Below are 144,179 nucleotides of genomic sequence, written 5' to 3'. Positions count from 1 at the left end.
CCTTCGTGTGGATAGGGGCAGCACAGAGGTGTTTTGAGCATTTCAAGAAGGTAATGTCTTCATATCTAGTTCTAGCTCTACCGGATTTCATGAAGCCTTTTGAGCTTCATTGTGATGCATCAGGTGATGGGATTGGAGCAGTATTGATGCAGGAGAAGCATCCCATTGTATTCGAGAGTAGGAAGCTCCGGGGAGTTGAGAAAAGTTATTCTGTCTATGACCGGGAGATGTTGGCCATAATGCATGCATTGGCCAAATTTCGATCATATTTGGTAGGTGGACATTTTGTGATCAAGACTGATCACAACGATATTAAATACTTCATGAGCTAGCGTGATCTTAATGACCGGCAACAAAAATGGGTGACTAAATTGCAGGCTTATAACTTTGACATAGAATTTGTCAAAGGTAAGAAAAATGTGTTGGTTGATGCCTTATCTTGGAGACCTCACTTATGTGCTCTGGCAAAGATTTCAGGAGATTGGAGAGATCGGATTATAGCAGAATATGTCGGAGATGCTTGGGCTTTTGGATTGATTTCAGGTACCATACAAGATGATCACTATGAGGTGATAGATGGATTGATCAGAGTTCAGGACAGGGTTTATTTGATTCCGTCATCACATTTGAGAGAGGCGATACTAAAGGCATTTCATGATGCACCCACAGCTGGACATCCGGGGGTCTTCAAGACCTACAGGCAGATTCGAGAGCGATTTTCATGGAAAGGGCTCAAGGATGATGTTCAGAGGTATGTCAGGGAGTGTGTGGTTTGTCAACAGAATAAGGGAGAGCAGACATTTCCTGCAGGTTTATTATAGCCCTTGCCCATTCCTGATAGGAAATGGGAAAGTATTTCAATGGACTTCATCACTGGTTTACCACGAGTGCAGGGAAGGGATTGCATCTATGTGGTGGTGGACCGCTTGATGAAGTTTTCTCACTTCTTTGCTAGTCCATCCACTTACACAGCAGCACAGGTGGCAGATCTTTTCTTTAGAGAGATATTCAGGTTACATGGGCTACCCAGATTCATTGTCAGTGACTGGGATAGTAAGTTTATGAGTGTTTTTTGGCAAGAGTTGTTTAGGTTGTGTGGTATAGATCTTACACCTAGCACTAGTTATCATCCACAAACGGATGGGCAAACAGAGATTGTGAATAAATGGGTGGAAGGATATTTGAGGAACTATGTAACTACACAAAAAAAGGCTTGGATCAGATGGTTGCATATGGGAGAGTATTGTTATGACACCACTTATCATATGTCCATCAAGATGACTCCTTTCATGGCACTCTATGGCTATGAAGCACCTAGCTTCATGGATTTAGTTTTGGGGGACAGTAGAGTGCCCAAAGCCAAAAAATTATAGCAGGATAGTCAGGACATCCTGAAAGTGCTCAAAGAGAATATACAACAAGCCCAGAATCAATAGAAATTGTATGCTAATCAGCACCAAATAGAGCATAGCTTCGAGGTAGGGGATATGGTTTACTTGAGGCTACAACCATATAGACAGTCATCGCTCAAGAAGCGGGGAGCTAAAAAGTTGAAACCTAGATTTTATGGTCCCTACAGGGTGATTCGCAAAGTGGGAAAAGTCGCCTATGAGCTTGAGCTTCCAGAGGGAAATCGAGTGCACAATGTGTTTCATGTGCCTAGGCTTAAGAAAGCCATTGGTCAGAGTGTAGTGCCTTCTGCAGACTTACCCCCTTTGGATGAGGAGGGGAAGCTTGTGTTAGTACCCGAGGCTATTCTAGACACCACAGAGAGGAAGCTTAGAAACAAGATATTGAAGGAGTATTTGGTCAAATGGAAAGACCTGTTGGAGGAAGATTCTACATGGGAGAGTGAGCAGGTTATTCAGCAGGCTGGACTGAGATTGCTTGAGGACAAGCAATTTCAAGGGGGGCGGACTGTAATGTCCCCATTTTAGCAGTTGACCAAGTGTGTGTGTGTTAGCCTTGTTCTACATGGTCCCGAGGGCTAACGAAAGGTTTAATGGGATCCTGGAGTGTTTTGACCTAGTCATTTCCAGTTTGGGCCAAAACGAAGTTGATTTACTTAGTTTCAAGCATACTTACTATTTTTAGTAAGTCGGCAGGACACAGTGCAGGTCAATTTTGGTGATTGGATTCAATACTCCTCAATGAGAGCTTTCTGATGAGCTATCACTCGCATTATTTGGAGTCTGATTGCTAATACATTTTAATGCCTGAAGTTTTATTAAAGTAACGTCTAATTTAATTGTAAAATATTAAAGTGTTACTTTAATATTTATTTTATGGTGATGTGTACCCAAGGGAGACATAAGGGGTATTTTAATATGTGTTTTATATATTACACATCTTTTATCCCACATTGCCCATATGAGTTGAGCGAACCCTTGGAAATAGAATAAAAGGAAGCATTTGTGGCTTCATTAGACAGGTTGAATATGAGAAGAAATTGGTGTGTGAGTTGCAGCTCCGTTCTTGGCATTTGAGGACATCTATCCTCTCTTGTAACATTCTAGAAATCATTCCCTTGGGGTTTGGCCTTTGGAATTCTTTTTTATTGGTTTCATTATCAGGCAGTTTAGTTGCATTTCTGGCTACAGGCAGATTTGGTATTTTGCTCATATCTTCTTCACTACTTGTCCGACGCTTATGCCGCTTGGAGGGAATGGTATTATGAAGGTAGTGGACTGATTGAAGGACAAAGTATTGTAGCAGCAAGTTCATAAGCATGGGCTGGAGTATTATGTCAATACTACTGAAGTAATTAGTGAGTTGATAAATCTGCCATGTATTTGGTTTTATGAATTCTGAAAATAACATTTTATTAGCAGCAGTTCATTTCCACTTTGCATATCATTGTAGTTTCTTTCTTGTTTATGTTGTATGATATCAATTCCATGCATGAAACACAACAAACAATAAACGTTTGATTTTTGGAGTTATAAGGGGTTTAAAACATTAAACGGAGAAATAAGAAGTTGAATGCAAACTATTTGACATAATTCCTTTCAGCAATTTGGTTTAGTTTTTTGGGACATCCAGGGGTGCCCATTACAGTGGTATCAGAGCTTGATTACAAAGTGTTTCATGTAGTTATAACCAGTAGGTGTCCATTACATGAAGCCCTGAAATTTGGCTAAGTCTCGATTTCTGAAGCTCTGAAATTTCCTAGAATCTTTACCTTATCTCGGTGAGGTCTGAAACTTGTCTCAAAAGATTCATCACATACATTAAAATATATCTTAAGTATAAGAAATTACTTATACTTAAATGATATATTTTAAACCCCTTTTATGGTTACTCAGAAAAAACTAGAGGTGAAAGGGTGGCTTGGCAAGCGCACACAGTGTGCGCAAGTGAGTGTCTGACACATTATGGCGTGCGTGGCCTTTGGTGGCACACACATGCTTTGGGCATGCGGCCCTTGGGGGTGCGTGCTCACCTTGGTGGCATGCGCCCTCCCCTTGGTGGCACACACAAGTGCTCAAGTGTGAGGGCATGACGCTTTTTTTTTGTTAATTTAATAATTATTATTTTATTTATTTTTTAATACTCTAAAATTCCTAACTAAGATTTCTTCTCTCGACTACCAAACTATGAGTCTGGGAGTCAAAAAAAGTAGGGGGTCCCCATTCCTAGTAAGGAATGGGGCATGTTTTGTGGACACCACAACAATAACTACATTTTCTATGGGGGATTTTAATTAAGGCCCTAGGTTCTAATGACTTCCTCTTGATTTCCTGTAGGATATTTGGGATATTGTTGGCCTTAATGTTATTTTAGTCGCAAGAGATTTTTTATAATAGATAAAATCCTTAAGAAGCTAAATTACCCATTCATTTTCCTAATCCTCAAAATCTAGGAGTCACTTTCCATTACTACTTTTAGGAAAATAAGCCTATGCAATACTATCCAATTAAAAATATTATCTAGAGACCTCATTAATAAAATCAAATTATTTCTCAATAATTATATCAATAGTAACCAGAATGGGTCTAACCCTTATAGAAAAATTCTTGATGTAGCTATTAATACCCATGAAGTCTTCTACTACACGAATTAATGAAATGTTCAAAGGATTTTTCTTAGTTTTGACTTGTTTGTTTCTTATGACAATGTCAAATGGTATTTCCTCTTCAAACTACTTCAAATATTTAACTTTGATATGAATGTGATTGCATTGATTATAGAATGAATGACTACTATTTACTATTGTATCCATGTTAATGGAGTGCTAGGAGGTTCCTTTGGTGCATATAAAGGGATGAGACAATGTGAGATCCTCTCCTCCCATCTCTTCATCTTGTTGGATGAGGTTCTAGGAAAGAACTTTCTTCATATTCTAAGTGAGAAAAAAATTGTGGGGGTGAGACATTCTTTCACCTTCCCTTGATGGTCTTCCAATAGACTTTTGATAACACAATCTTATTTGGTCTTACATCAACCCTAGAACCTAAAGGTTGGAAATTCCTCCTCACCTAGTATGATTTGGTATCTGAACAAAGTGTCATTTATGCTAAAAGAAAAGTCTTTTTTTTTTTCAATACTCATCATTCCCCCGAAAACAAGGCCAAGGAAAGTATTTGATGTTAGTTTCCTGATCTCTAGGATATTTACCTAAGGCTATCTCTCATAGTGAAGGAGTCTTCCAATTCCTTTTATAATAAAATCATGGAAATAATGTAATGTAATATAGGCTAGGTAGAAGGGTAAACTTCTAAGTAGCACATGTAAGTTGCAACTCCTTAAAGAATCTCTGTGATGAACTCTTGTATACTTCCTATCACTCTTTAGAGTATGTGATACTTGGGATGGTACATCAAAGATAATTCAAAGGAGTTATCCATGGTCTAGAATGGAAGGAAATAAGTAGATGACTATCATTAAGTGAGACTCTGTTTTCCACCCAATATCTATGGGAAGTTTGGGTGCAAGGTAAAATTATCACCTCAAAAAATCTCAGTAATAAAATTGGTTGGACCCTAGCGATATAAAGAGCTAAATGGTGTGGTATTATTTCTACCAATTATTTGAACTTAGAAAATTTTTTCACTCCCTGAACACACATGGGCTCCCTATACGGTCCAAATTTTGGAATAATATTTAAGTATAGGTCATTGTTTCTCCAAGTCTTGAAATTTAGGATAGGTGATGGTGTGATGGTCTACTTTTGGGATGACACTTCGATGGATGAGACACATCTCTCTCTACTCCCTATAGTTTTTGACATTTTTATGCTAGCTAAAAGGATCTGTGAAAATAGGGTTGAAGACTACATGGATCTATTGAGGACTTTGAAAATGATCTTACTTTGTTGTCTATGCCTTCAACAACTAATACCTTTGATAATAGATTTGCAAAAGATACTCAATAAGGAAGGAATTATAATGTTCTAAACAGTAGATAACTTTGTTTGGAAGAATAATGCTAGTGGAAACTTCATAGAAAAATATGTCTATCTCATGCTCATTAGTGAGGGGGGACTAGGATGAACTATATAAAAAGGTTTGGAGCTCTCAATTAATCCCTAAGATCAATCTATTCTTGTGGGGGTGATAAATGAAAAGATACTTACTCAAGATAATATTTTTAATGGGTCTTAGTTTCCCAACTAAAATATCCTCTACAAACTAAATGAGGAGTTAGTTAACTATCTCTTCATACATTTCTCCTTTGTGTCTAGCTTTAGAGAGATTTTTATCTTCTCCGAACCTAGTAGGCAATGCATGGAGATGTCCATAAAAATTATTTCATGTGGTAGGGGAAATATTTTAACCTTAATATCATACAATTATAGTGGCGAATTCATCCTTATTTTTGTTGGGGAAATTGGAAGGAAATGAATAATAAGATATTTCAAGAAAAATGGTGTTAGCTAGAGTGGTTTTTGGCATTTTTACAAGCCATTTTTAGATGATTTAAGATTTACTAGAGGGCATGGTCATTCCATTCGTCCCACTTTTGGCAATTGTAAAGTTACTAAGAATTGGGATCTATAAAATCTCACTGGAAACTATATCCTATCTAGAAAAATTAGAAGGAAAAACACAAAAGAGACTCCCCCATCTTGGTTGGTCCAAACTAAAATTTTATGGAACAACAAAAAAGTCTCAAGGCCTAGCCATTTTGGGTGGACTAATTAAGTGGATTTTAGTGGTGCATCGCTTAGATTTATAAACAATATAGTAGAGGGAATATACCTTTTGTGTTGACTTAAGATTCTATTATATTGTTACATCCCAAATTTTGACCTAATTTTAAATTTATTCATAGTCATTAGACTAAATGGATTTTTCTTTCATAATCATGTGAAGTAGGTAGTTATTTATATCTGTTGTATTAATTGTTTAATGAAGATGGTCATTATCCATTATTTTTCATGTGATGTTTAGCAGTTGCTTGATTTTGGAATTATGGTTAATAATTAAATTATTTTAAATGTTAACCTAAAAATTATTATGGAACTTTTTATTATTGTGGAAATATTGCACGAGTGATTGGAGGAGAAGATGAAGGGGGGAAGTATTGTTAAATGGGATCAATGGAATGGGATACTAGCTTAGTCCAATCATCAGATTGATAGGTATGACCTTAAATTACCTTGGCAAGGACCTAGTGACTTGAACTTTAGGATACAATTGAAGGACCTACATGAGCTATTAAGTAAACATTTTAAAATATAAAATAATTTAATTAAAATATAATACGTACCTCAAAGGATTTTGATTGATCTTTCCACAACATAATTATAATAAATACCTATGTATGTACACATAAATATAAGAATGAAGTGACACCATAATATTATTATTTCTTTTATAATAGTATGATGTCACCTCATAAGTATATCTACATGCATATAGATAGATATAAACCATAATTATTTTTTATTTATAACCTTCAAACCTTTTTTTCATCTTTTTATTATTTTCTTGCTTGAACCTTATGAACACTTGGCATATTTAATTAGTGTCCAAGAGCCAAGTCCTTTTTATGTTATGGCTTCTTGGAAGCCAAACAAACATATAATCTCTTTAAATTATGAAGTCGAGAGAGGCGGAAGGGATGATTTTTCCATCACCCAATTTCCTTGTTTATCACCTAATTTTTCCTTGTTTATATCTGACTTCTTTCATACACCTGACCACAATTTCCTAGCAACCGATATCTCTACAGTATACTACATAATAATGATTGCAGTAATTCCCTTCCATGATTTTCTTGTTATACTAATGTTCTACTAAAAATTGTGAACAATAATCATACTGAGAACTACATTCAAGATCTCTCCTATAAAGTTTGGGGTAGACTTATTAAGTGTCCAACAAGACTTCATCTTCTTTACAAATTATATCAGGTTATGTGCTTAATCAAAACCCAAGTATTGCAATATGTTTTCTTTATCAATTGTTACTACATTCTAACTATATAGTAGTAAGCTACAATTTATATCATGATACAAATCATCTTCCTTAACATCATAGGTTAGACCCTCTCTAAATTAGAGTTGTTTATGGCAACTAAAAACCAAGTAACCATGTTATAAAATCATGATTTATTTATGCCACTGGAAATCAGAATCAAATGATATTTTTCTACAAGTCTTAAAGAACGCATTCTTCAAATCACAAATTGTGATAAGCTAGAAACATATAATATTTATGAATCAATAGATAGAGCTGATTGATCTAAGATCTAAGCACCTAGGACTCGTGATATTGCTATCAAGATTTAACTGTGTGATTTTGAGTCAAACTCATTGACCCATGTTTCATGAGTAGTGATTCAACATGAATCCATATCTCATGAGAATAAATGGAACACTTAGCACTCATTGGATCTAGGTGATTCTCATAGGGGTGAAGCACTGAGACTTCTCAGGAGGTCACCCATCCCAGTACTATTCCAGTCTGAGCACACTTAACTACAAAGTTTCCTCCATGGTTAAACCCAAAGCTTGCAACCCCATTTTCAAGCTCACAATATCACAATTTGACTTGATGTGGAAATTATCTCCTACTTATCACCTAAGACTCATCGGTTGTGTAGCCATGGAAAAGGTGAAGAGGTGAGATGAAATCTACAATGACATAGAAATAAAAGTCATGACATGAAACAATAATCCTAAATTAATTTCATTTAATAGCTCATGCTTGTCTATATTATTGTTCCCCTATTGTCAAGTCAAGTGGTGGTTATCAGGTCATTGAACCTATAAGAAAACCTTGGCCAAGGTCATTTAAAGGCATGTTTTCCATCTTTGATCACTTGATGTCAATGGTGCCAGTTATTCAAATATGTCCATTCATAACTATGTGAACATTCTAAACACCAGAATGCTTAGGTGGCTAGACTAAAAGTATCCTAAGCCTGATCTCGAGGTAGGGAGGGCCTTTCTAATTCAATAAATTGTGTGGAGATAAGTATGGTCTAAGGTTGGGAGGTTAAGCCTAAGTCAATGCTTCTCCTCTTATCAAAATTTGAAGCTTTCACAACCAAACTAAAGACTCACCAGATATTACTTGTATGTTCTTCTTCTTTTCACGTTAAGCATTTACTTGTATGTAGGGAAAGATAGTTAATTGTTATTCCAATTATTACAGTTGATCATTTATATAGTTATTTTAGTTAATCATTATTATAGTTGATCATTGATACAGTTATTTCAATTAATCGTTATTCTAGTTATTTCATTTGATCATTGATATAGATATTTCACATGATCGTTATTATAGTTATTACAGTTTATCATTGTTTCAGTTGATCATTGATATAGTTATCTCAATAGAGCATGGTTGTTTCAATTAATCATTGGTAGTTAAAAGTAGTTGATGTCCCATGAAAAGGAATTTAGTTATATGTTCAATAATTTGTTGGGAAAAACTCTTTATTGATTGTCTTTATTTTGTTATGAAAAATTGTTTGTTACATATGGTATTAGAGTGTTGGGTTCAATGTTGAACCTAGGCTACACTACTTTCCATGTAAACCTAAAAGTTCTTAGAATAATTGTATAGGATGCAAGTACATAAAACACCTCGCAAGAAGGCATGACATCCCATCTTCTTGTATTTAATTAAAAACATGCCAAACTTTGACTACACTTGCTACTCCATGCCCCAAGAAAATGAAACTCTGAAACATGCTTTGCAACAAATGAAGAAGGAAAGAGTCAAGTGTACTCCTACTATTAGAGCAACATATAGGAACAAACTGATTCAAAATTGGAATGCGGGTTAGGGTTAAACTAGTAAACAAACAAACTAAGCAATGATGAGGATGTTGTAGGTCATGACATGGTGCATGAAAATACATAATCATCCACTGATTTATTGCTTTAGATTTTGCAAGAAATGCAACTGGAGTTGGATAATATGGAAAAAAGAATAAATGAAATGGAAGCCCAGATAGGGTAGAACCAAGAGGAAATCCAATCCTCACCTCTTCTCAAAATAGAGGCAGAAGTCTCCAAACACAACAAGAAAACCTCACAAGCTTCACCCACTCAAACTAAAAAACAAAACAAATAAGAAATAGTGAGTGATCTATCTACAAATATTAAGAAGATCAAACCACCCACATTTGCTAGTTTTGAATCCGAAGAGGATGTTGAGGCCTAGTTAACTGAAATGGAGTAATACTTTGAAATTAGGAACTTTTCATAAACCTCAAAAGTGGTTTAGGGAATATACCACTTTACTGGAGAAGCTACTACATCATGGGGAAACACCAAGGTTGAGCAAAATATTAAAACCATTGAGATTACCTAGAAAAAATTTGTAACCATTGGTTACCCCAAACCTTTTATGATAAAAAATTGTTGGATTTCCAAAACTTGAAGCAAGGAGATTTGACTATACACGGGTATTGGGAGAAATTTTCCCAATTACTAAAGTATGTACCACCATATCAACAAGATAGAAATCTGAAAGTGAGGAAATTCATTATGGGTCTGAATAATAGGATAGGAGGAGTAGTTGATGTTCTCACTCCTCGAGCCATGAAAGAAGCTTTAGAGAAGGCTATCCAATAGGAATATAAAATCAAGAGAGATAACTCTATTTGAGATAATAAAAGAAAAACAAATTGGAATACAAAAAGTATAGATACTGGATCTTAGAAGAAGCAGTTTAAGGACTATAAGTTTAGCAAGCCAGAATAGAAAGGGAATAGAGTCAAGGATTTTAAAAGTAATTTTAATACATCTAAGAATAATAATAGCAATGAAAAGAAAGGCCCACCTTCTAGTGTTACACTTGTGGGGGAGAACATTATGTTAATAAATGCCCCATCAAGACCAACACCAATTAGCCACACCAACCACCCCTTCCACAACAACATGTTTATTAGCAAAGGATCCATTTAGCCCTTGACAATAGACAAGAAGAACAATAGATAGGCCCAAATGAAACTTCGGGTAAGATCTACAGGAACCCTATGTCTATTTTAATTGATACTAAAGCTTATGAATGTTTTATATTGCCTAAAATATTAAGTAGATTTCGAAAGAGATCTAGTTTGATAGAAAAACCATGGATAGTCAAGTATGCAAACCAGTTAAGGGCTAAGGTAGAGCAATGTCTATTTGAGGCTCAAGTTGATTTTCCAAATTTCTCTACTGAATTGAATCTGTATGTAGCACTTCTTGGGTCTTACAATATTATTATAGGAATTAACTGGCTTAGTGAGCATAAGGCCAAGGTGAATTGTCTTGCTAAAACTGTAGATTGCTTGGATGACCAAGGAAAACTTGCAAGCATTATAGGGATTAAACATGAAATTAAATCAAAATAGATATCTAGCATGCAACTTAAGAAATGTGGAAGAAAAGGTTGTGAGATTTTTGCAGTAAGAATTGAAGATATGAGAAATCCTATAAACACCACATATGGAGATGACTACATTTTTGAAGATGGGGAATCCAAGAAAAATTAAAGGAATATTTCAAAGAAAAATATCCCTACTTGAGGAATTATCAGGATACATTTCTTGAAGAACTCCCCAATTTACCTCCATCCCGAGTCTTTGATTTTACCATAGATTTGTCACCAGGAGCAGAACCCATTTCTTGGGCACCTTATCAAAAGACCACCATAGAATTAATGGAGTTACAAATACAATTACAAGATATGTTAAACAAGAAATTGGTTCAGCCTAGTGTTTCACCATGGGGAGCCCCAATATTGTTTGTTAGGAAGAAGGACGAAACTATAAGATTATGCTTAGATTACATAATTCTCAATAAGGTTACTATCAAGAACCAATACCCACTCCCTAGAATTGACAACCTCTTTGATCAAATGAAAGGTGCTACTATATTTTCAAAGATTAATTTGAGGTCAAGATATCATTAGCTTCGTATTAAGGATGAAGATATTCACAAAACTGCATTCAGAACCAGATATGGTCATTATGAATTCATAGTGTTACCTTTCAGGTTAACCAATGCTCTAACAACTTTTATGAACTTAATGAATAGCATATTTCAAGATTGTCTAGATAAGTTTGTACTATCAATGAACAAGGAAGAACATCAAAAACATCTGGAAAAAGTCTTACAAATGTTGAGAGAACATAAATTATATGGAAAATTGTCTAAGTGCATTTTCTATCAAAAAGAAATATAGTATTTAGGACACATCATATCAACTCAAGGAATAGTTGTAGATCCATAAAAAATCAAAGCAATTAAGGAATTTCCTATACCTAAAAATGTGATAGAAGTTAGAAGTTTCATGGGATTGGCAAGGTTCTATACGAAGTTTGTTAGAAATTTCTCCAAGATAGCCTACCCAATTGCATCATTTAGAGAAAGGGAAGGAAGTTTGTATGGACTGAAAAATGTCAATAAGCTTTTGAATGCTTGAAGGAAAATTTAACTACACCACCCATACTAAGATTACTAGACCCACAAAAGAAATTTGTTATTATAACTGATGCATCATGAGAAGGAGTAGGAGGTGTGCTAGTGTAGGATGAGCAAGTAATTGCATACAAGTCTAGTAAATTGAAGAATTACAAGAAAAATTATGCACCTTATGATCTAAAATTAGTAGCTATTATTCATGTTCTTCAAATATGGAGATATTACTTGATTGGAAAACCTTTTGATCTTCGATCTGATCACCACGGCCTAAAATGCATTTTTACTTAGCCTAATCTTAATGCTAGACAAAGGAGGTGGCTGGAATTTCTAGTAGACTATGAATTTGATATAAATTGCATCAAGGACAAGGAAAACAAAGTGGAAAATGCCTTAAGTAGGAAAAGACACATTTTTGCAATGGCTACCATAAATTTTAGATTAAAGGATCAAATTTTATAGCATCTAGAGCATGATGAATTGTATGCAGAGATCAGCCTAGCTCTCATCAGAGACCCACAAGATCCCAAGTATTTAGAATTTAGGATAGAAGAGGATGGATTGTTAAGCTATCATGACAAAATTTATATACCCAAAAAAAATGAACTTTAGAGAATAATTCTAGAAGAATCTCATTCAACTCCATATTCAGGACACCTTGGAGTAACTAAAATATTATCAGATATGAAACCCCTATATTTTTGGAAAGGAATGAAAAGGAAAATAACAGAGTTTGTGGCAAGATGTCTGGAATGCCAAAGAGTAAAAGCATAACATCATTACCTAACTGGCCTTTTGCACCCAAATAAGGTACCGAAATTGAAATGACAAATAATATCCATGGATTTTGTACAAGGATAACCTATGACATGAAATTGACACAACGCCATTCTTGTAGTAGAAGATAGATTGATAAAAGTTGCTCACTTTATACTAGGAACTCTAACTGATGGAGCACCAGAAATTGCTCATAAACTCATAAGGGAAAATTTCAGATAACATGGAGTTCTAGAGAAAATTATCTCAGATATGGATGCTAGGATAACTTCCATATTTTGGAAAACATTATTTTTAGCATTAGGGACAAAACTAAACATCGGTTTAGCTTATCATCCTGAGATAGATGGTCAAACAAAAAGAGTAAACCAAGTATTAGAAGATCTTTTGAGAGTTTACTATATGGATCGACAATACCAGTGGGAAACCTATTTACCCTTGGTAGAATTTTCTTATAACAATTTCTACCAATCCACCATTAAAATGACCCCCTTTGAGGCTTTATATGGTTGCAAATATAGAACTCCTATGAACTGGAATCGATTGGAAGATAGAATTATTGTTGAGCCTAAAATGCTTAAGGAAATGGAAGAACAGATAATCCAAATTCTTTAGAGATTGAAGGAAGCCAATGACAGACAAAAAAGTTATGCAGATGCAAAAAGAACACCCAGGGAATTCTCAGTGGGAGAAAAGGTGCTATTTAGAGTAAAACCTCAGAAGAGTACTATCAAGTTTGGTAAGAATGCCAAGTTAGCCCCAAGGTATGTGGGATCCTTTAAAATATTGGAAGTTATGAACCCAGTAGCCTATAGAATTGCCTTACCACTAGCTCTTGCAAGGATGCATGACATCATCCATGTGCCATACCTTAAGAAATACATTACTCATCATGATCATATAATTGATTGAAACCTATTATAGATGCAAGAACCAAGGGTGGTGGAAATAGAACAACTCAAAATACTCGAGGTGTGCAAGCATAAGCTACGCTTACAAAATCAAGAGGTGACTCAATGCAAGGTCTAGTAGGATCAATATGTAGAAGATAATGCTACTTGAGAAGATTATCACAAAATGTTTCAAAAATACCCTCATCTTTTCTACATAGCTAGAACATGAACCTTTTCTTTCTTGAAATGATCTGAATAGATATTGTTTAAGTTTTGTTGTGATATTCATCATGGATGATGAAAAATTTAAGGGGGAGGGTATGTTACATCCCCAAAATTTGACCTAATTTTAAATTTATTCATAGTCATTAGATTGAATGGGTTTTTCTTTCATAATCATGCGAAGTAGGTAGTTATTTATATCCGTTGTATTGACTATTTAATGAAGATGGTCATTATCCATTATTTTTCATGTGATGTTTAATAGTTGCTTGATTTTAGAATTCTGGTTAATAATTAAATTCTTTTAAATGTTAACATGAAAATTATTATAGAACTTGTTATTATCGTGGAAATATTGCACAGGTGATTGCAAGAGAAGATGAAGGGGCAAAGCATTGCTAAATGGGATCAACAGAATGAGATACTAGCTTAGTCCAATCATCAGATTGATAGGTATGACCTTAAATTTTCTTGGCAAGGACCTACTGACTTGAACTTCAGGATGCAATTGAAGGACTCATATGAGCTATGAAGTAAACATTTTAAAACATAAAATAATTTAATTAAAATATAATACGTACCTTAAAAGATTTTGATTGATCTTTCCACCACGTAATTATAATAAATACCTATGTATGTACACATAGATATAAGAATGAGGTGACACCATAATATTATTATTTCTTTTATAATAGTATGATGTCACCTCATATGTATATCTACGTGCATACAGATAGATATAAACAATTATCATTTTTGATTTATAACCTTCAAATCTTTTTTTCATCCTTTTATTCTTTTCTTGCTTGAAACTGATGAACACTTGGCATATTTATTTGTTGTCCAAGAGCCAAGTCTTTCTTTTTATGTTAAGGATTCTTGGAAGCCAAAGAGACATATAATCTCTTTATATTATGAAGTCAAGAGAGGCAGAAGTGATGATTTTTCCATCATCTGACTTCCTTTTTTATCACTCGATTTGTCCTTGTTTATATTCGACTTCTTTCATACACCTGACCATGGTTTCCTAGCAGCCAATATCTTTGCAGTATACTACATAGTAACAATTGCAATAATTCCCTTCCACAATTTTCCTATTATACTAATGTTCTGTTGAAAATGGTGAACAATAATCATACTGAGAACTACATTCAAGATCTCTCCTGTAAAGAGTGAGGTGGATTGATTAAGCATCCAACAAGACTTCATCTTCTTTATATATTATATTAGGTTATGTGGTTAACCAAAACCCAAGTATTGTAATATGTTTTCTTTATCAATTGTTACTGCATTCTAATTATATAGGAGTAAGCTACAGTTTATATCATGATATAAATCATCTTGCTTAACATCATAGGTTAGACCCTCTCTAAATTAGAGTTGTTTATGGAAAATAAAAGCCAAGTAACCATGTTATGAAATCATGATTTATTTGTGCCATTGGAAATCAGAATCAAATGATTTTTTTTGCAAGTCTTAAAAAACACATTCTTCAAATTATAGATTGTGATAAGTTGGAAACATATAATAATTATAAATCAACAGATAGAGTCAATTGCTCTAAGATTCAAGCACCTAGGACTCACCGGCTATGTAGGCATGGAAAAGGTGAAGAGGTGAGATGAAATCTGCAATGACATAGAAATAAAAGTCATGACATGATACAATAATCCTAAATTAATTTCATTTAATAGCTCATGCTTGTCCATATTATTGTTCCCATATTGTCGAGTCGAGAAGTGGTGATTGGGGCATTGAACCATCAGATAACCTTGGCCAAGGTCATTTAAAGGAATGTTTGCTATCTTTGATCACTTGATTTTAGTGGTGCCAATTATTTAGACATGTACGTCCATAACTGTGCATTCTAAACACCAGAATGCTCAAGTGGCTGGACTAATAGTATCCCAAGCTTGATCCTAGGGTAGGAAGGGCCTTTTTAATTCAATAGAGTGTGTGGGGATAAGTATGGTCTAACGTTGGGAGGTTAAGCCTAAGTCAATGCTTCTCCTCTTATCAAAAGCCTAGGCTTCCATAACCAAACTAAAGACTCACCAGATATTTCTTATATGCTCTTCATCTTTTCATGTTAAGCATTTACTTTACTTGTATGTAGGGAGAGATAGTTAATCATTATTCCAGTTATTATAGTTAATCATTGATACAATTATTTTAGTTAATCATTATTATAGTTGATCATTGATACGGTTATTTCAGTTAATCGTTGGTAGTTACAATCAATTGATGTCCCATGAAAAGGAATTCAATTATAATGTTCAATTATTTTTTGGGAAAAAATCTTTATTTTGTTATGAAAAGTTGTTTGTTACATCTATATTGGGCCTAAAGAGATTTCAATCAAGGGTAATTTCATGCTCATCACAAATGTTATTAAAGGGTCGTCAAAGGCAACTAGTCTGTGAAGGCATTTTCGATGATATTCATAGACTCTTATAGGAATTTGGTTCCTTTTCTTTCAATCATGTCTACAAAGAAGGATAATATTGTGGAATATCCTCTAGCTACGGGTGATACATTCTAAAGGGGGTAAGTTTTTGAGAAACCCTTTGTCCCTCCCAACTAATGTACAAAATCACTTAAATGAAGAGCTTAAAAAGTCCAAAGAACTTGATTTATAAAACCTTACTTGGAAAGTGGTGTCTCCTTCTTAGTACTTTAGGGATTTGGGTTCAATGAACTAACATTACCATTGAATTCTTGAGTGAAACAAGGAATGGATCTTGACTATTTTTTATATGAACATGAAATGGATGACATTGAAGGATGGTTTTTCCTTTCAAAAATGTATTGTCTAGGAGGAATTCTTTTACTACTCGGTGTGGTTATTTTCCTAGAAGACCCCCATGTAATAATCTTGATTAGATTAGCATTAATTACATGGCAATAGGGGGTGTATGCAGGATCATGGTGTGCCAAAAAGTAGGGATCCAAAAAATATGTAGTTTTGAAATACCTCAAAGCATTTCAAAATCTTTTCCAAATTTTTTCCCACCCATCCTGATACTTAAAAGAAATTATACCTTTTATAAAGCATACCATATCTCTCGATACCAACGCTATATTGTCAACTTAAAAAATGTCTCAAAAATGTGTTTTTTGCCTGTTCTTGTGTGCTTTTTTACTTTAAACATGTAGCCAACGACTTTTTTCACCCAAATTTGATGAAATAAAATGGGGTTCTTAAGAATGCACTTAGTTTTTTATAAATGTAAGGTTTGTCAAATTACAAGTTTAGTGAGTAATTATTACTTATTTTCTAGTGGAGTTACATACAAAGTGCTAACTAACACACTACTTCTAAAACAACTATAATTTTCAAATGGTACAACATTTTTGAAATCCAAAAGATGCATCACATTCTATGTTTCTTCTACTATAAAAAAAAAAAAATTAAAAAAATTTCTGCAAATTTTTTAATTAGTTATGGTGGTCAGACACGAGAGTTTTTTTTATTCCAATAATAATAATAAAGATAATTAATAATTATTTATTTATTTAAAATAAAAATACCCAAAAATATTTGTCACATCTAGGTGTGAGTCAACTTCTTATATCTAGAATATTATTTTAAAATATTATCATTTAATTTGGACTAAGGTGGTCAGACACATGTCTACTTCTTATTTTTGTCTTAAAATTTTTGTACTATTGCATTAAAATTTAAAATTTTGACCAATCATCTTTTTTAGATAAGGCCTAGCAATTTAGAAACTAAATTCAATTTCCAAGAGATTCTTTTCTCTCAACTTTTTGATATAAAGTTTATAACAAGTACAAAATTGCATTGCAAGTTGACATAATACCGATTTGCTTAATTTTTATTGCCACTTAAGAGCATAGTTTGGTTGACCATGATCCTACACATACCCTAGGGCATTATTATGACTGGTTGTGTGAGTTTCATTTATCATTACCCCATGTGTAATGAAAGGTAGACTACTTATGTTGTACTAAAGACACCTCTATACATGAGAGACTAAAACTCATGTGGATCTACTCTTTTTGGGGTTTCTATAATGATTTCACCTAACTAAAGAAACATACATCCTTCTTGCCTTTAAATCATTTATTGTTGATGATAACTTTCTTATGCAATATTATGAGCTATAGTTCTCATTTCAATGTTGAGTTCCTTGAGTAGTTTGTCACTACTACAGAGGTGACCACATCGACATCAAGTCAAGGGAATAATGACTCCATAACTTGGCACATTTGTAAGGAGGTCAGGATAATGAATTTTTTGAATGCATTAATGGGTTAAACGAGGGACTCTCTATATAGTTTGTTAACTCAAACAATAACAAAAGGGTTTGTGTGGGGTTATTTCCTTTGAAATTAATGAAGAGGACATCACTTAGGCAATTGGGCTTTCTATAAAGGGTAGGGAAAGGAAGAATGCTAACCTTGTCAAAAATGCTAGTCCTAAAAAAGTTCTTTAAGGAAAATGAGGCCATAATAAAGATGATGAATGAATATAATAGAATAAAGCTTCCCTTCCACTAGAGTGAGGTCTGAAAGTGGACCAAAAGGTACTTTACTTTGGAAGATTTTTATTATTATTACCACATGCCAATTCTTAATCACTTCAAGTACCATGAAATTATCTCTTTTCTTTTATTATTATTGAATTTTCTTAGAAATTATGTGTTTATTTTTTTGCCAGCTTGGGTAGGCTTCTTGGCTCCTTTGTTGGCTTGCACATGTGATGGAGAAGTGATCGAGGGTAATGATGAGGTTGCGGTAAGTGAGCCATTAGGTGAACTAGTTTGTGAAAATGATGAAACTTTAAGGGAGGAAATTTTTCCAAACAATGATAAACTAGAGATCTTTGGTAATGATGGAAAGGATGCTTTTAATGAAGTTATCATGGGAAATGGTGGCTCTGAGAAAAAGAGTGAGAAACCTTTGTATAAGGGAGTCCTTATTGATATTTCAATGCCAGTTTTCCCTAAATTGGCTTGTTTTGAGAGCAAGTTCGAAAGGACAGTTTCAGAGTGTTCTAATGGAAGTGGAAGGACCACAACCCATGGAGATAGATGGGATGCCAAAGATGGTGGAGGAGCCTCTCATGAACATGAAGATGGTAGGAGCCCTTTTAATAGTTTGAAAACCCTAAACTTGTCTCCCAATGAGGATATGGTTAAAGTTGTTAGAGCAGAGTAGAGTCAGTTAAGAAATATTGTCATATTCTTTGTTTGTTTAGATGCTAACGCTTTGCCTTCATGTAAATTTCTTGATGATTGTTTAAATGTTGCATGGGGAATTTTTTTTGGCTTACATGTTAACTTTTGCAAAATGATTCAAAAAGGGCTCTTCGTTATTTTAAAAAAAACCCATAATATGTAGGAAAGAATATTAGAAAAGGGTTTTTGGAATGTTCGTGATTCTTTATTTAGAGCATATCCATGGTCATCTAATGGTAATTTTGAAAAAGCTATAAAAAGATCCACACTGAAGTGGGTCAAAATTAACAATCTCCAAGCTAAGTTTTGGCCATTTGTTTCTCATATCTTGAAACCCTTAGGGTTAGTTTTACAGATTGAAGAGTCTAGGGTTACTCTCCCTCATTTAAATGTGGGTGTCCTTGTGGCCCTATACCCTAATGTGATTATTCATGATATTATCTCTTTAAAATTAGAAGAAGAAAAATTATCCTGGGAGGTTTCTCTGTTAGGAAATTTACATGCATGTTTTCATTGTAAACTTAATGGTCATATTAAGAAAAATTGTTCGACTTGTAATATGCATTTTGAGAAAGCTAAGGCGAACGTTGATAATACCAATGAAACAATCTTGGAGAGGGTTAATATTGTTGAAGTATCAGACAATGATGGTTCACCATCTACTTTGAAGGAAAAGTTGGATAGCAGTGTCTCTAACCAGTCCACGCCATCAAAAATTTCTTTTAAGCTTGATTAATTGGAATGTGGTGGGTTTGTTTCATTAGATAATCCTTTATATAATAAAGAGTTTGAGGTGATATTGGATATATAAGCCAGTCATATTCCTGGTGAAGTTCATCCCATGGACTATGCTACTATAACCCTAGAGGTGGCTGAGATTAGTCTTGGTGAGATCCCTACCAGATTGAATGCTCAACAACTTGCCATCAGATCCATTAAAGAAAAGGAACATGCTATTAAAAGTAAGGTTGATATCCCTAAGGAGATCAATTCTCCCTCACTTGTGATTTAAAAGACTTTAGATGTAGAGTTGGGGGTGGGGGGGCAATTCACTAATGTTGTTAAAGAAAAAGGAAAACATATAAGAAAAGTTTGATTTCTAGTAGTTCTAGTGGTAAGAATGCCATTGCGAACTATTTCAATAGGCTCTATAAGGCTCCAAAGACTCCCTCTATTCAATCCCCTTCATGATGATAAATATTCATAGTTGGAATGTTAGAGGATAAGAAATGACTGATAGGAAATATATTGTTAGAAAGTGGTATAATAAGTTGAAAGATAAGGATATCATATGTCCGCAAGAAATTAAAGTTGTCAGTTTTCAATCATCTTGTATAAATATTTTTTTATGGGATAAAGTTGTAGGATTTCATTCTAAGCATGAGAAAGGCAAAGGTGGAGTGACCATTTTAATTGGTCTCAATCGGGCTGAATCCATCCTGCAACATGGATGCTCAAGATGTCAAAGGGCACTTTGGGTGACATTTAAATATGAGGAGGATATTATTGGGGTATGCAACATTTATGCCCCAAATGATTACAGAGAAAGAGTTGTGTTATGGGATTGGTATTCACCTAACCTACCTAAAGCATTTTGGATATTTGTAGGAGACTTTAACATGGTGGAAGCCAGATGTGATAAACAAGGAGGTTTGAAACATCACTAGAAAGACAATGAGCAATTTTTGTTGGTGTAAATTTAGAAGATGTTTTAATTTGATTGATCTCTTGGAGAATAATAGGAACATCAATGAAATTTGCTTCACTTGGTGCAATAATCAAGGGGGTCATAATAGAGTATACTGTAGATTGGGTAGGATATACTATGACTCTACTTTTTCTCCTTTCAGACTAAAGAGGGTCATTCTCCTATTACTGTGTCACCTACTACAATGTTAGATCATTCTCCTATTTTTACAAGGATACTGATAAATAAGGATGACAATGTTAATAAAATGAGTAACAAAGGAAAATTTTTTAAGTTAAATACCTCTTTGCTGAAAGACCCTAATCATAAAGAGGCTATTAGAATGGTGACTTTTTTTAATCTAAATTATGTAATCAGTCTGTAAGACTAGTTAAACAAAGGTGCCTTCTAGTGGAATCTTGGAAAAAAATATCAAATTATTGGAAAAAAAGTAGCCAAAGATAAATATGAAGAAGAGGATGTCCTTCAATTCAAATTAAATGAAGCTGAATTTTCCCATCAAAATTGTCTAGATGACCCAGTGTTGCTAAAGAATTTGGTTTTCATTAAGCATCAATTAGGTTTTCTTCATAGATATAAGATCTAAGGGCAAAGGATTCAGGCAAGAATAAATTGGCTTAGAGATGGAGATATAGGGTCAAAATATTTTGTTAACATCGTTAGGGCAAGACATAAGGCAAAGAAGATTGAGAATATTCAGATAGAGAGTGGTAAAACTAATGCTCCAAAGGTTATTAAGGAAGCATTTTACAGTTTTTACTCTAAATTGTTCCCTTCAGAATTTTGATCAAGATCAACATAAAGAATTGGAAGAATCTATAAAGATGATCCCTAAGAAGGTCTCTGATAGTGAAAGTGATAAGCTGAGTAGAAAAATCTCTTTAGAAAAGATTCAAGAGGCTATCAAAGCTATGGCTAATGACAAATCTCTAGAAATGGATGGTCTGCCTACTAAATTCTATAAAGACAATCTAGACTGGATTGGGGAAGAGCTTCTGCTATTTTATAATGATGCCTTTGATAATGGTTCTCTAGGCATTAATGTGAATAGAGGAGTCATTAAATTGCTTCCTAAAGTCGGGGATAGATCCTTAGTCAAGAATTGGAGACCCATCACCCTACTTAATCTATCATATAAAATCATTGCTAAGTTGTTGGCAAGGAGGATTGCAGAAATTACTAAAAACATTGTTTTAGTCACTCAAATTAGTTTTATAAAAAGGAAGATATATCTTGGAAAACCTTACCACTGGTTGGGAAGCTATGAATTGGGCTAAGGCTAGTAGGGAGGATGTGGCTGTAGAAGTTGTGAAAACCAACTTCACAAATCGCCAAGAACACCTACATGCAAATAGCCTATGCTGAAGAAAAACTAGAAAAGGAAAAAGCAAAGCTTGGAAAATCTCAATGGAGTGAGAGTGAAAAAACTTTATTCCAAGATGAAAACAAAAAGTACAAAAGTTCAACCTTAAAGGTGAATGAAACCCTAAAGGGAAAGAAAACTAGGTTAGCGCATTATAATTAATATAAAATATTAATTATATGCACCTAAGAGAAAGCTTAAGTAACTAGAGTAATTAATAAGTGTAACAAATAATTACTCTAACACCCCCTTAAGCGAAGCTCAGGAGGAAACTAACCTAGCAAAGATATGAAAGCAGGAAAAAGGGTCCCGACAATAAGGCCTGATCAAGTACCCAAAACAAGGAAATCTCTGTAAATCGAAGCCAAAGGAGAAAACCCAGTGGGAAAAACTCCTCTCCAAAAAGAGATAATAAAAAACAACAAAAAGAAATGTCTCAAGAGACTCTCTCAAAACCATAAGTACAACCAGCCACTCCATGAGAGAGGAAAGAGACACCAAAGCCCCCCCAGAATGATAGAGCCCCTATAAAATTTGTCGAACTAATGGAACTCCAATGTGGAAGAAACAAGGGCACAAAACAAGGAAACCCTAGAAAGAGAGGTGAAAATGGAAGGCCTAATTGATGCTTAAAGGAGAAAACATGTGGATCCTAAAAGGGAATCCCCAATGCAGGTGTGTTGACATTGTCATGAAAGAGGAGATGAATGTCCTTTGTAGAATCCTCAAGAAGTGCACCTAGAGGCTCAATGAAAGGAGCTAGAGATTCAGACAAAGCTAAAGAAGAGTCATTCTAAAGAGAAAATACCTCAGCTAGATGTGGTGTAGTAGTCAAAACAGGGATCTTAGGAACAATACAAAGGTTCAAGTGTCTTGACCACACCACATGATGCTCTTGCGAAAGAGAAGAGTTGTGCTCCAATAATGGAGATGGTGGACCAAAGTGTGAGAAGGTGTAGAGATGGGTGGTATGATCAACTATACCTATGGAAATAATGCCTCCTATTGCACTATCTCAAATGTAGACTGAATCTTTAGTGAACTCAACTCTCTTCCCTGATCCACTTTGTGTAATCTGATACATCGAGAGAAGGTTTGTAGATAAAGATGGAACATATAATACATCATTGAATGTGCCATCCTAAATGTGAACTAAACCTTTCTCATAGATTGTTAGGGAAATGTAATTCCCTATGAGAATATGAGGAATGGGAGAAGTCCCAATAGAGGAGAAGACCCCTTCAGAAGATGTCAGATGGTGAGAAGCACTTGAATCTAGTATCCAAGGGACCTGGGAAGGGGATGCAATGAATGCTCGTAATGCATGACCCTATCCAAAATCCAGTGTAAATGTCGAAGAGATGGAAGAAGACTAAAAGGTAGACCCATGTGAGGTAGAAGAGGATGGAGATGAAACAATGCTCTTTTGAAGAAGAGCTTGCAAATCTGCAATTTGTTTCTCATAGCCATCAAATCTCTTCTGAAAAGAATGTGACTCATCATGAGGTTCCTTTCAACAATAGGAATAGATAGGAGTCTTGGTCTTCTTTTTATCCTTTTGAGAAGAAGAAGATGAACCAATAGAGTGCTTAGAAGAGGAATCTGATATCTGCTTTGATTTTTGCTTCTGTGTATCCTGAGGTGACTTGGAAAATAATGCCTATGACTGTGAACCTGTAAGTGAATCCATCTGAGTGAGCTTGGACTGCTCACGAATTAACTTGTCACATAATGTCTCAAAAGAGGGCATAACATGTTGTGCACCTAGAGCATCCATAGTGGAGTAGAAGGTAGAAGTGAAAATCTAATAAGGACCTCAAAGCTTTGAGAGTATTAGAAAGATACACTAATCATCTAACTTCATCTTTCCAACAACCTGTAACATAGATCGAAGAGACTTAAATTTCATCAAGAAGTCCTCAATGCTGGTGAATAATTCAGGAACCAAGGAGGTAAATTCTACATCTATCTATAGAAACTTAAACTAATTCATTGTGCCAAACAAGGTGGAAAACTTATCCCACATAGCCCTGGGTGTAGTCAAATCATCCAGGTGAAACAATAACCCATCTGAAATATTCATTGCAATGAGGCCCATTTTCTCATCCATCTTATTGCAACGCATAAGGAGCTCATGAGGCCTCTGTAGAACTGGCTAAGTTGCATCAAGGTATGACCATAACCCCTTTTCCATAAGCAATTTGGTTATTTGCCCTTTCCAAGTATGGTAGTTGTGAGGTGTAACGCAAGCAACATAAGAGTCTTCCATTGAGAGAAGATAGAAGTAGAAGGTTTTATTTTGAAATGAATTACAAAAAAGAAAGTTCTCCCCCCCACAATGTATAAATATATCCCTCAAAAACCAAAGAAACAACTACTGGAAGCACAAAAACTAAGAAAAAACCCTGGATGCCAGATGTAGAGAGGGAGGAAACTAAAGCCTCTACTTCAATTCCAAAAATGAGAGCCCAAATAGATCATAATAAAATGAAACTAGCATCATTATCTCCATCTTGGAACTAGCTTCCTGACACTTCTTTCAGATTGAGAAAAGACCTCTATTTGCTCAAGTTATGGCCAAAAAACCAACTACTGCTCCAAAAGACAAGCTCACTGGAAAATTATAGTCACAGAAAAAAATTTGATGGTCGTATGACCATCAAATGGATGTCACCAGGAAAAAAATTTGGCTACCAAAATGTTGATGTCAGCTGCCAATTTATGACATCATCCTATCAAAAAATGACATCATCAAGGGTAAAAAAATAATCATTAGAAAAATGATATTGTTTGCCAGAATGTCGATGTAGGACATTGGGAATTTGATGTAGGACACCAGAAGATGATGTCATGCCTGCGTAGGGGTTTTAGTGGTGCTGCCAATAGAGGTTGTGGCCAGGCGATGGACAAAGGTGGTGCCATCGAGGAGGGTGGAAGGTTGGTGGTGTGGCAGTGGCTACGGAGTGGCGGCCGAGTTGCGATTGCGCTGTGACTACACTACCTACGGAGGTGGTGCCTAGGCTGAGCCTAGGAGGCGTTGTGGTGGTGCGGGGGTGGAGCCATTGTGGCTACTAGGTGGAGTGGCTACTGTGGCTACCCAAGTGAGTTTTAAAAAAAAAATTGTCAAAAAATGTCCATATGGCCCTTTGAGAGGCCAAATTTTTTTGCCTAATGCTACAGTAGCCAAAAATATTTTTTTTAATATGGATTCTTATTGTGATGGGCCTTCTAAGTGTAATGGCAATGTCTCTTTTGGCCCAAAGTGAGCTGAAAAAGCATCCTCCTCCTGATTGAAGGAAAAAACCTCAAAAGCTAGGGTTTCTGACTTCAAATCATGGCTTCAAACTCTTCAAACTAGGAAGCAACAAGAATGCTTTGATACCATGTGGGAGTTGTGAAAATCAACTTCACAGACCACCAAGAACACCTACATGCAAATAACCTGTGCTAAAGAGAAACCAGAAAAAGAAAAAGCAGAGCTTGGAAATTCTCAACGGTGTGAGAGAAAATAAACTTTATTCCAAGATGAAAACAAAAAGTACAAACGTTCAACCTTAAAGGTGAACGAAACCCTAAAGGGAAAGAAAACTAGGTTAGCACATTATAATTAATATAAAATATTAATTATATGCACCTAAGAGAAAGCTTAAGTAACTAGAGTAATTAATAAGTGTAACAAATAATTACTCTAACAGTGGCTATGATCCTCCTTGATTTTGAGAAGGCTAATGACAAAGTTGAGTGGCCTTTTGTTATTGGAATGTTGAGAGCTTTTGGCTTTCCTTATTATTTTTGCAAATGGATTGAAATTATGTTTAAAGATTCATCCACTATTATTGAGATAAATGGGGAATTTTTAGAACCTATTCTTCTTCAAAGATCTATCAAACAAGGATGTCCTATTGCACCCTCCTTATTTGTGATAGTTGTTGATGCTCTGTTCTACATTCTAACGGATGCTTCTTTAGTGCATCCTGTTAAGGGCATAACCCTCCCTAAAGCGTAATAATTGATCAATGACACTGCTCTTTTTTTGGAACTAGCTAAAGATAACTTTTCTGTGGCTCTTAACAGACTTCATTTTTTTTCCATTTTCTTTGGAGCCAAAGTGCGCCCCATAAGTCATATGTTATGGGTTGGAGGGAGATGCCTCGTAACTTGTTGTCTAAGATGGGATGGAATTGGATTGGACCTAACACTATTACTAGATATTTGGGTATTCATTTCTCCATGGAACCTTCATTTGCAAATATGTGTGAGTGGATGTTCAACAAGATTAATAGAAAGCATATTAGATGGCAGACTCATTCCCTTTCATTGGTTGGGAGAGTTCAGGTTGTGTAGAAGGTCCTTTCTTCCCATCATATCTTTTTTGCTTTGGCTTGGTTGTTTACTAAAGCTCAGTTTGGTATGCTTGACAAAAGTCTTAGAGACTTTTTATGGTCAGATGGCTTGGGATCCAAGAAGAGACATTGTGTTAAGTGGAATTGGTGTTTCCTTCCCAAACAACTGGGGGAATTGGGGGTTAGAGATATTAGAATTCAAGTTATTGCTCTTGTAGCCAAATGGATTTTCAAAGCATTTTGGGGGAATGAACCTTGGAAGGTTCTTGTGAGAAACAATTTTTGAAAGGTTTGTTATTAAAAAAGGTAAACATTGGGTTGACATTCCATTTTGGGATCTTATCATGGGAGACTTTAAGATGAAGATGTTTGGATCTAAAGTGTTAAACCTCCCTGTGGTCTACATGGTCACAAGTGAGGGAGCTTATCTCCTGTAGGAATGCCACTGGGGGACCTCCTAATTATATTGTTATTGACAGATCAATCTGGTGGGGATTGTATTTGAATGACAAGCCTATTGCTCTTACTCAAAGTTGCTTAGCTTAAAAATTGAATGAGAAAGTTATTTCTTTGATTAGTGACTTAATGGTTAATAACCGGATTGGGTCATGGGATGAGATATCCAAGAAGTTTGACATCCCCAATTCTCAAAGGAAGACATGTACTCTTTTAACCAAAGTTTTATGCAAGGAGAAAGGTGGAAAGTTCATGGATAGCAGTACTTTTATCAAAAATGTAAAACAGAATGATGACACTAGTATTGGAAACACCTCTATTAAGTAGATTTATGATATGTTTAAAGTTGATCAATCTATGTTACATCGTATAGTCAATTGTTGGGGTCTTGAATGTCCTTTCTCAAATTGGAATTTTTTCTTTGATTAATTTTGGAAGGGTCCTTGTGAACCTAAGGTTATTCATTTTAGATGGTTGTTTTTTATTAAGAAGCTTGATGTTGGGCCAATCTTGTCATCCATTAATGTTGAGTTTGTGACCTGCAATTTGTGTAATAGACCCGAGAGTTTTGAGCTTTCTTTTTTGAGTGTATTTATGCATCTAAAGTATGGGTCATTTTCTTTGGTTATCCTATTGATTGAAAAAACAATACTAGTTTTTCTTGGTGTGAAATTTTGGTTGGCTATGTGAGATCTTTTGACTTATCTCTTAACAGATTTTGGTCTGCTCTTACTAGTGAAGTACTATGGTTTCTTTGAAAGAGAAAGAAACAAGGAGATAGTTCAAAACGTGAGAAGGTGCCCTACTAAGTTTAATCTTAAACTCATATATTTTTACATCATGTCACAAGTTTCTTTCTGCTTGGAGATTACAAAGTCCAGATTCATGAAGTTGATGCATGATGGGGTGCTACTAATTTACAAAGATGAAGTTAAAGCTACACAATACATTAAGAGATACCAAAGTTTCCTTACACAATTTTTTTTTGAGGAGCTTAGCAATCTCCTAGAGAAATGTCATCTGGATCCTAATATGGAGACAAATACATGTGTTGGATCCACATCAACACATATTGATAACACTAATAAGCAAGAACATGAATATTAGAAATTATAGTTCTCTAGTGCTTTTATTGTTTATTGAAGAGTTTTTTGTATCCTATATAGTTCTGGACGTTCATCTTAGAAACAATATGTGTGGTCCTATAGTTGGTTTAATTCCTCCCTCCATTTTTGTATAGTATTGAGGGTTGGTTGTTTTTCAAATAGACAAGTTTTTTGGGATGTTGTTTAAACTTTTTCAATATAAAAAAATTATGTGTTTGAGATTAGGGAAAGCATTTTTTGGGTAAAAGAATGTTTATCCACACTACAACCTCATCTTTATCCTCTCAAAATTTTACTCTACCCTTTTCCCTCCTAAGCCTATCATTGTCTATGCAAAGGCCCCTATCTTAAAGTCTTCCCCACTTGCTACTATTGTTGAGATGCTTGACTAGACCAAGGAAAAAGGCATTAAGAACTTGATGGAAAGTATTCTAAGTACATTTGAAATTTATAATTATGTTACATATTGAAAGGTGCAAGGAAAGAAAAACTTGATGCAAAGAGCGATGAAGGTATATTCCACTAAAAGCAAGGCATACAAGTACTTGAATTTTAACACTAACGAAATTGTGGAAAGTGCAAATGTTAGAGTTGATGAATTTGAATAAAAGAATGAAGAGGAATGCAAGAAAGAACTTGAAGATTACAGAAACTTTGTCTACATCTATGAAGTAGAACCTAGCACATTACCTAAACCAAAGAAAGAGGCCACTAAAGCTAGGCACTACCGAGGTTCAAATAAAAGCTTTGTTGAGCATCAACATGTTGTTGAGAATCAAGTTATAGGAGCCGAGTCACACAGAGAAGAAGTTGAATATTAGAGAGAGGAAACTAAACATTAGGAAGACAATGTCGAGTTACAACTAGAGATACTTGAAGAAGATGAGCAAGTATGACCAAGTGAATTAACTCAAGAAGAAAGAAGATCTGAACATGTCTTAGGAAAATATGTGAGAAGACACCATACACTAGATGAAATCTTTGGAGACAAAGATTCAGGAGTCATGACAGAAACAAGTTGAAAAAGGATACATGTTTACTTTGTGAGTTTGAGCCTAGGTCAATTAAAGATGCACTAGAGAATGAAGATTGGATTAAAGGAATGAATGAGGAAATTGATCAAATAGAGAAGATCAAGACATGGACATTGGCACCAAGGTCAAAGAACAAGGATATGAAAAGGATAGAGATATGTCTAGAAGGAACAAAAGACTATAGATTATAGTACAAGAAGAATGATAGGTCTAAGTTAAAAGTTTACATAGATGTTGATTTGGCTAGAAACATTAATGAAAAAAATAGTACAAGTGGAGGAGCTTTCTTTCTAGGAAATAAATTAATTTCATGGACATGCAAGAAGCAAAAATATACTTCTCAATCCACAATAGAGGCTGAGTAGGTTGTTATAGTAGTTAATTGTTCAAACATTGTGTAGATCAAGCAATTATTGAAAGGTATGATAGAAGAGATTACTAAGCCTATGGTGATATATTGTGATAATACAAGTGCTATAAACACATCTAAGAATAACGTGATGCATACAAAGCCAAAACACATTGCAATCAAGTATCATTACTTGAGAGAGTTAGTACAAGACAAAGAAGTGAAACTGGAATATGTGAACACAAAGGAGTAGATAATCGATATATTCACTAAGGTATTACCTAAAGACACATTTGAGTATCTTAAAGGTAAACTAGGGGTCATTCACCTATCTAAAGCAAGCTAAGAAGAGATGAAACATTGCATCAAATGTTATGATCATAATATCTTACACATTGATGCAAGATCACACTTTAGGAGCCGCCTAAAGCCATGAAAAGATGGACAAAGGTATGAGCAGATGAAACTACAAGTCAAAGGTGAAAGAGTGAGTGATATTGCAAGATCACTTAGATAGTGACATAGTGAGGATGATGTGTATAAAATGGATGATGTTTTTGGCATTATTGTCAAAGAGGGAGAAGATGTATGACAGTTACCATACCAATTGCAAACAAGGAGAGAGAATGTATGCTAAGTTACCATCCAGTCAAAGAGGGAGAAGTTGAATTACAAAAAGAGATGTCAAAGAGGGAGCCAATACAATTGGTGTCAGATATCCATGCACCTATGGATGAGAATCAGAATGAAACTAAGGATATTAATGAAGATCTAATATAGATTATAGAGGGAGCTATTAATGGCAAATCATGTGAAAGTCTTTTGCATTTGCATGGTAACTAGAGGTTTTTCCATCAATGCCAATGAGGAAGGTTGTTGGAAAATACAATTGGAAAAATCATTATGTTGTCATTGATGTCAAACCTTACTAGTGAAACATTTGCTAATAGTATACAGTGCCACATTAGTTGATTAATGACGATGATTTGAAAAGAGAGATAACTAGATAAACTAGTTAAGTTGTCAAGTAAATGGGAGCAAATATGATGGAATTACAATGGGCACTTGATCAGTTAGTCTTTGACAAGATAATATGTTATTTAAAATCATTACATGAAGTGAAGAAAACAATTGAGTTGATGTATCTAGAAGAGAAGACAAAAAGTTGAGTAAAACACTAAGCTTGACCAAGTGACAATTTTACTAGGTCAATGAAGTAGAAGATTAAGGAACTTAAGAGATAACTAAGCAAGTAGTATTATCCAAGTGTTAGTTATGACCGAGCAAGGTGAAGAAGAAAAATGTAGTAGCGACTAAGCATAATGATGACCAAGCGAGCCAATGTTAGCTAAGTGAGATAGAACAGTAGAGACCGAGCTACCTAATGATGTCTGTGTAGAAGAACAAAGTGATGACTATGTGTCAGCATTTTAACAATTTGTGAAGAATCAAGTTTTGAGGTTGACATAGTTGAATTTTTGGATTGGTCAAGTTGCATGAATGATAAGAATTTTACCGTTTTTTATAAAACTCATCTCTAAACAAAATTCCCTTTCTTATTAATTCTTTGCATTTTCTTATACTTTACCATTTATATAAACATGGTTCTTACAAATTCATCTCATCTAAAAATTTCTAACAAGCTCTCTACCTAATATCATCAATAGCTTCGACTCATACAAAAACTATGTGTAGGGCATTCAATGCATACCTTAAGTGTTGAGGTGATCTAATAAAAATGTTTTTGCTCTTAGAATGAAACAAACTTTTTAATCACTTTAGTCATAAGATAATCAACCACATGAAGACGATCAATTTACATGATTATACGAAGTCAATAAGAAATTTTAAACCATTCGTATATAAAAGTAATCTTTTAATAAAAGATAATAATAATATAATATTATATATATATATTTTAAATGAAATATAATAATATAATAATTTATTTTTGTAAAGAATTCTCAATAGAAATATGAAAACATTAAAGTATAATAATTTTTTTTAATGAAATAAAATAATAAAATAATTTTTTTTTTAATGAATTCTCAATAGAAATATGAAAACGTTAAAGTATAATAATACTATTTTTTTTGATCGGTAAATGACTAAAGCCTAGATTAATTATTATTAGTTATTGCCAAGGCAGGAATACTTATGCATTCATGTCAATCCAAATATGACATTAACACTAACCAATCAAATCCAAGAATTTAAAAGATTATATGAGATTTCAAATGTTAATATCTTTTTCTAATTTTTCATTATTTTATAAATCACATTTTTCATCCATTCTATTGGTCCATACTATTTTTGGTGGGGGAGAAAATTAATTTTCTTCAACAAAAAATACAAATATTTTCTAACAACTTCATCTTGCATTAATGAATGTATTAATTATAACTTTATCTTTTCCACATTTGTGACAAGTTGATAAGATTTTATTTTTTCAATCATTTTATCTTCCACCTCACACAACATGTTTAATCAATATTAATTATCACAATCTATTAAATATTTTTAATTTCTTATTTTAAATATATTTGTTATTAGTTTTACATTGATGTTTATTTTGACTATTTGATATAACTTGTTACTAAAACTTCATGTAATGCGCACACACGCACACACACACACACACGTCTTTTTAATATAATTTCAATATGTTATATCTTTGTATTTGAATTTCTAATTTTTAAAAAAGTTTTCTTTTTAAATAAAAGTAGTTAAATTATTACTATTATTTTACTTTTATAAAAATAAATTAAACAATATTACTTTTTAATTATATTTTATAATAATGTTTGTAATATGTATAATTGATAAGTGTTACAATTTTTAAATTATATTATTTATTATTATTAATATTATTTATTTAAACAATTTATCATTTAGTTTAAATACATTTAAAACTTAAATATATATTTTAATATTAACTTAATAATTATATTTTATATCAAAAAACATATTAAAGAAATAACCACAAAATAGAAATAATTCAATTCTAAAAGATATATAAATTATTATTAGGTTTTTATAAACTATGTATTAAAATAAATAGTTATATTTTATTTCTTATTTATTACATCATATTTATTCATCAACATCAAATTTATATGTATTACATCTATTTATTATTTCCAAATGTACATATTAAATTGTATAGATATTATTTCATAATTAAAAATTATTTAACTTTATGAAAAATTTGGAAATACAAAATATTAAATAGTAAACCTTCTCTAATTGTGTAAAATTAAACAATTAGTTTTACTTATAAAATATTTTTATATTTCAATACATTTCATTTTTTTCTTATAGAAATGTGAGTTTTAATATAAAAATTAAATTCTTAGTTTCATTAATTAAAATATGATATATTTTAATTTTTTATTATAACAATGATTTTATTTTGACTATTTCTTTTAATAAGAAAAATCTCTCTCTCTCTCTCTCTCTCTCTCTCTCTCTCTCTCGTTGGTATCACTCAATGTTGGTATCACTCTCTCTTATTATTTTGTCTCTTTTACTCTTCCTTCTCTATATTATCTATCCTTTTTTCCTCTACATATATGTTTATGTTGTTATTGTTATATACTGTTATTTATCTCTATCTAATATCTCTATCCTACTTTTTGTCTAGTGCTAATGATTATAAATAGTATGAGTTTCATTTGATAATCAAGATGAGAATAATACATAGTTGGGGGAGTTATTCCAACTACTTATGGTTGTCTAGTAGTATGCATGGATAGCTTAAACATATAATGTGATACTCCAAATGCTTCATCACTTCTTCAAGTTTTATAATTCAAATATTGGTATGAATATCTTTCCTCAATACACATAATTCAAGTTGTCAATGTAGAGGGTGCAAATTTGTCTAAAGCATATGTATTAATCGTAGTATGATATTAAGTACTTAGTGCCATATTGGGGACTTTGGCCTCTTATTCTTGGGCTTAAATGCCCAAAGATATAATAAAATAGCACAAGAACTTAACAACAAAATATGAGCCATCTTATCAGATCACAAGCGCATTTCTAGGACGAGAATTTAACAACAAATATGAGCAATCCTATCAAATCACAAGTGCATTTCTAGGCAAAAAATAATGCATTCATAATGTTAATTTAGATTCTCACTCATCTACAACTCTACAACCATTATGCGTAAGGCAGGAACTATGATGCATTGCGTCTTTTGTTATTTGTGGAATTAATTATTATTATATGTTAAGCACTTGAACCCAAAAACTCCCACATAAGAAATTCGCAAGTTATCGTTACATTGTAGACTTTTGCCTTAGTATAATAATAATAATAATTTTTTTTTTTATAATGAAATATAAATATATATAAAATTATTTTTGTAAAGAATTTTTCAATACAAATATGAAAATATAATAATAATAATAATAATAAATTTCATATTAATCATGAACACATAAAATAACTAGTATCTATGAACTAGCATCTATGAAGAAGATGTTTGTATCTCCATAGATTAGCCTGCACATAAGCTCGAGTAAAACTAGGCCCATGGCTATACAGCCATGAAAATGCACTTCCTTTACATTGCTTTTTCTAACTTTTTAAAAAATTAACCAAGTCCTCTCCTTCGTATGGAAGTGCATTTTCGTGGCTGTATAGAGGTTGCCACTAAACTAGACTCTTCCGTGACAAATATCCCCGTCTCGAGGATCGAAGAAAAACAATGTGTATCGATTGATAAGTAGGACATGATTTCCACAGCTAGTCAAATTGTGATGTGAATATCAGGATTTAACTGTGTGATTTTGAGTCAAACTCGATGACCCATGTTTCATGAGTAGTGATTCAACATGAATCCATCTCTCATGAGAATAAATGAAACACTTAGCACTCATTGGATCTAGGTGATGCTCACAGGGGTGAAGCACCGGGACTTCCCGGGAGGTCACCCATCCCAGTACTACTCCAGCCTGAGCGCGCTTAACTACGGAGTTAAGCGCGCTCAGGCTGGAGTAGTACTGGGATGGGTGACCTCCCGGGAAGTCCCGGTGCTTCACCCCTGTGAGCATCACCTAGATCCAATGAGTGCTAAGTGTTTCATTTATTCTCATGAGAGATGGATTCATGTTGAATCACTACTCATGAAACATGGGTCATCGAGTTTGACTCAAAATCACACAGTTAAATCCTGATATTCACATCACAATGTGTATCGAATTATTTAGTGTTTATTTTGACTAGACGTAATTGATTTGCAAGTAATTTTTTATATCTGGCTAAGATATCCGAGTTGGCACCAAGGAAATCTGTAGGTTAAGATAAAACAGTCTAAAACAGCATGAAACCAAATCCATGTGGCAGTGCCAGCCATGGCATCACTCTCTGTTATGTGCTTGCCGAGTATTTCTTCTACGGAAACGTACCCAAATGAGTTGCGCGTCAGGGGGCCCGTTTCTCTTTCTACCAGTCTTTCAACATGTAGACAGAAACTTCCTACCCAGTGTAAGCGTACAAACTCGTTTTTTTTTTTTTTCATTGAGAACCATGGTATGCAAACTTCAATTGTTTTCATTCTTTTCGATTTAAGTGAAGGACACGGTATTCGTGAACTGAAGCAACTTACTTGATGTCCCCATAGGAATGAAAACTTGGAAAACCCTAACCAGCTTGCAACTTGGGACAGAGGGAATGCCATATTAGAATTGCTTCTTGTTGTGCAATGGCCAAAAAAAAACCCTGAAATTGATGTTTCTCTAGTCAGCTTCATTGAATTGTTTCACAATTTTCCGCTTTACGCCTAAAAAAAATAATGCTCTTCCATGATTAGCTTTATTTTCATAATGTGTAGCGGCAAGCATTTACATTTGAATATAACTTAAACATGGGCCACACTTGAATGCTGATAGGTTACAAAGATGACTAAGTATATCAACATTTATGTATTAATATTGAATAATTTTATGCCCTCAGAATGTAGACTTGAACAGTTGGATCCTTTGATTAGTCTTTCCCATTTCTGAAGTTCAAAATTCGAGTCAAATTGTTATGTGGAAGTGGGCATCCTAGAGAGGACTGGAGGATCTAGGAGTTTTTCCTTGGAATTAAGGAGGCATTGGAAGAAGAAGAAAGAAATGGAAAGAAGATAAGGAAGTAACTCTTTCAAAAAGGAAGCAATGGTGAAGAGTTATGACCCTTTCGAAGGGTGGTAATTATGAAAGTTGTGAACCTTATGAAGAGGTGTGACTCTCTCTCACATTCGAGGATATAAAGGGGAGAAGGTTTCATTTGAGAAGGGGAAAAAAGGGGAGATCAATTTGTTGAATAATATATTATTCTCAAAGGCAACAATGAAAAGTGGCAACTCAATTCTCATAAAAGGTGGTGACCCTTCCACCAACAAATTATAAAGGATAATTAATTCCAAGCATTGAAGGGGACTTTTGCATCATCACTTAGTCATACCTCAAGGAATCAACTGAGGAAGACCAAACCAAGGAGCAGATGCAGCTATCCAAAAGAGAAGCAATCAACATCGAAGAAGGAAATACTATCAAGTCAGATCTATCTTTATCACGGTGGCAGATTAAAAGGCAAGAATTTGGGCAGTTCATGAAAGTGGAAATTACAATTGGTACAGAGCATCGTTCCTACTAGCCTGAGGGGTGAACGTTAGTTGAAACAACTAATAAATATCTTTCCTATTGATAGCAGAGTTAAGAGCATATATAAAAGAGGGTTATGAGAGAATCCAAAGGGACTTCATAGGCAGATCCTTCAAGCATATTAGAGCATATCTAGAGCAGTCGTAGAGTAGAGAAATATGAAGAGTATTGCAAATTTGTTTGGAAGCATATTGGAGCAGATCTATGGGACATATAGAGCAAATGTTTGAAGCATATTGGAGCAAGTTTATGACCCATATATGAGCAGCAAGGTGGAGTTGGGCCCCCTTCCGGGCTCATGAGAGCAGAACGGTGGGGTTAGGCCCTCTTTTTGGCTCTAAGTGGCTTATGAGCAGCAAGGTAGGGTTAGGCCCCCTTCCTAGCTCATGGGAGTAGAAAGGTGGGGTTAGGGCCTCTTTTTGACTCTACGTGGCTATGAGCAACAAGGTGGGGTTAGACACTCCTTCTGCCTCTAAGGGCCTGTTTGGCAATGGGAATATTAAAATTTAAAATTCTCCGTTTGGGTGCACCAAATCAAAATTGCGAATAGGAATACGTATTCCAATTTTGGACAAAAAATGAGCGTTTGCAATTCCACCTAAATAGGTGGAATTGGAATACGTATTCCTAAATTCCAGTTTTATTTATTTTAGAAAACATAAATTTTTGGGTCCGTGAATTTCCCATCAAATTCTGACTGAACCAAACAAGAATAGGAATATGTATCCCCATTTTCTATTCCAGAATAACAATTCCAATTCCCATATTTCTATTCCCACAGCCAAACGGACCCTAATAAGTGGCTTATGAGTAGCAAGGAAGAGTTAGGTTCCTCCCTGGCTCATGGGAGCAGAAGGGTGAGGTTAGGCCCTCTTGCTGGGTCTAAATGGCTTATGAGCAGCAAGCCAAGTTTAGGCTCTGTTCCCAGCTCATGGGAGCAAAAAGGTGGGGTTAGGCCCCTTTCCTGGCTCATGAGAGTAGTAAGCGGGGTTAGTCCCTCTTTCTAGCTATACGTGGCTTATTAGCAGCAAGGTGGGTTAGGTCCCTTTCTCAGCTCATGAGAATAGTAAGGTGGGATTTGGCCCCCTTCCTAGCTCCTAACAAACCCTTTGATGCACTTGCCTATTGCAGATCCAAATACTTCTCACTTTCTTCTTTGATCACGCCAGCCTGTTAGGTAAAAACAAATCAACAGATACATTCTAGTCAAGGAGAACGTATCTAACAATAAATATATTTGCATGTATGCTTCATGTTTGCAAATATTCATTCATGTGAGTCATGGTTGTTTCATACATGATATGTTTCCAGCATGTCTTGTCCGTATGTTTTTATGATTACTTTATGTTGAACAATCATGAAAATTCTCAATATAAGATCTCTTGATGTGTATAGTAATTTGCCCACCTTTTGTATTTGTATGTTGAGGATGTTAGCCATTCACAATATATTGAGGACAAACAATAGCAAGGCAGTCATAAGACTATAGTCATGAAATCATGTAAGAGCTTTTGCGAAGCATACCCTCACAAACCCAAAAAATACTATAAACAGTAAATGGTATTCCCACTTTAGATGAGTATAGAGTTGAATATAGCCAAGATACAGGTAGAAAAATCATCGGTCCAAATCTTTAATTCATAAGTTATATTAGAGTAATACATCAGAAGCTAAGGATACAAGTGAACAAAGGTTAATTTAAGATCCTTCATATTGGCAAAACATCAAGTAAACAAGAATAAAACCAACATTGTTTGAGGACAGGCAATCTTGGGTGGCGTGGACTGTAATGTCCCCTTTCTAAAATATGATTTAATAATAAATAATAATAATGAAATTAAAATATGAGTACATGATAATTAAAATTATGCACACATACACATGCATGCACACACACATGCACGTGCACACACTCACGCCCCAACACACACACGCGTGCACACCCACATGCACACACTTGCGCGCACACACATACACAAATTAATTAGGTTTCATGAAAAGTCAAGAGGCATCCAATAAAGAATTGTCACTCCCTCAACGTAAGATATGAGAAGAGTTACTTAGAAAGGAGAAGATATGAAGAAGAATGCAGCAAAGGAATTAAGGAAGCATTAATGGAAGTGGAAAGGAATGGGAAGGGGACAAATACTTAACTCTTACAAAGCAACAAAAATGATGAAGAGTTGTGACCCTTTCGAAGGGCGGTAATTGTAAAAGGTTGTGTAACCATTATGAAGAGGCATGACTCTCCTTCACATTGGAGGATATAAAGGGGAGAAGGTTTCATTTGAGGAGGGGAAAAATGAGGAATAATATTTTATTCTCAAATGCAAGTTGCAACAATGAAAAATGGTGACTCAATTCCTATGAAAGATGGTGGCCCTTCCACCAAAAAATATAAAGGAGAATTCATTCCAATCATTGAGCGGGACTTTGTCAATCATCACACACTCATACCTGAAAACAACAGTCAAGGAAGATCGAACCGGAAGCACTTATCCAAATGAGCAGCGATCAGCATCAAAGAAGGAGATATTATCGAGATATATCTATATCGCAGTACCAGACTAAAAGGAGAGAATTAGGGCAGTCCCAGAAAGGGAACATTACATAGGATTTGAGGAATTGGATACAAGTATCTAGATTTTGTTTGTGACTTACTTTTCCTTCTAGCTTTTTTTTTTATTTGTGTGGAAATGTTCATGCTCATGACAAAAAATGGTTCTGAATTGAATATGTTCATAATCAATCCTTTGTGTGAACACCACTTTCAATCTCAAATTAATGGCCTTGGGATGTCCATTAAGATCAATTTCCACACAAACAATAGAGTAATTCTTTTATTCAGGTAGAGCTTGTGTCTTGTCTGTGCCATAGCATTTTGTATTGCTTTTAAAGCTTCCTTATCCCATAAATATAGGGGAAGGAAGGGAAGGCTTACACAAATTTGCAACCTAGAGGGTGTTTATTCTGGGAGGAAACTCAAGTATCCAATGGTTTGGATACTTTGCAGGTTCCCATAAACTAAGGAGAAATACACTATATCAAGTCCATCTTGTAGACTAAGAAGGTGGCAAATGTTAATATCCTCTTAATTTTTGGTTTCTATTCTTTGTCCACCCCATTTTCTAGTGATCCGTAGCACTAGCACTAGTGAACTTGCACATCAAAGCTTGCTCATAAGACTGATTGTCAAATTACTGGATACACTGAGGTAATATGTATAAAAGGAATGTTATTCCACTGGTTAACCACATAGGAAATTCATTATCATTCCTTTGTTTCCAATTAACTATAGTAACAAAGGTGTCTATAAGAGCAAGAATCCATGAGAGCAGTAGTAGAGAAACAACCTAGAAGATCAATGCAGAAAAACAAAGGCAAACTTAGTTCCTTCATGTGGTAGCAAAAACTTTAGTTCTAAAATGATAATGGTGGTACAAGAAAGTATTTATTAGAAGAGAAAGATTGCAAATAGTGACAACTAATGAAGAGCATGGTTAACAAGGAGGAGAGGGGTAACAAAGAATTGGCTAATGGAAGGGATGAATCACAGTACAAAATCTTGTTCTTGCCCACTTACTAGTAAGGCAATAAAAGGTTTTCTCGGCAAATATCAAAGATAAATCAGTAACTTCTTGGGAAAATTTTAAATCGATCTACAAAGATGCCAAACACTATTTCTCTCCTCCAAAACCCTTCTCCCCTCCAAATGCTCAAAAAAGCAAAATGAACACAAAATAGGCAACTCGCTGGGCCTCACAGTTTTATTGCTGCTGCCTGTGAGAAGTATGCTACTTATTGTGAGAAGTTTGCGAGAAGTGGCCAACTTCTCGCCAAGAAGTTCAAGACTTCTTGGCGAGAAAACTTTGCTATTTCTCATTTTGTGAAACTTCTGGTGAGAAGTAGAGATATTTGCCACTTCTTGATGAGAATTTAATCTATGGGATGAATGACTGTTTGGAGAGAGCATAATCCACCATGCTAGCACCACCACTACGAGGCTTGCACATGAAGTGAGATCTTGGAAAACAAGATAACCCATTAAGGACTACCAAATATAGAGACTCATTAAGCTATAGGAGATGTCTGCCATATTTGGTCAGGGGACCACTTGCATCCTTGGACGATCTGTGGAGCCCCACAAAAGTTGGATCCAAATCCTCAATGCACAATGAGTTTGATGCTTACTTATGAAGGAGAAGTTGTACAATATGTGTCTTGACATTGAAGTCCCCGAGGAAGAGAACATTCCCAATAGTAGAGAACTAGGTGATGCTGTCATATAAGTTAGAGAAGAGTTCCTTATCAAGGCCACTATGGAAATCATAGGAGGAAGTCAGAGGAATGTAAAAATCCCCATAAAGAGATGTCTCTAACATGGGGGGCTGTGTGACATAGCCGGACCTATATGAATTTAGTAGAGGTGTGTAACAAGACAATTGAACCCAACCACGAAGCTAGTCACTAGTAAAGAAGATGACACCACCAGACCAATGGACCCCACCCCAATTCCTAGTCTCACTACTAAAAGAGGATATCCATTGAAAACCTACAATTGTGGGAAGAGGGCGTACAAGGCTTTCATGTGTCTTAGTTAGGAAGAGGATATCCGAGGAGTCCAAAGCATTTTGAAGAAGATTGGGTGAGGACCAAACTGAATTGCAGTTCCAACAATTTACCTGCAAAGCTTGTTTCTCAAGAACACCCCCTTTAGCCCAACACCTAGAGAATCATTTAGCGGTAGCAACCACAAGCAAGAAGAAACAACATCTATATGTACCTTCAAACAAGAGAAAATATTCTAAGATAGGTAAATGGTGCAATAAACACAAAAGTAATAATCACTCCAACACAGAGTGCCATGTTCAAAAGACTTTGCATACATGAGCTAGAGTAGAGGATGATAATGTCCAGCCTTAAGTGCAATAAAGGACATAGATCATAAACATCCTACTCAATACCTTACAAGTAATCTTGAAAGAAATTGAGGCATAGTAACTATTACAATTGCAGATGTGAGTGCGAAGGCATCTGTTAGGCTTCATGATTGATGGTGGTAGCATAGAGAGCATCAATTTGCAGCAACCATCAAGCAACTAAGCTCACCGTCCACTCCTCATTCATGGTACTGAAATTGCAATAGTTCAACACTTGTAATTACTAATTTATACACTTAACTCTTTTGTGCTGCTTTTCATACAATATTGTCATCTTTAGGTGATAGTTTGTGAAGTGCCACTGGAGGGTTGTAATGTACTCCTTGGCTATCCATTCATACTCACTTTTATAACACAAAGCCTTGCAACATTTTTGTAACCATGTTTTGAAAACTTGGACTCAATTTGGACTTGACAAATTGATTTGTTTGACATGGCAAAAACACAGCAAAACATGACAACTTATTAAAATATTTAAATTCTTAAAATTCCACAACTTTCAAGCAAAGTATAGTCACAAAATTTATTGAAAAGTTTTTTTAGAACCTCGGGGAAATGAATTTTATTAGATTTCAATACAAATAGAGTATAAAATTGCATCATTGTGTGTATGCGGACAGCTTATTGATAACTATCCTGAATTTATTATGATTGTTTTTGAAAATCATCATTGTAAATTGCATATCTAGGAAAGGTACAAGCTACAAGTTTTCGCAATGTCCTCTTCTTCATTCTAGTGAAAAATAATAGAGAGGGCTACCGTACTCTTATGCTTTGCACTCAGCTGCAGCTCCACACTAAGCCTAAAAGGTACCTTGGCGATTCCACACTACCAGTAGATGGTAGTTTGTTACATCCCAATTTTTGCCCTAATTTCTCTTTAGTTAAAATAGCCGTTGAACTAGAATAAATTTTCATGTTCAAGTGAAGTTAGTCGTTGTTCCATCATGGTAGTTATAGCCGTTGTTTTATTTATTCATATTCATGTGAAATTGAAGCAGTTATCTTAAGGCGTTGCATCGATTTAAAGTACTAAATGAATATATAGTTTTAGCCGTTGTGTTCATGTGAAGTGAATATAGTTTCTAGCTGTTGTGTTCATGAAAATAGTTTTTAGCCGTTGTTCAATCAGTTATTATTTATGATGAAATTCCTAACGATATTATTTAACAAATTATGAATTGCGAAATTGATGTTTTTGGCGAGAATGATTGTTTTGAAGATTGTAGGATAAAGACTCGAGAAGGAGGGGAAGCATTACGAAATGAGGTCATACGGAAATGGGATGATCATATGACCTAGTTATTAGGAATATCAGGTTGAATAAAAGTCGCCATGGCAAGATTGTTAAAGCTTGACAAACAAATTTCAAAGTGGAAAGTTACATGAGCTAAAAATAATATAAGATTTTAAAATTAAATAAAGAAATTCTTACCTCTATTTGTAAATAGTAATATCATTTAATATTATATCATTACTTTGATTAAAATCACAATTAAATATTTGCAAAGTGGCACTATTATATTAGGATCTATAATACAATAATGTCACCTTGTATATACTTAATTATAATTTAACCAAAATAATAATATAGCATTAAATTATATTAATAAAACTTTTTCCACCTTTGCTCCAACGATTCATATTTCCAGTCGATGGAATTTCAAATCGCATTATAGTCTTGTAACGATAGAAGTTGTTTAGCCGATCAATATCTTTTATATACTGCCTTTGTCGTTTCCGTATGGAGGTATCAACATTCCCGTCTGTTCATGTTTTCCGCCATGTTCTTAGAGATTTGTCATCCAGTAACCCGAGTTTGCTATCCTTGAAAGTCTTTCTGTCCTGAGATATCCGTTTCAAGATTTCCTTCAAAGATCCATCGACCTTTCTGCTCAAACATTCCTCGCCTGCAACCTCATTCTGCTTAGCCACGAAACCATTCATCTGAGCATGCGTGAAGCCATTCTTGCACATATCTGGGCGACAGAATTCAGCGTATATTGAAGAACTCACCAGGCAGGGCGCACAGTATATTGTAGACAAGTAAGGGTGTACTAAAAACGATTTTAATTCCTTCGCTCACATTTTTCCATCTTTTTCTGTCTTCTTTTTTGAGTCGGCTTGAAACAGAGTGAAGGAGTTGTGTGCACAGATTGAGTCTTGATGTTACACTTGTGCTCATCATATTAGTAGAATACCCACAGAGCTTGTATACAATGTTTAGCAATAAAAGTAGCTGATGCTTATGATAGTATCGATAAGGGAAGTAATAAGACTTTTGATCTTATCTTATATAGTCTGATATTACCACTTCATTCAACAATGCTTTTGATTATAAAACTATACCAATATCAGCCCGTGTCATAAATCTGTAGAATTGTGTTATGAACTGTTTTGTCTCAATCAACCAAAACCAGTAATAATGATCAAGTCTGAGTGCCAAGGAAAATTCTGAGAATGCAGAATCATAATCTTATGATTAAGTATAAGATGTAATGGATTCAGGGACCGAGGAATCACCGATCTAAAGTTCTGTTGATGGTGTGAGGTGTAGATGAATCTGACACAAGAAAAACAAGAAAGATATCAATAATTGATAATAATCAAAATAATTTGATTAGCTCATGTAAATCCACTTTGAAAATTAATTGTCAAGCTGAGCGGTGGAGATCGGGTTATAAAAACCCACCTCTGAAATCCCTGGCCAGGGCGATAAAAGGGCATACATGCCACAACAAAATGATCGCGTTGTTGTCTTGATACTTCAGTTATTCAATCGAATAGCTATTGGGACCTCAACCCACTTGAGTACTCCGATGAATGGATCGATGAACGTCCCAAGCCTGACCTCAGGGTAGGGAGGGCCGTTCTATTTAATTAGAACTTGTGGGGATAAGTAAAAAGGTCCACGGTTGGGAGGTTAAGTCTACGTTAATGCTTCTCCTCTCACCAAAGTCAGAGCTTGGTCAATTAATTGGAAAAGTCTCTCAAGTAAATCAGTACGTATCTTTGTTTTATTTAAGTTTCTTTATTTCTTTTATGCAATATATGTATATAACGGAAAGATTCTTTCCCTGTAAATAGATGTATCATAAATGGATTCTTTTTAGAATGTTAGATGCAGTTTTTTTTTTCAATAATTTAGATTAGGGTTAAATTTCAGTTTTCTCAAACATTAGAATAAATTTGAAGTTCAGTAATTAAAATAGATTTAGAATTTAGATTAACTTCAGTATTAGTTAGATATATCTCATCAGATAATTAGAATATTAAAATTCAGCTGATTTTGTAGTTGTAGAAGAACCTGATGTTACATAGTTACTCCTTTGCCTTATGTTGGGAATCGTTTACAATGATGTCCTTCAACCAAAACATTCTTTCTTCTACTACTCCCACACCCTCAATCGCTTGTTGCTGAAAATTGGCAATATCAAACTTATGAAGATGGGAGCCTCCTCATCATAAGTAGTCTAGTCACTACAAGGATCAATATACAACCAACTAAAATTACCATAATAAATTAGGAATTAAAATAATTTATTCGGAGGAAAAGAAATAAGTTATGACAATATAACTAATATAACTGTATTACACTTTCCCATGAACATGAAAAGCAATTTCATCAACTAACTTGTAAGAAGTTATTAACTACTTTTTACATGAACCGAGTTTAACTAATTCATTTTGTTACTCTAACAACATAAATAATTAAATAAGAAAATGAAGCAATAACTACCAAGGAAGGAAATTAACATTAATATTAGAATGAAATGAAATAACATAATTAAGTAACAAGTATATTTCATAAGACCTGTGCTTGCTGTCCAGTTTCTGCTGAACTTTCCTTAGATTCATTCCTCCATAGGAAAAAGAGTATCATTAGGGTCTTTTACCACCCAACCTTTGAGCTTACAATCATTACCTAATGGTCCCTTGCCCAACTTCCCCAAGGAAGTTGGCTTAGCCCTTCCCAGGGGCACGTGAACACAACTTCCATTTTCTGGCCATCCGAGACTTGGTGTAGAATGCGTAACTACTTGAAAGAATCATCTTCATCATGAAAAGAGTGGGAAGAGGGCTTATCAATCATAGTAGGAATATTAGTGGTAGGCATGTGTGTCTCATCAAGATTCCTAGGAAACAAAAAGGACTTGGTATCAAAGGAACCCATAAGTCTACTTCTCCTAAGTGAAATGTTATAGGCATGACTCAATATTATAATACTCACGCACAAGAGAAATAGAGAATCTAGAGCTAATAAATGCAAGTATGGAATTTGAAAGAGATATGCAATCACTTATTAAATTTATACAACATAAATTAAATTGAACATAAAACCTAATGAATATCACATCTATCTATGAAATGAAAATTGAGGATTCAATGCACATTAAAGGGAATCTAACACCAAAATCAGAATGGAATTGTCATTCATTGGGTTCGCCAAAATGTACAGTAGAAAAAGAGAAACAAGATACACAAGGGCTATGTCCTCCTTTTCTTAATGCACAATTGAAAGGAAGATGACTCAATAGGCTCAAGTAGGTCTTAAGTGCTAAGTGAGTATAATGATCTTTCACTGATTATTGATTATGATTAAGAATGAAATGGATGTAGGAAAAAATTAATCTAATGATGCAAGATGAAAGGCTAACAAAGGTGAAATTAAGCAATATTGGAAAGATTGAGTGATGCAAAATAGATAGAAACTATAGCGACTGGAAATGGAAGCACAAGAGCATTGCTAACTTGTAATTTGAATTTGAGGGTGATTTGATAGGTACAAAATGCCTTGGGCATTTTGTTCCAGGGAATAAAAAGCCTGGTGCATTTTGTTTCCAGGGATTCTACCTGAAACTTTGAGAGTCAATCCTGTAGATACTGATCTGTTTGGAATAGTTCCGATAGCTGAAACTGAAATATGTTGTTGGTAAGAACCATATTGTAGCCGATGGGTTGAGTTAGTATCTGAAAGGTTGCATGATGGTTGAGTCGCCCCTTCGGGAAGTATATGTACATCGTTCAAATGGATTTATGGATCATCATTGTAATTGGAATTGCATATCTAGTTATATGAATAAAGTATCTAATCAATGTTACATTCTAGTCTATTAATACGATAAGTATCCTTTTACCCTGTAAGGTAAACGAAATAAACTTGCATAAGGAAAGTAAATATAAAGGTAAATGTTAGATATACCTTGTCGAGACCTTCACGAATGAATATTTAGATCGTACATAGTCACGAAGATGTTCGAATTATAGTTGTTGACCTTGAAATATACAAAGGAACCTAGGATTCCTTCACAAATGCATGAATTGATGAGTGCTACACTTAGATCTTCAATGTTGTTATGCTTGATTGAACACTTTGTCTAGAAGAATGTATGTGGATAAACGAAGGATCTTCTTGCTTGCTTGAGAACCCTACTTGGCCATCATGGGAGAGAAGTTTGCTACAATGGTAAAGATTGCCTTAAAATGCCTTGGATGCTTGGAGAAATACTACATCTTGGATGCTTGCCTTCAATCTTTTGAGAATGTTTGATAATCTCAATCATGGTTCTTACTTACCAGAATGAGGAGAGATAGGTGTTTATAATATTATATGCCCCATCACACATTTCAAGATTCAAAAACAAGCCAAGCCAACCATAGGATCTAATTCCCCAAAACATTGCAATGTGGCTACAGTTCAAATTCTGGCCCAATTCTTAGGGAACAAAACACCTTGGACATTTTGTTGCTACGACCATAAAGCCTCAGGTATTATGCAGTTAGGAAAAACACCAAAATTTAAATGCGAAGTTGGGAAGATAGTAGAGGTTGGATTAGGGGTAGATAGATAGTTGGATCAAGCATAACGAACGTGAAATCTTGAAATCACTGAAATGAGGCCTAACTAAGCATCTAATTCTAGGATAGCCTCTCAGAACATCGCGGCTTGATAATAATGCACAAACTCTTTTAATGGAGGTAGAATTAGAAGTCTACCCTAGTGCAAAGGGGCTTTTCTACCATTTTTTTTTTGACTACAAAAAAGATAGAAACACCATTTTTAGTTCTGCCTGTGTTGGGGCTAGAGGATGCTGATCCTAAAATTTTGGTATCCAAATTTCAATCCATCCACATAATCTTTCTCAATCATGGCAATTTGGGTTTGTCTCCCAAATCTTGCTCTAAATTACTTTTTCGATGTTGGTTTTGGAGGATGTTTGCAAAACGTAGTAGCATTGCCTTTGCAGTATGTACTTTTCAAATAGCAACCATCTCTCTTATATTAGATGAAATATGGATAGTGAAGGGACATGCCTATTCATTAGTATTTAATATAATTGTTTTTTATTTAACACACACACACACACATATAGTTGTATGTATATAAATATCACACACACACACACACACACACACACACACACACACACACACACACATATATATGTAATATATCTCATATATTTAATTATATATATCTTTAGTGAGTTTTATTTGAGTGAAACTACACTAAGAGTAACACTCCCACTTAGGGAGGATAAACATAGGACCATCTATTACCTCAATGTAATATCTTTGATCGGAAGATATACAACATTTTGATATCACGAGTATGGCCTCTAGAATATCAACAAATGATATTCACCAAATACTCTGAGTAATGATATTGTAATGGCCTTCTGAATGTCATCTCATATGACATTCACCATGTACTCTTTGAGCAATGGCCTATTGAATGTCGATTTGCAAGATATTCACCAAGTACTATGAGTAATGGCTTCCTAAATGTCATCTCATATGATATTCACCAAGTACTTTGTGTAATGGCCTCCTGAACATCAAGTTGCATAACATTCACCATGTACTCAAAATGTTCAAATGGTATGTGCACACTCATTCTCATAATGCTTACCATATGACCATCCACCATGCAAAGTATAATCTATAATATTCTACATAGACATTGTAAGATATCCATAATAATAGAAAATAAAGTAATTGTAAGATTGTCACCTTTCAATAACTCTACAAATACAAGTGACAATCATTTGGAAGTTGTCACTTCCTCATGATGTACACAGCGGGTAGGCCTATTAAAACCATGTAGTCACACACATGGACTTTCAAACTCCCTCTAAATATCAATCTTCATAACTACTCATCCAATGTTACCTTTAAAGAGGTGTCAAACTCCCTCTGAGTCTGAAATCAATCTCCCTTTATCCTACAATAACATTCTCGAAGGAAAAGATCAAGGCACATAGCTCTTATAGAAATACGAATAAAAATTAACTACAAAAATAAATAAGGTAAATTCTCAAGATATAATGATAACAAGGATTTACCTCTGTCCTCTTCTCGTGTTCCACTTAATAACCTTTAGAAGTAGTATCTCTTATCCCGCAAGAATTTTGTTTGACTGATTTCAACCTTGGTCTTTCACATACAACAATAAGCTTTTTCATTTTCAAGTTCCTTTACATGATAATTGCTAATTATTAACAAATCACAATTTCCTTGAACATATTTGGCAAGTACATTTGATCGTACAATGCACTTCTTTAAACATTGATTTGTTAGAGTCTTAGGCATTCCTTCATCATATATATGGCTCACGTGACCATACATACAATCAGATTTGATTGATCTCTGATATAATTTCTTGGTCTATGTACTTCATTTGACAATGTCACTATATAGACGTCATTTGATCGGATTGCTCGAACTTGGCGTTCCAAGCTTAAACAATTTTTAATTTATTGGTTAGTGGATGACTATGATCCTTTTGAGGTCGATTTGTATCTACCTGTATCCCTTAAAATCTGCACAACTTTCCACGGTGGCAGGTATCACATTTGCCTTTCCGGTTATATTTTACTTTCGTATGCTATGTATATAACACCACTGCAATCTGATCGCTGCAGCTCCCATCTTAGATGCAGTTTTTGAAAATTATAAACATAAGCCACAGAGAGACTGATCATAATTGAAGGAAATTTATCTGGCTGCTCTCAATGATATAAATATTGATGTTCAACACATATGTATGAACTTAATAAATATGCATATTTATATTGATCTGCTTCTTATTATTATATCTTTGTTTATGTCAATTTGTTATGATGTCAATGCATGCTTATATTATGCTCTGAAAAACTATGAGTAGTGATCTAAATTGATCTGCACTTATCTTCGTGTATATATCAATATGTTGATCAGTACTTATCAAACTCACAGCGATAGTATATATTCATTGAATATGATTTTTATCTGTAGTCACAAATTATCTTTGTGTATTAATATGGCTCTGCCTGCAATCACCATGTATGAATATCACACGTGTTTCCTATTTTTCACCTTTAGGCTATTCGGACAGATAAGATCTAGAAAAACACTAATCGCTTTGATACTCAATCTCTAACATACCATTGTCATTGTCTCAGATTGTATTAGGCTCTGGAACAGTTACAAATGTATTGTTTGTCTCCGTAAGGCATAACTACGCTCCACCTATTTCTTTAACAATTCTTCAATCTATAACCTTCACTACCAAAGATAGTTTAAGAAGACAACCTTTGTGCACATCATATGAAGATTTTAATGAACTATTTCAGAAAACTTACAGGCCTGGTAGGGAACCTGCTCTGATACCATGTTGATTTTGGAGGATGTCTACAAAATGTAGTAGCACTGCCTTTATGGTATGTACTTTTCAAACAGCAGCCACCTCTCATATATTAGATGAAATATGGATAGACATGTCCCTTCATGGGACATGTCTATTCATTAATATTTAATATAATAGTTTGTTATTTAACACACACACACATATTTGTATATATATAAATATCGAATATATATATATATATATATATATATATATATATATTTTTATCAGACTGAAACTACACTAACATTAACATTTGATTAATGCTTCTCAGCTATTGACAACTTCGTGATGATAGACAGGAATATCATAGGTTTCATGCACACAACATTTTCTTCGATTTTGGTGAAATTGGACTCCTCCAAAATTCTACTGATAGAGATTTATATGAATGCTAATGGCCAAAGTTAGACACAACCATTAGACTATGAAGGTTTAGTCTTTAGATGCAGAAGATGCCATAAAATAGGACAGACTGTTGCTGAATGCTAGATGCCAAAACACTGCCACAGCTGGAGGTCTCTTGGTTGAAAGAGCTTCCCATAAACACTACATGGTGGCTAATTCCCAGTATGAAGGACACCTCTTCAACAAAGGAGCAGTGGGAGGAAAGTGGTGAATAGGCAGAGGATCCTTTCTCAAATTCAATGGAAGTCTCAAACTTCTCTTTGATTGCTGGCTCAAGCTGCCTAGATGAGCACAAATCACTGATTCAGCCACAAAGGGTTTGGTGACAAACCCTCCTACAAGGTCTTCAACATTGAAGGAGGGGTTCCTTTCCTCAAGGGTTGTGAATTCTCAGGATTTTTCTTAGTCTCTAAAGGTTTTCAATGTTGGCGTTGATGCTAATGAGTTTCACATTGTGCAGAAAAATAAGAAAAACAATAAGGTGTCATTGGTTGCAGCAGGATGCATCTTTGGTCTCACTCCAAATCTGAGGCTGCAACCCATACTTGAGGGTGGATCCCTTTGTTCCACCTGCTGTAGGGTTCTTTTTTATTTCCTTGAGTCTTGTTTTCTTTTGGGACTTCAGACTCATATTATTGCATTAGAGTAGGTTTGTTTCTGGTGATGGCGTCACAGACCAGTAGTTACTACATTTAGGATTGGTTCTCCATGGACACTGGAGTTCTAACTCCACTCTGTATAATGATTTATTTGAATGAATACAGTTACCACAACCTTTGGTTGGGCATGGTCGATAAAAAGAAAAGATATAATCTTTATGCTTTTTAGGGATCAAGCTCTCTTATTTTCTATGTTTGAATAGGTTTAGAAAATAGCCCATTCAGTCAGTCTTCCATTCCTTCCTTCTTGGCTAACTTTTTCATCTTCACTGACATTCTCCACAAATACACCTTTTTTGTGTGCTACCTCTATTTTTTTTAATCTAGCAGTCTAGCTTGTAGTATTTTTTTGTATCAACATTTCTTTGACCTCTTGGTCTCTCTATGAGCCTTGCCTCCCACTTCAATTCTTTGTGGTTACATGATTTCAATGCCCACAAAAAAATCCTAAAGCTTTCGAAGACTGAATCTTTTAGACACTTTAGCAACGATAATGAGCTAACTAGCTTTGATACCTCTTAATGCATGTAGGGATCAGGAGCCTAGTGAAAGGCAACCAACCCTAGTAGCTTCACACAGAAATAATGATAACTTAGTATTATTTATCAAAATTCAGAATTTCAACTTGCCCTTAGGCATTAGCATAGTCATAGGAATTATGATTATCCCAATATGTTCCATTGCCTTCCTGGTCACTGCCACCTCATGACCTCACCACATATGATTCCTCTTGTCTTTGTCCTGATATTTGTGCATTGTTCTAGGGGATACCAACTAGATAATGATTGCCACCAGCCATAAAACCCATGACCTAAAATAGGCATATACTTGTTAGAAAACTATAGTGATAGACCAACAATAGGTGTATGCTTGTCATAACTATCACAATGGTAATACTAGCCACCCCGCTAAAAAATGACAAGCATACATAGGTTGTCAGGTCCCAGAACTACAAGATACACCCATGATCACACTTGTGTTGCTTAAGACAAAGGATGAAACACACAATTCCAACCGAATCGAGTGAAAGATAAATTACATGGCCATAAGGAATTGTTCAACGAATTGAACAAACCCCACAAAAGGGCAACACTCAAGGAATGTCAACAGCTCAGTGATCATGTGGGCAGCAACAAGGGACTCTTCAAGCCAATCAGCTGATACTGAAAATGGACAAGGAATCTGAAAGACCTACAAATTAGAACAAAAAGGAAAAAAATGAATGATTACTGTTTTCGGGTGATGCAGGATTGCGAGTGACTTGGATACTCTTGGATCAAATTACTTAAAATAATTTAAGGCTTTGATGCTGGTTGTACATTTTATGCAGTACGGCCAATTTACTTTAGCATCACTATCTAAAAGATGTGCCTTTGCTTGGTACTCAAACTCATCCTTGCCTTGTCATTATAACCATTTAGTAGGCAACCATACTTCGGTTCAACCAATGACAATATGTGAGATAATGAACGACTCTTGATGATCTCTTTTATGGTGTAGTTTGCTAAGATCTTTGCCAGTTTGGATCATGTTTGCTTCACCTCCTAGTGATATGTCACTTGGATGAAATTCTGGAATGGTTCCTTTTGATGCTCTTTATCTACCTTTTGGGGACATGTATGACATGTTCGCTGTTCTCTAGGCACAACATGTCGTGGGTGTGGGGAATGCAATCCCTTGAAAATCTTATGCTTGAACCTTTGAGTTGACACTTTAGAATGCATCATCAAGCTTCAAAGAAACTATGAAGATTGATGTAAAATTTTATAGTAAAATTTCATTGTTTGTCTGGTTAGAGTGTTTGGGTTGGTATTATTATCCAGCAGACTCTTTGCCAGGATGTTTCTGAGCTTATTTCTTAAAACCCTAGTCAATTCTAATTCTTCATCTTTCCAAGCTGCCCCAAGTCTGAGTTTTGCATCTATCAAAACATCTTAGCAATAGCCAATCGGGAATCCAAAATAAAAGTCAGGCCTTGACAATTATCTTTTATTTCATCAGAAGAAAAGCCTTGAATAATTACGAAGTGATCAAAAGTGTACCGATGTATTCAGAGTTTGCGGAACTGGTTGAACTTTTTCATGTGGTAATAAAAACTGGTTAAATCTGAATGCTTGAAAAAAGCATCCAACAAAGTTTTTATACTTGTGGTTGCATAAATTCTATCATTAATGCTACCAGATTACCAATGGAAAATATAGTTTAATAAAACAGTTCATGTGAACCATACATAAGAACTGGCTTCCTCTGGTTTCCATTCTTGACTATTCAATCAAATCATATCTGATTCTTTATTTTTTTCCTTTTGCCAGTGAAAATGAGAGTTTGATACAAAATGGCATGCAAATGGGGATATCAAAGCCCCAGTTTGGGTTACCACTTGTATTAAATTTATTTGTAAGAGTAAGTCTCCTTTTTAAAGTTTAATGTTATGTCCTGATATTAACATCATACTTTTCAAAGTCTAATTTTAAGTGCAGATAATAACAGTATCATATCTTTTGGAGGTAAAAATAAGCATTTCTTATGCTTGGCCCATAATTATCTCATCGAGCTGATGGGAAACTAATATAGGTTTTGTTATACCAAAATTGTCATACTTGATGTAATGTGATGCAATGCCTATAAAACATGCATGGGACTGTTTATCACAAGGTGTCCATGGTTAATATATATTTTTTCAATTATTATAACCTTCAGAATGAAATACGTGCAATTTCCTAAACACTGACTTCACTATGATCTAATATGTCAAAATATTTGCTTAGGTATGATGTATAGATACTTCAATTTAAACAACAATAATGTCAATAATCTAGTCAGAGGAGGCATCCATAGGCTGTTCAATTAATTTATGTGTAATGAATCTCATTTTTCATTTTCAATTTAGCCAGTGATATTCTTCATTGCTTAGTTATCTCATTGTTTATTGTGCATATTTTTGGATTTTAAGGAAAATAAACCTTTAAGAGGATTTTGGGAGTTTAAAGTTTCTAATGAGTGGATATTTGCAGCCATCTTGCAAAACAGGTTCACTAGACAATATCAAATAAAATGTGTGCAGTCTGCAAAATATGTAGTAAAGAGCGCTTCAGATAACCAAGTAGAGTCCGAGGAAGACAGTGATGAAGAAGTTTGTGAATTAGTCAATGGCCTTGAGCTTCTTTTAGGAGAAGAAGATGACAGTTTTAATGCTTATCTCTTAAAGGCTGTAAAAAACAATAATGGAGCAGCAGTCCTTTTGTTAAGCGATGTTTTTGGGTTTGAAGATTCCGGAACAAGAGATTTTGCTTACCGTCTGTCTTGCAATGGCTACAAGTACGTTTTTATAAACTGCAAGAACTTATCATTCTGCCTTTTTCCCTTTGTAGTATACCAGTTATATCTACCAGATAATAAACCAAATAATGAGAAATTTATGGAAATTAAAATTCTTACTTTCGTTCTAATAATAGATGTAACTGCCATCCTTTTCACATGAATATGAAATACCAGTGCATTAACCAACTCATTCTAACCTAAAAAAATAAGGGGATAGAAATTCTTGCGAGAAAAGGAAAACTCAATAACAATGTGACTGTAATAACTACCTTCTATTTCCTATGAACCTGAAAAGTAAGCTTAACTTGCTATCCTGGTAGAAATTATTAACCACTATTCACATGAAGCTGAATCTAACTAATTCCATTTTCTTACTCAAGCAGTATAAGATCTCAGACAAGAATGCAAATCTAATTATCACGGAAGATGACTAACAGCTTAATATTATCCAATGAAATAATAGAATATCAGTCAAGTATAAAACCTGTACTTGCTGTCCCATTCCTGTTGTTCTTTTCATAGCTTTGGCCCTCCACAAGTGAAAGACTATCATCAAGGGTTTTTTCCACCTAATCTCGGATCTTTAAATAGTGACCTAATGGTCACCCGCATGACTTCAACCAAGTAGCCCATCCTTTCCCAAGGGCATGTGAAGATGACTTCAATTTTCTTTTGCCGTCCAAGATATAGTGTAGAACCCACAACCGTCATAACCAGTCATTCTAAGACATCATTTCCTTTTAGGTGACCTTCCCAGCGAGATGTTGCACTACAGGTTCTAGTGACTGATGTGTACTGTTTGTAGCATAGTACCACCTTGGCCAAGGTTTTGAAACATACAGGCACTTACCCTGTGCAGTCAATGTCACCACGAAACTTGTATGTTGAGTCTTTTAGACTCATTAGGGTCTCCACAAATCTTTAATGACTATCTTTCCATTCCAAGCAAAACAAATGGCCCATTGTCCTAAGAGTGATACACATAGGCATAAGGAAAACCTTTATTGTTTCCAAGGTTAACAATAAATCTACAGGGATCTATGGGGAGTACCTTCCAGCAATTTACCATCGTTAGAACATTTAAAACATGATTTACAGAAGAAATCTTCTCCAATCCCTCCTAGGATAGAGACAAAAACCTTTCCAAATAGTGACTACGCTCATAACTGATCAGGCCTGATCTAGAATTTCAAATTGATTCAACATTCTTATTGATGTCACAATTATATTGATTGGGTTTTATCCAACCAAGGAATTGTTTGTTATCCATGTTCAGTCTACAGTATTAATAAGCTGTCAAGTTATCATTGCAGATTGATTAAGAGTTAAGTATTACTCCATAGGTGGTAACACCTTGAGCAATATAGACTGTGCTGATGGAAATGGTTGCGAGGTATCACCATCTTGAATTTCTAAGAATGGTTTAAACTGATAGCAGATTCATAGGTATGTTGCAAGTTCATATCCGTTATACAAATCATATGCAATAAGTGTTGGAGTACGATATCACCGAGAGGGGTGATAAATCAGTGATATGGAAACAATGCATCAATTTTTAAAGCCAGATATACAAAACAACTCAAATAAGGCAAATGAAACAATGAGATGGATACAAGATAAGCACATAAAACAATACCACAAGATATATCCTAAGTGGAAAATCCTCTTGGTTAAAAAACCACTTGAAATGCCTCACTGGCTTACTCTGAAATATCTTTGACTGCCTCATTGGCTATACAACAGTTTCACAGTGTTAAATATAAAAGCATTGGTCAGAATTCAAGGATAAACTGGTGAACTGTGTGTGCATGTATTTACATCAGTTCACCATATGAACTGATACACTTTCACACACACACACACACACACACACACACACACACACACACACACACACACACACACACACACACACACACACACACAGAGGAATGATCTTGCCATGAAATTATCCTTGCATTGAATTGACCGAATCTAAGTATGGAAGTCTGAGAAATTAGGTTATATTCATCTCTCTTGAATCGGGCTTTATATCCCTGATTAATATCGATTCTGTATGCTTCAGCATGAATTGTGGGTATGATACTGTGATCCACTACAGATCGAATGCTATTAATGAAGAATGTTTAGTGCATAAACATAACCAATCACCATCGGTTGGTTAGTAAATAGTTCATGCTTAACTACACCCGATTATCGGGTCTATTTGATAATTACATCTTAATCATTTTGTCTCTTCAATGAGACAATTCCGAACAGTCATGACTATTCCTTCAATGCCTCTCGTTGGCTATTTATATGCAAACCGTTCATGAGAGAACACTCATCAAAATCAATTAATGACACTCTCTCTTCTCAATAACAGCAGTTTGGGCATCAAAAAGTATTCGCAGAAAATTGCAGGAAGACCTGTCCCTCTCAATTGAATTGTTATCAGATCTGTATCAGTTATAACTGATTATTGCCTGCAAATCATAGATCAAACCAATACTCATAAAATTAGAAATACCTATATCACAGTCTGATATAAGTTTAACAGTACATTTATACACTGACAAATGCTATCTCACTGAGTCTTTTATTCCTCAGTAGCCTTACTACACTTTTCAACATTCCTACATATATAGATCAGAAAATTTGATTGTCATGTAATTCTTACAATTTTATCCTATACATCATTAAATACATGTTTTGTAGTCCCTATTTCAATCAGGGATTACTGATAGACTGATTGTGCACAATATAGAAATATGATCAATGAAAACTCGATATACTCTCTCTGTCTGCATATCCAAAACAATCTATATAAATGACATTGATGAACTGATTTTCAAAACTGATATCAAACTGAGTTCAAACTGTCCATATTGTTTGCCTTATCATGCATTGAAATGTTTGCACATCATATCTTTCTGATACAACAATGTAATGTTTACTGCTTTAACATAATCCTAAATGTTACGTTCTATTGAATGAAACTTAAATGTATCTACTATTGAATATAGTTAACAATGCATATTCTGATCAAATAAAATATTTCTTATTCCCTTCTTTGATCACTATCATCATTTCTTTGTGACACATTAATGAGAATATGGGAGCAACAAGATGTGTCTAGGCTCACTTTTTGGATTGAAATAAGTTATGAGCAGCAAGATTGTGGTTAGGCCCACTTTTTGGCTCTAAATGGATTATTTGCAGAAAGATGGGATTAGGCCCACCTTCTGGCTTGAAAAGAATTATGAGTAGCAAGATTAGGGTTAGGATGACTTTCTAGTTCGAAATGAATTATGAGCAGCAAGATTAGGATTAGGCTCACTCTCTGGCTCTAAATGGATTGAGCATAAAGATGAGGTTAGGTCCACTTTCTACACAAATTGAACTATGAGCATCAAGATTGGCATTAGGCCAACTTTCTAGCCCAAAATGGATAATGAGCAACAAGATTGGGGTTAGGCCCACTTTTTGAAATAGGTTTTAATAATAAATAATAATATTAAAATTAATTTAAAAAAATAAAAATAAAATATTATATAATATAGTTACAAATTAAGTAAGTTTAATGAAAGGTCAAGAGGCATGCAATAAGGACTTGTGGCTCCCTTAGCATAAGATAGAAAAGGGAGAGGAGTTCATTTGAAAGGGGAGATATGGAGTAAGGAAGGAAGAAGGGAGCAGAAGGAATTAAGGAAGCGTTAGTGGAAGAAGATAAGGAAGTGTCTCTTTCAAAGGGGCAACAATGGTGAAGTTTTGTGACCCTTTCAAAGGTTGGTAATAGTGAAAGGTTGTGACCATTATGGAGAGTTATGACTCTTCCTCACATTGAGGATGAAAGGGGGAGAAATTTTATTTGAGGAGATCCAAGGGAGGTCAATTTGGGAAATAATGTAATATTTTAAAGGCAGCAATGAAAAGTGGTGATGCAATCCTTATGGTAGGTGGTAACCTGTCCACCAATACAGTATAAAGGAGGATTCATTCCAAGCATTGAAGGGGACTTATCGATTATCACACTCTGAGAACCTCAAAGCGTCGATCAAGGAAGATCAAACCATTGAGAAATAATACTCATTCAAGAGAGCGATGATCAGCATCCAAAAAGAGAAATTCAACATACTTGATATTTTACAAAGTGCTTGGGCAAGATTTAGGGTAATCCCAAAAAGGGGAAATTATAAACATCTTCTTCTTATTATGTTGGTATTGTCTACTAGTGACTTGTGTAAACTTAGCTTTGATAGGAATCAACACAATATGGGGCTCTCTCTAAGATGGCTTTTGTCTAAAGTGGGATGATCATAGTAAGTACATTTTAGAACTGTTCTCTTTTGTCTTGATGCCCTGGAAGAGAGAAAATAAGGGGTATGTGGGAAAAAGTCTCCATAATTTTGTAATTATTGTTAATTTTGGTGTATTCTAGGGATGTGTTTTTAGAATTTTTTACAGGACTTCGAAGATAAAGTGTCATGTTGTTGTAGTCAACTCTTGAGACATAATAGGTGGCCTTTTTTGGGACACCTCTATAGTTTCCTTTTGGGTGGACCATGGAATATTGAGGCAGCCCTCGATCATCTTGAGGATGTCAAGGCATTCATAGCACCTATCATCATTTATCAAATATTGAAAAACAGATATTTTGTTTTGTTTTGGATTTAAATGATAATATAAGAGAAAGTATTCTTATTTTTTGCAGCTGGGCTTAAAAATTATAGATGATAAGGAGTTATTATATTGCTGTTTTCTTTGGTACTTGTCTAAGTTCGATTTTTTCTTTTTTTGTTTGAGTTGTTAAAAATACACTTAAAATATGCTGAAGAAGATATTCAGTACATATCACTGTTTTTCATTTATATTGGTGTTTTGCTTTGTCTTGCTGACAAGTCTCCGTGTCAAGAGAAAATGGGTAGTGTAAATAAGCAAGTTGGAGGAGAAAGGAAAGAAGCAAGGCAAACTGATAAGTTAGTTGTGTGTGCTAAGAAAGTTTAATTTCCCTTCTAACTATTGAGAGCTTCCTCAACATGTCTCATTTCCTTTTGAAATGGGGGGCTATCATTTTCAGCTCTGGGGCTTGTGGTGTTTTATCTAGACATTGCTCATTTTCCTTTGTGTTTATTGGTTAGTCTAATAATTTCTTTGTGATATGTTTTCTTGACTCATAAATTCCTTTGTCCTTCAAGGTCATTTTTTTTATTTTAGTTCATGATTGTGTTCTTTGGTCTCATCTTCTCTTTTTTTCTACAGTTGTTTAAATCTTTTGTCCAAGTCTCTAAGCTCTAGTATTTTTTATTTTTGTGTTTATAGCTATTCTATTTACATTGTGTGCTTTAACTTGTACAAGTGTATAACATCCGCTTTTTTTGGGTCTTAATTAACAACTAACATATTCAAGAATTACAGTTATTACTTCATTTTCATAGGAAGACAGTTAAATCATTTACATTCATATGAATGAGATTAATGGTTAAAATCAGTTAAATAAAATTTCATAACTAAGAATTGAAAACACCATCAATGATTTTACTATGGAAATTAAATTCTACATACTATGGAATTCGAGACTGAAATCAATCTAGGAATGTTTCTGCAAACACCCAGGTTAGTCCATAAATACCACTATATCCAAAATACCACTAAATCAAAATCAAATGACGATACCATTAAATACCACATATATCAATTAGGGCATTGATTACCAATCAATCATTTAAGGCATCACAAACCACTGTATCGATTAGGGCATTAGATACCACTGTATCATTTAGGGCTTTAGATACCACTGTATCAATTAGGGCATTAGATACCACTGTATCATTTAGGGCTTTAGATACCACTGTATCAATTAGGACATTAGATACCACTGTATCATTTAGGGCGTCAAATACCACTGTAACACTTAGGGCATCATTATATTATAAAGAAGATAATATTATGGTGTCACTTTATATTTATCTCTATGTGTACGTACATAGGTATAAATTAAAATAATATTCAGAAAGATTAATCAAACCTTTAAGGTATGTATAATATTTTAATTAATTAATTTTAATGTTTTAAATTGTTTATTTAATAGCTCATGCAGTTCCATTGATTGTGTCTTAATGTTCAAGTTGCTAGTTTCTCAACCCATTTGTCTAATGATGGTGATCCTCCTGTGCCTAATTCTTTTTTGACAATGCTTCCACCCCTTCAACATGCTTCCTGCTATTGATAAATGCTTGAATGCATAGCTTATCTTTATTTGATGCACGTCTAACATCTTGTGGAGGGGAAACATTGTTAGGGGCTTATAAGAAATTTAACGGTCAACTGACTTCATGCGAACCTCAACGGCTATATTTTAAATTAGGTCAAAAATTGGAATGTAACAAAGTGTGTATCCTCACTAGGAAAATACTTTATATTCATGTGCCTAATCCCTATTTGCCATGTGTCTTTTTATTGTTGGTGTAATTAGAATAATCACTCAATTTATCTTGACTAATTAAGTCCTCTATTACTTTATTCACTTTGATAAAATTAAGAGTTTCTTCTTTATATTTAGATTGAACTACTTACAGAGCATGTTGTCTCAAGTGATGAGGACGCTTGTTATGATCTAACTCAATATTTATCTAGAACTGCATCTTAGGTTTTTTCTTTTATAACATTCATTGTAGATTATATCTATTCATTCAAATGAATCAATAGAGGCATATTATCATACTTTCTAGATCAATCTCTCTCTCTCTCTCTCATGGTTTCATAGCTTTGCTACCCGGGGACACATCCCCGGTATATTCTCAATAGTCCCCATCTTGAAAACTTCTTGGAGACTTTGGGACACCTAGGGGACTTTGACTTTGACTTCTAGAACAAATTAGACTTTGACTCTCAAAGTAACACAAATTCGGCATATGAATTCTGCTGATTCTTTTTTTTTTCAAAGGTTCTATTATCTATATGTATAAGTACATGCTTTATCCATGTTTTCATATAAATATTTTAAATTTTTCTATATATTTTCATTTTCTCTATTGGTATATAGCCATCCCCCTCCATCACCAAAGTCTGTAAAATTTTTTGCCGTCTTGGAACTTGTCCCACTATCCCCTACTGTCCCCGTCCCAAAAACTTGGGGGAAATAGTTTCATAGCATATAATCTTGGCCTTTTCTCATCAAATGTGTCATGAATTTTGGTTGTAGATGATTTTTTGGAGTTGTGTGGTTCACTGTCAACTCCAACATGGCATCAAAGCACCATATCTATGACTTCCTATCCAATTTTTGGCAAATCTTCTCTTGAGGGAAAAATTGACTCATGTTGGAATGACGAGCATTACTATTAGATTAGGAATGACCACAAACCCTAAGAACACTTGTCAAATTGCGAAAATTGGAAAACTGGCCTTTTTTTTCCTGGGTGGCTAGGCATCTTGTACAACAATCCATATAGTAGTAATACCCACATTGTACCAAGCCACTATTAATGCTTCTAGTACATAGGTCAATGTTTATACAAAATTTAAGAAAAAGGTAGTGGTAGGGTTGTAGCCCACACATTGAAAAAGGTTGCAGGACTAAACCATAGTGATGACCAATTCACCCACGTTGGTGTTGACTACTACAAGTGGACAAGTGGAAAACCCAATCAGCATCCCTTTCTATTACCAAAGTTGCATAGCACATAATTAGGGAATGCTCTCTTTATATGTCATAGTGTTTTGCTTGTAGGTGATTTCTAAGAGTTGTGGTATTCACTATTAAGTCTCTTATGTCTAAGCACCTAGCGAGGGCCCCAAAATCCCTGTTCTAGTTAAGTAGCATTTTAAAGTTTAAAATCAAAGTCTTACAATCTGAAGTCTCTCCAAAGCTTTGACGTGTCAGACTTAAAAGTCTAATATCTTGTCTATATGCTTGAAAATATTGGTGAATCTTGATGTACTAAACATGTCATGTCTAGAGTTCATTACTATCTTCTCCCAAGAGTGTAACAAAACCCAAAAGGTGACTAAATTTTGACTGTATGGATAATCTCATCTCTACTAAATACAAAGTTGACAAGTCTTGGACTTGAATCCTCTATAAGCCTAACTTTTGCATTCAGTAATCCAAGTATTTTATGTCCAATGTAATGATGGGCCCCTTGGTCCCTATAAAATACAATTCATAAAAAAACTCAAATCTGCATAGAAAAGGAATAACTAAGTTTGGACTTGGGGTTACTTTAGGTTCTAATTAAATAGGCTTCTCACATTCATTATTTAAATCTCACTTCCTTGAGCATCTTGTGGGCCTGCCTGCATGGATTTGGTTGACCAAAATTTTCACATTGAAAGTGTAAAACACATTCTGTCTAGCATATTTTTTGGACCTAGATTTATTCTATACTTGGATTAAGTTGTGACATTTGTTTGAAAAGTCAAAATTATGTTACTTGGCAAACCCAATGAAGTAAAACTCCAATAAAATCTTCCCTTGAATTTAATGCTTTCTTGAGCTCAAACACCTAGTGTATTACGATAATAGATAAGCTTCTCTTATTAGTTAATGGTTATCTATTTGTAATCTATTGTAAATATTAGAATGTTTCTAATATTAGTTAGTCTGTAGTTATCCGTTAGTGTTCTTTAGCTTTCTTTTTGCGAGAATAGAATGTTTCTATTCTTTACGATCGTTTCCTAAGGAAACATCATTTTATTCTTTTGAATATATTGACCTCTCAATCTCTATTAATATTAAGCAAGTATTTTACCAATTACATTGTAATATGGTATCAGAGCCAATTCTTTGAATTTTAAAAAAAAAAAATTATAATTTCTTGTTTGAGATTATCAGAGCAATATTTTTCGAAATTATTTTTTGTGATATCTGCTTCTTACAATCATTTTTCTGCAATTGCCATCTATTTTTCTACACATTTTTGCTTTTTTTTGTGGTTTTTTTGCAGTAGGGCCTTTTTGTTCAAAACCCTAATTTTCTGTACCAGATCAATTCTTTTTACAAATTCTTGGTGGGTTTTTTGAGATCTCAAATGGGTGTCTCAATTTCGGTGCCTCAATTTTCGAGCCAGCAGATCCAGAAATCGACAACATTCTTTTTGAGTTTTTTGAGCTCTCTTCTAGGTACCCCTTCAAATTTTCAGAGTGTTTAGTATTTCTACCTTGAAGTAGATGCCTTCCCAATTTTTGATGCTTTGTCATTGAAAATTGTGCTATGGCATCTTTGACTAATATTTTGCTCGAGAACAATTCAAAATTCAATGGTTGGAATTATGGTACATGGAAGCAACGGAGAATAGCAATTTTTGAATATCAAAATACTGATCAAATTGTTCTGGGTGTTACATAGTGTCTGACTACCCTTGGTACTGAATAGGATACATGGGATTTGAATAATCGAGAGGCAGTGATGCTTCTCAAATTATCCGTAGCTAATGATTAGCTTTCTTAAATTCCATCCGGCAAGACAGTTGTTGAGATATGGGAAAATCGCAAAAATCTTCATGAAACTTCTGACAAAAGCAGAGGTTTCTTCTTGAAGAACACTCTATTTTTTATTATCATGGATGAGCGAACATCACTCCAGGCTCACTTGAATAGGATTTAGGAAATTCGTGATCAGTTGCTTGCCATTGTTCGCAAGATGGAGGAAGAGGACATTGTGGTTATCACTCTCCAGAGTTTACCCAAGTCCTACGAGCATTTTAGCGACAATCAACATCATGTCTTCTGGTGTTGATCGAACGTTCACAAATCTCTACACACTTTTGCTTCAGCAAGATCGGTGGAAACAACAATTCAGTAGCAGTTCTAGTTCCACCTCCACAAAGCAAGCCTTTGCTACTAAATCCTTTCAGAAGGATAAAAAGAAGTCTCAACATTCTTCATAGTAGAAATCCTCTGCTCTAGATTCAGAAGGCTCCCGGAATAAGAACATTCAATGCAACTATTGCCACAAGTTTGGTCACATGAAGGTTGAATGTCAGAAACGCTTAGCTGCCCAATCTAAGCAATCAGGTTCCAAGCCCAAAGAGAATGGTGTAGAGCACACTGAGCAAACAAAATCTTCCTTTTACACCTTCATGGCTAAAAGATCAACAAATCATTTAAAGTTGTCTTCTTGGTACATTGATTCAGGTTCCTCTCATCACTTCACTCACCGCAAAAACTAGTTCATTGACTACCAACCTTGTTCAGATTCTGTTATTTTTGATGGCAAAGAAGAGTACACAATTGTTTGTGAAGGCAACATTTAGATTCAGTCTATTGGGAGGAATCTCATTTTCCTTGATATGCACTATGTTCCAGGGATGGAACTAAATCTACTTTTAGTCGGTCAGTTGTTGCGACATTCTCCATAGTTGGATGTCACCTTCAGTTCACATTGGGTTACCATCACTGATAGGGCGACTCAGTCTATTGTTGCAATGGGTCTTGAGGATCATGGTCTTTTCCGACTTACTGATTCTGGTGATTCTCGAGACTTAGCTATAGCTTCTCAACAGCCTTCTGTTAGCACACTTTGGTATCAACAATATGGGCACTTAAATGTGCACTCTCTCTTAGCTTGCTTGGGAAGTGCTTGTCCTTGGTTTGCCAAAGATTCAAACTTTGAAGCGTGGAGTTTGTGATGCATGTTAGGCTGGGAAGCAACATCGCACACCTTTCAGTAGTGCCGATTCATGGTGAGCTTCTTAGGTACTTGAACTTGTTCATGCCAATATCTGTGGCCCTATAGCCACTCCTTTTGTTCTAGGGTCCAGGTATTTTCTATTGTTCGTTGAGGAGTTCATAAGAAAAATGTATGTATATTTTCTTAAAAAGAAATCAGATTACCTCAGTGATCAAGGCTTCCAGAAGAGTTCTTTAGACTCAAATTTGTACATCAAGACTACTGACAGTGACATCATCCTTCTGGTTATTTATGTGGATGATTTGATCATCATTGGCAGTTTGACATCTTTGATTCAGGGAATCAAACATAATTTATGTTAGTCTTTTGATATGATTGATCTTGGGCTCTGTTAGACAAATTCTATATGTAGGATTGCAAACCTGTATCTACACCCATGGAGAAAGGTCTCAAGTTATCAGCCTAGTTTGGTTCTCCTTTCATTGATGACACGACATATAGGCAACTAGTAGGCAGCCTCATCTACCTCTCTGCTACTAGGCCTGATATTAGCCTCACAGTCATCTACATCTCACGTTTTATGACAGCTCCTAAGGTTGATCATTGTATGACAGCAAAGCACGTGCTTCGTTATGTGAAGGGCACTACAGATTTTGGACTTCTTTACTCTTGAAGTTCTAATTCTAGACTTAGTGGGTTCACAGATTCATATTGGGCAGGCTCTGTTGACAAGAAAAAGTCAACTTCTAGATATGTGTTCAATTTGGGATCTGGTGCTGTCACATGGACTAGTAAGAAGCAACAATAAGTTTCTCTCTCCTCCACTAAGGCTGAATACAAAGGAATAGTTAAAGAAGGTTGTGAAGCTGTTTGGCTTCGTTGGATGCTTCGGGATATGCAAATGTCATGAGCAGGACCAACCACTTTGTTTGTTGATAGCAAAGGCATTGTAATGCACCCTCCTTGCCTATGGTTCACAATAGGGATAATTAGCTTAAAAGGTTAATTGCAAGAGATTTAATTTTTTCAAGGCTTGATTGAGATCATGAATTAGGATCCTTTCTTTGACAGGACCATTTTATTTTTTACATATAATTTTTTTATTTTTATACTTACATTATTTCTTCTAGATCGGATATGGCAGATGGGTTCTTTGAGGACAGTCTTAATTTTTCATATGTTATTGGTCTTCTCTGATTTGTCAATGGAGAATATGCTGTTTATTTTACTCAATCATATATAGTTATGAATTACTGGTATGTTTACATATTCCGCAGATAAGATATATGCAAGATCACATAGACCAAATGTTGACTTATTTAACACTCTCATGTACAACAATTTCACCATATTATAGATATCTCTGTCATCTTATTATTCTCCGGCTACTATTCCAACCTTACGCTAAGTCAAAGCCCATTAAGATGCTGAATCGCTGTCTTAAACTTCTGCTTCCTGATTTAACACTCCTTTGTAATGGTCATCCAATATATGGTTGTTGCTGAAATCTTTTACATGGCTGTCTTTATCCAAAGATGTTGTGCTTCCGAGAAGGATAATATTACTTGTTTAAGTAATCAGTTCTTTCCTTTGTATATATGGTGACTGTAATAAAAAAAATGTTGAATATATTTTCTATGCTATCCCGAGTTGAATGATGGAGATATCTGTCTATATCTGTGTTTTGGAATGAGGAGTCATGTGGTTCAGGGTGTGTCTTCATTCCTTACTAATCACAACATTTTTATCAACTAAACCAATCGCCGCTGAAGTCAGATTAGCTTGGCACTCTTTTATTAAGTTTAATCTTCATACTTGGTATTTGGTCATTATAGTCGCTTTTACCGGCAATGCCAAATAGTTGACTAAGATCACTGCCTGGCTGATATCTGTAGTTCAACAATATCATAGAATATATATATGTTCTCTGCCTACACTGAAGTTTTCACAAGACGATCCTGTTCTAGCCCTCTAAAACCTTCGCACATGGATAACTCAGAAAACAGAGAGACGATGTCATAATTTACTTTGGTGGACTCACGGGTTCCTTGTTGAATTTTCAATGTAACTGCATACATTCCTAGATCCTCTACGTCACCTGCAGAACCTTGGCCATGTCTTAAGAGTTCACACGGGGATTTGTGGTTATAGATGATAAATGAGATTCACGAGTTGTTGTCAGTAGTATGGGGTACGTGCTAGCTGTAAGTTTGATTTTCAAGACACTGTCAATTACATGAATCACTTCATTGTTGATTGGACTCTCAAAACCAAACTCCCATCGTGGTATGTCTGCCCATAAAATCTGCCTATGATCACTTATGTGCATTCTTCTGTAAGTTGACAATGATATGTTACCAATGTATATCAGCATATGAGTTGGTATCGATGTTGACTGCCAACTTGGATTCGAGATCTGGACATTTCTCTTTTTATCTATGTATCCTCTTCTATCTCATATATCTAGTGATGATCGTCCTGTTCTTCCCTCATTATATCTGATATATACATCGCTGACTCAGCAGTATTCTTTTTTTCTGTTTCTTAGGTGAATTATTGGTTTACTTTATAGAGTCCTCGATGTCTGCCTTGTATGTGTTTTCCGCTTTCCAATTCCATTCTGAAATCTCCCTATAGCTTATCTGCTAATCCTCTGATTGTTTCGTAGCCCCTGTATCCTTCCTTCTCCGTCAAGTATCTCCTAGTCTTTGCTGTAGATGATATTGGCAGCGTTCATTGCTTTTCTTTTTCTTCCTATCCACTGTGCACTTCCTTTTTATCTCTTTAATGATCCATTCTCGAATGGTCACATCTTTAGGATTTAAGAGACATGTCTTAATTAAATAAGTTTACATCTTAAACTTATTTAATTATAATATATATTAAATTTAGTTATTATTTATCTAATTTCATATTTCATATTTATATTTTAATATTGTTATTTATTAATTAAATCTCTATTTGTCGATGGGATATTACATTATATTATACATAATATCATAATAATAATTGGGATGATAATATATTATAGGGTATTATTATCATTATTATTTTCGTCAACATTATTATTATTATAGTTATAATTATATTTTATTTATTAATATTTTGTAATCTTATATTTAACTATATTATTATTAAAATCTATCTCAAAAATGGGGACATTACAGGCATTATCAAGTTAGCAGGAAATCCAGTCTTCCATGAACGAACCAAGCATGTGGATGTTCACTGTTACTACATATGACAATTGGTTGAAGATGGGACAATAGACTTCTAGTATGTTCGTACTACGGATCAGACTGCAGATATTCTCACCAAGCCTCTTGGTCTTGATAAGTTTGTTAAATTCAGAGGACGACAACTTGGTGTGGTGGATAGATTAACCATTAAGGGAGGGTATTACGATAATAAATAAGCTTCTATTATCAGTTAATGGTTATCTATTTGTAATCTATTGTAAATATTAGAATGTTTCTAATATTAGTTAGTCTGTAGTTATTTGTTAGCTTTCTTTAGCTTTCTTTTAGCTAGAATAGAATGTTTCTATTCTTTACAATTGTTTCCTAAGGAAACATCATTTTATACTTTTGTATATATTAACCTCTCAGTCTCTGTTAATATTAAGCAAGTATTTTACCAATTACATCGTAATATGGTGACGTACCCCCAGATCTTGCCATATGTTTCCTTTAAAACTGCCACGTGGACCTTGGTCAATCTAACTTGACAGCTAGTTTGTGACAAAATTTGCTCTGCAACTAAATGAGTGCTGACTTTTCTCCCAACTAAGATTTTGGCTATCTTGACTGCTAATGTGGCCTAACTTGAATGTCTCACATGACCTCAAGATATTAAACATGACAACATGCACGCTTGAATCTCAACTGCATGCACATTATACGTCTATTTGACCCAGATTCAAAATTAATAATATTTCCTTAACCCATTAATATAAACCGGCAAATGAACTGATAAATGCTCGATAAAATACTCAGTTTAATACAATTTCAGATTGGTTATTGTATTATAACTATAAATGAGCAATACAACAACAATTTTTCATATAGAATAACTTCAGAAACTTCTATTGTATTATAATACTCAACAATACAATAGCATGAATAGAAAACCGATCTTATAAATAGTAACAACAGTCAGATTGGAACATATAAAGAACCTATAAGCTTAGCGCGAACTTTATCTTGAATCTACTGCAGTGATGAATTGGGGCTACATCCAATCCACTAGAAATGGCTTGTGTCCTTAGGTCTGAAATGGAAGATGTAAACTCTCCCAATGTTTCTTCAAGAGAAACTCAAATCCTCCAAACAAACAATAATCCAAGCATGCTGAAAATGAGCTCTCTCTTCCCCTTTTAAGGACAATAGGATGACTCTTCATCTTCCCTTTCCCGTCTCTTCAATTTTTATTCTCTTTCCTCTTTTAATTGTCTTTTCCCCATTTAAGAGAATAATATAATTTATAAAGTGACTTAGTTATTCCTCTTTTTAATTTTAAAGTCACTTTATTAAAACAATTTAATATCCTGTTGAACTTAGAAAGTCATGTATAGTAGCTTGTTAGAAAGCTCTTAGCAAGATGTTCAAATTCCAATACTACAAAACTGGAAATTCGAACCCTAGATGACTTACTATAAATAGTAAGTTTTAGAAACCCTTGCTATCTTGACTCTGATCTACCTGAAAGTGAAGATGCCCATGCGAAACTCATATTGTCCCTTGGTGAGACTTGGTTAGCCCACAAGACCATGATGGAAAAGGCTAACGACACATCAAAAGTTAATAGTTAGAAAAGGGGACATTACAGTCCTCCATTCCCAAAGATTGCTTGCCCTCAAGAAATCAGAGGCTGCATGCTGTAGCTAAAATTTCTAGATCCCATGTCAATCTCAAGGAAGTTGCTCCACCAAGCCCCTGCACCACTCTGATACGAATAACATGTCTCAAATTGTGAAGCTTCCTATTAATTCTCCACAATAATGCACCTGTCATGCTAATATTAGGATTATGGATAACTCCATGTGCATAATCTGTCGAGTCAACCTGCCATGTGCTTCTATTATGTGTGAGAAAATCCTCAATCCAACTAAAAACCTCACTCCAATTGAGATCACAAACACTTCTAGAGTCAAATAAAGGTGGGAACTCAACATTCTACCAACCGACTCCCTGAAATAATATTGACCATGTGACCGATCCTCTTGGGTCCCATAGACAAAAAGGCCATCTACCTTCCCAGCTGTCTAGAATATCTCGTTGCACTATACTAAAAGAAGTAGAATGTCTAAAATATCCAAATACCACAACACTTCTCCTCTAACATGTATGTTGAAATTGTAATTGTACTGAAGAAGAAAGCTAGATATGGTTTTCTCTACGAGGGCAAGTGTAACAAACCAAGTGCTATTATCATGCTCAACATCTTTGATGGTAGAGTAATCTTAGGCACTAGATAAATGAGGATAAGAATCAATCAATGAATACCCATCAACACTGCCCTTTCTGCTTATGTGCACCTTGGCCATACTGTTAGCCAAGTTACTATCCAAAGCTGATTTGTAATCAACATTATACCCCTCTGTCAAATGTAATAAATCAGTCACCTCTTGGCTGCAATCGGTATCAATCTGCGACTCTTGATCAATATCAAAAGGTGTTTCATCATCAAAGGCAAATAGTGGATTCTCCAATATCCACTCAACATCCATGTCAAAGAGAATTACAATGCTTCATCCAATCAACATTACACTGGCTGAAAGTATTCTCATCATAAGAATAAATATTTCATGCCTACCCTCCATCGCTGCTACACAAAATGAAAAAGATAATCCAAAAGATGCTTCATCAATCCTATAGTCATCATCCCATGGACATGAAGTCATAATGCATGGAGACTCCATTTAATTTGTAGGTGGCTGATCCATAATTGTGTCTTTTCCAGCCTCATGGTCCCTCATAATTATAAGACCATCAACTTCACCCCTGTTAGGTTGCCCATATGACTGAGGTTTGTTTTTCTTTTCATTCCCCTCTATAGGTTGAGATAGATCTTCCTCCCTTTCTTCCTCAACCTTGCTCCTTGTTAAGAATAATTTCAATTTTTTCTGACTTGTTTGATGATATTGGTAACCATACTATAAGCATCCAAAGAAGTAATACGTGTTTGTTTCAAATCAGCCAATATGGTGGATAAGAAATTTTGTGAATCATCATCACTCTCTTCAACGATCAAGAACATAATGGACTGCATAAGGATACAATATATCTTTTGAGGGCCCCTTTTAATAGAAACCGAGAACTGATGAAACATATCATGAATTAAATCTTCACAACCGAGATCCAACATGATCACACAAGCACGAAGTTTTGCAATTGATTCTAAAATATTGACAATCTTACCATAGGATGAATTATGGGTATTGCACAATCCTTGAAACTTTCCATGATCAATTGGAACACTTCCTTCATAACTTTCTTGCTATAAGGATTATGTGGTGCTATTATCCTCATAACATGAACAATGTATTTATTGAGTGACTGCAAGTCTTACCTCTCTATTAGGATGCCTCAGCAATACCAGCTTAGCCAAAGGGATCACAGTATGAGGGATGTTCACTCGTTTACTCTTTGAACTTAGCTGTTCTATTGCGGATGAACAATGCTCTATTGCTCCCAAATTGCGAAGTAATTCATCCTTGGGTTGTGGCACATTTGCAAGTTTCTGTTCTATATTGTAGAGGTTTTCTTCAAGAATTTGTTCCTGGTCCTTGGCAACAAATTTGGTTAGCTGCCTAAGCATTCTCATGTGCTTCCTTGAAGTCTTGTTGCAAGTTTAAGATGCCAATTGTGATTTCCCAAATCTGAAACTAAGTAGCAAACAATTTCTGAATTGTAGCTCTGAATTTCCCTATACCTGCAATAGTGTTTCAAAGCCATGACCACCCTGCAATGCTTACTAAAACTGTGGTATGATACTGAACTATGGATGATGTTTGTTTTTCTTGAGAGAGAAGTATGGACTATTGTAACTGAAAGTTGTCACACTCTTCTCTATTCTGACTTTTGTTTACCGTACAGGGTAAAGATACTTAACGCATGTAGTATAGCAAGATATAACACAAAACAAATACTTTATTCATATATGCAATATGCACTCAATGCTTACAATTCCATTAAAATGATGTTTACAATGATTATGGTGATCCAAAGTCCTGTCTTGATGGTGTACATGTACTTTCTCGAAGGGGTGACTCAACAATCGTGCCCGTTCAAATACTATTCTACCCGTTGGCTACAATATAGAATTTATCGACAACATTTCCACCCCCCCCCAAAAGTAAAGTCATCTCCCAACAACAATTACAACATTACTGAGACAAATTAACAAAACAAAATACATTAACTGACTAACTATAACAAGATAGATCTTTTTTCGTCACACCACTTTCACATTTGTCCCGTGCCTGCACCAAACTAGTCTCCAAAACATGTTGTATTTGTCTCCTTAGCCAAGCTGACCTTGATAGCCACCCGTGCCGCCTTCTTTGCTTCCAACTCCTGGGTACACTGAGCCAAGTGTCGCTCTACTGCCTTAAATTGGATGATCAAGTCCTCCCGAGCTCTCTATGCATCCACCAATACAACCTCAAGTCCAATCAACACCTACTCCGAGTGCATCAAAGCGTAGTATCCTTCTCAAAAGGCTTCCTTCAGTGCTCTCTCCACCTTTGGCATACAAACACTCCAGGCTTGCAGCAGCTCCAGGTCTCATCAACTGGTCACACTTCCCATGATTGATAACTGAACTGACTGGGGCTCTAGGGAGCAATGCCCCCAGTGGGGTTGAGGGGCAGTGCCCCTACGGGGTCGTGGGGCAGAGCCTTAGGCGCACTCCCTGTCATGATACAGGGCGGGGTCCCTGCCGCCAAGATCAAATTAGCACTCTCAAGCCCACACAAAAGTCCATAGAACATATCATTTTTGTGATTTTCTTCCAATCCCATACTCTTTCTACCAACCGCTTATGTTTTACTACCTTTTTATGTCTTTCCTTTCCCTTCGGTACCATACGTTTTCCATTCTCAACTGTTTTGATTTGTCATTTTTTTTAGAACCTCCTATCACCCTTCTTTAGTGTTTACCGGTGTACTACAATCTGCTTCTCTTCAAGTGAGTCTATACGATGATCTCAAATTTCTGTGTTTTATAGCTGACTATGCCTATGTCGTACAGTGTACGGCTACACCATTCACTACCTCCACCAGTTCTTCTTACGGTCACCACAAAGTATGATTAATCAATACTTGTGTTACTCCTTAGTGTCGTACGGTCGTACGGTCTACTTCTTGTCGCCTGTCTCTCTTTTCATACAGTGTATTATGTAGCGCCTGTGGAATTTCTATTCTTCTGTTTAGCCGTATGGTGGATCAGTTCTCATCTCCTATACAGGGCCATATGGTCCATGTGCTTTCCTTGGGGCCGTACGGTGCATTAACTTGTGCTCTCCTTGAGTCCATATGGTCCAATTCACTAGCTGGTTGTTACCTATACGGTGATACTTATTCCCTTCTCTTGAGTCGTACAGTGTGTCATGTACAATATCTTCTCCTGTCTGGCCATATGGTAGATCACTTGTGATTTCTTGTCGTCTTTTGCCTGGCCATACGACATCCTTCCTAGGCCATACGACGTTTTGTTTTTCTTTACTGCCTTCCTTTCTTGCTTACACTCTTGATAGGCTGTATGACCCTATTTTATGGCGATCGTACTCCCTTCTACTCTCCTCCACACATGCCTGTACAACTAGAATTCCTTTTGACGCTTGTCCGTACGATGCCTTTGTTCCCTACTTATGTTTGTGCACTCACTTTCTTATACTCCTAGGACCGTACGATGGTTGCTTTTCCTTCTTCCCAATCTGTCTTTTTCATGCTACTGTAAGGATTTCCAAAGCCGTATGGTAATAATCCAGTTCTTTATACTCATTACTTTATTACTTCCGAGTTTGTACTTAGAAAATATGCTCAACTTTATGTATTATCTACATTTACTGATTTTACATATATACATTAATATTTATTATTTTTATACTGTCCTTCAGTTGTTCATTTGCAGAGGAGGTGCATTATTTCTTTCATGGTATATTTTCAATTTCGAACCATTTACTGCATTGGCTACTTCTTTCTCATCGAGCATCCATAATTTTATTGCTCTATTATCGTCCACTTCACAGATTTTATATGGCCCGACCCATTCTATTTTAAATTTGCCTCGTCTAATCTCGTTGCACCCACACTAGTTGTCCCGATTGAAATTTGTTTAACTTCAAGTGCTTGTCGTGCCATGCCTTATGCCTATTCTGTGTAACTTTCGTGGCCCATTGTGCCTGCAGTCGTCACTCGTCTAGTTTATTTAAATTATACAATCTTTCTCTCAGGCTTTCCATATCTCCTAGCCTATTTTCAATCGTCATTCTCAAATTTGGTACCATGAATTCCGTTGGCTGCCATTCTTTGTCGTCAACAATTGTATTCTTGATTCTAGAACCATCACTCCATATTGTTGTAGTTTTTATTAAGCCCTTCCTCTTTGTTTTTTGTATAGACCTTACAATGTGTTTTCCTTGCCGTTGGTACCTTTCTACTAACTCTGTGGTGCATCGTAAGCTTTTCTTTCCGCACGGTTCGCTCACTGTGTACTGTACGGTGGAATCTTTCCTTTTTCTGGGTTTGTATAGTATGTTCTTTCCTTCATTTTAGCCGTAGCCACCTTTCTGTCTTCCACTTCTCTGTATTCCTTCGGACATTCATTTTCCTCTCCTTTCTCACCTTCGTCAACCCTTAACATATTACAGTTTGGAAAGAGCTCGTAATCCTCCATCTGCCAATGGAATAGTCTGTTCACCGAGTCTAGGTCGTCATCATTCTACCCTCCTAATCTCAATACTCCTTCGTCTGGTTACATTCTCTTCTTTCCTTCATCATCACTCTCGCCTTCACCTTTTGAGTTTGACGATATTGCCTCTTCCCCTGCTATTTGTGTATGCAAGTCAATTATGAATCTTTTGCCTCTGTATTCCATAGATAGGGTGTTTCGTTTCCAGTCATGTTTTGCTTTTTCTTGCACCAACCAACCCTGTCCAAGGATAGCATTATACCCTCTTTTTTTTAGTGGAATGACCACAAAATCTAATAAGAATGGTTGCGTTTCAATAGTTACTGGCTATGCCATCAAGGTTCCCAACGGTTTGATCCCATGCTGATCTGCCGTGAGTAAATGGAATGTAGGTGGCCACAACATGGGTTGTCTTAACTTTTTTCATATATTTTCTAGTAACACGTTCACACCTGACCCTCCATCCACAATTGTGTCTATTAGTATAGTTACCAGAATACCCATCTCGACTACTGTCGGATGCCTTCCTATCATAAGAGCCAGTAGCATTGGGTCTGCTACCGTTGTTCCACTACTGTCCCTTCCTATTTCCTTTGTCGTTCTCAGAAGCGGTGTCATATTCATAATGGCCATCCGTAACTGTGGCATTGTGAGAAGGTCATTTAATTTAATAGGGAATCCTATTTGCATTATCTGCTTTATCATGTTTTGTTCAACTAAGTTCCTTTTTGAGGTATCGACAACTTCTTTTACTTGTAACTTCCTTGTTCTCATCTGTCTTTCTAGCTCTGTTCATGCTTGTTGTAACCTTTCCTTTTCTTTTTCTTCATCAGGGTATTTTGCCTTCTTCGCTTGCTCACGTGTAATGGCTAGTACCTTCTCATCACATGCTTCGATGCTTAATAAATTTACCCCTTGCTTTGGGCATTTTGAATCTTCGTGGTCTCCCAGACCACACCATCTACATAGTAGCTGTGGTGTCTCCTGCGTGGTACAATCTCTGGCAAAGTGCCCCTAGAGGTTGCACGCACAACGCTGTATCATTAGTCATCCGCTCACGTCATACTGTATCCGGCTTCGGCCTCCATTGTTATTATTGCCTCCTGAAGTTGTTATTGTTGCAATATCCTCTTGAAGTTGCATCATTATTTGTGTTTGTTTCAGCAGACACTTCTTGCGTTAGTAATACTTGTTGGTGTCCTTTTGACTTCATATTAGACGGGTACTCCTTTATGGAATGTCCCGCCACCTAGTAGATATCACAAAATTGTTTCTTCGGGCATGAGCCCTTTGTGTGGCCATCTTTACAATCCGCGCACCACAATTCTCCCTTCACTGAGTTCGGATTCTTTTTCAAATTCTTAAATTCTTTCATCATTCTTAGCATATCTTTCTGTAATGTTTGAACTTTCTTGTTTGATTCTTCGTCGCTACTGCTACTTTTAGATGATGAATCGTCTGAATCCAATCATTTATGCTTCTTTTTCTTACTTGTCTTCTGTTTGCTTTCCAGATCCACGCATGATTATACGCATCAGCGTATGACGCTGGTGGTACAATCTTCATCTTCTTTTTCAGAGCCAGCTGTAGGCCCTCAACAAACCATCGTTTCTTCAATCTGTCAGCTAGTTGACTTTCCATCTTCCCAACCTGTTCTTTCAGCTGTCTTGCATAGGCACAAATTGTTTTGTTCTTTCCTTGCTTGGTGTTGTATATCTTTGCTACAATTTCATTATTGTCCTATAGTAGTTGGAACTCTGCTATGAACTCCTTTCTGACATCCTCCCATTTAGTCAATTTCTGAGGGTCGGCATCTGCAAACCAATCAATTGCCAAACCTTGAAGGGTTGCTGGAAATTGCTGAACCCAATCATCTTCATCTCTTATATCATGTGCTGTCCATATCGTTTCACGTCTTGCAGTGTCTGATCGGATCTGTCGTTCTGTCACCATTAAACTTCGGCAATTTCTCCTTGGGTCCTGCCATTACTACTTTCGCTTGATTCTGTGGTACTTGTGTACCCGTGCTGTTTTGAACACCTACGTTGTTCAAAGTACTCATGCTATTCACAGTACCCTCGTTCTGCACAGCTGCACTGCTCTGAACAACCACCTTGCTTCCAACAACTGCATTACCTGGTGAAGGAAAATCTTCCTCAAGCAAAGTTGTTTGATTCTCCGCCTATATCCGTTTGTCAGGTGTATCGGGAACAAAGAGTTCACTCACACACTCGTGCTCCCTCGGCACTTCAAGCCGTGCGAGTTGCTTCCCTTCCATTCGGATGTTCTATCCTCGTCGTATGCAGGTTAAGGAACTTCTCCCTTGTTTCTTCCACCAAATTCAGTAGTTGAGTCTCTTCCAGCAATTCCTTGGCACTCCTCGACCTACTAGGTGAATGCACTCTCTCCGTTTGTGCCCCCTCACCCCCTCGATGTCCGTTGGCAATCTGCTGAAGCTTTGGTCTGCGAGTGCCCCCTCACCCCCTCGATGTCCGTCGGCAATCTGCTGAAGCTTTGGTCTGCACTCTGCCTATTGTGCTAAAATTTAAACTTCCTGTGCTGTACGTATTTCATCCTTGTCTTTTATCTTATTTTGATCCTTGTTAAGCAAATTCGGCATTAATCTTCATAACATTTCTTTCGTTCCAGGTTCGTCTGGCAACGGCGCCAAATGTTTACCATACAGGGTAAAGATACTTAACGCATGTAGTATAGCAAGATATAACACAGAATAGATACTTTATTCATATATGCAATATGCACTCAATGCTTACAATCCCATTACAATGATGTTTACAATGATTATGGTGATTCAAAGTCCCTTCCAGACAGTGTACATATACTTTCCCGAAGGGGTGACTCAACAGTTGCGCCCGTTTGGATACTATTCTACCTGTCGGCTACAATATAGAATTTACCGACATCTTTTATCTCACCAAATTTTGTCAGACAAGTTGTTATTTGCTACTGTTGTAGGGGTGTTGCAAGGAAGGCTTGCTGGAAGCTGACAACGCCACTACTCTAGGTACGATGGGTGGTTTGGAAAGAACATCCATCTCAAATATATAAAACTGAGATAGTAACTTCTACGTTGTGCAGTAATCAGATTGTAAAGACTCAGATAAATTTAGCAAAGATCCTTCAATCACCAGTTGAACGTTCACAACTCACGGGGAAAAGATAGAACGTACTTCTGACCTTTAATGCAAGCTCCCAAATCAGAAAATATTTATCTGACGAATTGTCAAATCCCCGAGACTCTCTGTTCTTGCATTATTATAATTTAGATTACTTGTACCTTTCCATTTAAGTGATGCCCTTGGTCACCTATTGAATCTTCCCAGCAGACATGGCTGGCACTGTAGAATTCTCAAACCAGTTTAGGATGTAAAATCTCCAATCTCACTGAAGTTGATGTTGCCCAGCCCATTCTGTGGGTTGTTTTGTAGCTTCTGCATTTGCCTTGTCATGTATAACAGTTGAAATAATCAATTTTCTTCAAAAGATGGACTGCAAGATCCTAGTTTCTTGTTTGCTCTGAGATTTTTAGCTATCGATCCTTAAGGAGGCGTTAGCTTCAATTTTTGAAGTGTTTGAAGATACTATATGTGCTATCTCTGCTTGTTCACACAGTCATGAAATACCAGAAATTGCTGGTCTAAATGAAGGTCCACGAATGATGTATATCAAAACTAATATTCATCTTAGAACAAAGATGCCTTAAGGATTCAGAAGCTGAGTAACCTTAGCCCATCAAGCTTCCCAAGTAACTAATAAGCATACCAAGCGGATAGGGATGAGTCTCTAGCTAAGGACGATAACCACTAAAACTATTCGCTATAATGAATTCGGTCCTCTCAATTATCAGACATAATGACTTTGTACACTCAGCACTTTTGCAAAGGATTTCCAAATACCCAGTTACTTTTTCTGCTCCCACTGATGAAGGCGATGATGAACTTTAGACATGGGAAGTTCTGAAGTAATGAGACTACCGTGATCTGACACTGCAACTCAACGACTAACCTTTCTGGGAAAAGAACGCCCTGCCTGGCGCCTTAGCTACTGTGAATGTTAATGGCCTAGGAGATGATTGTGTGATTATCGCCGAACTCTGTATTGATTAGTTTAGCTTGCTTATTGCCTTATACTTCCTGTGCAGTAGGAGTAGAGCAACTTCCAATCTTCCCAAATGTCTTTAAAAAACCTTGCCTATTCTAGAAAGATCTTCCTGCTGTTTTAGTACTTGAAAGAATATCCAGAATCTGCAATAATTGTTATTGGACGATAAAATGATTCTGTTCAATATGGTAGGTGTTCCTGTAACGTTACACTAAGAACTCAGAAACTGTCCATTGTGCAGTTGTCATCTTCTTGTAGCTTCTGCAAAAATTCTTCTTTGGAAGCTGCCATTGCGAACTTTCTGAACATCATGGCTCTTCCAAATATTTACTTCAATAATAATCTTCCTCTCACTTAACTCTATGTTAGGATCGTTACGCAATTGATTGTCTTTTTCATCCAAAGGAATAATCGCACGATTCAAACACAACACTCTCAAATAGGAGGAGAAGCTGTGGTTTATTTTAACTCCTCCGCTAATTTGAATCGGCTTTCAATACTGCTTTGCTGTGTCATCATACAACACTGAGTAAATGCTATTGACATTCTGAGAACTGTAGAGAAGATGTTCTTTGTTCTTGTTCAAAGAAGCTTCCCTGTCTTACACAAACTTGCACCTAAGACAGACGGATGAATATATGGACAGCTTGTAACCAGCCTCAACTTGTCTCTTGAAGGCCCGGTATTTGTTTCTTTCCTTCCATGAATAATAACACAAAAATGCTACAAATTTATTTATTTTTCCCGTTAAACAATAGAACTGGGTAACGACCTCTGCAACACAAGGACCTGTAGTTATCATTTCTTCAGTAAAAAGAATAAAATGACTGTAATCTGCGATAACAACTTCACCCAGAAAGCTGACGTCCAGAGGAATGACTGCAATTGTTAGTTTTGTTCGTTCGAATGCTACACTGAAAAATGAGGACTCCGTGCAAACTCACGGCCAATACAAAGTTCTCAGCCAAATACCATTCCGCGAAAGCTTTGGGTTTCTTACTATTGCCTTATTCGCCTCTCAACATTTATCATGTTCACAGAATAGAGAGAATAGTTTGTCAAATAGATTTAGGCATGCAATATTTTGTTCACCCATACGACACTTCAGGAATTAACAAATTAAAATATTTTCTGCAACTGGTAATGATAAGTCCACGATATTCTATCTTCATAATCAATATGAAATTTGCAAGAACTTGCACAACGACATAATAACAAGCTCCTTCTATGAAGTTCAGGCCACGAAGGTTCACAAAAAAGTTAATCTTTATTCTAACTGTCTGATAAAATCTCCACACTATATAAACTTCTGCACTACAATTTCACATCAGAAAATAAGCTCCTAGGATAAATAATTTCTGACTTTGGAAATGATTAACCTTTTTTGAAAATATGTCCCATAGGCTGGTAGGTTCGATGCTCTACTACCACTATAATATCTGTGATAAATATTCTACCAATTTTTCTCATTAACAAGTTTCAGCACAAATAGATAACTCATGCAAACCAACCAGTAATATAAACCAGCAAATGAACTGATAAATGTTTGTTAAATACTGAGTTTGATACAATCCCAGACTATTTATTGTATTATAAATCAGCAATACAACAACAATTTCTCCTATAGAAAAACCTCATAAACTTCTATTGTATTATAATATTCAGCAATACAAAAACCAATCTTGTAAACAGTGACAACAGTTAGATTGGAACACATAAAGAACCTGTAAGCTTAACGTGAACTCTGTGTTGAATCCACTACAGTGATGAACTGGGGCTATGTCCAATCCACCAGAAATGGCCTAAAGGTTTGCATCCTGAGATTTGAAATGGAAGATGTAAACTCCCCCAATGTTTTTCCAAGAGAAACTCAAATTCTCCAAACAGGCAATAATCCAAGCAGCTGAAGATGAGCTCTCTTCCCCTTTTAAGCACAACACGATGACTCTTCATCTTCCCTTACCTGTCTCTTCAATTTTTATTTTCTTTCCCCTTTTAATTGTCTTTTTCCCACTTAAGAGAATAATATAAGTTAAAGTGGCCTGTTAATTCCTCTTTTTAATTTTAAAGTCATTTATTGAAACAACTTAATATCCTATTGAACTCAGAAAGCCATGTAATAATAGCTTTTCGGAAAAGCTCTTGGCAAGACATTCAAAGTCCAATATTGCAAACCTGGAAATACAAATCCCAACTGACTTCCTATAAATAGTAAGCAGTAGAAATCCCTGCTTTTTTGACTCTGATATGCCTGATAGTGAAGATGCCTATGTTGAAACTTATGCTGACCTTTGGCAAGACCTGGTTAGCCCACAAGGCCATCATGGAAAAGGCTAATGACGCATCAGAGGCTGATGGCTCGAAAAGGGGACATTACGTCAAGAGAGAATTAAAATAAAATTAGCAAAAAATTATCATGATCTGGTGATATCTTGTTATTTGCACATGGCTTGAGGCAGTGAAATTTATAACAAATCTAATCCTCTTTGAGAGATTAAACGGACAACCATTGATTGGTAATGGATATTTGCTGCAACAAGATCTCTATTGCTCAAGTATGCTTACATGCCCGTTTGGTATTGAGAATTTAAGTGGTATGGTTACAAAATGATCAGAAACAGACCTCATGTTATATATTTCTTTCCTATATGACATTTTCATTTTTTGAAGCCAATTGAGAGACACAAGGTGAACTATAGCATTACTAAATGGCTGCTTTTATCTTCATCACAAATTATAACTCTCTTGAGATCAAAACATTAATGCTTGTGACTTAGAGGGATGTAATTGATTGTACCTTGTACTTTGTAGGTATATAAATATCTCATTATTTAGCTATGTTGAGAAACTTGGGAAGAGTGATTTCTCCTCTGCATTTAATTTGGTGGAGAGTCCCTTTCTTTGTCACAGCTGAATCTGTTTATCTGGGAGTGTAATCACCATAGCTTATATGAATCTTAATTTTTGTGAATAAGATTACTTTGTTTCAACATGTTCTTGGAAATGATTTTTCTTGTCACGGCTTGCACGTGATTTTAGGGTGATTGTATCGTATTGTCCCTTTCATTTCCAGATATAATCATTTCTCTGTTTTACTTTCCTTAAATGATTACATTGCTCTTTCCTTCATGTAGAGCTAGGAGTGATGATTGCTTGGGTGGGTTTTATTGTGATTACACATGAGGTTTGCCAAGTCAGTGGTTGCTTTTAGTTTTGGTTGAGCAGTCTTGTTTTTCTCATTTCTCTTTCCCCCTTTTCTCCCTTTCCCCCTCTTAACCTTTTCCACTTTTCCCCATTTTTCATTTTCCTTTTTGTTTTTGTTTTTGTTTTTAGAACAGTTTAGGTATAGTTTTAGGTTTCCTTTGCTCCATTGCTATATCCTGCAAGAGCACTTGCCATTGCATATTGATTCACAACATTCTTTTTGTGAGTGGCTTTTTCTGAGAGAAGACCAAATAGTGTGTGCTATCAAATCCTTGAAACATTGTTCAAGCACCTTAGCCCCTTGCTGAACAGCAGGGCATCAGCCTCTGAAGCTATCCTAGTATAGCCAGTTTGTTGGTGGCAATTAAATGGACTCCCATGATTGTTGCATCTGCTTGCCATTCACTCACATATTTTTTTAATTCCTCTATTATTAAGAGAAAGTGGTTGACATAAAGCTTCATCCATTTTGTTAAGAGGAACAAACCTACCTCGAGGGGAACAAAGTAGGATTTTATTATATACAAATTCTCACGTTTCATTGATCAAAAGACACCTCAGCACAATGAAAGTGTAGCAACATGGTGGGATGTGTTGGTTCCCAAAACCACAGATCGGAATCCTATGAGCCTTGCCTGCTCGATGCTGGGATATCCGACCAGTTAAGGCTAACTTGACGGAACTAAACAATACAGTCTGAGTTCCCTGCAGTTCCGGTTGTGCAAAACCGAGGTGGGTGTACTTGATTCTAGACAACCACCTTATATCCAAGATGCTTAAAGCATATTAGGTAAAGCACAAATACAATGAAAGTTTTCCTAATGGCAAGAAATATAGAAAACTTCAAATTTGCAAATTATGAATTTAAAAATAAAAATAAATGACTGTATAAATGTGATAATTTTTTAAATAAAGAATGAATGCAACAAATGAATATATTAATTCCTCAAAGGAAAAAAAATGAGACATTTGCCAGCATATGGATTATGAATAAGGAGTGAAAGACTAGTGCTTAATTAAATGGGCAATCAGAGTCAATAGTATAAGTTGAGATGTACAACTTTATAAAGCTTAATATATTTAAACTATAAACAATTTTAATAATTTAGATGCAACGGATCAATTATATAAACGCAATTTAAACTATTCTAAAATGCACTTTAACTCTTGTCGAGACAAATTAAATATAAATATGAAACTAATTAAATATTTCACAATATTTATGTTTATCAAATTTTAAATGCAATAATTACCCAGTCCACTTATTCGAATATTAAAATATTTATAGAAAATAATAAAAAACATTTATAAAGGACACAACTTAATAATAATTTAAAACTCTAATGCAAATAAATTAAAATAAATACATCTTTGTCCAATATAGTTCAACTCCAGAATCGCACAAGAATTTATTCGATAATTCACCATCCACAAGCTTAATTCAAAAATCATTTCTTTGCACATGAAAAATATAATACATCATAGAGCATAGGATAGATAAAAATTTAAAATATGAATATATATACTGTTTGATATTACATCTTGTATTTATAAATGATGAAAGGGTGCTTCAGAAAATAACACATCTTTTCATAGCACCTGACTATAACTTAACAATTTATAACTAAAACTGAAACATAATTTTGATTTAATAACAACCGATAGGTTGCATAGTTCTATGTTTTATTAGTGATAATAAATTATTTGAAACTTTGATGCCCTGGCAAGGCACATAATTATTATTCCCGCCTGCGACTTGTTCTCTGTTTCTTTCGCGCAATGCCAGATATAGGAATGTGAAGGTTCCCAGGATGCTATCAAATTAGATGATTTGAATGGACGTTTCATACAGGAGCTTCGTTCCAATACATATTCGCATAAGTCTCCGGATTTCCCATGTGCGTTCACTGTTTATATCCTCCAAATAACGTAACATTCAACCCAGGCATTTCGTGACTCTAAACTGGAAGGGTTTTTCGTCGGTGGTGTTCTGGGCACTGCTACATGGTCCTGTAGTCTCTACACTCCAGATTTGCGTAGGCTTCTCAAACTGCTTCTCAGAAATTTGCAAGGATCGTTCTATGCATTCATTACTATCTTTCAGTGGGACTGTATCCTCCTTCCTATCGTGAATCCCATATACCTGCAGCCAAAACATAATAACATTAGATATGTAGAATATATTAATCAAATCTCCTATCGTTGCAAATCTCCTTGCTCCAGCATCTCAGTTCCTTCCATTGCTCTGGTATTTATCCCAGAATTCTGCTGTGTTAGATAACTTACAACCCTTTTGCTAGTGTAATGCCTCCTCGCTTAATCCTTCAACATTAACTCACCCGGTGCATTCTCTATGTGCCAGAAATTCATTTATTTTCAGTGGTCTTTATAATTGCTAGTTGTCTCTGAAATGTGCTTTAAGTTTACTGAATCCACGAGCAAATAATTTTGGTAGGTATTCTTCTATCTATACATCCGGCAATATCATCTCTCCCTACCTTTACCAGTATTTGGGGCTGTAGAGTTGTATGCCATCATGTAATGCTTTTCCAGCAAAGACCCATAAGATTGGCATATTCACACCTCTATAATCTGAAACAAGCTTCAAATTTACACACTCTGACTTTCTGGTGCTGAATATGATATACTATTTGTTTCCTAATCACTGTCTGATCATTGTATCATAAACAGACTATTTCTTTGCTTCTGTATTTACTTCCCACCTTTGGATTCCATGACTACAACTGGTATAAATATTACCTCTTTATCTGCATGTATCAGAAATAAGTTTTATGTTCAGATTGACTTGATTTTCCTTCACATATACTTATTTGATTCCATTGCACTATTGTGTTATAGATATGTTGTTCTTGATTGTGGTTTTCAAACAAATCTATTCTCTGGATATATTACAGCATGCCTCGATCCATTTCAGAGTTTGATTGATCAAATTCATAATGCATTACCAGTGTATTTCATAGTTGTTCATTTTAACATCTAGTAACCTTGAAATCAAATTAAATATTTCACTATTTGTCTATTCATTCTTTCTTTAAATCTTTGTGAACCTCTTACAACTGTCCTGCTCATGAATTTTAATGCTTTGAAGCATTTTGTTTGAATATAAGTAGTGGGTAAGATCTAAAGATTCTTCCTTTGCCATGGTGGTTGGGACCTTAAATTTTTGAAAAATTAGTGTTCCATCAGGATGTAGAGCTCAAGGAGCTGACAAGAAATCATGAGAAACATGATATGCAGCTTGTTGGAGTTTGTTGTGGGAAGCAGTTGACTTAGAGGCCAACAATTGGTCTGATTAGTGGTCACCAACATCCAATAATGAGTCTGATTGTTGAGCTAGTTATGTTCTTTGCATGATGCATCATTCTTATTTTGGCATTTATTATTCTAAATCAGGTTTTGTAAGTTCATTGTATGCCTATGATCCTTACTATCAGTTTATTAGATAGATTGTGGACTCAATAGATGGTTATTGTACTTACTAGTTAAAGTTTCCAATTTCTTCTGGTTGGCATGTATTTATTTTTACATATTTTTAATTTATTTGTACTTCAAAAGTCAAATATTAATTCTTATGTATTCTTAAATAGTTACCCACCAGCATCACCAAAACTTGTTCTCCTGACCACCGAGACAATTAGTATATTTCTGGTGGCATGCTTTCTGGTTTCTTTACTTTTAAAAGAAACTTCTCTGTTTTATGATCTTTTGAGACTTCATTGATGCTAACATACAAATTGATGCAAGTTGAATGATTAAAAAGACAAATCATTAATATTGTAAAAAATTCTTATGGGATTTGCATACTAGTATATGGAATTAGGGAAAACATTGCTAGCAAATAAATGCAATTTAGTAAACTTAGTAAACATATTTTCTAGAAGATAGTCTGACTACACAAAATTAAGACCTTGTAATTACACCATATAGGACCTTTTTGTCAAACTTTCTTGTATTTTGTATAGTTATGTGTCCACAAATGTGAAACACCACCTAGAAACAATAAAATTGCAATGATTGGACAGGGGTACAATTCCTCGTTATTCAACTCAAGTACTTCTGATTAATATTTTGGTGAAGGTCAATAAAAAAGTTGTTCTTTTTATGCAGTGTATTGGTGCCGGATTTATATCGGGGAGAACCTTGGCACAAGGATAGACCTCAGAGTGAATTTGAAGAATGGCGAAGAAAGCATCTACCAGCTAGAGTTGCAAGTGACATTGATATATCTGCAAAATGGCTTTTAGATGAATTTTCTGCAATTGGAATATCTGATAAGATAGGTATTGTGGGTTTCTGTTTTGGAGGTGGTCGCTTAGTTGAAACTCTTGCCAGAGATACACAGTCTCATTTTGGTGCAGCAGTTTGCTTCTATGGAAGCAGAATAGATCCTTCCTTGGCTGCTCAATTAAAAATACCTGTATTGTTTATAGTTGGTGAGAATGATCCACTGTGTCCTGTTGATTTTTTGCATAAAATGGAGAGTCAAATAAAAGGATCTCAAGTCTGTGTTTATCCTGGTAGAGGTCATGGATTTGCTCACCATCCAGAGTCTCCTGAGGAAGATAAAGATGCTGAACATGCATTCACCACTGCAAGAAATTGGTTGCACAAATACTTAATTGAAAATGCAAATGTTACTGAATGACAAATAACTAATTTTGTGGAAGTGTAAATTATTTTGTTTTTCTGAAGTGCAACTTTATGTTAATGCCATTAGAATGAAGTTCATGTCTTATTGCAGGAACTGGTTCTTTGCATGTTTGAATGTAGCAGGTAGACCCTATGCCTTATCTGAATTGTTATCAAGCATTCATAATCTTTTATTTATGATCTCTGGCTATCACTTGAAAATTCTGTATGATAACACTGACCTTACTTTCTTAGTCTTCATATTTTGGAAACTTCCCTCAACCATGCTTCTCCCCATGACGAAGAACTACTTGAAGCAAATATCAGTATATACAGGAGAGTAGATACAAGGGTTCTTAAGTGAGCTGGAGGATGGAATAAGTTGATATGCAATTTCTGTTGTTTAAAATCCTAATTATCTTCTGTTGTTGTAATTGTATTGTGAGAGACTGGCGAACTGTGATTAGCATATTGTCAATAATAGTACCAGTGCCTAAGCCTTTCTTACATTTTGGTATGACTATGAGCAACTTGAAATTTTATAATATGAGCACGTCCCTAGCATCTGCTTTTACTAAATATCTAGGTGGTGTATGATTACATTCTTGCACGAATTGATGCTCATAGAGACAGTATCAAGGCACAAGAGCATTCCATTTACAAACCGTTTGACATGGAAAACTGAAAGTTGAAGTGGAATGTTTCTACTTCTCTATCCGATATTCATATAATGAATATATAAATTATAATAGAGTTGACAATGTAAACCAGACATGTGAGTAATAAATCTATCTTTGTTTCCTCACAAAATTATTATAGAAGAAGACTACAGATGGTCAGTCAAGGTCGGAGTGATCTGACAAGGTCATACTTTTTTCTTTGACAATAGTTAGTTTCTTTAAAAGTTAGAAGGTTGCCAAGAACACAACCGTGAACCAACAAATGCTTGCAATTATTTGAAGCTGACAAACATTTAATACAAAGTCAAATAACCAATAATATCCAAACATAATAATAGTCTTGAATGCTGACTATTGTTTTCCTCAATTATAGTGTCGCAAAAATCATGGGTTAACCCTATAAAATTTGCTTGTTTTGTACCTTGGTCCTTTAGGCATGCTTTTTGAGACATTAACTAAGTGTCCTTGAGTGTAGTTGACCACGTTCGGTTGTCTACCTTGTATTAGTTAAATTTATTAGCAATGTACTGCGGGAGCCTTCCCTTACAATAAGGAGAGACTCGTGTCTCACACACTATGGTTGAATTTACTATTTTGCAATTGGTTGATTTAAGTCAATGGCAAAATATTCAACCAACAATTTTTGCAACTCTGTTGGGTATAAGATATGCAAATAAAGGCCTAACACTATTGGTTGAAATATACCAATATCCTATTGATTGTAATTTCATTTCTTGTAGTTTGTCAAACTTTCACTAAGGACATGTAAAATGGTTGCACAAGGTCCTTTGCAAAATAATTTTGGTCCTTTTGAATTTGACACCATCCATACATGCTCTTCCTCATGGTTTGTAAAAGAACTTTCCCAAGTTCTTTAGCGATGACAAGCAACATCTTCATGAGAGCATCACAACTTCCTACAATCCACGTGGAGTTCTTGATGTGGAACATGAATATGTCTTTGTGAGATTGTTCATTGAGACACTTAAAAGAGTAGTTGTAGATTGATCTGAGAATCTTATAACCAAAACTATCACTCATTGGGCTACTATAGAAATTGTTGTCACAAAAGTTTGTACACCTGCCTAAAGTTTTTACCTAAGGGCAACCTTGTGAAACATAGAAACAATCTCCAAGCTGTGGGACTTGAACTGTGAGATTGAGTCTTCGGAGAAGGCCGACTTCCTTACTATCAAGGTGCACTTTACTATTCTTTGAGAGGACGGGGAAGAAGAAATGCATGAAAGCTAGACTACCTAATCTAATCCAAATGGGGTGATACAACAAAATAGTTTGTTCAATCATATCTTTGCGTAGCAATGCACTATTCATGAATATGATCTTAGAGGACAATAATTCAACCTTTGTTTTGACTCAACAATCACACACATATCAGGAACCAAGTTGATATTATGAGGAAGGGACTTCACTTTATAACACTCAAAGGGGAAATAGTAGAACTTTTATGCAGATTGAGGAATGAAAACAAATACATCAACAAGGTAAGAATGGGTTTACACTTATATTAATGGAGAATGAGGCACATAAGAGATTACATTCATTCATAGACAAAAGGGAATTACCATAGCAGAGTATAGAATATTGTTGTTGCAGAATTAGAGAAAAAATGATCGACCCCAGCAAGGGTTACAAATTTTCTTTTTATAGTGCAAGCATAACTTAGATAGCTCTACCCTAAGACAAAACTCAACCACTGCATTAATGGTTGCAAAGAACAATCACTGCAAAACTAGGGAATAATCTGATCATGATACACATCTAAATGCAGGAAAATCATATCTATTTACCAAACATAACTTTGAGAAGATAGAAATGATGACCATTAATGTATAACCAAGCAAAATGGATAACCCAGGATGATGTTCAAATGTCCTTTGCATTTATCAAGCATGGAGAAAAACGAAGAGTGGTTGTGAATGACCAAGAAGATCATATTTGCCATCAAAAGACTGTATTTCTTTGTTATAAACATGCCAAGTTAGACAAGTTAGCAAGACAAATGAGTTTGACCGCCATGTGGCCCAATGCCATTTAAATATTCTGCCACCTTGTCTAGCTTCTAATTCCATGTTGACTTGTTGACTGTTTACACAACATGACTTTGCCACGTTTTTATCTTATTAACTGTTAAGCTTTGCGAAACCACAAACTTAACTGTAACTATTACTACTTTACTCTCCACTTAGGCCCGCTGAGACATGTGTCCACCTATCATTATGTCACCATGGATAATGACCTTGCATCATTGGTTGGCGACATAAGGACGATGCTCGATCTACTTTCCATCTGACGGTCCCAAAGATGCATTGATTCCCGTTAGTACTTCGACCAATGAAAACCCTACCTCGTGCCAACTCATCTAACACTCTTCCCTTTACTTGCGGCCCACAATGGAAATAAGACCCACATGTCCATGTGTCACATCGTTGCTATCTTGCTAAGGAAAATGAACATACATTTTCACATAGCGATATAGCGACAATCGTTGATTGATTCCAATCAGACAATGGATAAGGCACATAAAGAAATTGGCCTACTTTCGTTAAGCACCAATAAAATCTTGCTATCTGTACTTCGTCTGACAACTCTACCAACCGTAGAGAAGGAAGGCCCACCTGGGATATGTGACACGTTGTCGCTATGTCATTATGATTTTTGGTCATGTAGTTTCTGACAATGACAAAATGGCGGCCGTAAAACTTGGAAGATCATATGGATGAAAGGATGCAAACCTACCAAAATTTTAATAACACACAATCACTTGGAGACTTAGGAAATAAAACATAACCCAAGGTTTTTAAAAAAAATGTATTTCATAACATCAGGCCATTTGAATATTTGAATAAATACAACTATTGGGCATGTTTGAGAGATAGAACTTGATTTTGGCAGGAGGGCAAATAGGACTAGCAATTTTGGCGACTCAGAGGGGATGCAAGCCTACTATGCATATGACCAGTGACCTTAAGTATCCATTGGGCTATGGAGTCATAAAAAACATGAAATCTACTCTGCAAAATCGAAACACTGAAAAGCTACAACCTCTGCAACAACAAAAAACTCTAAAACAATATGCCTATGTTGTCTCTACAACCTCAAAACTTTCAAAATGTGGCTATCTCATAGAGAGATAACTTGTGCCTGACACTTAGTGAAAAACTGGAACCAACCTAAAATGTACAAGAAACCCTAACTCTCACTAGAAATAGGGTTTGAGATAAATTCCATTAACTAGAATTGGTAGGACATCACCAGTTGGCTTGGATAGTTGGAAAGCATTGGCCTACTTGCAACTGGTGATCACATAAGGTTCACTCCAAATAACATCAAATTTTGAGTGCCTACCTGGTTTAGCTTTGTCTACATCCCACTTGAGAACAAGGCCTCTGTCTCTGAAAACCTTAGCTTTGGCCCTCCCGTCAAAGCTCTTCTTGACCTATTGCTTATGCATTCCAAGTGTATGCATAGCCTATTGCCTCTTTTCCTCCAGCACCATCGCAGTGATGGCATCATGTTCAATTAGCTCCAATTGATGAGCTAATTCTAGGGAAGGGAACTCTAGTGAGATAGAAGTCTGGCCTCTCTTGCATAAACCAACATGAAAGGTGAATTCCCAATAGCCCTCTTAGGTGTAATTCTGTTAGCCCAAAGGGCAATTTTTAATTTTGAATGCCAACACTTGTGGTTGTCCTTAATAGTCCTCTTCATTATTCTAATCAGATTCTTATTAGAGAACTCAACTAAGCCATTACCTTGGGGGTAGTAATTTGAGGAGGTGCTAAAATAGATACCATGATCAACTACCCAAGAACAAATATGGGTCCCAACAAAAGACTTAGTATTATCTGATATTATGGTTGAAGGAGTACCAAATTTGGTTACAATCCCATCAAGGAATTCAACTACTAAAATCTTTGTGGCGTCCTTCAAGGCTACTGCCTCTCATTGCAAAGTAATCTATAGCAGCTAAGATCCATTTGCGACTAGAGCTAGAAGGTAGATTGATTGGACCAATAAAATATAGCTCCCATTGGGCAAATGGTTGATCAATTTGATAGGATGGAGAGGAAGCATTGCTAATCTCTGTTTGCTTGAAAAGAAAGCACACTTCTCACATTTCTTAACATGTTTATAAAAATCATGGAACCGAGTTGGCTAGTTATAACCAACTCTCATAATCTTCATAGCTATTGTTCTAGCTGAGAAATGACCACCATCAAGACCATCATGAAAATCTTTAATCATCCTATCAATTTGATCAGTGTTGATGCATCTCAATAGGGCTCCATTGAAATCCTTTCTAAAAAGAATCCCATCCATTAAGACAAAGGGGATAGATTGTAATCTAAATTGCCTTCTTTTAGCTATGTCTAACCCTTGTGGATATCCTCCTCCTAACAAGAAGGTTGTCATGTCATGTATCCAATCATTTAGATTTCCATCTCCTGCTCGTTCTGCATTTTCTATAATTAGAGCAACCTCAATTGGCTCTTGAGATGAAATCATCTGTTCACATAGTCCTTTACCTCTGACCAAGTTGGTGATCTTGATATCTATGTCATACTCCATGAATTTAGTGATCCATCTAGCCCTCTTCTCATTGACATCTTTATTTAAAAGAAAGTTCTTCACACTTACATGAGGAACTAGGAGTTGGATCTTATTATGTGACAAAAGATGTTTGAACTTCTTTAAGGCTCTCATGACACAGAGAACTTGCTTTTCCACATAAATGTACTTATCTTCATAGTCCTTTAACCCTTCATTGAAAAAAGCTATGGGTTGTTCTTCATTTGTATCATTTAATTGAGTCAAGACAACTTATATATTTGAATCACCACCAAGGGTATAGAGAATGAAATCCTTATCAAAATTGGGATTGATAAGGGTAGGAGCTGATGCTATTGCTGCCTTAATCTCTTCAAAACTGGCTCTACCTTCCTTTGTTCATGTGAAGACCATATCCTTTTTGAGCATAGCTATAAGGGGCTTAACCATGGTAGCAAGATTAGGAATAAATCTTCTTACGAAATTAATTCTACCAAGGAAGCTTTGCAACCCTTTCTTATGAGTAGGAAGTGGGAGAGCAAAAATTGCCTCTGTTCTCTCTAGGTCAATAGTCAAACCTTCCTTAGACACAATATGTCCAAGCAATTTCCCTTGATTAGTGACAAACACACAATTGCTTGGATTTAGGGATACACCATATTCTCTACACTTAATAAACACTTGCCTTAGATGACCAAAATTATTTGCCACATTCTTGGAGTAGACTGTTATATCATCTAGGTAGACCAAAACAAATTCTTCAATCATATTCTTGAAAGCCATCTCCATTGCCTTTTGGAAAGTAGCACTTGCATTAGTTAGTCCAAAAGGCATCTTGCTATAGGCGTAAGTACCCCATTTGGTAGTGAAAACAATCTTTTATCTATCAGATTCTTGGAACAACACTTGATTATAACCAGAAAACCCATTCAAGAAAGAAAATCTCTCTGAACCACTAACTTTAAACAAGATTTGCTCCATGGAAGGGAGAGGATGGTGATCTTTGAGAGAAGCCCTATTAAGGTATCTAAAATCTACACACGATCTAATTGCCCCATTCTTCTTCGTAACAGGAACAATGTTAGCTACCCAAGAGAAATGCTTAATACGAAAAATTATATTGGCCTCTATCAACTTGGATAACTCCTTTCTCCTCAATGGCTCAATTCTAGGATTTACTGGTCTTTGCTTTTGCCTAATAGGTTTTGCATTCCTATTCAAATCTATGGTATGTAGAAACAAGCTTGGGTCAAAACCCTTGAAATCATCGTATGTCCATGCAAACACATCATTGAATTCTTGACATAAATGAACAAAATTTTCTTGTTCAACTTCATAGCATTTCTTAGCTTACAATTGAGAATTTGGAGTGATTTTTTTTTCAAATCTCAACTGTCTAAGGTGATTTTTTGTTGAGAAACCCTAGCTAATCTTGCAGCTGCACAAACTTTGGCAATTGAAATTAGGGATGATTTGATTCTTGTTAGAAAATAAGAAGTCCTTTGAAGTCATCTCTAACCAACATAACAAATTTTATGGTCCAAATGTCGGCTAATGAATTGCTAGCTCTTGAAAAGTAGACATCTCAAGATTTGTTCTCAAATCCTCACCAAAATACTCCAAGGAGGAGTCACCTAAATGTTGCTTCAACTTTTTCTATTAGGACCAAAGGCTCATCCCGCTGCCAAAGAGGCTTTCTCTTAAGGCATCGCCAACAAATGCAACGATGTGAATATAAAAAAAATTGTTTTTGTTAATTTCTTATAGAAGGAAATAAATATAGTTGATGACTCATATTTGGTTATTGTGTTATCAAGAGGTTAATGAAAGCCTCTTTTCCAAGGTACAGATAAATGAGAAAAATCATGTCTTGAGTTGTGAAAAGATGGATTTGTAAGAAGGTTTCAGTCAATTTGGATGAGATGACAAGAATACATCTTTGTTCAAGGTCATAAACTTGAACATATTGTGAATGAGAGAACTATTAAAGAATTCGATGAAGATCTTATCAAAAACATAATAAAGGAGTCTTGTTCAAGTCTTGGTGACAATTCAACAACTCCTAAATTTGAAGTTTGTGAAAAAAAGAAAGCAATGCAACTATGCTTTCATCTAAATCACATGAGATAACTCATTCTATTCATCATAAAGTTGTGGTTGAGGTTTTAATTGGTAAGAATAATTTTGAATTTGTCCTATCAAGGGATGTTCAATGAGACATCTAGCTTGGTTCGAAGCCTATAAGTCATTGAAGGTGACTCTTGTACCTAATTATGAAAATACAATTAAGAATGGAGCCAAAGATGCATTTGCAATTTAGTAGGGGCAATCTACATCTATTGGTCCACACTAGAATACCATTTAATAAAATCCATTAGAGGAGGCAAATCATTTTTTTTTTTCATTTCTTCTAAGAAGTGGTGCATCAATTCATGACATCATTGTTCTCGCATCATCTATATCTGGTTGTCTATGTTCATGTAAAATAGTCCACCTTGCTTAAGAAGGGAAATAGTTTTGGAAATCTAGTTAATGGTTTCATTTGAAGTTCCTATTATTGATTAGCTTAGGTTGGGTTAGTTTCCCTTCACAATAAGTGTAATTTCGCAAATTTAGGTCTTATTTCAGTAGGTTGTTTTTAGTGATTTGTGTCATTTTGATCGTCTTTTGTTGTACAACTCTATAGTCCAATTGATAGACAAATAAGGCACTTAGAAGTCTAGATTCTAGCCCCTTCAATTGTTTCTATAATTGAAACAAGTTCCTAGTCAGAGCTACTTACTGTCCTCAATTTTAGCATGGGAAAATTCATGGAATAACTCTATAATATTTTTATAGTTTTTAGCTTGGGTCCTTTCGGCACACTTTTGAAGTCACTAGTTAAGTGATATTGAGCATGGTCTAGCACCTCAAGTTGTTTGCTCAATTCCATCATATCTCCATTTTTTCTTTTTGCAAAGTTCATTCTAGAAGTTAGAAAACTCTGCACACATGCCTAGTTGAGTTTTAAACTCAACATTACAAGTCCTCCAACATGTATTTACCCTTCCATAGCATGAATTTTTGATTGGGTTTTAAAACCCGATCTATAAAGTTTATGCAAATTCTAAGTAACCAGATTTGAGATAATATCTTTTTGTATGGTTGTTCTGATCTTCCTTCTATTTGACCTTGAAATGAGATGTCAATATTAATTGTTATTTTGAAATATATTTTCTCAGCAAGTATTCAATTTTTGGTAGAGTTGCTTAAAGGAGTAGACTTGATATTCTATTGTGTGCTCTTTAACTACAACCACACCTTACTCATATACCATAACCAAATTGCATGCCCCTTAAAGGGGCATGACCCTATCTAGGTCGGCCCACAATGCTCTCTCATAATTAGCGCCTAAAAAAAGATATAGTTTAACAAACAAACATAACTACATTTAGTTAAGGTTAATACTAACATATACTCATCACAATAAATTGTCAATCATGCCTAGTCAAGGTGCAATGTGTTAATAAGCCTTTAGACAATATTACATGAAGATGAAGTCTATGCGATCTGCACAGTCAAACTAGTATGGTGATCGTAGTTATAGTTTTAACACTCCTTCTGAACTTGATAATCATACTGAGAGAACATATCTAGCATCATCAATTACGTTGATTAAGTATATAATGATACTTTATATCTATCTAAATCTTCTTAGCATGTGGTATCAATGAACACATGATACAATTTCATATTACTATATCTGTGATATGACATATCACTGATACTAGTGATAACAATATTGCAATGAATATAATATACATGATAACATCCAAAGAATAATTAAACTCTTCATTTATCCAATTTGTGACTTATAGGTACTGCCATTCCTATATCACAACATGATCCTAAGTAAAGATCTACTAGCACATAGGATAAACTTTGGAGAATAATAAAATTCTTCCTTTATCCAAATTGTGACTCATAGGCATAACAATGTCTACATCACAGTGTGATCTTGAACTCATCTAGATCCGATAGTAGATCTCTACTATTTAGCACATTATCTAAGAGATCGCCATCTCTCATAATGTCTTTCATACAAGTGTTCATTATCTCAGAGATCATCACCTCTAAAATAATGAATACAAATGGTGGAGCCCATAATAGTCAATAGCCTAACAATAAAATTATTTTATTAATAATTTAAAGAATACAAATGAATTACAATTCAACCATACCAACTCTTTTCCTGAAGTGATCTATCTTCACTCGAGAGAGCAGTTTGGTAAGAATATCTGTTGTCTGATTTGTAGTACAAATGTATTCTAATTTTACAATATTCCTATCTACCATATCCCTTACATAATGGTAAGGAATTTCTATATGTTTGGATCTGTCATGAAAAATTGGATTCACAAAAAGCTTGATTGAACTATGATTATCACAATGAATAATCGTAGGATTCATGGCTTGACCAAATAATTTCACTAGTAACTTTTTAAACCAAACTGCTTCCTGAGAGGCCATCGTTGCTACAATGTATTTAGCTTCTGTGGAACTTTGTGCTACTAAAGATTGCTTTCTGCATATCCATGATATCATTGCTAAGCCTAAACTAAAACAACATCTTGAAGTGCTTTTCTTGTCAGTAACACTTTTAGCCCAATTTGAGTCTGTGTATCCATGTAGGTCCAATTCAACTTTCTCATACTTGAGCCCAAGGTTAAGAGTGCTGTGTAAGGATCTCATGATGTGTTTGACTGCAACTAGGTGAATCTCTTTTGGCTCACACATAAATTGACTTAATGCATTAACAACATAACAAATATCAAGTCTTGTATTTACCAAGTACATAAGAGACCCAATCATTTGTCTATAAAGAGTAGAATCTATGGAAGGTGATTTTGCTGCTGCTTCCTTAAGTTTACGTAAGTTAGTCTCCATGGGAGAAGACATAGGCCTGCAGTTCCACATTCCAAATCTCTTCAAGATGTCTAATGTATACTTTCCTTGATTGAGTATGATGCTGTCAGAATTCTGCCATATTTCTAGTCCTAGGAAGTATAGAAGGAGTCCTAAATCTTTCATCTCAAATTCTCTGATTAGATCTTTCTTGCATTGATCTATGAGATGATCATCACCTGTTATTAGTAAATCATTAGCATACAATATTAAAATTACCATATCATCTTTATCCCTTTTATAATGTAGATTTGGATCAGCTTCATTCTTGGAGAATCCTAAATTGGTGAGATACTTATCAATTCTTTCATACCATGCCCTTGGAGCTTGTTTAAGCCCATAGTGAGCTTTCTTGAGCTTGCAAACAAAATTTTTAGGGTTATGAGTTTCAAATATTTCAGGTTGCTCCAAATATACCTCTTCTGTAATCTTTCCATTCAAAAATGCTATTTTTACATCCACTTGATGTACTTTCCATCCTTTTGACGCTGCAATAGATAGGATTTCTCTTATGGAGGTGTATCTAGCAACAAGAGCAAAAGTTTCTTCATAATCAATCCCTTCTTTCTGAGAGAATCCCTTGGCCATGAATCTAGCTTTATATTTTTTAATGCTACCATCAACAACATGCTTGATTTTAAATATCCACTAGGAAGAAACAACAAATTTTCCTTCAGGTCTTGGAACAATTTTCCAAATATCATTCTTTATAATGGATTGGTATTCTTCTATCATGGCATCCTTCCAAGCTATATGTTTAATAGCATCTGAAACATTGGTTGGTTCTAATTTAGAAAAATCATTCATGTTTGTTGAATAACTAGAAAATCTTTTGGGTCTTTGGCTTTCTCTGAATGTTCCAGATGGTGCAACAAAGTCTTGTGCTTCCTTTATTGTCTTAATGGTCCAAAGTGGTCTTTTCTTAGAATTTTGGGTTTCTTCAAGATTGAGGTTTTGAATTTCATCTTCAATTTCTTCAATGTTCTCCCTCTAAGACTCAGATTCAGTATTGTCTTTAGAACTAGGTAAGGGAGAGTGTACTTCAGAACTTGAAGGTCTTTTGAATGCTAAATCTTCTTCAAATATTACATCCTTGCTAAGTTCCATATTTTTCTGACTAGGTATGAAAATCTTATATACTTTAGATGTTTCACTATACCCAACAAAAATACCTTTCCTCCCAAAGGGTTATAACTTAGTTCTCTTTTCTTTTGGAACATGTATGTATACTGGACACTCAAAAATTCTAAGATGACTTATATTAGGTGAACCTTAGTAAAGACTTCTTCAAGAGTTTTATCTCTAAGGTAGGAGTGAGGACTTCTATTTTGAATATAGATAACAGTACAAGAGGCTTCTGCCCAAAGATAATATTCTAGATTTTGATCAAATGTCATAGCTCTTGCAGCTTCTATACTTGTCCTATTCTTCCTTTCCACTCCCTTATTTTGTTGTGGGTTATAAGGAACAATATACTCCCTCTTACTTCCTATTTCTTTACAAAACTCTTTAAACCAATCTGAGGTATATTCTCCTCCATTATCAATCCTAATATTTCTAATTTTATGTCATGATAAGTTTTTAGTTAAGGTTTTAAATTCTTTAAATCTCTTAAGGATTTCTTTTGATTCTTTACATTTTAAGAAGTAAATCCAAGTTTTTCTAGAGAAGTAATCTATAAAAAGTATATAGTACCAGAATCCTCTAAGAGAAGGAACAAACATAGGTCCACATAAATATGAGTGAATTATTTCCAAAACATTGTTAGTTTTTCTAGTGCTATCATGAAATGGGCTTTTTGTGTTCTTACCTAGAACACATCCTTTGCATATGCTTGAATGATCTTTATTTAGTTTAGGTAAACCAATAACCATCTTCTCCATAGTTGATAAGGTTTTGAAATTTAGATGTCCTAATCTTCTGTGCCATATTTCATTTATATTAGTAGCTTCATGAATTAAGTCTTGAATGGGTCAACTAGGTTCTAAATTTAATTCATGCAAGTACCCCTTTCTTTGACTAATCAATTTTACTTTCTTAAATGAAGAGTTCTTAGCTTAGGTCACTACTTTACCATCCATGAAGGAAACATTATGTCCATCATCTTCAAGTTCTGTAACCAAGATTATAATTCTTTTTATTCCTAGTACATAGAGTACTCCTTTGAGATGTAGAGAAATACCCGAATTTAGTTTCAAGGTGCAATTCCCAATTCCTTTAACTAAATGAGCATAATTATCACTAATGGTAACTTCGCCATCAACTTCTTTAGATATAGATTCTAGCGCTTCTTTGTATCCTGTAATATGTTGGGATGATCCACTATCAATCACCCATGCCTTGCTTGATACTTCATTTGATAGTGTCGAATACAATACCCGATTCTTAGGATCATAGTTATCTTCTTTAGTAATGTTTGTACACTTTACTTGCTATTTAGAATTCTCATGGAAATTAGATCTCTAGTGTCCAATTTTTTCCTATTTGAAGAATTTTACTTTGGATAGATCTTTCTTAGGTTTTCCATTCCTTTAATTACCCTTCTTCTTGAAATGCCTTTCTTACCTTTATAGGAATTTGTGTTGAGAACATGAAGTTCTTTGTCTTTAGTTTTCAACTTTCCCCCTATCTTAAGTTCTTTGGATTCTTCCTGAAGACAATCTCCCTTAAGTCTATTGAAGTTAGGAAGATTGTCTCTAGCACTTACTCCTCTGTGCAAAAGTTTCCCATGAATCTAGTATTCCATCTATAGCCATTAGTGTTAGTTCCATGTCATTAATTATGGTCCCTATACTTGCAAGTTCATCTCTTAGACTGGCAGCCTTTAGGAAGTAAGAATCATCGATTCTTCCTTCTTCATCTGTATATGATTTAGTTTCCTTTTTAGTGCGAGGACTCTAGTTGCATTATTAACCTCATATGCATTTAATAATGCTTTCATCATATCAAATTCTTTTTGATGTTTTATTAGCATGGGTACTATTTCATTTTTCAGTCCATCTAATATGATTTATATGGCTTTCCTGTTTCCTTTACTCTAGATAGTTTTATTAGGTTCAACAAGTTGCCTCAATGTTGAATCAACAAACTGCTTTATATCATTTGCTTCAAGAATCATCATGATTCTGAATTTCCAAACATCAAAGTGTTCTTTCCCATCAAACTTGTCCTCGAGTCTAATTGTGTATGCCATTGAAGATAGGAGAATGATGTTAGATATACTAAGTCTGATTGTTTAATTTACAGAGCCTAGTTTCAACTACCAGAGCTTTGATACCATGTAAAGTTTTTGCAAATTCTAAGTAACCAAATTTGAGATAAGACCTTTTTGTGTGGTTTCTGTTATGATCTTCCTTCTATCTAACCTTGAAATGAGATGTCAATATTAATTGTTATTCTGAAATATATTTGTCTCAACAAGTATTCAATTTGTGGCAGAGTTGCTTAAAGTAGCAGACTTGATATTCTATTGTGTGCTCTTTAACTACAACCACACCTTAATCATATGCCATAACCAAAGGGCATGCCCCTTAAAGGGACATGACCCTATCTAGGTTGTCCCACAATGCTCTCTTATAATCGACACCTAAAAGGAGATATCAATTTAACAAACAAACATAACTAAATTTAGTTAAGGTTAATGCTAACATATACTCATCACAATAAATCTCTGATCATGCCTAGTCAAGGTGCAATGTGTTAATAAGCCTTTAGATAATATTACATGAAAGATGAAGTCTATGTGATCTGCATAGTCAGACTAGTATGATGATCATATTTATAGTTTTAACACAATCAACAACTTCCTTTGTTATACCAAAACTTACAATTTGGGTTTGAAAACCCAATTCCACGTTGTTACTACAATTGTCAATGTTGGTTGGCTTTTAAACCTCAAACATCATGCCTCACCATTTAACCCATATTTAATTACAATTTTAAATTTTGATTACAAGTTAACATATGCACCAATGCATGGTGATCCAATTTTGAATCCCAATCAACAAGTCTTACCTTTGCATTGACTCCATGCAATCAAGATCCTAAATCCCAATCAAAATATTTACAAGTGGCTAAGTATTGGTAACCTTTTAAAACCCAAACAACATATCTTAACATCATGTACTTGTAGGTTGGATTTTCAAACCCACCCTATATTTTATCTACATACTTCACTTTTCATTCGGTTTCTAAAACTTGACAATAAGGCCACCATGGACCAAGTGCTAGTAAGGTTTTAGAACCCAACCAACATGTTTTTCTATAACATATCACTAGCAATTAAAATTTTGAAACCAAATTTGATGAAAATGTTGGTTTTACTAAAATGTAATCAACATTATATTACCTATTTATTGTTACAATGTAAAGTCCACCAAGATAACTAAGGGGTGGGCGGGGGGTTGTAGGTGGGAGTGCATGGGTGGGTTAAATTAGTTGTGCAATTAAAACAACTTCCAATTTTCTTATTGAATATGAAACATGTAAATAGTCAATACAACAACCATGCATAATAGCACTGGATTTGTTAACTAGGGAAACCTTTAATCAAAGTGAAAACCCTAGTGGGGATGATACCCACAAAATGATGTACTAATATAAAAGTTCTTTATTAGAGTATAGACCATGTTAGAAGTCAATGAAATACAATCAGTACATATGAGTCCCTATTAGGAGACTTGAGTACCTATTAGGAGACTAAGAATCCTTGTTAGGAGATTCCAACCCTGTTAGGAATTATACCAACCTTGTTAGGAGTTGAGAGGAAGATCACTGAACCCATTGTCCAAATAGGCTCTATACTATTCCTTTTGAATAATACAGTGTGATACAAAAACTATCCAATCAACAACTTGTCTTGCCAAACATAGTTCCTTTTTAGCTTGCCATGCCATAACTACACCAAACTTTTCTCTGACCAAAAAATTATTCGCATTCAAGTTCGGTAAACCAAACATCACAATGCATATGATCACATTGATGATGACAACCAAAGAAAACATCTTTCCTTTATACCAAGTCCTAAAACAAATTATTGAGTCAATTTTGAGGCTTTCCCAATTTACAATAATGATAATATAGGACCACCTTAAGATATTACAATACACATTACATTACAATATTACATCTTTTCCAGATTACAATCAATCAGTCAGCTCATAGTCATCATAACTTTCCATGCGATGAACCTTTGATCATACTAGCTTAATCAAGTCATCTTCAATATGTCTTCAACCTCTTTCTCAACTCATTCAACCATATTCCATCTCTATTAGGAGATAAAATCCAAACACTAGTACTCACTTTTCAAAAAAAAATGTCTAAAAGCCGCCTTAGCTAAAATATGCATAACTCTACCTAATCTTCATATTTCTGTATGCACTCTTGATTATAAGATCTAGAGATACTCTAGAACATAATATCAAGTGCGCATAAGCTGATCTTCAATCCTCTAGCTACACAAGCCAATCTCTCTCTATTGTTTTGTCAGTCTTCATTAAATAACTAGTATGTTGACTTCAATGATAAAATCTATCATGAATACAACACATATGCTTTGATTCATGTCTCCAACAAATACTAATATACTCCCCCATTGGGATACCATCAATATTTATGCTAAAAATCTCCCCCTTTGGCATTGATGGAAACATAGATGAAAAACACCAAATATACTTCTTCCTAATCTACCTCCTCCCCCCTCCCCCTTCATGTTTCTCATGAATATCATCTATCATCAAGTAACTAATATGCATAATGAAGGTTTTAATCTCCCCCATACATCAACATCTTTCTATAAATCCTCTTCCATCACTCAACAATCTCTCTTCCAAATACACATCTCTCCCCCAAATGATGTTCAAATATAAAATTTCTCATGATCTCCCCTCAAGTATAATGTTTATCATGTACTCATCTCTCCACAAGTATAATATGTTTCATGTACCCATCTCTCCCCCATTGACATCAATGAAAACTATGTCATTGTGTCAATTCTCAAAGTTCAATCATTTCCATAGCAATCTGCAATAAGGTCAAGTGTTCAAACACACTATAGAATACCAATACCAAGAGTCCTTAATGACTTAGTTCAAGCACAAATACTCCCCCATAGAGAAAGCATCACACATCCAATCCAAATAAAGAAATAACACTCTACTACCATCTCAACCGATGTAATTTCTGCACCATATTCTCTAAAGTAGGTTGGGGCATAACCCCACGCGTACCTCTCAAATACTCCAATGCATCCTTTGCCAAAGGTTTTGTAAATATATATTCTATCTAGTCCTTTGTGCTGACATATTCTAATTTGGTCTCTTTCTCTGCATCTTTCTTTGCAACTTTCATACTTAATAGATATATACTTTGTCTTTGAATGTAACAATGGATTCTTTGACATACTTATAGTACTTGTGTTGTCACAATGTATGATAAAAATGTTTAGTGAATTCTATCTTAATGTCTTTCAACATTTGCTTCATCCAAATAATTTGATTACAATTGTTTGTTGTTTCTGCATATTTTTCTTCTTTTGTACTTTGTGAAATACAATTTTGTTTCTTGCTTAGCCATGAAAACAATCTTCCTCCTAAGAAAAATGCCCCACCATTAGTGCTCTTTCTATCATCTACACCTCTGGCTCAATCAATGTCAGTGTACGCACATAAAGTGAAATCATGTGATCTATCATACCATAATCCATAATCAGGCATGCCTTTCAAATATCTAAAATTTCTTTTTACTACTGCATAACACATTTCTTTAGGATCCGCCTTAAATCTTGCCACAATTCCAATTGCATTAGCTATATTAGGTCTATTGTTTGTCAAATACTACAACCCACCAATCATAGATATGTACTTTTTTAGTTCAACAATAAAGGATTTATCTTTGCTAGATAAATTACATCTAGTTACCATAGGTGTACCAAAAAGTTTACAACTTTCCAGTCCAAATCTTTTAAAAAAATCTTTAAGATACTTTATTTGTGAAATAAAATTCCATCATTATTCTGCACAATCTGCAATTCTAAGAAGAAATTAATTTCTCTAATTATGCTCATCTCAAGATCTTTCTTCATTTCCTTTGAAAATGCCTTGTTTCATCATTAACTCCAAAAATAATGTCATTCACAAATACTACAACAATCACTAATCATTTATCGTTCTTTCTTAGATACAATTTACTATCAACATTACCTTTCACAAACCCCAAATTTGTCAAGTATCTATCCAATTTCACATACCAGGCTCTAGGTGCTTGTTTTAGTCCATACAATGCTCTTTTCAATTTGCAAATCATATCATCTTTATCTATCAAAGGAAAGCCATCAGGTTGTTCAATGTATATCTCTTCTTCTAATTCTCTATTCAAAAAGACTGATTTGACATCCATATGATAAACTTTAAATTTCTTGTTAGTTGCATATGTCAAAAAAATTATTACTACCTCTAGTATAACAACAGGTACAAAAGTTTCTTCAAATCGATTCCTTCTTGCTATGAATAACATTTACATGCCAATCTTGCTTTATTTATTACAACTTCACCTTGTTCATTCATCTTGTTTGTAAACACCGATTTAGTTAAATAACATTCTTATCTTTACTTCTAGGAACCAGTTTGTGAGGCCTCACCCTGACCCATCTTAGCATAGTCGATACATTATTATTTTGATACTCATGACTCAATATGTCGAGACACTATCGGATACACTAAACATTATTATGTTATTATGTTCTGTGATGTTTTACTTTTAGATGTTTAATTATGCTATTTAATGTTTTATGAACATGTATACTGATGAAGTAGTGTAGAAAGTGAATGTAGAATTAACACCTTGGTTATGCAATTTTAATGGTTAAGAAAATGAGTAGAAACAAGATAAAACAACTAGTTAATTGAAGGATGGATGTTTTAATTTATGCGATTTCCTTGATGAGTTATATATATATATATGCATGTGATTTTCTTGAGCTATTGATGTGTGCAATGAGTGTGCAAGATATTTTAGCCAAGAAATCTAGCAGAAAAATGAAACTGAACCCTATGTACCAATTGTGGAAACTAGAGTTGAGTCTAACAAAAAGCGCAAACCCTGTTGTTCATATTTTATTTGTATTGTGGATTGAATTAATGTATCATTTTGTAATCTTTAAATGTTAATGTTTCATAATAGTGATTTTATAGTGTCACTTGAGACTCATGAATTTTATATGCATTCCAATATGATAGTTAGGGTTAACCAAGTAACCTAAAGATCTAAGTTGGATTACGTTAGTTACATTTTTTCTAATTAGTTAGTAATCAAGATTAATTATCCTAATAAGGATTAGTGAGTAATCTGCATTTTTGAAGGTTATTAGAAAGTCCTAAAATTTTCTAACTTTTGATAGGTCCCTAATTAGCCCTAGGAGCCAAAAATTATTAAATCTAAGTACCTAAGGGGTATGGGTATGATTTGGGAGCATTTTTCACCCCCCAGCTCCTTTTGTTGACTTTTATGGTCACTCAAATATCCTATTTTTTCTTTATTGCAAAAATTGAATGTGTTCATCATGAGTTGGATAACTTAGACTCCACCTTGAGGTTAGCCTTATGTCTAGTTGAGTTAGAAGACTCTAAAAAATTTAGGCAAGTGGGGGAGTTATTGCATTTTTGGAGTTGGTTGAGTTAGTGTCTTATTTAGAGACAATTTTGAGAGGGAATGAGTGCTTACCCAACCTCTAGTTTTAGAGAGCAATTCAGGATTGAAGGAGAAGGAGAGGAAATGAAGCTCATCTCAAATTTGTTCAATTGCCATAACCTTATTATGAAAGTAGGAATCCCTCAGCTCATGTTGTTCATGTTTTATTTCATGCTTAAGTTATTTTGTTTGCATATGTATGTTCACGTGTGTGTTGAGTATGTTTGGGAGGGATTGAAATAAGTTTTTTAAAAATATTTTTCCTTTGTGTTTTGCTTTGAATTTCGAAAGCATTGTATGGGTTGTATTGACATTACTCACCCTCGTATAGGGCAGAAGTGGCCATGTATAGGAGGAGGTCTTTAGTTAGACTCTGACAGTGTAGAGTCTCTTCTCAAGATGAGAAGAGGGAGAGGGAGTAGGGTGGCATGGGCCCCTACTTGTCAACACAAACCATGTTTTGAGTTTTGGAATGTAAGAATGGAAGAACAAAAGTTCTTGAGTTTTTAGCCTTGAAAGGGCACCTGTTATGGTGTTATGTCTGACATATCCTTTTGGAAAAATCCACCTTCTCCCTAGTCTAGTTCAATGTTGAACTTGTTGTGCAAACTAGGATGGGAGTGAATGTTTGATTTTGTCTTCATGTTATAATTGGTTGTCTCCTAGTTAGTTTTCTTCTCTTCATAATCACCATAATGTATTGCAGACTTCATAATGAATCCCATGTTAAGGGCCAAGAAAGAAATTCAAAATTGTAAATGGATTTCAAATATGTTGGGAGTTTTTTCCTCATGATAATAATCCTGTGTAAAAATGTTATATTTAAACTTCTTGTTGAAATAGAAATGATGTCAGGTTTTCTTCATGGTTCTTTCCTAGTAGAGCCTTTGAATCAGGTAGTTCAATAAAAAAATGAGTAGTATTCCTTCATATGAGTTCTTCTTGTAATTCAGTTATATGCATGTGTATTGAAAAATAGATAAAATGGTGATATACAATTATGCAAATTTTAAGTTCAAATATGTTAAGGAAAAAATTATGTTATGGTTAGAACTTTGATTTATTTTCGTGATTATTAGGAGACAAAATAATCTTACATTATTGTTAAAACAAATTATTCAACCCCTTTGTTTAACTAAATATTTAGTAAATTCAATTAGAAAAGAAAAATACAAACCTCCTTGTTATAAAAATAATTTCCTTAGAAAATCCACACTTGGAAAAAAAATAGGCTTGAAAAAAAAAAAAAACCTCCAAGAGCAAAAATGCTCACTAGATTTTGTATGGGGAAAAATAATTAATCATTCCTTTTTTTTGAATAGAGAATCTTAAGATTCTTCAAATATCCTTTTTGAATTTATTTAGTTATTAAAAAGAAAAGAAAAGAAAACAACAATTTTTTTTTTTTTTATTAAAACAAATATCCTAAAGTCTCAACTACAAAACTTTATGACATAAATCCTTACCACTTGCCTATATTATTTCCCCCATGCGTTGAACACCTTTTTACCTTCTGACATACGCATGCATGTAGGCATGGGAAGTGGATTTCATAAAGTTTTTAAAGTAAAATAAAAAGGGGTCAGATCATGTATTAATTGTGACTTGGAAGATCTTTTTAAAAACTTAACTTTCACCTTCCTCCTTACTGGCCGACCCCTTCTCCATCTTGGATGGATGTATACTTTTTGGAGGAGCAGATTTAGTTTTAAAAATAATAATTTTAAACTCCCCCACCTCTTACCTTTTTTAGTGCCCATTTTGGGGGCCTTGTCATGCACATGAAAGGAGGAAAGGACTTGCTAGGTCAGTGTACCAACACATTGGGAAACACCTTGGAGTTAGGTGTGTAGGGTTTTGGGAATGTAGTAAATGTTATAGGTGTGGATTAAGAATTAAGTTAGTTGTTAGGTTAGTGTAATTTTAGATTTTTTTAAAGTTTTTTTTTAGTTATATTTTAATATTGTAGTTTAGTGTTAATTTTAAATTATAATGTTTAATAGTTTTTAATTAGTAATGGTTAATTTAGAATTTAATTTTTAGTATTAAATTAGAATGGGTTAGTGGGGTGTTAAAGTAACTTCTTTTTATTATTACTTACTTTTTGGTTAGTAATTTAAATTAAGTTTTAAAATTTATGTTTATGTAATTTAATGTATATGTTTTAAATATTAGAATGTATTTAAAGTGTTAGTTAAAGTCATTTGTTATAATTCAGTTTTAGTTGTAGGATATTGTAGTTAGCAATGATTAATTTAATATTTAGTTTTAAATTAAATATAGGTACACTTACTTTAAAACTAAATATAATTTTTGCTCGAAAAAGAATATTTTTTCTATTTTTCCATCACATATTCTTTACACATCATTTTAGTAGGTTTCACAATCTTAGGAAAATCTCTAACTACAAATGTAGTACTAACCTTCACAATGTTATCAAAGTTGATATGACAAAATCTCTTAAGCCACAACCAATAGTTATCCACCTTAGCAACTAAACATATCATTTTAGTAGGATTCAATTGAAACACATTACCTCTTGTTCTTGTGCATGTACTAATCAATATACCATTCTTATCCTTTATAATGCAAGTCTTCTCTATAAACTTCAACCAATACCCCTTGTCACTAGCTATCCAACACTTAAAAGATTATGTTTCAAACCATCCACAAAGTAAACATCATCAGTGTTAGTCTTTCCATCAAGTGTAGTAGATCCTTCTCTTTTTATTTGACATGGTGCATTATTTATAACTCTAACTATTCTACCATCATAATTATTGAATTCAACAAATTTGTTCATATCTCCTATCATATGATGGGAACAACCACTATCTATGATCCAATAAAATTTCTTCTTTTCAACTTGTGATACTAGTGCTCTTTCCTCTTTTATTTCTTCTCTAACCTCTTCTTTTCTAGGGTTTTCTTCTTCTTTAACAGAAACACATCCTATTTCATCATCTTCCTCATCATCAATATCATTTATGAAGTCTACCATTTTGAAATCAAATCCACCTTCCTCATTAACATAAAAGAAATCCTTATTTACTCTTGATTTATAAGGCCTTCTAGGCTTAAACATATTTACTCTCTTAGAATATTTAGAAGAATAATGAACAAGTTCATTATATGTCCAACACTTAATTTTTTTGTTACCTTTAGGTTCTCTCTTCATAAGAAGGGCAAGTCATTCTTTAATCTTCTTGTTTTGTTCATCTCTTGTTTGGCTACTACTAGCATAGTTTCTATTTGTACTAGTGCTTCTTGTCAATATAGGTATGTCTCTTGGTGCACTAAAAGGAGTCTCTACTCTAAGAAATTCTCCACTTTGTTTCATCCACATATTAGATGTTTGTGATCTCACAAGAAGAGTTTATCCAATAAAGTTAGGCATGCAAGGGATAACACATTTGATTATATGTGGCATCTTCTTATAAGGAGGTGTCACGGTCTTCAATATTTTCCAGATAACTTCATCTTTAGATTTCTCTCCTCCACAATTCTTTATTCTCATGACAATCTCTAATATTCTAGAAAAGTATACTCTTATAGTTTCATCTTCCAACATCTTAGCATCTTGAAACAAACATATCCAACTCTATATTCTAGCTTTCTTAGCATGTTATTATGTAGGAGCATCCTAGGCTTGCTGATAATCGTGCATGTTGAGTGTTTGACCTTGGAGTTGGAGGACTTGGTCAAAGAAAGATGTGTGACTCAATCAAAGAAGGTGGAAGTGATAAGGTATTGAAGGCACTGAGCATGCACTAGGATCTCAGTGATGCTTGGTCGCAGTGTTGACTGAGTAGCTCAATCATTAAAGGGGCTCAATTTATGAAGGAGGAACTCGACATATACTAGGGAGCTCAACTGATTTGGTTTCTATGTTGACCGAGTGTTCTGGTCAATGAAGGGGCTTGATTATGCTTGGTGGATTTGTTGACACTGGGTGGAGGTTTTTGACACTCGGTCATGTCTTGGTTTTTGTATTATCCAAGTTATTTGTAAGCTGACCTTTTGATATTTAATTTGGGTTGTAGGTATTTAATGAGTGTTGCAACCAACCTGTGGTTTATGCATATATTTAATGTAAGGGTTATTTTAATTTAATGGGCTAGGTCAACTGGTGACTTAGTTGGGTATAAGTAGGGGTGTCTTGTGGAATCTTAAGTTAGAATCATCTAGCTTGGAGAAGAGGATGTGGCAAAAGAGTGACTTTTGAGAAGGGCTAGTAGCCAAGGCTTGGGAAACAAGAAGATTTCTTGGTGGGCTTGCAAACACAAGTTAAGATCTTCCTTGGAGATCTCTACCAGTGTTGAGATGGATTGGCTAGTGTTGGGATTGGATCTTGAGGGATCTTGTAGAACTGTTTTCTTGTAATTGTTATTGTATTTGGCCAAAACTCATAAGGCCTTAAAGTCAAGCACATTGCATGTAAACAATTATTTTTATGAATAAAGAGTTGTATGTGGTATCAAATTGTGTATCTTGTGTTGTGTTTCTATTGTGTAGTTATTTGTAGGGATTTAGATTACCTCGAATAGGGGTACCCTTAGATCCTCATTGTATTAGATGGTATCAGAGCTTAGTTTTTCCTCAGTGTGTAGATCGAGTGCTGAAGTTGAGGTAGTTTGCACTAGGACTTGGGTGAAGGCTGGAAGAGAAGGTTGATCTTGTGGAACTAATTGATCTTTTGGATTTGTGGATTTATTGCTTTAGAATTGCAAAGAATCTTGGAAGATGCCTCCAAGAAGATTATACCCTGGGGTGATTGATGATCTTTGTGATGCCATGGAAGTGAGGCTCTCAGAGAAGATGTCATTGACAAAGAGTGATATGATCACTGAGATCATAAGTGCTATAGGTGGTCTACCTTAGCATGCAAGTATTGAAGATGGTTATGAGGATGTTGCTGAAGACTTTGAAGTTTTTAGATCAAGTGGTGAGGACATAATTGATCATGTGTAGAGACCTATTGGAAATAGGTCTGGTTAGTTTGATAGACCTAGATCTGAGTTAAAGATGAAGCATACGATGGAGGTTTCTAACTTTTTAGGCACTTTGAATCCCAAAGACTTGATTGATTGGATTGGTGAATTAGAAGATTACTTTGAGTTAGAGGATATTATAGATCCCCTTAGAGTGAGGTTGGCACAAACTAAGCTAAAGGGACATGTTGCCCTTTGGTGGAAGGAATTACAAAGAGATAGAGAGGAGAAAGGTGAAATGAAGATCACTAGATGGAGGTTGATGGTAATTAAGTTGAAGGATATGTTTATTCTTATTGATTATAAACTTGAGCTATTTAGGAGGTTCCAAAATCTAAAACAGAAAGATATGATAGTAAAATATTATACTGAGGAGTTCTACAAGTTGACTATTCAGTATGGGCATAGAGAATTGTTAAAGGAGAAGGTAGTTTGGTACATTAATGGATTGAGATTAAATATACAAGATGAGCTTGGTATATTAAATATTGATTTGGTTGAGGAAGCTTATCAGTATTCCTTGAAGGTAGAAGAGAAGTTGAAGAGGAAACATCAAGGTAATTCCCAAGGGAAGTTGAAGTAGGACTGCTCAGCAAAGGCTAAATCGAGTGTAGAAGATGAACCTAAACTTGTTGATCAGAACAGAAGGAAAGGTAGAGGTGAGTTTAAGGGTACTTGTTTTAGATGTCATGAAGAAGGACATAGAGCTTATAACTATCCTTAAGCTAGTGACAAGAACTGCTACTATGAATGCGACTGAAAATCCAACCAGTGAACTTGAGCAATTAGAGAGTTTGATAGCTTGATGAGTAGTGATTGGTCAGAGGGCACTGGAATCTTATCAGAGGACTAATTTGTTCATGACTCTTTATAATTCTAGTGGTAAAGTCTTTAAGGTGATTGTGGATGGTGGTAGTACTAAAAACCTTATTGCTGAGGAGATGGTTTAGAAACTCAATTTGAAGAGAGTGAAACATCTTTATCCTTATAGGATTGGTTACTTGCAAGGTGAGCATGCTTTGGAAGTGAGGGAGTAATGCCTTGCTGATTTCCATATTGGATAGTATAAGGGTCAAGTGTTCTATGATATTGTGGACATGAACAATTGTCATTTGTTGCTTGGTAGACCTTGGCAGTATGATTGCAGGGCTGTTGTGTCAAGAATGTGTTTACAATTAAGGATGGTGTCAGGAAGCATTCCCTAATTTCTTTGTAGAATGAAGAGATTAGTAGAAGGAACTTGAGTATTGAAACCCTATTTGAGTTGGTAGATTCTAAGAGGATTAGAGGTCAGTGTGCAAAGAAGACCTGTAGCACACTGAGGATGTATGTGAAGAAGTAGAAGTGGAACAAAGGAAAGAGTGTACAAGTTGAGGACTTGGAGAACATATATGTAAAGAACGTGTTGGCTTGGTTTTCAACATGGTAAAAATCTCTTAATTTTTTTTAATGAAAATCTAGGTATCTTTTATGTGATTAGGGTTTGTTCTTCTCTTGAATAAATTGTGCCCTAGAAAATACCTAGTTGTTATGCCTTAATATCAATTGTGCCATAGGTTCTTTATTGAAATTTTTGAAATTGTTTACATTTTTTAAAACATTAAGGTAGGAAATTTTTAAATAGAGCCCTAATACCTTTCAAAAAATTTCCTATTATAAGGTTTTTTCTGCAAACTTTTGAAAATTTTCATGAAATTCTAGTTTACCCTAGTTCGTAACTCATTCTTAACCCTAGGTCATGTTGTGTTTAACCTGCATATTATTTTTCCTTGTTCAATACCCTTTTGGTGTGTTACTTTTAAAACTGTTAATATCTTCCTAGATCAACGATAGCATTCTTGCAGTTTCAAGATGCGAGGAGCTTACCTAAAGTGAGAAAGTGATGGCACAACACCTATCCAATGGAATGTAAGGAATTATAGAAGCTACTTATTTTATAATAGCCATTGATCTCCTTCAGATCAATGGATGTTGTATCCTCACAAATCTAAGATGCTTGTTGTTTAAAAGTGCGACATTATAACAAGTTAACAGGTGTCCCTACGGGCCCCTTTGGTTTCAAATAGTATAAAAATGAGCATATTGCCAGTCACAGATGTAGATGGAGATCAACGATCGTCATAATCTTGCATAATGAAAGTACTCAATATTTAACCAAAGTGAGGTTGCGACATGCTGGCACATGGAACTTGTGGGACCGGATTGAGTTGCGAGCCGCAAAAGAATGTTGTCAACATAGTTTTCCAAGTGGGGTGTTTCGATTGGATGTAGGTGCTAATTGTAAAAAAAGACATTGATCCCTCAAAACTATCCAATCTTTAGTTAATCAAAGCTTCTCACATTCTTGCATTATGAAGTTTATCAAGACTTAGCCAAAGTGAGAATACAAGGTTTCGACACGTGTCTAGTGGGCCACAGTTTGCATACAACCGCAGGTAAAGGTCTTAATCGTCCATCTGATGAGGATAGATAGATGTCACTTTCTCAAAAGATGAAAATGCATAGTTTTTAACTAAAGTGACAAAGTGTCATGTTGAAACATGTCTCAGTGGGCCTAAGTCTTAAAAGGAATACAAAAACAAATAGGATCTTTCATAGTTGTAGGATGCAAAAGGATCAATGGTGGTTGTATTCTTGCAAAATGAAAGTGCTCAAGTTTTAGCCAAAGTGAGAATATGAGGTTTTGACATGTGTCCAACTTGCCAAAAAGTAATGTAGTCATTAATTTTAAGACAATAGCGTCTGATCATACCCAAATCAATGACAAAATTTCAAAATTTTAGCATAACATGCACAATTCTACTACTGAAGCATTAATGGTGAATCAAAGAAAATTTGTTCAAAGGAGATTTTCATAAAACTTGTAATTAAATGTATAATCAGTTACAAAGTGAAAGAGAATTGAAACACATAGAACTAGAGCTCTGAGTGTGATTTTCTCATATAGTGAATTGTTGCAGACAAAGTTTTAATTGAAGGGAGAAATTTGTGGGTAAGTACTTAAATTTCTAATTGTTTGAGAAATTGCAGTCTGAATTTTATTAGATTGATAAGATGCCTCCACAAATGGATTTATTTAGAAATGTAGACTCCCAACATAGAAATATGCATGATGACTTTCTAGTACATTTTCCCTTCTCCACCAATGAAGCAACCAAAGGGAAATAATTAGTCCCTAAAAGCCATATGTTGCTGGTTAGTGAGGGTTTTTATGACAAAGCTAATTGGTTAAGAGATGTTGAGACATCTATTGGTGGTTTGGAGCTATTTAGAAAATGGTTCTTAGAGAGGAAACATGACACTCCTTTGAGTAATGTATGAAAATTTGATATAGGGAAGTTGATTGTTCTTGGTGTTTTCTTTGATGATGACCTATTAACAATGATAGAAAAAAGGTACGATCCAATGCTGAGGGTCATGAAGAATCATGCAATAAATTTTTTTTTATGGTCACACTTGAAGTAATAAGGGAGTTCTTCATGTTAAAACCTAACCATGCATTACATGAAAGGATTGACCTAGATGATTTGCAAGCACAATATGATGCTCGAAGGGTATATCTTCAGAGAGGGGCAACGCATGAACATTTTGTAAAGATAGGGCATTTTCTGTTGGTGATAGCTCTTACCCCTGAGCCATTGTTAAGGGAATATTTTAACCCCAAGAATAGGCATTCTACTTCTCCCTCTATAAAATTTTCATCATGGATGAGAAAGATCATATCCAAGGATCTCTAGTATTCATTATTGGTCAAACATTACAATATGGTATGAGCTCTATCTTTGATTTTGTGTCATATCTCATAGAATAAATACACAATGGATTAATTAGCATCAGTAAGGGTAAGGTTGAGATGCCTTTTTTTTGGTATTCAATGCTTATGTATATGTGTTTTTATAAAGGGGTTTCTACTTTATCTAAGGAGATGTAGCTAGATTTGGAAAAGGATGGGGATAAGCTACCTGTTCAACTATGGAGTGATGACATGACCTAGGAGGTTAAAGATGCCAATTTTCTTTGCTTTGATAGGTATTTCACCTCAAATTTGAGGATTCTATTAACTAGAGACAACACTAGGATACCAAGGGATGATGGAGACATCTAGGTAAGTTTTTAGATATATATTAAATGGCCCAGTCTCATCCTCATTTCATTGACCCTGAGGCTTTTAATGATATGTTTAAAGATAGAACCAAAGCTAAATCATATGCGCATATTTTTTTAATTTCCTGAGGATATTATTAGAAATGATTTTTCCTTGCAAGAGCAAGAAGTAAAAAGGAAAAGTGGAAATTATATAGTAGAATTATAGAGTTTATTAATGCTTTAGATAAGAAGTATGATCCCCTTTCTGATATTAAATATTGGGGAGAAAAAACTAATAAACTTATGAATAATTTTTCTAGGTTCATGCAAACCCTTACTGAGAAAGAAACAATTTTAATACAAGCCTACCTAGACTAGGCCATAGAAATTGAGAAGAGGCTGGCAAATAGAGCAATAATAAGACCATGTTAGTACACCTTGCAAAGGAAGCCAAGATATGATGTGGCTAGTAATGTAAAAATACAACTTGGTCCTTTATATAAGAGAATTTTTTTAGAAAACCCTCCTTCAACACCTATTGCTAAAAGGCAAAAAATAGAGTAAGGTTCTTCATCAAGAGCTGAGGAATACTCCCTCTTATAAACTCCCATCCATTTTGATGATTAAGAGTCCTTAAAGGAACAATTAAAACAAAGCAAAGGTCAAGGTGAAATTGCAATAACTACATTAGAGGTGGAGAAGGGAGCACCTAAAGAGCATCACATGAAACTCCTAACCCTCATTGTAGAAGATTTCAAGGGGAAGGAGATTGATCCAATTGTGGAGCAAGCAACAAGGAAGTTTTTGGATGATGAAATTTTGTAAAATCTAGTGCTTTTATTCAATTTTTGTGGAGGAATAACATTGGAACTTTTGAGGCCAAGTGCAAGAAAATAAAAATAAAGCAACCTACTATACATGACTCTGACATAGAAGAGGAGGTTAAGGATAGCCTAATACAAGAATTCAACCAAATAATCCATTCAGAGGGAAGATAGTTACTAAAACATTCAGGACTGATGTACTGATAGAATGAGACGTTGCTAATACAATGATCTTTGATGTAGTGAGGAAGGAAAAATAAACTAAATTTAGGACTAAAAAGGAAGTAATAGAAGCCCATAATGAGGTAAATTATAGTGATGATTATAAGGCTCTAGTCATGTGGTCTATCCAAAAAAGAGAGGAGGCTAGGATTCAAGAGGTATCAAATGCAAAGCATATAGGGAGCCTCATGGTATATAGGGTGGAAGAAGTGGATAGCAAGAGGGTAGCTCAAATGAATAAAGAAGTAGTAGACTTTGGTGTAGTAGTGGCTACCAAGGATAAGAACACGTTCCTTGAACTTTATAAAATTTTTATAAAAAGGTTCTTGAAGCATATAATGAGAGGGGTAGAAAAATAAGTGAGATGGAGAAATCATCTCAAACTTTTAGAGGTAGTAGGGCAAAAAAAAGTAGCAAAAGAATCAAGCCAACTTTTGATTGCCTCTTCCCCAACTCCTTCACCACCCACTAGACCCATAATTGAAGTTCCTAATACACCTCAACATAAGGGACGTGCTACTGTAGAGGAAATAGGTGAAGAAAAGACAAAAAAGCTATGGGAACTACATGTAGAGTTGAGGACTCAACATAAGGATAGGATTCAAGACTCAAATTTGTTCCTAGTTGATAGATTCAATTGGCCTATATTTCATTTGGAGATGTCAAGGTTGGTAGATATGTGGAAAGAAATTAAAAATAATGAAGCCATATCAAGACAAGTTTTGAATAAGTGGATAAGTAGGGATGATGCCATCACTGGTCTGTGTTGTTCTATCATTGACAATTCTAATGATCAGGTTGAGAAAATTTTTGATCATGCACATGAACTACTGAGTTTTGACCATAACAGAGATATGTTACAAAGAAAATTGAAATTATGTTTTTCTAAATATCTCAGTAAATTTTTTGATCTTTTCCCCCATGTCCTTAAAGGTTTAGGCCACATAAAAGATAAAGAAGAATGAACAAATGAGTTGAAGGAGCTCCTAAGCATTATGACGAATGAAGAGGTAAACAAAGAGAATTTTATTTGGTTTGCTAGGATCATAGAAGAACTTATGCAAGCATAATTATTTTCTTGATTCTTTCAATCAAAATTATGTTGGAATAACGAAATTGGGGAAAGATGTGTTGAAGAAAGAGAAAGAAATATAAAGCTTCAAATTGCTAGATGACACAATTTTCAATAAGTGGATGGCAGACTACTCTTTAGTTACATAATTGTTACAGGTGGCTCCTCAGGAAGGGCTAATAGATAAAGCAAAAAATATAGATATAATGCAGCTGGTTGATGTAGCTACACAAACTAATGACATGGAAGCTAATAAAAAACTTGCAATAGATATCTAGGTTTTAGCGCTAGGCACATGATAAGAAGAGCAAGTGGTTTCCCAAGGAATAAAAGGAGGAAAATCAATCATTAGGTATGATGGATGCACAAGAAACATCCAAAATAGAAGTGGCTCCACCACAAAATTGTTAGAGTAATAAAATATTTTCTTATTGATTAAATCATATTGATTTAGTTATTAAGTTATTTATTATCTCTAGTTTACTTAAGCTAAACTTTGGGCATATAATAAATAATTCTTTTATTAATTATTATCATGCAATCTAGGTTTTATCTATTATGGTTTTGATCTCCTTTTATAAGGGTTGATCTCTTTGTAATTTATTCATTCACTCTTGATAATAATGATTTCTCTTTTTTCTCATCAAGAATGTCTCATCTATGGATTTGGGAATTCTAGCCTCTGTAGCTTCTCTCTCTCTCTCTCTCTCTCTCTCTGACAGGTGCTTACAAGCAAGTGATTCTTGCGAACTGTGGAGTTGATCTTTCATCAACTTCAACATGGTATCAAAGCTCCAAATCCTCATGCCCATGTTCTATTTATGGGATGTCTAGCTTGAATTTTAGATCTGTACTTTTTCTTTTAGAGGGTTTCATTTTTAGAGTTATTTTGTATTGAATCTAGGGGTAACTAATTCTCAGGTCACTTTGAGCCCAAATGGACATCATGGTTGAGCTCAAAGTGCCCAAAAACTCCTATTTACATATAAAATTTATCTAATTTGGACAAAGTTGAAATCTGAGGCAAAAAAGTATTGCATCTAGATTGGGCATGATTCTCGAGACAATGATTATGTGACTTTTGAGAATTTTTAGTTAAAAAATCAAGGCTATTTGGCACAAAAATTGAGATTTTTTCTCAAAAGTCAATAATTTTTGGCACAAAAATCAAGATTTTTTGGCAACATCTCTAGATTTTTCATACACAAATTAAGAATTTTGATATGCAAATCAAGGTTCTTTGGTATAGAAATTAATGTAGTTTGACATGAATCCCAAGGTAAATTTTGGTACTAGTTGGCATGCTTCCTGATGTATCTTGGCACAGATGTTGAGGCAATGATTTTTTTGGCATTTCCAGCTCTTTTTTGACCTACAAATAGTTTTTTAGTTGTAATTTTCTCATTTGGACTCTATTTTTTGCAAATGAGATATCACCGAAAAGCTGGTTCTGAGCCCATCGTGATGTTGTAGTTTATTTGAAATTTTGATGTTTTTTGGTTGCTGGTTTATATAGTCAAAGTTAGAGGTTCTATTTTTCACTCTAAGATACATATCTTGAGACATTCTATTTTCCTAATTCAGCTCCAGGAACATCCCATTCATTTTTATATTTTTTATATTTTTGTGGATATCTTGGTTTTTTTAGGTCTGGAGATCAATTTTGTTTCTTTAGATGTTTTTTCATGGGTTGAACTATCTATTGTATTATCATTATATCTCTTTTTATCTTTGTTGACATCCTGTTGTAGTATTTTTGCAAATGCACTAAGATAAAGTGCCACTCTATTGCATTTTAGGATCTTGCACATCTTTGTGGTTTTTTGTACTCACACTACATTATAAAGTGCCTTGGGGGGTTTCATGTTGGCCATATTCACCATCTTTCTTTGTCAACTAAGTGTTCCTTTCACGATATTAGCCTCTTGATGTGTTGATGCCACCTACCACTACAGGTGTTTGTACTTCTTTTACACTCTCAATGTTCCTGGTTCTTCGTTCTGCATGAGTTATTGCATTTAGTTTCAATGTTCATGTCTTACCTCTTAGCATTATAGGGGGTCTATGTTGGTTCTATTTCTTTCTTTTTTTGATGGAGTGAACTATGTAGTCAATATTTGATCCTATGTACTAGGTGATTGCAATGGCTGGATACACATGCATTTCGGTGAGATGGATCATTTACCATATAGACATTTTTTCATTCCTATTTTTGGAGGCCATGAAGATACCTTCCATCTTTGATTGATCATCTCTTTAGACTTAGTCTTCTCTACTTGGTCATGTTCTATACAGTGGAGGTTGTTTAGATCAATAGTGAGGCAATGTTTGCAGCTTCATGTTTCAATGGTGTTCTTCATGATCATCTCTTTTATTCCTATGTTCTAGGACATTCTTTAGTTTGGAGCCTTCTTCAATCTTTCACTACATTTTAGCATTATTTCCATCTCTTTTTGGAGTAGGGTTTTTCCCATGTGGTTTTCTCTATTTTTTCTCTTTGCAAAGATTTGGTTGTGCTTGGGTACCTCTTTAGCCCTTGTTGTCGGGACCCAAATTTACTTTTAATGGTAGTTTCTAGGTTTTTATCTACTCCCTAAGTTTATCTTAAGGTGGGGAGGGGGGGTGTTAGAGTAATAAAATATTTTCTTATTAATTAAATCATATTGATTTAATAGTTAAGTCACTTATTATCTCTAGTTTACTTAAGCTAAACTTTGGGCATACAATAATTAATTCTTTTATTAATTATTTTCATGCAACCTAGGTTTCACTTGTTAGAGTTTTGATCTCCTTTTATAAGGGTTGATCTCTTTGTAATTTATTCATTCACTTTTGATAATAGCAATTTTTCTTTTTGCTCATCAAGAATGTCTCATCTATGGATCTAGGAATTCCAACCTCCATAGCTTTTGTCTCTCTTTTTATGACAGGTGTTTGCATGTAGGTGATTCTTGGGAGCTATGGAGTTAATCTTTCATCAACTTCTTGTTAGGGTTTTGATCTCCTTTTATAAGGGTTGATCTCTTTGTAATTTATTCATTTAGTTTTGATAATAGAAATTTCTCTTTTTTCTCATCAAGAATGTCTCATCTATGGATTTGAGAATTCTAGCCTCCATAGCTTTTGTCTCTCTCTTTCTATGATAGGTGTTTGCATGCAAGTGATTCTTGGAGCTGTAGGATTGATCTTTCATCAAATTCAACAAAAGTGATCAATAAAGAAGCCATTCTGTTATAGGGAAAAAGATCACTAGTTGTTTCTTCTTGTGCAAATTTTGTTAGTGACATTTTTACCTTTTATGTATCTTTTTTTAAAGGATAACTATCTTTTTCCATCTAGGCCTGAAGCTTGTTGCAACTCACACTATACAAGTGAGTTTCCAAGGCTAGAGGAGGGGCCAAATTTCTTTGTTGCATAAGCCTTTGCAAATATTGAGTCGGTTCATGCACATTGTAAAACTATTCCAGAAATGAATATGAAAGTTAATAATTGCTGGTCTATGTGCGTTATTTTCTAATAGGGATAATCACTGAATTGTATATAGTTTTAAAGAAATTAATACAAATATTGAAAGTTGGTTTTCATCTCAGATCTTGTCTCTTTTCTTATTTTTGTCTTGTTCTTTGAGATTTAATAGAAAAGTATTAAGTTTCATTTGTAACTCACTTTGAATTATATTTCACTTTACTTTTGTTGATAATCTAATGGATTATGTAAATGCTCAATTTAAGTTGAAAGAACACTATAGTTTTGAGTAAAGATATGGTAAATATGATATCTAGAAATGAACATTGATACATCTATGCATAAAGTGTCAAGATAAGATCCATGAGTAAGTGTGTCATCTCTATGAGTTATAGCCCAATGGATAAGGTGCTAGCTATTAGGATTAAACCACAGACATAAATAATAATTACATACACATATGAACAATATCAAAAAATAATAGATCACATAGAAAAGAACACAAGACATCAAGATTTAACATGGTTCACCCAATACCTGGGTACATCCACCAAACAAAAAGTCAAATATTATTACAATCCAATGATTATAGCCTGATTACAATCCATAATCCCTTACAGCTCAATATTACTGCAAGAACCAATTTTCGTATTGCCACTATGAAACAATCCCTAACCCTAAGCCCTTTTATACAAGTATTAAACCGCTTTAGGGTTATAATTAATAATTACATGTCAGCCCAAAATCCACATAAAATAGGGCTTGAGCCCCAAAGAATTTATGAAGTATGTACAATACTTCCTTGATCAGTCACCACAAACTAACAATCTCCCACTTGGGGACTGATCAGACTCCACACTAGATAACAATCTCCCACTTAGAGGCTGATTTTGTAGCAATACCGCTACCACATAGGGCTCCCACTGGATCAAACCACCCTGGATTGGGCTGTTCATTGATTTCTATTCAATCTAGAAGACCAATCAAAGTTGAAGAGGAATTTAGCTTCTCCCTTCTCACAACCTTTACAAAAATATCTACTAGATTATGATCTACATGTATCTTGTCTAGCTTTAACTATCCATCATCCAAAATGGATCAAATTAAATGGTACCACAACTGTATGTGTTTTGTCTTTGAATGTAGAGCTGCATTTTTTGCAAGATGAATGGAACTTTGACTATTTGTAAACAAATAATTATCCTTCTTAGGATCTCCCAATTTTTTCAAGAAGAACTGAAGCCATATCATCTCCTTGGCTACCTCTGTAGCAGAAACATACTTTGCTTATGTAATGGATAAAGCATTCACCTTCAGTAACCTCAAAACCTAGCTCAGGACTGCTCCACTAATAGTAAAGACATAACCTATAGTACTCCACCTGGTATCAATATCCACTACCAAATCTGAGTCAACATAGCCTTGTAAATCAATAGTAGAGCCCCCAAAGTGTAAATACTTATTGGATTTTCCTCTCAAATATTTGTGAATCCATTTGATTGCATTCCAATGCTCAATTCCTGGATGACTCATATACTTGCTAACAACTCCCAATGTATGTGCAATATTTAGCCTTGTATATACCATAGCATACATCAAGCTTCATAAATTTGAAGCATAGGGTACCTTGGACATCATTATCCTCCTCATCTTATGTCTTGGAACACATCTCCTTAGTCAACTTCAAATGATCAGGCAAAGGTGTGCTGGTAGCTTTAGCATTCTCCATAGAGAAATGTTGCAACACCTCAACATAATCAGCCTGAGATAGTGTCAATTCTTTTTTTCTTCTTATCTCTGCAAATCTTCATACCAAGCATTTTTTTTGCTACCCCAAAATCCTTCATATCAAATGCATGTGCTAACTAGCATTTTAGCCCCTTAATATGATCCATGTTAGACCTAGCTACAAGCATATCAACTTATAAACATAAAATAATATAGCTATCATTATCCAATCTCTTAAAATAAACACAATGATTTGAATGACACCTATTGTATCCATGCTCTTGCATAAAATTATCAAATTTCAGATACCATTGCTGAGGTACTTGCTTCAAGCCATATAAACTTTTCTTCAATTTGCACATTAAGTTCTCCTTACCTTTGACCTCAAATCCCCATGGTTGAACCATATATATCTCTTCATCCAAATCACTATTAAGGAATGCTATTTTAACATCAAATTGCTATAAATGAAAATCTTTAGTAGCCACAATACTTAAAACAATACAGATAGAAGTCATTTTGACAACAAGAGAAAATATCTCATCAAAATCAATGCCCTTTTTCTGTGAAAATTCTTTTACAACTAACCTGGCTTTAAATATTTTCTTACCTCCATCCTCTTCTTTCAACTTGTAAACCCACTTATTCTATAAAGCTCTTTTACTTGCAGGAAACTTGCCTAAATCCCATGTCTTATTCTTTAGCAAAGAGTCCATTTTGTATTTCATTGCAGAATCCCACTAAATCTTAGTATCCACTTGCACAACTTCATCATAACATTTAGGTTCACCAACATCAATAAGTAAAATTGAATACAAAGAGGGAGAAAATATTTTTGGAGGTCTAATTTGCCTTGTTGACCATCTAACATTCACTGGTGTATGTAGTATTTGTTGTTGTAGTTGTTGACATCATGAGGAATGGCTGAACCATCATCTTTTGGAGTATCATCCAATACTACATAATCATCTTCTTTATTCTCATGTTGCTGCAATAGATCTTTGTACAAAACTTTCTCATTGAATATGACATCCCTACTTACAATTTTTTAATTTTCAAAATTCCAAAGCCTATAACCAAATTTATTAATGCCATATCCAAAAAATACACATGTCTTTGACTTAGCTTCTAGCTTGGTTCTATTTTTAGAATCTAGGTGAGCAAATGCTTCACAACCAAAAGTTTTGAGAAAAGAATAACCTTCTTACCAGTCCATGCTTCCTCTAGAATACAACCCAAAGGAGTAGATGGACCTCTATTAATAAAATATACAATAGTATTCATAGCCTCTACCCACATGTGTAAGGGCAACCCATCATGCAACCTCATGCTCCTTGTACACTCCATTATAGTCCTATTCATGCGTTCAACCACTCCATTTTCTTGTGGAGTCCTTGGAAAATTTTTCTATGTACAAATACCATTAGTAGAGAAATAATCTTCAAATTCATGACTATAATACTCACCACCATTATCAGATCTGAGACATTTTAATTTCTTACTAGTCTCATTTTCAACCAATCATTTTAATTTCTTAAAAGTTTGAAATACATCAGATTTCTATCTAAGGAAATAAATCCACACATTTCTAGTTGCATCATCAATAAATGTAACATAATAATGAGAGCCTCTAAGGGAAGATACCTAAGTTGGTCCCCATACATTGATATGCACAAGCTCTAATTTCTCCTTTTTATTTTCCTTCCCAGTCTTTACAAAACTCACTCTCCTTTGTTTTTCATACACATAACTTTCATAGAAATCCATATTAACACATTTCAGACCTGGTAAAACTTTCTTTGAATAAAGTACTTTCATACCTTTCTTGCTCATGTGCCCAAGTCTATTGTGCCATAGTGTTGTATTAGAGTTTACAACAACTATTTGTTCTCCCTACTCAATTGCAGCAACTATTCCTGAACATTCATTTTTCTCTGAAACAAATTAAAGTAGAAGGAACAATATGACTTGTAGAAAGATATAAGGTGCCCATTTTCACACCTTTTGCTACTACAAGGGAACCTTTTGAAACCTTCCAATTTTTATCATTAAAAGTAAGTACACAACCCTCATCATTGAGTTGCCCTGTTGAAATTAAATTCCTACTCAACCTTGGAACATGTCTTACCTCATGTAGTAGCCAATGATTCACTTTTTGTAACTTAATCTTAAGTTTTCCCTTTCCAACAATCTGATAGGGTTCATTATCTCCCAAATAAACAAGTCCAAAATCCCCTTGGACATAATCAATGAAATAACCTCTATGAGGTGTGGCATGAAATGAAGCACCAGAATCTAAAACCCATGAATCATCAACACTTTCTAAAGATAGAAGCAAAGCATCCTCTTTAGATTTTTTACTTACCACATTTGCCTCCTTGTCTCCATCTGGTTTGTCTCCTTCATTTTTCTTTCAAGTCCAACAATCTTTCTTTTTATGCCCTGGTTTCCCATAGTACCAACAATCATTCGATCCTCTTGATTGAGACCTCCTCCCCTTTAACTTTCCTCCTGATTTCCCATAATTTTTGGAATTACTTCCTCTCTCAGTCATTCTGCCTTGAGTTTGTGCATTCAAAGCACTTTTAGGTGGAGATCTTTTTGAGGATTTCCTACAAGTTTCGTCACTCAAAATAACATCGATCACATCATCATATTTTAGGGTACTAGATCCAGGAACAAAATTACTCACAACCATTACCAAGCCATTCCAACTTTCAAACAAAGAACACAAAATCAAGAGAGCCCTAATTTCTTCATCAAAATTGATACCCATAGAAGATAACTGACTACTAATAGTATTAAAATCATTTGAATGATCTACAACGGATCCACTTTCTATCATTTTCATATTGAATAAATGCTTCATGAGAGATACTTTGTTTGAAGGAGAGGCCTTTTTATATAGTTTCGCTAGGGTTTTCAAAAACTCTTTTGTTGTCTTCACTTTTGTAATATTAAATGCCACTAATGGTGCTAGGCATGATTAAATGGTTCCAAGTTCCTTTTTGTCCAAAAGATCCTAGTTGTCATTTGACATAGATCTCCAATTCTTGGTTTTGCCTTCCAACAACTTCCATAAATCCTTCTGATACAGATAGTCATCCATTTGCATCTTCCATAACTAAAAGTTTTGCCCATTAAACCTGTCAACTCTCAGCTCACCTTCATCGGCATTGCTTTCACTCAACTGTGAGACTCCCACTCAACCATGAGACTTTCCTGCAGAGGATAACTGAAAACAACCTCGCTTTAATACCAATCATTAGGATTAAACCACAGATAGAAATAACAATTACATGAAAATATGAACAATATCAAAAAATAATAAATCACACAGAAAAGAAAACAAGACACCAAGATTTAATGTGGTTCACCAAATCCTTGGACTACATCCACCAAACAAAAAGTTTGATATTATTACAATCTAGTGATTATAGCCTAATTACAATACGTAATCCCTTACAACTCAATACTACTGCAAGAACCAATTTTTGTATCACCACTATGAAACAATACCTAACCTTAAGCCCTTTTATAAAAGTATTAAACCACTTTAGGGTTATAATTAATAATTACATGTTGATCCAAAATCTTGATAAAATAGGGCCCGAGCCAAAAAGAATTTATGAAGTATGTACAATACTTCCCTGATCAGTCACCACAAACTAACAATCTCCCACTTGGGGATTGATCAAACTCCACACTAGACAACACTGGCCATCCTTATAAGGTGACATGATTGGAATACTTTTCATAATGAAGAAACCTTATCAATCAATCTTTTAATGTTCTATTGTCCAAGAGTAAAATTTCATCTTGTACTTGATTCATGGTGTCTAGGGTTTGGTAAAACAACTAATTATCACCTCTTTATTACTATTTGAATTAGAAGAAAGAAAACTATGTAATTTGTTAAAACTGGAATTCATGTTGTGAGCATTGATTTTGAAGTAAATAAGAAAGCATTCCTAAGGTAAAACCAATTGAATCTTGTAGAATTCAAAGTGGAGAAGACTTTGAGGTCTTGTTAGTTGGTCCTTTTTTTTTTTTTTCATAATACCCAAGATGGTTTTTAGCTAATTCCTAGGTTTTATGATTCTTTAAAAGGTAGTTGAAATACTATCAAATCAATAGCCAAAAAAACCATTTTGGGATTTATGTGTTCAATCCCAGAAGCTATTCTTCTAGTTATTAAGAACATCTTTTCCAACCTAGGATGTCTGATGCAAGAGCATACTAGGCTTGTTGACAATCCTGCATGTTGGACTATTTGACCTTGGAGTTGGAGGATTCAGTCAAAGAATGTGGTCACCATTCTTGCCCCTCCTTCCAAAATCTAGTTTTCAAAGTGGCAACCATGTTCACATTCATTGAACTATTCATTCAGCCATGTAGGCCAATGGGAATAGAAAAAAAGTCTTTGAATTTTCTTTTATTCTTGAGCCTTAGAAAGTTATATCAAATGAGAATTTTTGAGTTGTGATGATGTGAAAATTCCTCTTTGCATGGTCATAGGTAGTTAAGGAGTAACTATCAATCAAGTTATGAAGGCATGAAATAGTCAACTCAAACTATTAGTGCAACTTCACATGTTAGAAGGCTAACTTTCATTTTTAGGGTCCAATGTGACAATCTCTAACTCTAGCAGTTCACAATTGCAGTCATTGCATGGTCGCGGGTGGTTAAGCCCAACCCATGGTCAGGGTTGCGATGCAACAATTTCCTTTATTTCTCATTTGCATGGTTGACATTTGGGTTAACAATTCAAGTGGCAATGCTGCAAATGTGTTATGGGTCACAATGTCGCAAAGGAGATAGGGGTTAACTAGAGTTAGAGATGCAAAGCAGTGAAACACCTTTATCACATTGTCATTGAGTTAACATCAAATTTAATAGATCAAGTCATGATTTTTTGATTATGATTAAATGGAAATCTTCATAGAGTCATAGGTATCTAGGCCATGGTTCATGTTTAAGTTCCGACCGTGCAAAAGGTAGCACATGCAATGAAGATAACATCAGTCACAGGGTCATAAGAATTTGATGCCAACCAATAAATAGATTGTAAAGGAGAAACTAAGGGAAAACTAACTATTTTTGCACCATCACATGGTTACAAGACTGTTAAGTCTAAACTATAGAAATAATGTGAAGAGCCTACTACACAATAGCATAGGGTTGTAATAGTCAAGAAAATAAAGAGGAAGTAAGCTGTGATGTAGCTATTGACATAAAACATGAAGGTTTTATAGTTTTGTGAGGAAAAATAGTTAATAGATAAGATGAGTCATGAAGCTTCAAGTTAAGGCAACTGGCAGGGTGGCAAAACACTTTGAGGGTATTGGGTCACGTGGTAGGTTAGATGATTGACTTTAGTTGAAATATCTATTTTGGCTAATCTGGCACATCAAAAATACTGTAAAGAGTAGATCTTTAATGTTGAACCAATTCCTTGATCATTTGCAACTACTTTTTGATGATTTCCATGCCTATTTGATACAAAAGATACTCCATCACTACTTTAAGTTAGCTTACTAGCTAACTACATAATTATGACCACAGTTTCTATCTCTTCAAGGGTAGAATCAATGAAGACATGATTTTTTGCATATGGGTATGCACTTAATCAAATCTTCTTCTTAGTTATGCTTGAACTATAAAAGAAATTTTTGTAAACCCTCGAAGTATCGATCTTTTCTCTGATTCTATAGTTGTAGTATTCTATGCTCTATTTTTGTAATTCCCCTTTTTCTTGTGAATGCATATAATTTTTACTTGTATCTCCTTCTTCCATTAATCTATCATGCAACCTATTTTTCCTTATATTGATGTATTTCTTTCATTCTTTAGTTATATAGTGTTTTTTTGTCTTTGAATGATATAGGGTGAAGTCCCTTCCTTATACCATTTCATTGATTTCTAATTTTTGCATGATTTTTGAGTCAAAGCTAAGATATAATCTATGTATTTGAGGATTATATTAACAAAATGTACTTCCTTGGGTAGGGATAAGATTGAACAATACTATTTGGTGTATCACCCCTATTAGATTAGAATAGGTAGTTTTCTTTCATGCATTACTTCTCCCTTTTCCTCTCAAGTAATAGTTTGGTGTAACCTGATAGTAAGAAAACCAACCTTCTCTAGAGACTCAATCTCTAATTGCAAAGTCACACACTTTTGAGATTGTTTCCATGTTGTACGAGGTTGCCTTTAGGTAAAAAATTTAGGTAAGGGTGAAAATTTTCATGTCAACAGTTTTTGGCATGACTGCTGGGATTCTCATATTGAAGTATTTTAAGTCTACTAGTTCACTGGTGTCAAAGAAAAGATCTTCAAATTCATCCTAAATAGATAGTGCTTCTCTTAGCATTCCAGGCCTTCAAGAGGCTCACAGTCAAAGCACTTGGAGACTCTACTCCATCTCTATATCTTGGTTTCTATACCAAAGTTGATGTGATTCATACCCAAAGCTCAAACAAGGGCATCTTCTAGAGGTATTTTTCAATATATTGAATTTTCATTTTCAAATCCTAGAAGAAAGAGAAATAGATTATCTCTATCACTAGTTAGGAGTGAAGTAGCACATACACCTGTAAAATCTCTTTCTACTCCTCTTATTGATAGGTCATAGCCTAGGATACCATCTATTCATTTGAATAGACCACTTTTTCACATGACCTAACCTAGATTACATGATTTTTCCACCTTTAATGGTGGGAGTTCTCTTATTCTATCTTAGAGACATGACATCCCAATAGGTTCTCTCAAAAGTCTACTAGATTTTACTAGTGAAATCCCCATTTCTCCCTTAGAGAATATTCAAGAAATCTCAAATATCTATAATATCCATGGTATTATAGAAGATGATATTGCTAGAATAATTTTAGCTTCATCTCTAAAGGAAAAATCCTTAAAATGGTATATGGGATTACCACATAATTCAACCACTAACTAGGATGAGTTAGGTGAAAGGTTGTGTAAACACTTTGAAGATAAAAGTGATCATTTATCACTTTTAGAGAAGTTGACTACCATTAAGAGAGCACCCCATGAATGTATGACATACCTTAACTATATATTCTAAAGGACGTGGGATGGAATACCTATTGTAGTGAAGCCTACGTCCCCTAGTAATGCTTTCTTGCATTACCTTAGAGCCTTCAATAGTAATATTGCTACCATAATGCAAACCATGGGAGGAGATACCCTGCTTACTACCTATGAAATTTCCATTAGAGTAGAAAATATCTTGATACAAGGAGGAAAGTTAGCACCAAGGCCTCCAATGCCTTTCTTTGCTAACATGCCCAATCATTAACCTACAATAGCCCCTATTCCTACCACATCTACATGCCTATCTTTGACCATAACCCCAATAACCTCTACATCCTCAAATGAGATGGGATAATTGAAGAGTATGATGAAGATTTTAATGCAAAGTATGGATAGGAAGTTCCAAGATCAAAGCTTAGAAAGACAAACTATTAAGCAGGCTATTAGTCAGAAATAATTATTAATCCAAACCCTTAGAATGAGGTGACAACCCTCAAAGGACAACAATCCCAAATTTTTAGATCCCCTCAACCTTGCAATTAGAATTTATAGTCAAATAGGCCAACACATCAAGGGTAGGCTCCATGGATCCAAAATAAATATTTCAATAATATGCCCTATGCTGCCCCAATTCAGTCATAGACACTTGTTCATCAGAATAATCTTACTCAAGAACAAGAAGGATACATGCATGGTTATCAATCCAATGATCAAGATGAATTTTCTTAGGTCTTGAATGTACAAGAGGAACCAACAAATTTGGGACAATGGTATGATATAAACCAGTCTAAAATTGGATATGAAGCTCAAATACAAGTGGGTGCTTCTTATGCTATTTTTGGTAAGGAGGATTTTGGTGGTAGAGGTCAGAAGAACAATAGTGCTACAGATATGCATATGATGGACCTAAGGATAGAAAATAGGACAACTAAACTAGTTCAAAATTAGAGTAAAGGACAAAGTTACAAGAAGGAAGATGAGTCTAGGGCTACTCCTATATCAATGAAGGGTGGATCTTCAAATTTAGCCATCCATGCACAAACCTACAAGGAAGAAAGTCTAAGTAAGAAAATGAAGCCTCCTCCCTTTTATATCTCCTTAATCATAGGAGATAAAATAATTCATAATTACTTGATAGACTCTAGTGCTAGTACCTCAGTCATGCCTAATAGGACTGTTGATTAGCTAGGCATAAAACATGAGCCTTTGACTAATGGGATTACTCTATTGGATGGTAGTTCTTGTAGAATGGTAGATTTTATTCAGAGATTTAGAAGTGACCCTTTGTGCATGTCATAGCTACACTATTCTACAAGACATAACCATTATAGATCTCCCTATACACTCTACCATCTATTTATCTAGAGATTTCACTGCTAAGATTAGTAGTAGGTGCATTACTTTTGATTGGTCCCAGATGTTCTTCACAACTAGAAATGGAACACAGACCTTCATCATAGAAGAGACATCCAGTAATAATCATATTGAACCTTATGTGGTTTACCCTACGAACATGAATTGTACTCTCTTCAATAGAGAGGATGACCATCTAGATCTATTCAAGCACATGGATGATGTTGAACCAAGAGTCTATGTTATCCATGAACAAGATGCTATTATACCAAGTCTAATCCAAGAAATGAAGGAGTAGTAGGGGTAGAAGATATTTTTCATGCATGAAAAGGATGAGATGGAAAATGCTCTTGTCAATGAGCCCCCCACCCTTATAACTAAAAATGAGGTGGTTCCACCCAAGTCAACACCTGCGGAATTCTTTGAGTAGTAAGAACATATAGAGCAACTGGAGTAAATATTATTCTCTTAAGGATTTGATGGTGATATTTTTGCCTTCAATGATATAAAAGATGATTTAATCCATCAAGGTGAGAGATATGAATACAAAGGTGAGACACATCTTGTGTTAGATTCTAGTGGAGTGTGGTATTATAGCCAACTACATGATGATAATAAGATGATGCTTGAACATGTCAAGCATTCCAAAGTAAAAAAGAAGGGAAGCTACTTTAACAAGCTATTCAATGGCTTTGTTTGACTTATTTTCTCTATAAATTTTTGTATATATTAGAGCATATATTCTTTTTAGTTTTCCTATTTTCAATAAGTGTGTGAGAACAAGCCTTCTCTATAGAAGAGAGAAAAGTTTTGAAGCTTTTGTAGTTGTAGAGAAGAGGCCATTTTTATGAGAATATAGATAGAATGTAAGGTTCATTTTCGATGACTCTAGCTCAATGATTACTTAAGGCCACTGATCTCATGCTTAACAAGAAAGAATCCCCTCTAAGTTGCCAGAAATGTTCACCATTTTTGCCCCTCCTTCCAAAATCTAGTTTTCAAGGTGGTAGCCATGTTCACGTTTGTTGAACTATTCATTCTACCATGCAGGCCAATGGGAATATGACAAAAGTTTTTGACTTTTCTTTTTATTCCTAAGCCTTAGAAAGTTAAATCAAATGAGAATTTCTAAGCTGCAATGATGTGATTATTCCTCTTCACATGGTCGTAGGCAGTTAAGGAGTAACTGTCAATCAAGTCACGAAGGTGTGAAACAGTCAGCTCAAACTGTCAATGCAACTTTGCAAGTTAGAAGGATAACTTTCTATTACAATTCTTTTAGAATAATTGAGAGGGTGGGTGAATTAGTTATTCAAGGTCCAGATGTACAAATAAAACTTTTCACAATTCAATGAACCCATGTAACTTTCTCAACCATCAATGCATTCATTGTGTGTTAACCTAAAATAATATGTTACTATAATGTTAACATGTAGAAGTATAAGCATAAAACATAGCACGTCCATCAATACACTTGACACAATGATTTAACATGGAAACTCAATTTGGAAAAAACCACCAGTAACATGCTACTCCTTTTTCACTCTTTTGAAGTGATGCCCTATTAAAGGCCAACCTTGTTAAAGGTTACAATACACACTATTAAATGTGACCCAGTTAAGGAATTTCAATCACATTGTTAAAAGTGAGCCTTGTTAGAGGACTTTAGGCCATTCACTTGGAATGTCAACCTATTAAAGGATTTTCCAATGATGATTAAGTCAACCTTTCTCCAAAGGATTTACTCTAATTTGATACAATTTTTAGAAAGTAATAATAGAGTTTTGATCTGATATAAATTACAACCTTACTTGCAGATTATAGATCACTATTTAGTGCTCAAATCTACCTGCCTTTCAATCTTTGTAGATCTTATAGCTTGTTCACCCTTCAAGCACTTATCCTCTTTAAGCCTTCTTGCTTAGTTTGCCATTGAAGACTTCTTCTCTTGGGTCACTTGATGAAGCAAAAACTCTTCCTTCTCCTTGTCAGAATTTCACTTCCAAAACTCTCTAACCTCTTTGCTTGATGACTAGACATCCCTACATATAGGAAATTCAAACTCTTTTCCTTCTCATTATCCATCTCAAAAATAAGGGCTTTCAATGGATTAGGTAGACTACAATGTATCTACCCCATATCTTGTCTTCTCTAGAAACTTCTCCTAGAATCCATTTAAATTCACCTCCAAAAATGGTTTACATAAGATTATGTGCCTCTAGCTAATAAATATTGTCTTCCTCCTAATTCATAAGCTCCAAGAAAACAAACTTGTCGACTTTTAATTGGTGAATCTTTGATATTTTTCATAATGTAGCAACTCGACATTATCAATTTACTGATGCTCAACACATACTATGTTGCTTAGTATCAAATTAATTTTACTAGTACTCAGAATCAACTAAAAAATCACTCTACTTCAACTATCTTGCTTGACACCTACTAACTTGCTCGACATCCACTAGTTTACTCGGCATCTGCTAGAAATTGTTTTCACTTGGCTCCAACTGAATTTTTGCTTGGTTTGCACCAACTTTGCTCGGCACCTTCTATCAACTTCATCTAGCTTAGCAAGTGAAATTTTTTCAACCTTATTCTTCTAAACTTTCTAAGTGTAGCCAATCATTTTGTAACCTCAAAGTAGATAATCAATACACTATGTTATCACTATCTTAACTGATTCTTGCACTTCAATATATAATCATAACTCAACCTTTCCTCTAGGTACTTTTGTTACATCTTGTTGATCAAATCCTCCTCATCAATCAACTAAGTGATAGTGCTTGAAACAAATAAGTAATTGTCTTACCAACATGTAGCAGGTTTGACATCAGTGATAAAACAATGATTGAAAACACACAGTCTTCTTTCAACAATCTCAAATGACCTTTTCAATCATATATCAACAATCTCCCTATTTGGTATTGATGGCAAACCAAACTGATCAACTAGTCAAAACAATAAAAATCTTGATCCATCAAACTAACTAGGTCAAAATAGTAAGGCAATAGCAAAAAGAAAGTTTGTGAATAAAAATTCTCCCTCTATCAGCAACTCCTTTTTAGGTTACAAAATATAACTTCAAAACTTCTCCCTCTGAGTTCCTTCTTTTTTGATTCTCCTCTATCATGGATTAGTAGAAAATCTGAATATCTCCCTCTTTTGTACTAATCCTTCCTTTGATTGCTGTCTACTTTCTCCCTCTATCTTTCTTTTAGTATTCTAACCTTTTGATGATGTACCTTCACTTTATTTCTCCTCTTGTGCACTGTACTTTCTCCCTTGATTTTATGCTTTAATCATTTGATCATCTCCCTCTTGATCAACATGCACTTGATCAATTTACTGTACTTTCTCATAGTTTGACAACAATGCCAAAAACAAATACTCAACACTTGACATCTTGATATATGCAAACATAAGCTTTTGTAGGCTCTTCAATTTTGCTCCCTCTGTCACCTTGCTTGTGACTAATTTGTAGTTCCATCTTTGTGATTTCTTTAGGTATTTCCTAAAGTAAGATCCACTGCATCAATTTGTATGAAATAAATGTCAGCTTGTTTGATGCAGGATACTCCCTCTTGCTTTTACATAGTCTTTGACAGGGGTATCATCCCTAATTTACCTCTCAAATGCTCATAAGCATCCTTAGGTAATGCTTTGGTGAAGATATTTTCTCCTTTGTGTTAATATATTCCATCTTCACCTCTTTTTCTTGAACCAACTCCCTTACATTATGATACTTTGTTGCAATGTGCTTTGTCTTTGTATGCATTACAAGATTCTTTGATATATTTATAGCACTTGTATTATCACAATAAAGTGCCACTAGTTCAATGATCTCTTCCTTCATTCCCTTTAGTAGTTGTTTGATCCATACAATGTTTGTGAAATTAGTAGCAGAAACAACATACTCTACTCCAGTAGTAGATTGAGGAGTTGTACTTCTTGCTTGTCCATGTAACAAGTCTTCTGCCTAAGAAAAATGCTCCTCCATTGGTGCTCTTTCTATCATCAATATTTCCAGTCCAATTAGCATCAATGTAGGATTTTAGTTCAAACTTTTCATTCTTCTTATAGTATAAACCATGTTGTTTTGTTCCTTTCAAGTATCTCATTATTCTTTTCATAGCCATCAAATAATTCTCTATAGGATTAGTAGAGAATCTAGAAACTATCCCCATAGCTAATGCAATATTAGGTCTACTGTGTACTACATATTGCAATTTTCCAATCATGGATTTGTATAATGTTTGATTAACCTCAACTGAATCATCATTCTTTGACAGCTTGAGTGCTGTTACCATAGGTGTACTTACTAGTTTTGAATCGTCAAGTCCAAATGTCTTCAATATCTCCTTGACATATTTTGATTGAGTGATATATACACATAGTTTATTTGATAGACTTGTAATCCCACAAAGAATTTGATCTCACCAAAGATTGACATTTCAAACTCTTGCTTCATCTGATTTGCAAAATATTTACACAGAGCATGTTGTGCTTCAAATATTATGTCATCAACAAATATTTTAGATAATATTATACCTTTTTTTTATCTATCTTCATGTACAAATTACTATTATCATCTGTCCTTTCAAATCCAATCTTAACAAGATAAGTATGAAGTCTCTCATACCATGCTCTTGGTGCTTGTTTCAATCATATAGCACTTTATGTAGTCTATTTACCATGTTCTTATTGTTTTTATCCACAAATCATTCTGGCTATTCTATGTAGACCTCTTCTTCTAATATGCCATTCAAAAATGCAAACTTAACATCCATCTGATAAACTTTGAAACCTTTATATGCAACATAAGAAATCAAAATTCTTACTCCCTCCATTCTTGCAAGAAGGGAAAATGTTTCACCATAGTCAATTCCTTCTTCTTGTGCATACCCTTTGCAAGCTAGGCTTGCTTTGTTTCTTGTTACTTCACCATTCTTATCTAGCTTGTTCCTGAATACCCATTTTGTGCCAATCACATTCTTATTTTCTGGTCTAGGAATTAGGCTCCAAGTATTGTTCTTTTCTATTTGCTGAATTTCCTCTTCCATAACCTTGTACCAATCATCATCTTCCAATGCATCTCTAACTGTCTTAGGTTCCTTCATGCTTAATAAACATGATTCACTTCTCAACCTATTTCTTGTCATTGACCTTGCATCTTTGTCTCCAAAGATTTGATCTGCCCGATGGTGTCTTTTGACATATTTGGATAGTCTAGGCTCAGCTCTTGTATCTGCATTTTGTCTTTCAATTTCAGTATCACTATGTGTATCTCTATCAGATATATCAACATCTCTTTCATGTGTGCTAATCTCAGATTTAGATTGTGCATTCTCCTCATTCTATAACTCGGCATTTGAATGCAACTTAGCATTCATAAGATGTGACTTGGCAGTTGTTGAAACTTTCTGTTGACTTGTTGCATGATTCGTAGCATCTTCTTTAGTAGGAATTCCTTCATAATAGTATAAAAATGTCTTGTAATCTTCTAGTTCTTTTGTAGGTTCAGCTTCATGTGCTTTTTTACACTCATCAAAATTCACATTTGCACTTTCCACAATTTTGTTAGTGTTAGTAATTAAACACTTATAAGCTTTACTTCTTGTGGAGTAACCAAGGAATATACCTTTTTCGCTCATTGCATCAAACTTTCCACTTCTAAAATATTTAAGAATATAGATTTTGCTTCCAAATACCTTAAAATATTTCACATTAGGTGGATGACCATACCATTGTTTAAAAGGTGTTGAGTGAGTACCTTTCTTTACTTGCACATGGTTCAAGGTGTATACAATAGTACTTACAACAACTCTCTAGTATTTTAGAGCAACATTTTTCTCCATCATGAGTGTTCTGGAACAGTCTATTATTGACCTATTTCTTCTTTCAACAATTCCATTTTGTGGAGGGGTCCTAGGTGTTGATGTCTATCTCTTGATTCTTCTATCATTGTAGAACATGTCAAACTTATGTGAAGTGAATTCACCTCCTCTATCTAATCTCAAACATTTCAAGTTCTTAACTGTTTCTTTCTCAACTCTTGCCAAGTACCATTAAAAAATTTGAAAAGCATCTAATTTATGTTTTAGAAACATGACTGTCATCATCCTAGAGTAATCATCAACAAGTAACATTATGTACTTATCTCCTTTGCAACTTTGCACATCAATTGGTCCACACAAATCAATATGAATAATTTCAAGTATTTGTTTAGAGGTATAGCTTTACTTATAAAGCTTGACTTTGTCATCTTGCCTAGCTGACATTGCTTGCATATTATATTTTCTAGTTTCTTCAACTTAGGCAAACCTCTAACTCTTTTCATGTTACTAATACTTATCAAATTTTCAAAGTTAACATAACATAATCTCTTGTTCCAAAGCCATACATCATCAAATTTTGCAATAGGACAAATAGTATCTTCCATATCCAAATAAAATAGATTACTGCTAGTTTGATCACCTTTTCTAGTCAAGTTTCCATTAGTATCATATATCTTAGTTGATTTGTTTTCAAACTCAAATTTGTACCCCAAATTATTCAATTGTGCCACACTTAACAAGTTATAATTTAGTCCTTCAACATAATAAGCATTGTCACATGAAATCTTGTCTGTGAGTTTGATGGACCCTTTTCCTTTTATTAAACATGGTGCATCTTTACCAAATCTTACACTATTTCCATCATAATAGGTTAAGGTAATGAACTTACTTTCATCTCCAGTCATGTGATGTGAGCATTCATTGTCAATGATCTATTTTTCATTCTTGTTCACACAAGTCATAAGTGTAGTAGCCTCATCCTCATCTAATTAATCCTTCATTTCAACATATGCCACTTCATCATCATTTTCATCAGAGTTCTTTTCATCAGTAATGTAGAATAACTTCATGCCTTTATGTTTGTAGTCTCTTCCATCATCTTCTCTTTTGTTTTTGTTCCTATTTCCTTCTCTAAAGTTCTTCTTTTGTGTACATCTTGGTGCAATATGACCAACTTCATTGCGATTAAAAAAAATGATAGGTAGCTTACCTTTGAATTTACCTTTTCCTTTGTGAAATCTTCTTGCCAACAATGCTTCCAATTATTCAATGTTTTCTTCATTTGTACTACAATCACTCGATGCATACTATATCTTTCTTTTCTTCTTCTTTGGCTTTACCTCCTCAAAATCCTTCTGTAACAACTTTTCTTTGAAAGCTGATTCAATACTCTCTAGTCTGTAGTTGTCAAAATTAGATAACTCAAAAGCAGCGAGTCTTCCTATCAAGCCTTCAAGGGTTAGATCATTCCCTGGAATACATCTTATCTCTTGGATTATAGACACTCTAATGGCATACACAAGCAACAATGTTCTCAAGACTTTACTTAACACAACATCATTATCTATTTTATCAATAGCACCTGTTATTGCATCAACAACTTCTTTTATTCTATCAACATATTGAGAAATGTTTTCACCTTCTTCCATTATGATTTCATCAAACTTACCTTTGAGACTCTCTAACTTGGCTCTTTGAATTCACTAGTACATTTGCACCTTTTTTTCTACCAAATTTTTTGACCAAAGCTATGAATCCTCCTTATTTTTGGTTTTCATTCTCATGTCGGTCAAAAAAAATTATATGCCCACTTTGGTCAAAATTTTGACCAACCCATGTTTTCCCAAGTTGAATTTCGACCAACTCAATGTTATAACAAAAAAAGGAAAAGTTTCATTCACAGGTTAAAAAGAAAAAAATGGTATGAGCACAGGAAAGAATCTTTTGGTTTTTTAAACTTCAAATGAGATAGAGATGGATACTGATGTGAAGGACATGCCTGTGCCAGGCAACTCCAATTCGTCCATGCCCATGGTCACCCATAAGTATTTATCACTTTGTTTTGCTGGGGTTTCTTTTTACAAATGGTATAACAATGGGGATTTGTCGAGGAGGATCTGAAGAATGTGGATGTGTTGATAGAGAAGGGAGTGGTAACAAAGGAGGTCTACCTCATGTTTCATGTGATAGAACTCATGATGACATTGCAAAGGAAGATTAAGGTTTCATGTTTCTCCTGTCACTGTTGTAATAAAATCTAATGCAACCCATGATGCAATAGGGTAAATTGCATCTTTTCAGTTTGGCTTTTGGTTATAATTTTTTTTCTTGCCCCATTTCCTTTTTTCTTGGGGTCTATGGGAGAAAGGAGGAGGACATATGAGATATGGTAAGGAGAAGAATATGCTTGTGTTTATTGGTTCTATATGTACATGTGGAGCATGATAAATTTAATTTCTTTCAACAATCTTGGTGTCCAAATAAAGGGAATCTATCCAAATTAAAGAAATATAAAACTAGATTCTCTTTAACCTAATGCAACCACATTACTTCTCAAATCTAAGTCAAGGAAATATAAAAATCCAGAAAATAAAGAGATGGGACAAGGGTTTGTACCAAAAAAATTATTCTTAAAAGAAAGATATGTTCGTTTAATTCTATTTCAGGGAGCTTTAAGCAGTCGTGGAGATTAGTTTGTTAAAATTTGTGAAAATTTGATATGGGAAAATCATCTGCAATGCATCACATGAAGTCAAAATTTATAGTAGAAAGGGAAATTGATCATTTACCTTTGAATTTTTTCTTTAATCTTAATTTAACTGATTTTTAAGAAATTCTCATTTCTGTCTTATGTATGGGTATATTTTGGATTTTAAGTATTCAAAATTTTTTCTTCAATTGAGTGAATAGTAGAGTAACCGAGTATCAAATAATTGTCTTTTAACTTTTGCATTTGATTGTGGTTTAATTGTTTTCTTCGGTGAGGGTGGCTGGTGAGATGGAAAATGATATAATTCTTCAATTCTTGTTGCTACAATATTGCAAACTTTGTGTTTTTTTTTGGCTCATTTCATCACAATATTAGGAATTATATGTCTACTATAGATTGCTTTGAAGATCTATGCACTCAAGAACAACATAAGTACCAAAAACAATTTTGGATCTAAACTAGTAAGACTATATGTTTCTATTGATTTATTTTCCCTTGGTAGATGAGTGTAAGCACAAACTACATGGCTCAAAAAATTCCTTTCCTTTGGTATATGTTGTTGCAGAGATTTTTTTTATACCCCAAATCTTTTCATTCTAGTCATTTGTGGCCTTTCTTTGTTTTGATCATTATGGTGTATCCATTAGAGCTAATTAGGAGGCATCAAAAGATGATCTATATAACACAAGGATGATATAGATTGAAAAAAGTGTCATAAGTGCAAAGTATTTTGCCCACCAGGGGTTTGTTTCCAATATTAACAGAGAAGAAAAATATTTCCATATTCAAGTTTGGTGGTCAATACCATAGTCTCTATAGCTACAAGCTTCTTGGTTACAATGTTTATGGTTTTTATTTGGATTATAGACAGCTTGCACACCTATGTTAATCTAGAGAATGTTTTAAAAAAAAATATAAAAATAAGACCATCTATAATTTAAAAAAAATTAAGATACATTATATACTCCAACTATCTACATGTGAACATATACAACCTTAAGCAACAGGCTTTAGGAGAAACTGTCTACAAGAATTTAACATTTTTTACAAAAAGAATTTATCTATGGACTTAAAAAGCCTCAAGTATTTGAAGTACAGTCTATATACACATGGATTGACTTCTTTTAACTGAATGAAAGTAAGATTACAAAGAAGTGCAGTTACATTGGCAATTTTTTTATGACTCAATTCATAATTTTCAAATAGGATATTAGTAATGTTTATTTGTCTATTTTTCTAGTAATCACCTTGACAAAGCAGCAAGCTTGGCCTCATATGTCTAACTCTAATTATTTTTTGACTAAAATGCTCTCATCACACCCTTCTTCACCATTTGGTGATAATAGAAAGCTCATATAAATGAATGAACATTGAACAAATAACCCCATAGTCCATGAACTAGACAAGAAAAAATGATTTATCAAGTCTATATTCAAAAGGTTACTCTTTCTTCTAAATTGTACTTCAAATTTCAATGTAATCAAATTTCCCAAAAGCCATTCGTGCCCATATGAGTATGATTACAACAGTAGCTAAAACTGTAATGGGTATCCATTTTAGTACCACCTTTTGAAGTATATCTGAGCCCTTAATTGCCGATTTGATATCAATGGATCCTCTAGTAGACACAAGATTTGTTTCCTTATTTTTCTCTCCATTGCCAACAATATCACTGAAGTCCATCATAATCTATTGGACTTGAATTTTTTCATCATTGTTAAGCTTTCACAAGTTTCTCTATGTCTTGGTATCTAGATAAAGCTTTCTAATTCTTTGGATGATTGAGTCAAATTTGATTCCAGAGAATGTTGTGAATGGAGATGGAGGGAATGTGAGGGCAACCATTAGGAGACCTGAAGATAATATAGACACAAATGAAAATTCTTCTAAATTGAAGGAAAGGTCAAAAGTAGACCCATCGAAAGGTTTAAAAAGAAAAAAGGATAAGCTAAAAGAAAAAACTAATTTTGATGAAACTAATGTTGAGATATTTAGAGTTAGACTAGTTGAATCATAGATCCAGACAAAACAATTCTTTGCAAAGTATGATGAAGCTATATTGTATGCTTCATTAGGTCTTTCTAACCTTCTCACATATTAGTTTCTCCTTGGATGCTTATCATCTGATGATAAACAAGTTTTTGCTATGTTTTTTGAGGGTGACTTGGTTCCCATCCTTGTGGGATCCTTTGCAATATACAAGTTAGCTAGGTTTCTTGGTAGGGTATCTTTAGATAGGTACACCTCAAAAAATAATAGCAAAGCTATTGAGTGTTTTTGTGGGTGTTTTAGGGTTTCTTATATCTCTAACAATTCTTTTAATTTCTACGCTTAGACTTGTTGACCTTAGAGTTGGTGTCACCAGCAGTGAAAAATCAAAAGATAATGATGGAAGTGAGATGTCTTTTCAATCTAGTTTTGTAATGTTTTTCTTGGCATGTTTTACTGGTTAGCTTTGTGGTCTTCTCTTTAGCCCTGTTCATAAGGCTATTTGATCATTCTGGCTCGGTACAGATCAACTTCAATGGAATATGTCTGTCATTGGTTCTAGAAAAGTCATTCGAGTTTTGTTCTACCTAAATATCATCATGCTTGTCTTTATGTCCTTACTTTGGATTAGCCCAATGGCTGATATCTTTATCTCAAAGTCTAGTTAGAAACAAGGTTTGAAGAGTATAAAGCCTAGGATTCTTCTATTTGATAAAAACCCAATTTGCCTACAACCTGGCACCTAGTACTCAGATCATTTGATTGGGAAAAATATCAAAGTTGGTAATATAGGTATGCAAGATTCTAGACACCAAAGCGAAATGAGTAAGTGTTTTGAGATAAAATATAGTTTTCTAAGTCAATTTGAGCATACATTCCATCAGAGGGAAATGAGTGAAATTAGTAATTTTGAAAAGAATCTAGATCTGAAGTTAGACCTGTCAGATTCTAGTGTCATTTACAATGAAGTAGAAGATATAAAATGGTACACTTGGAGAGCCTCCCATTCATTCCATCAAGAAAATTGGGCTCAAGAAATTGGCATGTCTTTTGCATCTTTCAAATAGTTTAGGATTTGGTGTTTATTAGTTATTGGATTTTTTCAACTATTACTAGTGCGGTCCAATTTGTAGATGTATCTAAATGAAGCTGTTTTAATTTGGTATCAAAGATTGCATGGTAGCAAGGTTCCCAATCTTGACTTTAGCAGGGAAAAACTCTTTGTACATAATTATGTCATCTGCCAGGTCACATTATAGTTCTTCATTCCAGGTTCTTTGATATTGTTGTTTGTAGGCTTGTCTTGGATGAAGAGTATTGATATTGGTCCAAACTTGCCAGGCACCTTTCTTGTTTCATCAACATTTGTTCAAGAATCAGCCATTTAATGGCTTGGTGAATGTAATTTGTATGGGCTATACTAACCTATTTGAACCTTGGTCTATATCATTTTGGATTTTTGATGGTTTCATAGTCTCACAAAAGGTCAGTGGTCATGAATTAATGGATTACATTGTTTTAATTTTCCCTTGTATCCTAGCATTGATAATGTTCTATATTTTTCTTTAGCTGAATATTGTTAAAAATTAATTTGGTTTCATTCCATATCCCATAAATTCATGAAGATATGAGGGCAATGCTCCTAGCAAAATCAAGGGGTAGTGCCCCTTGGGGGTGGGGGCACTACTCTTGGTGGGTGGCTTGTCATCATTTAAGATGGGGTTGAGGGGTAGAATACCCAATATCAAGCCCAAATGAAGACCTTCAAAGGTGAAGAATTTAGAATAAAGTAAATGAATAAAAATAGATTATTTCACCCTAGGTTCAGTTTTATCCTACTCAGGGTCATCACAGATGAGCCCAATCCTACTCTTTGACACATTGATTTTATTAGCAAGCAGATTGGACTATATAATGGATCTAATTACAATTAGTTTTCCCATAGATGTAACCTAGGTTTAAAAGACCCATCTTGTGCTATAACTGTGTTAGGGTGAAAGTACAAAGCTGTGTCACCTTTTATGCTGACTAATCAGAACAACTAAATTTGAGTATTTCTATCTAATTTTTTTTTTCAAACATGTGATCTTGTTAAATTTATTCTAGCTAAGATATATATGGTCTCACAATTTTCCTATTGGAAATGTCTATTAAATGCATGTTTTATAGTAGATAGTGTCAAATTACTAAATAAATCAAATTATTTCAAAAAAATTGACATTTTAATAACATTTACTATTTTTTATGATTTTTTTTTAATAACATATAAACACCATTTTATAGAGTTCATAGTCAAGAATATTCTCATATAGAGTTCATAGTGTTTTAATTAGATATAATATATTGTAACTAAAAAATTCTACAAGTATGTATTTTAACACTTGAGAAGATGTTGATTTTGAGAAAGAAAAAATAGTAAATTATATCAGAAAAATTTTAAAATTATATGACGTTCTAGAGGAAAGAGTCCTCTTCAAGAATTTATAATTTTTCTTTTGGTCAAAATAGATTTATTTTCAAAAATGTGGTGGGAGATGAAAACTATTGATTTGAATAAGTTGAAATTTGAATTGTTATAAAAGAGAAAATATAAGTCTAAAGTTAATTTTTGTTTTGGATTGTTCTAGCTACATATATTATCTACAACATAATTTGAGATCAAAAGGAAATAAGTTTATTTCCTTGTAGTTTTGTGGTGGGAACTAGACCCCTAATTTTCAAAATTTTTCATCAACGAAAAATTTATCTTTAAAAAATAGGAAAATCTATCATTTATTTTTGCAAATAATTATTAAAAATTATAATCCTAAGAATCATCTATTTCTACACATTTCATTATTTTACCTCATTTTCAAATTCTCTATAATAATAAAGAATTTATGTTATTGAAGTTGAACAATTATACTTTTGTTAGCCTTTTCCTTTGTAAAAGGGTGAGATAGGTTTGTACTTTTACCTATTAGCCTTCTGAGATTCATTTGAAACTATGACATTCTTATCATTCACAGACTTCACCAAAACATTACCAAATCTGCATGTGTTCACACAATGACCCCAATTGATATTCTTCCATCCCGACCTTACTAATTGAACTCTACATCTACATTGATTAACCTTGTGACCATAATTGTGACATGCCAATTTCGTTGAAAGATATTGTTCATTCTATTTCTCTTTCAGTCAAGTGGAAGAGCTAGTAAAAGTACATAGTGCAATTCTATGAGGAAGCATCTAGGGTTCTATAGTAATTATTCTCTTCATAGTAAGTTATTGCTAGTGTAATTATTCTCTTCATGGAAACCACCAAAACATTTTATCATAGATGTAAGAAAGGAAAAGGATGACCATAGTGATTTCTTATAGTTTTCAAAGTTAGCATAAATATAATCAGTAGGTAGTCACTCTTAACTTCGTAAGGCATTAAAAATACCATAGGGGAGGATCATCATTCTTGCATTAAATGATTTCCATACATATTCTACTGATAGATTCA

The 144,179-nt window shown here is 34.6% G+C and overlaps 1 protein-coding gene across 1 annotated transcript; it reads left to right on the top strand.

The window, feature by feature from the left end:
- The first annotated feature begins 34,523 nt into the window (after nt 1-34,523).
- LOC149531191 (uncharacterized) lies at nt 34,524-86,576 on the top strand. Its single transcript, XM_089810631.1, has 3 exons — nt 34,524-34,814; nt 53,664-53,967; nt 85,951-86,576. The coding sequence occupies exons 1-3, from the start codon at nt 34,682-34,684 to the stop codon at nt 86,486-86,488; spliced, it is 975 nt and encodes a 324-aa protein (XP_089666757.1). The 5' UTR covers nt 34,524-34,681; the 3' UTR covers nt 86,489-86,576.
- Nucleotides 86,577-144,179: the final 57,603 nt, after the last annotated feature.

This window comes from Cupressus sempervirens, chromosome 11 (genome assembly GCF_028749045.1).
Source record: "Cupressus sempervirens isolate cs-2001-9-10 chromosome 11, ASM2874904v1, whole genome shotgun sequence".
NCBI classification, from domain to species: Eukaryota; Viridiplantae; Streptophyta; class Pinopsida; order Cupressales; family Cupressaceae; genus Cupressus; species Cupressus sempervirens.
The sequence above is the reverse complement of the archived record's forward strand: the minus strand, read 5'-3'. Positions and strand labels throughout refer to the sequence as shown.

What these genes read in the sequence shown, in the direction of transcription:
- LOC149531191 (XM_089810631.1), top strand. Translation starts at nt 34,682, where the DNA reads ATGGCATCACTCTCTGTTATGTGCTTGCCGAGTATTTCTTCTACGGAA. An exon ending in ACAGAAACTTCCTACCCAGT is followed by an intron (nt 34,815 to 53,663) that starts GTAAGCGTACAA and finishes GGATATTTGCAG; the next exon opens with CCATCTTGCAAAACAGGTTC. An exon ending in CTGTCTTGCAATGGCTACAA is followed by an intron (nt 53,968 to 85,950) that starts GTACGTTTTTAT and finishes CTTTTTATGCAG; the next exon opens with TGTATTGGTGCCGGATTTAT.